The 121,896-nt window shown below is 45.9% G+C and overlaps 1 protein-coding gene and 1 long non-coding RNA gene across 2 annotated transcripts; both read right to left on the bottom strand.

Annotated features, from left to right (window-relative positions):
* Positions 1 to 618: 618 nt before the first annotated feature.
* LOC310753873 lies at positions 619 to 11,853 on the bottom strand. The gene is made up of 3 exons (XR_014543477.1): positions 11,745 to 11,853; positions 3,540 to 3,593; positions 619 to 633 (listed from the first exon to the last, which is right to left on the bottom strand). It is a non-coding gene; the product is annotated as an uncharacterized lncRNA (long non-coding RNA).
* Positions 11,854 to 15,283: 3,430 nt separating this feature from the next.
* On the bottom strand, positions 15,284 to 71,359 carry LOC310753713 (uncharacterized protein; the record flags this gene model as incomplete). Its single annotated transcript, XM_083595064.1, has 5 exons — positions 71,257 to 71,359; positions 66,469 to 66,596; positions 58,870 to 59,120; positions 17,584 to 17,719; positions 15,284 to 15,335 (listed from the first exon to the last, which is right to left on the bottom strand). Exons 1-5 carry the CDS (start codon positions 71,344 to 71,346, stop codon positions 15,284 to 15,286), a joined length of 657 nt encoding a protein of 218 aa, XP_083451190.1. The 5' UTR covers positions 71,347 to 71,359.
* Between the last annotated feature and the right edge of the window lie 50,537 nt (positions 71,360 to 121,896).

Below are 121,896 nucleotides of genomic sequence, written 5' to 3'. Positions count from 1 at the left end.
ACGCTTCAGGTTACAAACGCTTCAGGTTACAAACTCCGCTAACCTGGAAGAGTTACCTCGAGTTGAGAACTTTGCCCTAGGATGAGAACGGAAATCGTGTGCCGGTGGCACAGCAGCAGGAAGAGGCCCCATTAGTGAAAGCACGCCTCTAGTTGAGAACAGTTTCAGGTTAAGAACGGACCTCCAGAACGAATTAAGTTTGTAATTAGAGGTACCACTGTAGTAGTAGTATTATTGTTATTATCACATTATTGCTTTAGTTAAATAAATGGTTTAAATTATGATGAAGGAAATGATTCTTTTTCTCCTTCCTCACCATCATTTCATCATCATCTGTCTATGTCTTTCTAAGAGTAGAACCAAATCAGTCACTTTTGATATAACAGTAAAAACTACTCTGGAAATTTATTATTCCAAAAAAGAAACCATCCTCTGCTTGTCAAGATGAAGAGGATGCTAGCAAGGCTGAACCTTTATGTAAAGAAAGAGATTTTTAATTCAAGTTTTCCTGACTAGGGATTTAAACTGTGATAAACAGTCGCAGGGCTGCCCCTTACCGGGCTGAACTTGCTTTTCGAGGCCCAGCTCGTCTTCTTTGACACCTTCGTCCTCCACATTGGACTTGTCGTTGGTCTGTGTTAGAGGTAGCAGAAAGTCAGTTGCAAGATGAGTTGCTGGTTGTAAGACAGCCCTGTGCCCAGTTGGCATCTGAAGGACATCAAAAGCCATAGGAAACCTTCCTCTGGTTGTCAATATGAAAAGGATGCCAGCAAGGTTGAACCTTTCTGTAAAGAAAGTCTGACAGAGACCATATAACACCGGTCCTGAAAGACCTGCATTGGCTCCCGGGACGTTTCTGGGCACAATTCAAAGTGGCAGTGCAGACCTTGAAACCCCTAAATGGCTGAGTAGAAGAAACTTTCCTCTGGTTGTCACTATTAAGAGGATGCCAGCAAGGCTGAACCGTTCTGTAAAGAATTTAAATCAAGTCTTTCCAAGATCATATAACACCGGTCCTGAAAGACCTATGTTGGCTCCCAGTACGTTTTCGGGCAAAATTCAAAGTGCATTAAGAGGATGCCAGCGAGGGTGAACCTTTCTGTAAAATAAAGTCTGACTAAGACCATATAACACCGGTACTGAAAGACCTACATTAGCTCCCGGGACGTTTCCAGGCACAATTCAAACTGTCGGTGTGGACCTTAAATGCCTTCAACAGCCCAGCAGAGGAAACATTCCTCTGGTTGTCAATATTAAGAGGATTCCAGCAAGGTTGAACTTTTCTGTAAAATAAAAGATTTCAATTCAAGTCTTACTGAGACCACATAACACTGGTTTCAGAAGGACCTACGTTGGCTCTTAATATGTTTCGAGGCACAATTCAAAGTTTCTGTGCAGACCTTGAAAGCCCTCAACTGCCCAGTAGACCTGAAGGAGCGTCTCCACCCCGGACGCCGGGATCCCTCTCCTGAGGGCCTTCTGGCGGTTCCCTCCCTGCAAGAAGCGAGGTTACAGGGAACCAGGCAGGGGGCCTTCTTGGTGGTGGCGCCCACCCTGTGGAACACCCTCTCGTCAGATGTCAAGGAAATAAGCAACTATCCTATTTTTAAAAGACATCTGAAGGCAGCCCTATTTAGGGAAGTTTTGAATGTTTGATGTTTTAATGCATTTTAAATCTTTGTTGGAAGCTGCCCAGAGTGCAGCCAGATGGGCAGGGTAGAAATAATAAGTTATTATTATTATTATTATTATTATTATTATTAGCCGGCCAGAGTGGCTTTTAATATTTGATTAATTGTTGTATTTTAATCTTTTGTTTGAAGCCGCCCAGAGTGGCTGGGGAAACCCAGCCAGATGGGCGGGGTAGAAATAATAATAATAATTAATAATAATAATAATAATAATAATAATAATAATAATAATAATTAAAGCTGTCAGTTGTAGTCTCAAAAGACTGCAAGAGGGAGGTTGCCAGAATACATTTCCCTAATATGCAATCATTTTTATTCACCGCTTAGGCAACCCGTATTTGCCTCTAGGAAGAGTATTCTGCCTTAAAAGCTGCCGACAAGAGCAGCAGATGAAATTATTGGACTATGCCAAATTGGCCAAACTGATGGGGAAAATCCAGAACCAGCGGGATTGGACTTTTCTGAAAGAGTGGGACAATTTATGTTATATCTGAAAGACAATTGTAAAAAACTTACATCGCTAGTCAGGTCGCAGGAAGTTTTGTCCAGTTAAAATTACCATTCGTTACTTATCCTCGTTATTTTAGTCTATATATAAGACGATGATTTAATAGTAAGAAGAAAGGTAGGAGATTGCAATATGAAGAGAATATTTTTGAAAGCCATCAATCGGGGAGGGGGAAAGTCACAGGCTTATGGAGCCAAACGTTTCTTTTCTTTCCTTTTTCTTTTTAAATTTTATTGATGCCTTACTGACAATCTTATATAACAAATATGGTGTACATCTTCTTGAATAAACAAAAATATAAACCGTATAAACAAAAACCATCTACAAGTAATACAGTCATACCTCAGGATAAATACGCTTCAGGTTGAGCGCTTTTGGGTTGCGCTCCGCGGCGACCCAGAAGTAACAGAGCGCGTTACTTCCGGGTTTCGCCGCTCGCGCATGCGCAGACGCTCAAAATGACATCACACGCATGCGCGGAAGCAGCGAAAAGCTACACATGCAGACGCGCTGTCGCGTCTTACGTTCCGTTCAGGATGCGAATGGGGCTCTGGAACGGATCCCGTTCACATCCCGAGGTACCACTGTATTCTATATCTTTACAGACATTAAACTTAATTTATATTTTTAATATCTCTTTTATTTTCTCATCTATTTATTAACATAAATTAAAAGAGTGTAACTGGGTTTTCTATCATTTCCCGGTGTGTACTCTCATTCTGATAATGAATGTACCTGTCACTATTAGCTTGTTCTTTATATATTTTTCTAATGCATTCTTACAACAGTTTGTACCGTTTTCTTATTTCTCATGGGTTTCATTAGACAAGGTCCATCAAATGCTGCCATAGACATTATATCACTATTATGATTTCGTAAATATCTCTTCTATTTATCCCAAAGACCTAAGAGATATTTCCGAAAAACCTAAGAGAAATTTTCCTATATGCCATGGCTGCAGCTCGAACACTGGTAGCAATGAACTGGAAAGTTCTAACTATATCGGATTGACAAAGTAAGTTACAGGAATATGCAGAAATGGTGCAATTGACTAACAGCTTAAGATGCAATACAAGGCAAGTATTTGTCCAAAAATGGAGCCAAATATTTCATTTATTTTTGCGTACTGTGATGTTATGTATGAAAATATGTGTAAAAACCAGTAAAAATTCTAATAAAATAAAATAAAATCTGCCACAGCAGCTTCAAATCAGGGTGCGGCTGTGGAAGCTCAGAGAAAACCAATTTTTTTAAGACAAGCACCAACAACGTTCCCCTTGAACACTAACAACAGAAATCAGAGGCAACCAATGCCTTAGCTGACGTCAGAAGACATTTACCTTGGCATCGTTCTGCTCTGCCTTCCGGGTCCTCCTCATTATTTCTTCTATTCTCTGTCAAAGAACAGTCACGCCACTTAGATAACGACAAGACTCAATTAATTTAATAATAATAATAATAATAATAATAATAATAATAATAATAATATTTTTTTATTTTGACCCCGCCTATCTGGCCCTTTACACATGACTCTACAAATGGCTCTACACATGGACATCACCAGATGGGCAGCATCAAAATCAGATTGATTATATTCTCTGCAGCCAAAGATGGAGAAGCTCTATACAGTCAGCAAAAACAAGACCTGGAGCTGACTGTGGCTCAGATCATCAGCTTCTTATAGCAAAATTCAAGCTTAAACTGAAGAAAGTAGGAAAAACCACTGGGCCGGTAAGATACAATCTAAATCAAATCCCTTATGAATACACAGTGGAAGTGAGGAACAGGTTTAAGGATTTAGATTTGCTGGACAGAGTGCCTGAAGAACTATGGATGGAGGCTTGCAACATTATACAGGAGGCAGCAACGAAAACCATCCCAATGAAAAGGAAATGCAAGAAAGCAAAGTGGCTGTCCAACAGGGCCTTACAAATAGCGGGGGAGAGAAGGCAAGCAAAATGCGAGGGAGATAGTGAAAGATACAGAAAATTGAATGCAGATTTCCAAAAAATAGCAAGGAGAGACAAGAAGGCCTTCTTAAACGAGCAATGCAAAGAAATAGAGGAAAACAACAGAATAGGAAGAACCAAAGATCTGTTCAAGAAAATTGGAGAAATGAAAGGAACATTTCGTACAAAGATTACCATAATAAAGGACAAAAGTGGTAAGGACCTAACAGAAGCAGAAGACATCAAGAAGAGGTGGCAAGAATACTGTTATGTACTGAGTTGAATAGGATCCAAACTGCAACAGTCTGATTGGTCCTAGAACAATAGGATCCAAAATGCAGCAGTCTGATTGGTCCTAGAACAATGCAGCAGTCTGATTGGTCGGCAGGAACCACCCAATCATGCTCCAGAGAGAAGTGAATCCACAACCTGATTGGCTTACAGTAGAATTCCGGAATTAGCCAATCACATGCAGCCCATTGTGTAAATAATGTATATAAAGCAGATACTTTGAGGGGACTTTCATTCTTCCTCCTCACCACTATGAGCTGAATAAAGAGCATGAAATCCACTCTCGACTCTGAGTATATTTCAAATACACAGAGGAATTATACCAGAAAGATATGGATGTCTCGTACACCCCAGGTAGTGTGGTTGCTGACCTTGAGCCAGACATCCTGGAGAGTGAAGTCAAATGGGCCTTAGAAAACACTGCAAATAACAAGGCCAGTGGAAGTGATGGTATTCCAGCTGAACTATTTAAAATTTTAAAAGATGATGCTGTTAAGGTGCTACACTCAATATACCAGCAAATTTGGAAAACTCAGCAGTGGCCAGAGGATTGGAGAAGATCAGTTTACATCCCAATCCCAAAGAAGGGCAGTGCCAAAGAATACTCCAACTACCGCACAATTGCACTCATTTCACACGCTAGCAAGGTTATGCTTAAAATTCTATAAGGAAGGCTCAAGCAGTATGTGGACCAAGAACTCCCAGAAGTGCAAGCTGGATTTAGAAGAGGCAGAGGAACCAGAGACCAAATTGCAAACATGCGCTGGATTATGGAGAAAGCTAGAGAGTTCCAGAAAGACATCTACTTCTGCTTCATTGACTATGCAAAAGCCTTTGACTGTGTTGACCACAGCAAACTATGGCAAGTTCTTAAAGAAATGGGAGTGCCTGATCACCTCATCTGTCTCCTGAGAAATCTCTATGTGGGACAAGAAGCTACAGTTAGAACTGGACATGGAACAACTGATAGGTTCAAAATTGGGAAAGGAATACAACAAGGCTGTATATTGTCTCCCTGGTTATTTAACTTATATGCAGAATTCATCATGCGAAAGGCTGGGCTGGATGAATCCCTAGCCGGAATTAAGATTGCCGGAAGAAATATCAACAACCTCAGATATGCAGATAACACAACCTTGATGGCAGAAAGTGAGGAGGAATTAAAGAACCTTTTATTGAGGGTGAAAGGAGAGCGCAAAATATGGTCTGAAGCTCAACATCAAAAAAACCAAGATCATGGCCACTGGGCCCATCACCTCCTGGCAAATAGAAGGGGAAGAAATGGAGGCAGTGAGAGATTTTACTTTTTTGGGCTCCATGATCACTGCAGATGGTGACAGCAGCTACGAAATTAAAAGACGCCTGCTTCTTGGGAGAAAAGCAATGACAAACCTAGACAGCATCTTAAAAAGTAGAGACATCACCTTGCCAACAAAGGTCTGTATAGTAAAAGCTATGGTTTTCCCAGTAGTGATGTATGGAAGCGAGAGCTGGACCATAAAGAAGGCTGATCGCCGAAGAATTGATGCTTTTGAGTTATGGTGCTGAAGGAGACTCTTGAGAGTCCCATGGATTGCAAGAACAACAAACCTATCCATTCTGAAGGAAATCAGCCCTGAGTGCTCACTGGAAGGACAGATCCTGAAGTTGAGGCTCCAATACTTTGGCCACCTCATGAGAAGAGAAGACTCCCTGGAAAAGACCCTGATGTTGGGAAAGATGGAGGGCACAAGAAGAAGGGGACGACAGAGGACGAGATGGTTGGACGGTGTTCTCGAGGCTACCAGCATGAGTTTGACCAAACTGCGGGAGGCAGTGGAAGACAGAAGTGCCTGGCGTGCTCTGGTCCATGGGGTCACGAAGAGTCGGACACGACTAAACGACTAAACAACAACAACAAATCTGGCCCTTTCCTTTCCCCACTTGGAGATCCTCAAATGCCAGCAGGGAGTAGTGGTTAGACTCTGACTGCAGTGGTGGCCAAACTTGGGACTACAACTCCCATCATCCCTAGCTCACAGGACCAGTGGTCAGGAATGATGGGCATTGTAGTCCCAAAACATCTGGAGGGCCGAGTTTGCCTATGTCTGAGCTAGACTTTCTGTCACGGTCCGGTTCACGGGCGGTCAAAGTCCCAGCTGGGGATGTTGGGACCGGGGGCAAGATGGTGGGGTGAGAGCAGGAATGGAAGGCCAGGAGCCAGGAAGCCAAGAGTCCAAGGGTAAGGAAGCAAGGAGTCAAGTGCAGCAAGGCAGGGAACGTGCTGCTGTGGCAAAGAGCCGAAGGGAAATGCTAACCTTATATCCCTTCCCGGCTCTTGCCACCAGGTGCTGTGAGTTACCAATCGGCCTCACCTGTGCGGCCGCGCCTTGACTCTTCAGAACAAACTTAGGAAGGCCCCAGTCCTGCAGAGTCCTATTGGTCACAGGGCTTGGCTCCTGCACGCACTCTTGACACTTTCCCTTCTTACTAGTAACTTGCATTTTGGGAAAAGTGCAGACAGCCTTGCAATTCAATCCTGTCCATATTTCCTTGGGAAAACCAATCCCACAGAGGAGGCTTGCTCCTGAGTAGGCACATACAGGATTGCATTCATCATACAGTTGCTCCCAAAGTTAGCCTCTAGATTCATTATGAAAACTACCTTGGGGGGGGGGGGGGTTAAAGAGAAAATTTTGGGATAAATCAGGCATAGGCAAACTCGGCCCTCCAGATGTTTTGGGACTACAACGCCCATCATCCCTAGCTAACAGGACCAGTGGTCAGGGATGATGGGAATTGTAGTCTCAAAACATCGGGAGGGCCGAGTTGGGCCACCATTAGGTTAGACAGAGACCTGGCTCAAAATCCTCTCTCGGCTACAAAAGACACGTTGGTGGGTCATGGGCCTGTCATGGTATCTCCCTCCTAAAATCCCCCACAGAGGGGTTCAAATAAATAAAAGGGGATGGGGAGGAAGCCAGGAACACTTTGCTGAGCTCCACTGGAGAAGCAGCACAGGACTGATGTTTGGGGGCTACAATTCCCATCATCCCTGACCGCTGGTCCTGTTAGCTAGGGATGATGGGAGTCGTAGTCCCCAAACAGCTGGAGGGGGCCAAGTCGGGCCACCACCATGTGAGACAATTAAATGAAAGGGACCCCAAATGCCAAATATCACTGTTAGGCCATAGAGCATTGGTAAGCAAACTAAGGCCCGGGGGCGGGATCCAACCCAATTGCCTTTGAAATCTGGCCTGCGGACAGTCCAGGAATCGGCATGTTTTTACATGAGTAGAATGCGTCCTTTTATTGCAAATGCATCTCTGGGTTATTTGTGGGGCATAGGAATTCATTCATTGTTTTTTCTTCTTCATTCATTACCGAGGAGGCAGGTTTAGTCGTTGTTTGAAGACTATCCCTGCCTCCGGGTCTGGCCTTGACCGGATGGATACTGGAATCAACAGGGGAAACCTACATGACCTGAAGGTGTTGCTGTGTAATGCCAGGTCAATGATGAATAAAACCACTGACATCCACAACCTGATTGTGGATGGAGGATTTGACCTGGCATGTGTGACAGAGACCTGGTTGGAGGAAGCAGATGGGCCTGTCCTTGCCGCTGCTTGCCCACCAGGTTTCTCTTACGCACAGCAACCCAGGTCATGTGGGCGGGGAGGGGGGGTTGCAGTGATTTTTAGGAAGTCACTAGCTTGCACCAGGCGTCCTACTGGGAAGATCCAGTTTTCTGAGTGCATGTTCTGGAAGTTGGGCAATAGGGGCAGTACAGGATTCCTTTTGGTGTACCGACCTCCCCGCTGCACCAAGGATTCCCTGTCTGAGCTGCTTCAGGTCGTGGCGGATTTTCTCCTGGAGACACCTAGTTTGGTTGTCCTAGGGGATTTTAACATCCATGCCGACACGACCTTACAAGGGGCCGCTCGGGACTTCGTGGAAAGCATGGCCTCCATGGGGCTGTCCCTGAATAAGTTTGGCCCAACTCATAGTCATGGACATGCCTTAGACCTGGTGTTCACCTCTAGTGACGTGGGTGATCTGACACTAAGTAAAAGTGAAACAAAAGAAGTGCCATGGTCAGATCACTTCCTGGTGCAACTGGACTTCTCCGCGACCCTTCCCCTCTGCAGGGAGGTGGGACCAATTCAGATGGTCCGCCCCTGCCACTTAATGGATCCAAATGGTTTCCAGAGAGTGGTAGGGGATGCTTTATCCCATGTTGATGGCCTTTCAGCTGATTCCCTGGTGGCCCGCTGGAATGCAGAGTTAACCAGGGCTATCGACTGTCTGGCTCCGAAGCGCCCTCTCCGATTGCATGGAGCCCGCACAGCCCCGTGGTTTTCTTCGGAGCTGAGGGCGATGAAACAATCGCTGAGACGGCTAGAGCGTCGGTGGCAAAAAACTCACTCCGAATCTGACCGGACACAGGTTAGAGCTCAACTTCGAGCCTACCAAGTGGCGATAGCGGCGGCGAAGAAGACTTTCTTCACCGCCTCTATTGCATCTGCAGAAAATAGTAGCAGGAGACTCTTTCAGGTGGTTCGCAATCTAACGGAACCACCTTTACCACCGGGGCCTTGTAAAGACCCCAAGATCTCCTGTAACGATTTTGCAAAGTTTTTTGCAGATAAAATCACTCATATTCGGAAGGAGCTAGACACCACCGTGGGAGCAGGGCTGGGGCGGGAGAGTGCTAGAGCTCTGTCTGGTCAAGTTGCATGGAATCAATTTCAATCCGTTACCCCCGAGGATGTGGACAGGCTGCTTGGACGCGTGAAACCAACCACCTGTCTCCTTGATCCTTGCCCATCCTGGCTAATAAAAGCAAGCCGGGAAGGGCTGGGCGATGGGCTCTGCGGGGTGGTGAATGCTTCCCTCTGTGAGGGAACATTCCCAGATCCGCTGAAAGAGGCGGTCATTAAACCGCTTCTTAAAAAACCATCTTTAGACCCGGCCAGTATGGCCAACTATCGCCCAGTCTCAAATCTTCCATTCTTGGGCAAGGTGATTGAGCGCGTGGTTGCTGAACAACTCCAGGCACGCCTGGAGGATGCGGACCATTTGGATCCCTTCCAATCAGGATTCAGGCCTCATCATGGGACTGAAACTGCCTTGGTCGCGCTGGTTGATGATCTCCGGCGAGCTAGGGACAAAGGTGAGAGTTGTTTCCTAGTTCTGCTGGATCTCTCAGCGGCCTTTGATACAATCGACCATAACATCCTTCTGGACCGTCTAGAGGGGCTGGGAGCTGGGGGCACTGTTATGCAGTGGTTTCGCTCCTTCCTCCTGGGCCGTGTTCAGAAAGTGGTGGTGGGGGATGAGTGTTCAGACCCCTGGGCCCTCACTTGTGGGGTGCCTCAGGGTTCCGTCCTCTCCCCCATGCTTTTTAACATCTATATGAAGCCACTGGGAGAGATCATCAGGGGGTTTGGACTGGGTGTCCATCAATATGCAGATGATACCCAGCTCTACCTCTCTTTCAAATCAGAACCAGTGAAGGCGGTGAAGGTCCTGTGTGAGTGCCTGGAGGCAGTTGGAGGATCGATGGCGGCTAATGGATTGAGGTTGAATCCTGACAAGACAGAAGTACTGTTTTTGGGGGACAGGGGGCGGGCTGGTGTGGAGGACTCCCTGGTCCTGAATAGGGTAACTGTGCCCCTGAAGGACCAGGTGCGCAGCCTGGGAGTCATTTTGGACTCACAGCTGTCCATGGAGGCGCAGGTCAATTCTGTGTCCAGGGCAGCTGTCTACCAACTCCACCTGGTACGTAGGCTGAGACCCTACCTGCCCGCGGACTGTCTCGCCAGAGTGGTGCATGCTCTGGTTATCTCCCGCTTGGACTACTGCAATGCACTCTACTTGGGGCTACCTTTGAAGGTGACTCGGAAACTACAACTAATCCAGAATGCGGCAGCTAGACTGGTGACTGGGGGCGGCCGCCGAGACCACATAACACCGGTCTTGAAGGACCTACATTGGCTCCCAGTACGTTTCCGAGCACAATTCAAAGTGCTGGTGTTGACCTTTAAAGCCCTAAACGGCCTCGGCCCAGTATACCTGAAGGAGCGTCTCCACCCCCATCGTTCTGCCCGGATGCTGAGGTCCAGCGCCGAGGGCCTTCTGGCGGTTCCCTCATTGCGAGAAGCAAAGCTACAGGGAACCAGGCAGAGGGCCTTCTCGGTAGTGGCGCCTGCCCTGTGGAACACCCTCCCATCAGATGTCAAAGCGATAAATAACTACCTGACATTCAGAAGACATCTTAAGGCAGCCCTGTTCAGGGAAGTTTTTAATCTGTGATATTTTAGTGTATTTTTGGTTTCTATGGAAGCCGCCCAGAGTGGCTGGGGAAACCCAGCCAGATGGGCGGGGTACAAATAATAAATTATTATTATTATTATTATATAGTCTGGCCCCTGACAAGGTCTGAGGGACAGTGGACTGGCCCCCTGCTGAAAAAGTTTGCTGACCCCTGCTATAGAGCATACACAACACCCCACCCCAAACCCCTGCCAGCGTACATTTTTTTTACAGCAAACCCAAGTCCCGGTCTTCGACTTGTGTCCAGTACTATGGTCTGCGTCCACCCAAGGGTTTATCCAGCTGCTTTTTCATGAAACATTATATGTCTCTTTTGAAGGATATATTGTATATGACAGGGACGTCCAACTCCCAAGAGGCTGCGATCTACTCACAGGGTAAAAAAATGGACAGTGATCTACCCATTGTCATTGGATGGAACACAGTTGTTGAGCTTTTTTGGGGAAGCCAGAGTTTTGGGGCCTTTTTTAAGGAAGCAAATGAATGAAGGAAATGGAATATATGAATGAATGAAACTGAAGGAACATTGTGATATACACAGAACATAATCCAAAGTCTATTATATAAAACACAGTGGAGGGTCCTGAATCCCCAGTCTGATAGTGGGCCTTAATCTGATGGTCAACTTTTTGGCTAGGAACCAAAAGTTGCTGAGCTTTTTTTTGGAAAGGCAAAGTTGCTCAGCTTTTCTTAGGAAGCCAGAGTGGTTGAGCTTTCTTAAGGAAAGAGTAGTTATTGAGCTTTTTATTCTTTTTTTCAGCATTTTTTTTGGGGGGGAGGAGATCCCTGAGAGACCGGAGATCGACCAGGAACACCCTGCGATCTACCAGTTGGTCGCTATCTACCTGTTGAACGTGCCTGATATATGCACATTGCAATGCTCTTTTGTTGCGATGGCCGATGGCTGACGGAAATAAAGTTCCATTCATTCATTCATTCATTCATTCATTCATTCATTGAAACTGAGAGCAGAAAAGGCAGGCGTATCACCTTTTTTTTCTCCAGCCGCTCTTGCTTGTTCCGCTACACAATCCGCTCCCGTTCCTGACGCTGCTTCTCGTCTTCCTCCAGAGCTTTTGCCTTGGCCTCTTCTCGCTAAAATTGGGGGGGGGGGGAGAGGAATCACCACCGGAAAACCCTTCTGTTTCCAAAATCCCACCCAAATGGAAACCGCAAAACAGGAACAGCTCTCCAAACTGCAAGGCGTCCAGCGCATTGCAAAAGATTCTGTCAACGGGGTCCACAGAAAATTGGACACGTCGCTCAGGAAGGCAGGCGAACTAATGCCAGAGTACTGGAAGAAGCAAAGATCGTTAGTGTGGAAGTGATGATTTTTCAAAATCAACTTTGGACTGGTCATGTTGTGTGTCATCTTCCAAATCAACTGCTCTCTTCCGAACTTAAAAATGGAAAATGTCATGCCTGGCGGTCCACAAAAGAGGTTGAAAGATCTCAAGGAAAATCTTTTAAAAAATGTTGTATAAACACCGACAACTGGGAAACACTGGCCTGCGAGCGCTCCAGTTGGAGAACAGCCTTGACCAAAGGCATCCTGAGCTTTGGAGACACTTGAATTCGGGACGCAAGGGAGAAACGGGCAAAGAGAAGGAACCTTCGCTGGATTCAACTCCCACACGGAAACCCCACTGTGGAAGGACATGCGGATCCGGAATTGGCCTCCACTGTCACAGACGTACTCATTGATAAAACCATGTTGATGGAAGATCTTCCTCAGCTACGAGGGATCGCCAAAGAAGAAGACAATCCCGACTCTCGCCATTCCAAGCCACTGGCCACGCTGTCTGGGGCTGAAGGGAGCTGGAGCCCCACAAAATCTCGAGTCCCGCCACAGGCTCCCCATACCTACTATTAAGCTGCTAAGAGTCGGGGGGGGTAATCTTTTTGGGGCTGAGGCTCAGCCAGATGGGTGGGGTAGAAAAAGTAAATTGTTATTATTATTATTATTATTATTATTATTATTATTATTATTATTAATCCTGCATCGTGTAGCAGATGTGGCATTCTCCACCCCCACCCCCCATGACAGATATTGGAGGTCTTGGCAACTAGATATGACCCACGGGCTGCAGGGTCCCCTCCCCCCCCCCCAGTGTTAGAGCAGGCATAGGCAAACTTGGCCCTCCAGATGTTTTGGGACTACAATTCCCATCGTCCCTGACCACTGGTCCTGTTAGCTAGGGATTGTGAGAGTTGTAGTCCCAAAACAGCTGGAGGGCCAATGTTGAGGAAACCTAGACTGGGGACTGGGAGCAGCCACCGAAACCACATAACACCGGTCCTGAAAGACCTGCATTGGCTGCCGGAACACTTCCGGGCACAATTCAAAGTGTTGGTGCAAACCTTGAAAGCCCTCAAGGGCCCAGTAGAGGAAACTTTCCTCTGGTTGTCAATATTGAGGATGCCAGCAAGGTTGAACCTTTCTGTAAAATAAAGGATTTAAATCAAGTCTGGCTGAGACCATGTAACACTGGTCCTGAAAGACCTACATTGGCTCCCAGGACATTTTTGAGCACAATTTAAAGGGTTGGTGCGGACCTTGAAAGCCCTCAACGGCCTCGGCCCAGTAGACCTGAAAAAGCATCTCCACCCCTGATGCCAGGGTCCCTTCTGGTGCTTCCCTCCCTGCGAGAAGCCAAGTTACAGGAAACCAGGCAGAGGGCCTTCTCAGTAGTGGCGCCCGCCCTGTGGAACGCCCTCCTGTCAGATGTCAAGGAAATAAACAACTGACTTTTAGAAGACATCTGAAGGCAGCCCTGTTTAGGGAAGTTTTTAGTGTTTTATTGTGCTTTTAATTCTGTTGGGAGCCGCCCAGAGTAGCTGGGGAAACCCGGCCAGATGGAGGGGTAGACATAATAAATAATAATAATAATTATTATTATTATTAAAGCTGTCAGTTGAAGTTTCAAAAGACTGCAAGAGGGAGGTGGCCAGAATACTGTATTTTTCCGTGTATAAGACTGTATCTTTACCCAATTTTTAAAAGTTTAATATATTGCTTATACTTTATATTGCTTATACTTTAGCTGTTAAACATTTTCTGAAGTTGAAACTCTAATGCTGAAAGAAGATTCAGCACAACTAGATTAATCAGATTTTATGGAATCGTTGAGTAGCAGAGAGAAGCTATTGGGTGACCAAGAGAAGTTGGAACCGCTCAACACCTACTTTGCAGCCCTGCTTAGGGAAGTTTCTAATGGCTGATGTGTTAACCTGAGGATTGCTTGTAATAATAATAATAATAATATGGAGAGAGTCAGAACTTACAGGGTTAAGAAGTTCTGAGTGACGTCTCACATTCAGAGGCGTGTTTAGAATACTGAGGGGAGTGTTCTACTGTGTCTCTCAGAGAGAGAGAGAGAGAGAGAGAGTGTTTCGCTCCGATACGGAGAGGAGCCAGAAAATGAGTTCTGTGTCACCGGGAGCTGTAACCTGTTGAACTGTACGAGAATAAAGCTCTTTGTAAGATAAGGAAGACAGCCTGATTTATTACGCACACACGGCTTACCGCTTCTGCTTCGACGCTGTGTATTTCACTCTGCTAAAGGAAGCTGGAGGCTGCCCAGAGGGAGCAGGGCCACGCAGAGGAAGCGTGTGGACTCCGGGGGCAAGCAAAGCTTCTAATCAATCGCCCAATAATCTTTACCCAATTTTTAAAAGTTTAATATATTGCTTATACTTTATATTGCTTATACTTTAGCTGTTAAACATTTTCTGAAGTTGAAACTCTAATGCTGAAAGAAGATTCAGCACAACTAGATTAATCAGATTTTATGGAATCGTTGAGTAGCAGAGAGAAGCTATTGGGTGACCAAGAGAAGTTGGAACCGCTCAACACCTACCTTGCAGCCCTGCTTAGGGAAGTTTCTAATGGCTGATGTGTTAACCTAAGGATTGCTTGTAATAATAATAATAATAATAATAATAATAATAATAAATGTATTTTTAATCTCCTGTCAGTAGCTGCCCAGAGTGGCTGGGGAAACCCGGCCAGATGGGCGGGGTAGAAATAATAAATTATCATCATCATTATTATTATCAAGTAGGGGCAGGAATCACTAAAACGCACCCCCCCCCCCGAAGATGAAACGACATGAAGGTTTTCGTCCACCATTGGGGATTATTGCAATAAGAGGTCCCAACACACTTGACTGGTGTATAGATTTTAAAATGGAGCTTGGCATGCACTTAAGAAACCTAAAATGAAAATTAAGATCCATTGGAAAATATAGTCTGGCCCCCCACAAGGTCTGAGGGACAGTGGCCCCCCTGCTGAAAAAGTTTGCTGACTCCTACTATATGGTAATTTAGGGACCTAATAGGTCTCTAAAGCCATTTGCACATAACAAATAGGAGCCTACACAACACAAAACACTGTTGCTGTAGGTCAGTTTTATTTTATTTGTTTTTTATCTTCTATTTTGGAAATGTACATCCAGTGGTTTTTTCCCCTTTTAAATTTTTTTTGGGGCCCCCAGGAGAGTGGGGCCCTAAACTAGAGCTTGTTGAGCTTATACGTAATTCCGGCACTGGGTGTCCTTCTGACTTTCCAAGGCAGCCCACCTTAGTCACCAAAAGCACAGATGACCAGAGGCATTTACGTTTTTAGACATGCTATTCACAACTTAACAGCAATGGAATGGCAATATGAAAGCAGAATAGCTAATATTACGGATGGATTGAATGACTGCCCCTTATTGATTTACCGCATTTCCCCATGTATAAGACGCCCCCATGTATAAGATGACCCCTCTTTTTTGAGCCCAAAATAAAGAAAGAAATAATGGCAACATTCCATGTATAGGACAACCCCCCCATTTTAAGCTTGGGGAGGGGAATATAGTCTTATACAGGGAAAAATACAATACCTTTCATACCTAGACAAGATAAAACATTGTTTTTAGATGCTACAACCACAACAAGAATATTACTAGCCTAACGATGAAAGCAAGAAGAGATCCCAACGAAAGAAGAGAGGCAGATGAAATTAATGGACTAAGCTGAATTGGCGAAATTGACTGGGAAAATTCGGAACTGGCAGGACCAGAATTTCTTGAAAGACTGGAATAAATTTATGTTGTATTTAAAAGACAACTGTAAACAATTGACATCACTAGTAGGGTTACAAGAAGCTTTATAGGTTAAATTATCATTTATTACTTAATGCAATTCACAAATTGTTTTTTAAGATTATGATTTAACAGTAATATTAATAAGAACAAAATGCATACCAGAGATTGAGTTGGAAAACCATTGCGTGGACAGGCGGAGTCCCCAGATCCCAAGCGGTCCCCCCCGTCATGTGGAATAACGACTCAAGACAGCGTGCTATGGGATTAAATTGGCCACAACTTTATTAAATTTCAAATGTGGGTAGACCTTGGCTCAGGCATTGGGCGTTCTCGCTCCCCAGTCCCCAGCCGGGGACCTAGGGAGCATCAGGGTTATCCAGTGTGTGTGTGGGGGGGGGATGGGCCGGCTCTGGAGAACATATGTTCAAGCAGAGATAGCCGCCCCCGTTATGCCACCGCTGCAGGGGAGACCAATGACGACCTTTCAGCGTACGGTCAAAGACTCCCTTCAGAAACCCCTTTAACGGGGAACCCTGGTATCGCCGCCGCAAAGAGGAAGATGGACTAAAGGATTCCGCCCAAGGCCTGATACCGCCAAAGTTGTGACGTTTTGCTACGGGAAAGGCGAAACCTGCCAATGCAGGGAAATGTGAGGAGAACCTGAGCTTACAGGGTTAAACAGCTCAGAGTGTACGCCCTGCCTACAAATTGGGAGGAGGGGGGAGACACGTCATATCCGAGAGTCTCCAGCCTTTGTTCTTTCTCTCTACTTTCGCTTTTGAGGAGAGAGGATGTGTTTTCACGATGCTGTTCGCTGTGATAGACAATGGATAGTCTGCTGTAAATAAAAACTGCTTCTAGCTGCTAATATCCTGAGTGGATTTTATTTAAGCACACTGAAGAACGCATTGGAGCTTGCAGCTTTCTCTTGCCGCTCGTTAAACTCTGCGTTTGCTCAGAGCCTTTGGAATGTGGCCTTTGAAGTCCGGAGGCCCAGCAGAACTGCGCAGCCGAAGCGGGCTGGACGCCAAGGCTTATCTGAGCAATTAACATTCTTCAGGAAATTCCTTTCCGGCCCTTTAACAGCGACCTTGACGTAGCAGTGCCCGCATACCTGTGAAGAAAAGTTAACCTGCAAAACCTGTGAAGAAAAGTTAACCTGCAAAATAAGACATTAACTGAGGGTGGGTAGGGTGGGAGAAGCTCTGGAGCCAAGTGAGGATTCCCAGGTAAGATCCTCCCTCTATTGTGTGAGCAGGTAATCCCTCCCCTACCTGGCCTGGTCTCCTTGGCAACGCTTCCCCCAGGTGGGATTGGACAACTGACTGAGGTAGGCGGAGACCTCCAGGTATCCCACCTGAGGGAAGGCAAGCCAAGCCTATGCTGATGGAGCCACTCCAGACCTAGGGGCTGCGCGCGTCCACGCAAAGGGTGCCCCCCGTTTTAAGCGGGGAGCGGTCATTAGTCAAGGAGGGAAGTTCTAGGCTTATCAGCCAAAAGTTTCTATGTTTAATTTATAGGAAAGTTGTTATGATGGAAAATTTTGAAAAACCAATAAATTATAATTATAAATATATATATATTAGAGATTAATTTGGAAAACCATTAGTCGAGGAGGAGGGAAGTCTTAGGCTGAAATAGCCAAATGGTTTTATATTTTGTATAATAGATGGATGTTTCAATGGAAAATATTTGGAAAAACCAATAAAAATTATTATAAATATTTTAAAATACAGTACCTTTTCTCCTCTTCTCTTTGAGCTCTCTCCTGGTCTTCGTGCTCCCTCTGCTCCCTCGCAAGGTGGTGCTTTTCGGCCAAGGTCCTCGCTGCGTCTTCAGCTGTTGTGGTCGCCGGAGTGGTTTTGCTACTTGCATCTGGAAAAAGAAGGGGTTGGAATGAATGGAGCCAGTTGTCGGCGCAACCGCCTTATCCTCTGAAAAGCGTTCCCTGTATTAAGTCCTGTTTCCTGCCCAGGCAGTGAAAGCCAAAAGTTAGCTATTTTGTATAAGATGGGATGTTATGTTTGGAAAAAAAAGTGCAGAAACCAATAAAAACATTATATATGTGTTTGTTTGTGCCTCCCATGAGATCGGACCCTCAGTAGTGCCAGAAATTCAGGGTCAATACATTTGGAGGGAAACCAAAATGCTCGTTTACAAAGCTATTTTACTACCAACCTTACTGTATCCTTAAAAAAAGCTCAACAACTTTGTAAAATTGCAACTTCAATTGTAAAATTGTAACTTCAATCCTAAAAAAAACTCAGCAACTTTGGTTGGTCCTCACGCATGTTCACTTCATCAAATCTGGCCCTATTTGAAAAAAGTTTGGGCACCCCTGATCAAAGGTGTCTCTGGAAATTTTTACACATCACTCGGGAATGCAGGCGAACTAATGCCAGCGTACTGGAAGAAGCAAAGATTGCCAGTGTTGAATCAATGATTCTTCAACCTCAACTTTTGACCAGTCGTGTTGCGTATCATCTTCCAAAGCAACTCCTCTATTCCGAATTTAAGAATGGAAAGCGTCGTGCTGGTGGTCCACAAAAGAGGTTGAAAGATTTCAAGGCAAAGCTGAAAAAACGTAGTATAACACCGACAACTGGGAAACACTGGCCGGTGAGCGCTCCAATGGGAGAACAGCCTTGACCAAAGGTGTCCTGGGCTTTGGAGACACTCAAACTCAGGACGCAAGGGAGAAACAGGCGAAGAGGAAGGAAGACTCACCGGTATCGACTCCCGCCCGGAAACCAATGTCCCCACTGTGGAAGGACGTGTGGATCCAGAATTGGTCTGCACAGTCACTTGCAGACTCACTGTTAAAACTGTGTTTATGGAAGACAATCTGACTTGGCTACAAGGGATCGCCAAAGAGAGGGGGTGGGAGGAGGGGGAGAAAAATAAAAAGAAGGAGGAGAAAAAGAAGGAGGAGGAGATACTGAAGGTAGAGTAAGGTGATCCTCACCTTCAATTCAGTAAAGAACAAGAGGCCAATTAGCACAACCCCTCGAGTTGATGTAGGAGTTCCCATAGCTCTGTGGAACGGTACATGCAATGGAGGTAGAAGACCTCCAGTTCAAGCCTTATAAAGTTATAAAGACCAGGGTGGATTTGATTGAAATCCAATCAATTTAAATCCCAATTTAAATCACTAGTCAGTAAGACTTACCGTATTTTAAATCATTTTTTTAACAGAAAGGTTCAACCTTGCTGGCATCCTCTTCATACTGACAACCAGAGGAAGGTTTCCTTTTTGGAGGAATAAATTTTTACAGTTCTATCATAGAATCATAGAATCATAGAATCATAGAATCATAGAGTTGGAAGAGACCACAAGGGCCATCGAGTCCAACCCCCTGCCAAGCAGGAAACACCATCAGAGCACTCCTGGCATATGGTTGTCAAGCCTCTGCTTAAAGACCTCCAAAGAAGGAGACTCCACCACACTCCTTGGCAGCAAATTCCACTGTCGAACAGCTCTTACTGTCAAAATGACTGATTTGGTTCTACTCTTAGAAATACATTGACAGATAATGATGAAATGATGGTGAGGTTTAATAAGTTAACGGTTTCTGTTTGGACAACTTTTCTGCTGTACAGTCATACCTCAGGTTCAAGACGCTTCAGGTTGCGTTTTTTTGGGTTACGGACCCTCCAAAATCTGGAAGTACCAGAACGGGTTACTTCCAGGTTTCAGCGGTTGCGCATGCGCAAAAACGCTAAATTGCGCTTTGCGCATAAGCACCGAATCGCAACCCGCGCGTGCACAGATGCACCGCTGTGGGTTGCAAACACTGCGGGTTGCGATAAAGACAAGTTCCTGGGAGAGCACGAAGAAGACCTACAGAAAGAGACATTTCCAGGACAGGGGCATCCATCACTGGACACGAACACGGCACCACCGACGGACGAGGAACAAAAACAGGGAGCTGTAGGAGGAAGGAGTAAATAATCCCATCATGGCTCTGCAACTTCTAACCTGGAATTGTAATGGCTTGAACATTCCCAGGAAGAGAAAAAGTATATTTCATGCCTTAAAGAAAGACCAATTGGACTTGATTTGCCTACAAGAGACCCATGTGACAAGAGCACACAGAAAATTACTAATAAATAAAAGACTGGGACAGGAATTTATATCCTCAGACAGAGTAAAAAAGAGAGGAGTGGTGATCTATGCAAAAGAAAAATTGCAACCGAAACAAATCTTTAAAGATGATCAAGGAAGATATTTGGCAATTGAAATTCAATCCCAAGGAGAGAAGTATTTGATAGTGGGAATCTATGCACCAAACGAAGGGAAAGCTGAATTTTTTAAGAAGTTGCATGAAATCTTGATGGACCATATGGATTACAACTTAATTTTGATGGGAGATATGAATGGAGTAGTTTCAACAAATATGGACAAGGCACAAAGACAGGTAATAACAAAAGATGGAAGACTACCAAAGACTTTTTTTGAAATGACTGACAATATGGACTTGATTGATATTTGGAGAACAAAACACCCATTAGAAAGAGAGGGAACCTTCTTTTCTGAAGCCAAAATGACATGGACAAGGATTGACCAAATCTGGGTGTCTAGCAGTATGGCTCCGAACATAAAAAAAGTAGAAATCTGCCCAAAAACTTTCTCCGACCATAATGCTGTAAAGATGGTGATGAGGCAAACAATAACTGGTTCCTTCAGATGGAGAATGAATGACACCTTATTCAGAGATGAGGAGATCTGCAAGAAGGCCCAAAAAACCTTGAAAGACTACTTTGAAATCAACTTAAGGTCTGAAGTAGAAAAAAGAATAGTATGGGACGCAAGCAAAGCCGTGATGAGAGGGTTTTTGATTCAGCAAAATACTTTAAAGAAGAGAAAGCAAAATGAGAAGAAGGAGAGAATTTTGGAAAAGATAAAAGAAGGGGAAAAACAATTAAGATCAAAGCCAAAATCCCAAGAGATTTTAAGAGAAATCAAATTTCATCAAACACAATATATGGAACTGATGAATCAAGAATTAGAGTGGAAAATTAAACAAATGAGACAAAAGACCTTTGAATCTGCTGATAAATGTGGCAAGTTACTGGCTTGGCAAATAAAGAAGAGACAAAAACTCAACACGGTAACAAATATAGAAGTGGAAGGAAAAAATATAAGCAACCCAGCGGAAATTAGGAATTGTTTTCAGAACTACTTTAGACAACTTTACACACAAGGGCCGCAGAAAGAAATGGATATACAACAGTTCCTCGAGGAAAATGGGCTGAAAAAGGTTTCGCAAGAAAGTAAGACAATATTGAATCAGGAGATATCAGCACAAGAAATAGAAGATGCCATTCAAGGCATGACGCTGGGCAAATCCCCCGGACCGGATGGACTGACTTCCAAATATTACAAAGTTTTGAAGGAAAGGTTGATACAACCTTTGAAGGAAGTCTGCAATGAGATTATGGAGGGGAAAAGGGCACCCGATACGTGGAGAGAGGCCTACATTACACGTATACCAAAGACAGAGACTGAAAAGACCCAACTTAAAAACTACCGACCCATCTCGTTATTGAATGTGGATTACAAAATCTTTGCTAATATTTTAGCAAAGAGACTGAAAAGAGTTTTGATGGAGGAGATTCACGGGGACCAAGCGGGCTTTCTCCCAAAAAGGCATTTGTCGAACAATGTAAGGAATATAATTGACATTTTGGAAAAGCTGGAAGTGAACATAAACACTAAAGCTGTTTTGATATTTGTGGATGCCGAGAAAGCCTTTGACAACATTTCTTGGAGTTTTATGTTGAAGAACCTCCGGGGGATGGGGGTAGGCCAAGGGTTTGAGAATGGTATAGGTGCAATATACTCTGAACAGAAAGCCAAACTAATTGTAAATAATGTGGTTACAGAAGAGTTCAAGATTGAAAAAGGGACACGTTAGGGGTGCCCTATCTCCCCACTACTTTTTATATCGGTCCTGGAGGTTTTGCTTAATATGATTAGGAGGGACCAGTTGGTTAAAGGGATTCAGGTCCGAGCTAAACAATATAAACTGAGAGCATTTGCAGATGACTTAGTACTTACACTACAAGAGCCAGAAGCTAGCACGAAAAGAGTTTTGGAAATAATTCAAGAGTTTGGTCAAATGGCAGGATTTAAATTGAATAAGTCTAAGACAAAGGTTTTGGAGAAAAATTTGACACAGATAGAAAAGGAAAGGTTCCAGAATGAGACAGGGTTAACTGTGGTTAAAAAAGTGAAATATTTGGGTATAAATATGACAGCTAAAAATGTGAATTTGTTTAAAGATAATTATGAAAAAACTTGGAGAGAAGTGAAAAAAGATTTGGAGATTTGGTCCAACTTAAAGCTTTCCTTGTTAGGCCGTATTGCAGCTATAAAGATGAATGTATTGCCAAGAATGTTGTTTTTGTTCCAAGCATTGCAAATAATTGATAAAATGGATTGTTTCAAGAGGTGGCAAAAAGACATATCTAAATTTGTCTGGCAGGGCAAAAAGCCCAGAATTAAATTTAAGATATTAACGGATTCAAAGGAAAGAGGGGGGTTTGCCCTGCCAGACTTTAAACTTTACTATGAAGCGGCAGCTTTCTGCTGGCTGAAAGAATGGCTACTTCTTGAAAACACAGACATTTTGGATTTGGAAGGTTTTAATAACATTTTTGGGTGGCATGCATATTTGTGGTATGACAAGGTTAAAGCACATAAAAGTTTCAAAAATCATATTGTCAGAAAAGCACTATTAAATGTCTGGGTCAGATATAAAGACTTGCTGGAAAATAAAACTCCAAGGTGGCTGTCGCCAATGGAAGCTAAGGCAGTTAAAAAGTTAAATATGGAGTCTAACTGGCCAAGATACTGGGAAATTTTGGAAAAGGAAGGGGACAAATTGAGATTGCAGAGTTTTGAGAAATTAAAAGGGAAGGTGAGAGACTGGTTCCACTACCATCAAATAAATGAAGCGTTTAAACTGGACAGTAAAATTGGCTTCCAGGTGGAAAAATCAAAATTGGAGATAGAGCTGTTAGAACCCAGTACTAAGAATTTGTCCAAAATGTACAATTTGCTGCTGAAATGGAATACACAAGATGAAACGGTTAAATCGGTCATGATTAAATGGGCTCAGGACATTGGTCATAATATCTTGTTTGCTGATTGGGAAAAGTTGTGGACCACCGGGATAAAATTTACGGCATGTAATGCCTTAAGAGAAAACATTATGAAAATGATATATAGGTGGTACATAACCCCAGTCAAGCTTGCAAAGATTTACCACGTGCCTGACAACAAATGTTGGAAATGTAAAGAAACTGAAGGTACATTTTTTCATCTTTGGTGGACTTGCCCGAAGATTAAGGCATTCTGGGAAATGATCTATAATGAACTTAAAAAGGTATTTAAATATACTTTCCCCAAGAAACCAGAGGCCTTTCTCTTGGGTATTGTCGGCCAAGGGGTGTTAAAGACGGATATAACTTTCTTTATGTATGCTACAACAGCAGCTAGAATACTCATTGCGAAGTACTGGAAGACGCAAGAACTACCCACACTGGAAGAATGGCAGATGAAGGTGATAGACTATATGGGCCTGGCAGAAATGACGAGCAGAATCCGAAACCAGGGAAGAGAAGCAGCGCAAGAAGAATGGAAAAAATTCAAGGACTATTTAAAGAAATATTACAAAGTTAATGAAAGTTAGAATGATGTTGGACTGGAAAGTAAATGGTTACTATTAGCAATGGTTAAGACAAGGAGAATAAGGAAGAATAGTCTAAATTTAAATTAAAATAAGGGAAGATTTGCTGAACAATCGATAAGAATTTGGAATACAGAAAGGGGAGGCATGAGGAAGTCGGGGAAGATAGGATATGAAATTAGGATATGAAATGATACATGTGTTTTGTTTTGTTTTTGTTTTTGTATGTTTATGTTTGTTGTGTTGTGTCTATATGGAAAAATAAAAATATTTAAAAAAAAAAAAAAAAAAAAAACACTGCGGGTTGCGAATGTGCATCCTGCACGGATCACGTTCAGAACCCGAGCGTCCACTGTACTTGATTGGAAGGAGAAAAATAATCATTTCTGTTATGTGTGGGTCGAGAGCGAACAGGCAAGACCCCCACTGGTCTTTTCAAAGTCTTTATTATCGATGCAAAAACATTCACAGTGCAGAACATCTCAATTCCATGTTTTGCTCTGTCACTAGCAGAATCTGGGAGTGGGCGGTCCTTAAACTTTCCCCAACAGAATAGTCTCTTGACCCCCATCCTACGCCTCCCCTCTCTGCGCGTAAACCGACTGCTCAGAGAGGGCGTGGGCAGAGGGGGACCTGCCTCCCCCCCCCCCCCCGCTTATTTCAGGCTCAGTGCTCTGGCTCTCCCTTGCATACTCTGAGCCCTGCATCCCTTCCCCACTGGAGGTGTGGCTTCCCTCCTCCACAGAGGAAGTGCTGCTTCTCACGATCTTCGGAGGCTCCCTGTAACCCAACTGCCCTTCCACCTCTCGCCTCTGAGCTGATGGCAGTTCCCTGACAATTTCCTTTGTAACAATTTAAACCATTTATTTCACTAAAACAATAACATGGTAGCATATGGATCCATGTTTGTTAACTGATGTGGTTAAACTATTAGAAATACATTGAAAGATAATTATGAAATTATTGTGTGGTTTAATAAGTTAACTGCTTCTATTTGGACAACTTTTCTGCTGTACTAGATTGGAAGGATAAAAATAACCATTTCCTTCATAACAATTTAAACAATTAATTTCACTAAAACAATAACATGATAGCATATAACAAGTTTAATCAAGATGGCGCTGGGGTAAGACGCACCTGTTAGAGCTCCTCAATTAGATGTTGGGGGCTCCTACTCCTTTTAACTTTTTTAACTTTTTAACTTTTTGATCTTTTAACCCTCTTCTTATCAAAAGTTTGGCAACCTGGGGTTTTATATCAGACAACTTGTGAAGTTGGCACTGTAAATTAGATCTAACAAAGTCGAACAGCTTAACAGCCACCGCCCAGCCTATTTCAAGGACTCGTAACTCTAAATAATTTAATTAATCTTCTGAAGTTTTCCCGAACTGACTCTGACTCAGGCTTTGACTCGGCGTTTTAAATGAAGTAAGGGAGGTGGAGCTGTGTTGCAGAAGTGTTCCGTTTGGGCTTGCCTCTGCCCTCTTGGCTTGTGGGTCCAACTGTGCTGTGTGCCTGCTCTGTCCTCCCAGCTGTGGGTCCGGCTGTCTTGCATGCCAGCGGTGCTCCTGGACTGAGACAGACTGGTTGAGTGCTTGGCATGGAGCCTGGGTCAAGATATATTACTCTGCAGATGACTCAATTGAAAGGCATCTAGGGAAGCCAGAGAGGGGGGGTTCCACCCTCAAGAAGCCAGAGACTCTTAAGCCACAGGGCTGGCAGCTGGTTGTAGCAGAGGAGAGGTATCATCCTGTGGCCCTGAGAACACCAGCTGTGGGGGAAACCAGAGGACTCCTGATGCCAAGAGGAACACCTTCTCTGCCACTACAAATGCTAGCGCAACAGCAAGAGGAGGGCCCCCTGAGACCATCGGGCATGGCATTGACATCGAACAGGAATTTACTGAGCCTGCCCCGCCTTCCTCTGCCCATGCCCCGATGTCGCCTGGTTGTTCAGGTTGGCGGATTCAGAGATCATTCGAGCAGACTCGAGCTGACACATGATGCTACAAGAACTTTGTGTTGCTACAAGAACTTCGTCTGCTACAAGAACCATTTCCCCCCCCCTTTCCCCCTCCCCCCTTCCTTTGCCATTTGTTTTAGTCCTTTGTTTCATGATAATATTTGTCCATTGTTTCATGATAATATTTAAGTTTTTGCTTGCTTACTGTTAGATGCTTGATTGTTGTTCTCCTGTTATTTAGGTGTTTTTTCTTCCTTTATGTACGTTATATGGTAGTTCTGTTTAGCTGTGGAATGTTTTGGGGTTTATTTTTTAATTTAATTGGTTTGTCTAATATTATAATAGTACGCTGACAAAGAATATAATAGTTTCATATAATCAGAGAGGTAGCTGATGTTAGCTGGCTTGTTCTACTCGACTAATTAGAGTTATCGAGTTGTTGATACTATAAGCAGAACAACTAGACTGGGAAAGAATAACATAAATTGCCATCAATAGAGGCTAGTATGAGGCTTGGGATTGCTACCGTGGAGGGGCGAGGGAGGTATGGCGGTGGGGGCAGATGTCATAGGCGAAGGGGATCGAGATACGGATATGCTCATACCCCTTCCAATCTGCGCCCCATCCCGAGGGACGAGGGTAGGGTGAGCAAGGATTACTCACCTCCGTCACTGGTGCTGTGCAATGCCAGGTCTATAGGCAACAAAACCGCCACCCTGCAAGATTTCTTTACCTCGCAGGGGGTCGACCTGGCTTGTGTGACGGAGACCTGGGTGCGCGAAGGGGAAACAGTTACCTTACGAGAGATGGCGCCCCCGGGTTTCTCCGTCCTCCTTCAGTCGCGGACTGTGGGCCTGGGGGGGATAGAGGGGTGGCATTATTAATCTGGGAAGATTGTTCTTTCAGGGCTCTACCATCACAATCGATCCCCAGCATTGAATGTGTTGGCCTAGTGTGAGGAGAGCTTGGCTGTCTGGCTGATGTACCGGCCACCTAGCGCACCAGCAGCCACCCTGTCAGGCCTACTGGAGGCAGTGGCCGGCTGGGCCTTGGAGTTTCCTAACCTATTGGTATTGGGGGACTTCAACATCCATGCTGATGCCACTCCCTCCTCACAGGCTCTGGACCTGGTGTCTTCCATGGCGACACTAGGGCTCTCCCAGTTTGTTTCGGGCCCCACACATCAAGCAGGCCACACACTGGATTTGATCTTTGGTGTAGGTATAGATGTGATCATGTCTCCTTCTATGAAGGTGCCATGGTCTGATCACTACGCTCTGAAAGCCAGGATTGACTTTCCACCCCACCCTGCTTAGGTGGCGAGCCGATTTGGGCTCGCCTGCAGAGGCTGATGGACCCTTATAGATTCCGTCAAGCCTTGTGGGACCTTGCTCCCCCTGGCGACTCATTGACTGAGCTTGTTGAGGGCTGGAATACCCAGCTCCTGGCAGCCATTGATGAGAGCGCATCTAAGCGCCCTCTGCGACCCCGCAGAAACCGGGCTACCTGGTTTACTGAGGAGCTCCGGAAAATGAAGCGGAACCTCAGACGGCTAGAGCGAGTATGGCAGGGTGCCCGCAACAGAGCCTCAAGAACATCTCACAGGGTTTTTATGAAAACCTACGAGATGGCAGTGAAGGCCGCTAAGACGTCTTACTTCTCGGCCTCCATTGCATCCGCTAGCTCTTGCCCGGCGCAATTATTTAGTATAATTAGGTCTTTAACATCCCTGGAGGGACAGCCAAATTTAAATAATAATTTGACACACAGCTGTGAGGCATTTGCGAGCTTTTTTGTGGAGAAGGTCTTGTTGCTCCGCCATGACCTCCCTGCCAATTTGGATACAATAACGGAACTGGAGGCCCCTTGACTGTCCTCGGATCCAATATTGGACCACTTTGACCGGATATCCCCAGCCAATGTGGACAGACTCCTCCGAGCTGGAAAGCCCACCACCTGTCCTCTTGATGCGTGCCCGTCCTGGCTGATTAGAGCATGTCCAGACGAGGTGCAGACCCCCCTAGGGGATATTATCAATTTCTCCCTTGGCACCGGGACATTCCCAGGGGAATTGAAGGAGGCAGTGGTGCGTCCGCTCTTAAAGAAAACATCATTAGATCCCTTAGATCTATCCAATTACCGCCCGGTTTCGAATCTTCCGTTCCTGGGTAAGGTGATTGAGAGAGCGGTTGCTGAACAGCTTGGTGGGTTTCTGGATGAAACATCAGCTCTGGATCCATTCCAATCCGGCTTCTGCGCTGGTCATGGGACCTAGACGGGTCTGGTCGCCCTAACAGATGATCTCCGCAGGCAGCTGGATCGAGGCGGGTCTGGGCTGCTGATTCTTCTAGACCTGTCAGCAGCCTTCGACATGGTCGATCACGAACTCCTGGACCACCGCCTTGCCGACGTGGGGATCCAGGGCACAGTCCTTCAATGGCTGCGCTCGTTTCTCTCTGGTCGGGGACAGAGGGTGGTGCTTGGAGGGGAACTGTCATCGCGCCACTCCTTGGTGTGTGGAGTGCCTCAGGGTGCGATACTCTCCCTGATGCTTTTCAACATCTTTATGCGCCCCCTCGCCCAGCTTGTCCGGAGTTTTGGGTTGGGCTGCCATCAGTATGCTGATGACATCCAACTCTATCTGTTGATGGATGGCCATCCTGACTCGGCCCCAGACACACTGATCAGATGTTTGGAAGCTGTGGCTGGATGGTTACGTGGGAGCCGGTTGAAGTTAAATCCTTCAAAGACAGAGGTCCTTTGGCTGGGAAGGGACCCATCTCTTGCGGGGGCGCAATTAGTGCCAGCACCGTCCGTTAAGAGCTTGGGTGTAATCTTCAACACCTCCCTTTCCATGGAGGCGCAGATTGCAGCTATAACAAAGGCGGCATTTTTTCATCTCCTCCAAGCTAAGCAGTTGGCTCCTTACCTCTCTCACCCTGACCTAGCCACTGTGATCCAAGCAATGGTCGCCTCCAGACTGGATTATTGTAACTCGCTCTACGTGGGGCTGCCCTTGAGACTGACCCAGAAACTCCAGCGGGTGCAGAATGCCGCGGCGAGACTCCTTATGGGGTCCTCGCCGCGAGATCACATTCACCCGGTGCTATACCAGCTGCACTGGCTCCTGGTGGAGTACAGGATCAGGTTTAAGGTGCTGGTTTTAACCTTTAAAGCCCTATACGGCCTAGGACCCTCGTACCTACGGGACCGCCTCTCCTGGTATGTCCCGCAGAGGAACTTACGGTCTTCAAACAAAAACATCTTGGAGGTCCTAGGCCACAGAGAGGTTAGGCTGGCCTCAACCAGAGCCAGGGCTTTTTCGGCTGTGGCTCCGATCTGGTGGAACGCCCTGTCACAAGAGACAAGGGCCCTGCGGGACTTGACATCTTTCCGCAGGGCCTGCAAGACAGAGCTGTTCCACCAGGCCTTTGGCCAGGGCACAGCCTGACTCCCTCCTTTGGCAATCTCTAGCCCAATGGTTGCCATCAATTTGATTTGAATTAATTTTATAATGAAATGCTTTTAGAATGTTGTATTATTTTATTGTTGTTAGCCGCCCTGAGCCCGGCTTCGGCTGGGGAGGGCGGGATATAAATAAAAAATTATTTTTATTATTATTATTTATATGTATCCATGTTGGTTAACTGATGTGGTTAAACGATTTTCTTTAAAAGAAAAAACTTAAGACTGAGTTTTAGCATACATGAATAGCCTTTGGACTATAATGTCACTTAAACAGAAAATTATCAACATTTATTATCGGCTGTGGGGAGGACTGCAGGGCCTGCTCCCTTCCAGGGCCTTTTCCAACTGGCCCAGGGGGCGTGGCCCAGGCCCTTATTTGGAACAAACTTTTGGGGAAGTGTGGGAAGCGTTCTGCCATTGCTTCCCTGTTCCAAGTGGTTAATGTGTTTTAAAATGTCCTCAAGCAGTCGGTGGCAATTTAAATTTTTATTTCTTTTTTTCCTTTTTTCCTTTGTTGGGGTGGGTGGGTGGGTGGGATGGATATTTGGTTGGGGATTAATTTTATTATAATTGTTCTGTTTTTGTTTTTTGTTGTTTTATTGGTTCTGTATAGTTTGTGTTTTGTTTTTAAGGGGCGGGATTAGGGCTGCCTGGGAGTGGGGCCCCAGCCAACACGATGGCTGGGACAAGTTCCACGGGGGGGGGGGGGGAGCACTGGGACATCCGATCTCGGTGATCATGGGCAGGAGGCGGAGTTACGCTAAGACCAGACCATGTCATTACCGAGGAGGCAGGTTTAGTCATTGTTTGAAGACTATCCCTGCCTCTGGGTCTGGCCTTGACTGGATGGATACTGGAATCAACAGGGGAAACCCACATGACCTGAAGGTGTTGCTGTGTAATGCCAGGTCAATGATGAATAAAACCACTGCCATCCACAACCTGATTGTGGATGGAGGATTTGACCTGGCATGTGTGACAGAGACCTGGTTGGAGGAAGCAGGTGGGCCTGTCCTTGCCGCTGCTTGCCCACCAGGTTTCTCTTACACACAGCAACCCAGGTCATGTGGGCGGGGAGGGGGGGTTGCAGTGATTTTTAGGAAGTCATTAGCTTGCATCAGGTGTCCTACTGGGAAGACCCAGTTTTCTGAGTGCATGTTCTGGAAGTTGGGCAATAGGGGCAGTACAGGATTCCTTTTGGTGTACCGACCTCCCCACTGCACCCAGGATTCCCTGTCCGAGCTGCTTCAGGTCGTGGCGGATGTTCTCCTGGAGACACCTAGTTTGGTTGTCCTAGGGGATTTTAACATCCATGCCGACACGACCTTACAAGGGGCCGCTCGGGACTTCATGGAAAGCATGGCCTTTCAGCTGATTCCCTGGTAGCCCGCTGGAATGCGGAGTTAACCAGGGCTATCGACTGTCTGGCTCCGAAGCGCCCTCTCCGACTGCATGGATCCCGGACAGCCCCATGGTTTTCTTCAGAGCTGAGGGCGATGAAACAATCGCTGAGATGGCTAGAGCGTCGGTGGCAGAAAACTCACTCCGAATCTGACCGGACACAGGTTAGAGCTCAACGTCGAGCCTACCAAGTGGCGATAGTGACGGCGAAGAAGACCTTCTTCACCGCCTCTATTGCATCTGCAGAAAATAGTAGCAGGAGACTCTTTCAGGTGGTCCGCAATTTAACGGAACCACCTTTACCACCGGGGCCTTGTAAAGACCCCAAGATCTCCTGCAACGATTTTGCAAAGTTTTTTGCAGATAAAATCACTCATATTCGGAAGGAGCTAGACACCACCGTGGGAGCAGGGCTGGGGCAGGAGAGTGCTAGAGCCCTGTCTGGTCAAGTTGCATGGAATCAGTTTCAATCTGTTACCCCCGAGGATGTGGACAGGCTGCTTGGACGCATGAAACCAACCACCTGTCTCCTTTTTTTATATATATATAAATTTTTATTGATTTTCCAACACATATTAAAAAACAATACAAGACAATACATAAACAAACAAACATATAAACATGTATAATTTCTTAACCTCTTTTTCTTAAACCTTGTTTCAACGACTTCCCCTTACCTCCCTTTTCTGCATCCCTGTTTTAAATTTTCCCAGCAACCCCTAATTTCAATACTTGTAATACAATTTCTGATCTTTTTCCTCTTATCCAATTACTTATCACTTTACTTACTTATAATTCACTTTCTTTAATCCTTTTTCTCTTACCCAATTATTTAATCCTTTTTCTCTTACCCAATTATTTATCACTGCAATTCTGTTTTACATTACCCATGACATTTTAGCACTCATTAATTTTACAACAGTTCTTAAGATAAACTTTAAATTTCTTCCAATCTTCTTCCACCGTCTCTTTCCCTTGGTCACGGATTCTGCCAGTCATCTCAGCCAGTCCCATATAGTCTATCACCTTTGTCTGCCATTCTTCCAGCGTGGGTAGCTCTTGTGTCTTCCAATACTTTGCTAAAAGAACTCTTGCTGCTGTTGTCGCATACATAAAAAACGTCCTATCTTTCCTTGACACCAATTGGCCTACCATGCCCAGGAGAAAGGCCTCTGGTTTCTTCACGAAAGTGCATTTAAGCACCTTTTTCATTTCATTATAAATCATTTCCCAGAAGACCTTGATCCTGGGGTCATGTACCACCTATAGATCATTTTCATAATGTTCTCTCTTAAGGCATTACATGCCGTAAACTTTATACCGGTAGTCCACAACAGTTCCCAGTCAGCAAACATAATGTCATGACCAATGTCTTGTGCCCATTTAATCATAGCTGATTTAACCGTCTCATCCTGTGTATTCCATTTCAACAGCAAGTTATACATTCTTGACAGATTCTTAGTATTGGGTTCCAAAAGCTCTGTTTCTAATTTTGACCTCTCCACCTGGAAGCCAATTTTCCTGTCCTGTTTGAAGACTTCATTTATCTGGTAGTAATGAAGCCAGTCTCTTACTTTAGACTTCAATTTCTCATAACTCTGCAATTTCACTTTTCCCTCCTCATGCTCTATAATTTCCCAGTATTTTGGCCATTTGGATTCCATATTAAGTTTTTTCACTTCCTTAGCTTCCATTGGTGACAACCACCTAGGGGTTTTATTTTCCAGCAAGTCTTTATACCGAATCCAAACATTATATAGTGCTTTCCTAACAATATGGTTTTTGAAACCTTGATGGATTTTAACCTTGTCATACCATATATATGCATGCCAGCCAAATCTGTTATTGAACCCTTCCAAATCCAAAATGTCTGTGTTTTCAAGAAGCACCTGTCTCCTTGATCCTTGGCCATCCTGGCTAATAAAAGCAAGCCGGGAAGGACTGGGTGATGGGCTCTGCGGGGTGGTGAATGCTACCCTCTATGAGGGAACATTCCCAGATCCCCTGAAAGAGGCGGTCATTAAGCCGCTTCTTAAAAAACCATCTTTAGACCCGGCCAGTATGGCCAGCTATCGCCCAGTCTCAAATCTTCCATTCTTGGGCAAGGTGATTCAGCGTGTGGTTGCTGAACAACTCCAGGCACGCCTGGAGGATGCGGACCATTTGGATCCCTTCCAATCGGGATTCAGGCCTCATCATGGGACTGAAACTGCCTTGGTCGCGCTGGTTGATGATCTCCGGCAAGCTAGGGACAAAGGTGAGAGTTGTTTCCTAGTTCTGCTGGATCTCTCAGCGGCCTTTGATACAATCGACCATAACATCCTTCTGGACCGTCTAGAGGGGTTGGGAGCTGGGGGCACTGTTATACAGTGGTTTCGCTCCTTCCTCCTGGGCCGTGTTCAGAATGTGGTGGTGGGGGATGAGTGTTCAGACCCCTGGGCCCTCACTTGTGGGGTGCCTCAGGGTTCCGTCCTCTCCCCCATGCTTTTTAACATCTATATGAAGCCGCTGGGAGAGATATTCACGGGGTTTGGACTGGGTGTCCATCAATATGCAGATGATACCCAGCTCTACCTCTCTTTCAAATCAGAACCAGTGAAGGCGGTGAAGGTCCTGTGTGAGTGCCTGGAGGCGGTTGGAGGATGGATGGCGGCTAATGGATTGATGTTGAATCCTGACAATATGGAAGTACTGTTTTTGGGGGACAGGGGGCGGGCTGGTGTGGAGGACTCCCTGGTCCTGAATAGGGTAACTGTGCCCCTGAAGGACCAGGTGCGCAGCCTGGGAGTCATTTTGGACTCACAGCTGTCCATGGAGGCGCAGGTCAATTCTGTATCCAGGGCAGCTGCTGTTGACCTTTAAAGCCCTAAGCAGCCTCGGCCCAGTATACCTGAAGGAGCGTCTCCACCCCCATCGTTCTGCCCGGACGCTGAGGTCCATCGCCGAAGGCCTTCTGGCGATTCCCTCATTGCGAGAAGCAAAGCTACAGGGAACCAGGCAGAGGGCCTTCTCGGTAGTGGCGCCCGCCCTGTGGAACACCCTCCCATCAGATGTCAAAGCGATAAACAACTACCTGACATTCAGAAGACATCTTAAGGCAGCCCTGTTCAGGGAAGTTTTTAATGCGTGATGTTTTAGTGTATTTTTGGTTTCTATGGAAGCCGCCCAGAGTGGCTGGGGAAACCCGGCCAGATGGGCGGGGTACAAATAATAAATTATTATTATTATTATTATTATTATTATTATTATTATTATTATTATTATTATAACAAACTTAGTTGGTCTCTAAGGTGCTAACTGGACAATTTATATTTTTTTTATATATTTCGACTGCATCAGACCAACACGGCTACCTACCTGAATCTATGCTATTTTTGTGATAGACAACTGACAGGAGAAAACTGGGTCGACTTATTTGTAGAACATCATTCCTGTTTATAAAACCCAATAATAATAATTATTATTTAAAAGCTTTGGAAAGATTTTTCCTCCCAGGCTATGATGGGGGTAATTAGCCTCCTTAACCCCCCCCAGGATTGTGGGGGGGGGGGGACGGCCCTTGCCTGCTGTGCCCTATACCACCCCCGAATTTGTGGGGGTGGGGGCACTAGGCACAAAGCCCTCCTGTGGGATTCCGGCACTCCTGGACGCCGTCCCTGATTCGTGCCGCTAGTTGCAAGCATCTTCAAAAGAAACAATTTGAACGAGATAAATTGCACATGCTTCAAGGAAAAAGGGGAGTAAAGACTGCTGACAGAAGAGATCTCTGATAACAAGACAAGAATAAAATATGAGAAGATACGTCAAGATACGGTATGACTGAGGGGGGAGGGGGGGAAAAACCTGCCTTCCTTTTTCTTATGTGATTTAACAAGAATCCCCTCCCCTAATGAGTCAGAAACTAAGGACTTAAGCTGTGGATTTAAGGCTGTGTGGAGATAAACTTTCGAACCAAAGCAATGTTTCAAGACGAAGCTGGAAAGCTAAGAGTTTTGGAATGACGCAGTTAAAAATGCCGTCGCCATTTTGGGAGGCATTGTTGGAGCTCTTGGGTCTGGGAGGAGAAAGAGAGAAATAGAGTTGTTTACATATCGTGGATCAACTTCTCGGTGGGACTTAAGAGCGACAAATGCCAAATTTATGATGGAAAGAGCGATGTTATCTACGAAGGAGATATATCGAAACCATCTGGACTTAGTGGAGGAACGGGAAATCCACACAGGATTATTATTTTGCTTATCGGCTTAAGGAGACTAACAGAAGAGATCGTAAAGGAAAAATAGAAATTATATGAACAAGATATGATGTGGAAACACCAAGATAAGCCTGGATAGAATTATGAATTTTGTTTGGACTGATTGGGACTGATTTGGACATTAACGCAGTAATAAGAAGATGATCTGAATCCCCCTTTGGATCTTGAAGTATGGGTTCCCCCAACAAAATTTAAAAATTTGGCTTTGTAATTTGGAATTTATGTGATCTGATTTAATTTGATGTGATTGGCCAGTTAATAAAAATTATTTTTTTTATAAAAAAAAAGGAAAGATTTTTCCTCCCAAAGCATTTTAAATCAAAAAATTCTGATTTCAATCAAAAAAATCTGATTTAAATAAAAAAATCTGATTTTGATTTTTTTTAAAAAAAATCATTGATTTTTATCACATTGGGTAGTGAGCGGGTGCTTCCTGCTGAGACCTTGGCATACCGCCATCAGTCAAACCATGCTGGCCAACATGACCAGTGGTCTAACACAGTATAAGGCAAGCTCATATAGGGACCTAGGAAACTGCCTTCTACCAAGTCAGACCATTGGGCCTATCTAGCTCAGCAGTGTCTACACACTGACTGGCAGCGGCTCTTCAATCAGGGCTGCCTCCCAGCACCCCCTAGAGATGCGACTGGGAATTGAACCCAGGACCTTACAGGCACGTCCAACTCCCAAGAGACTGTGGTCTACTCCCAGTCTAAAAAAAGCTGGCCATGATCTACCCATTGTCGTTGGGTGGATCAAAGTGGTGGAGCTTTTTTGGGGAAGCCAAAGTTGTGGAGCTTTCTTTTAGGAAGCAAATGGATGAATGAAACAGAATGAGTGAATGAATAAAATGGAATGTATGAAAGAATGAGATGGAATGTATGAATGAACAAAACTGAATACGTGAATGAATGAAACGGAATACAGTCATACCTTGGGTTAAATACACTTCGAGTTGAGCACGTTCGAGTTGCGCTCCTCGGCAACCCAGAAGTAATGGAGCGCGTTACTTCTGGGTTTCGCTGCTTGCGCATGCGCAGACGCTCAAAATGACGTCACGTGCATGCACAGAAGCAGCAAAAAGCGACGCGCGCAGACGTGCCGTCACTAGTTACGTTTACCTCTAGATGCGAACGGGGCTCCGGAACGGATCCTGTTCGTATCTAGAGGTAGCACTGTACATGAATGAATGAAACGGAATACATGAATGAATGACACGGAATGAGCATTGCGATATGTACAGAACATAATCAAAAGTCGATTATATAAAACACATTGGAGGGTCTTGAATCCACAGTCCGACAGTGGAACTTAATTGGATAGCCTACTTTTTTTGCTAGGAAGCAAAAGTGGCTGAGCTTTTCTGGGAAAGGCAAAATTGTTCAGCTTTTCTTAGGAAACCAAAGTTGTTGAGCTCTTTTTGGAAAGGCTAAGTTGTTCAGCTTTTTGTGGAAGCCAGAGTGGTTGAGCTTTTTTTAGGAGGCAGTAATTGTTGAGCTTTTTTTTTTATTCTACCAGTAGATCGTGATCTACCTGTTGGAAGTGCCTGCTCTACCACTAAGCAACAGCCCTTCCTTGTTGGACAATGAAGAAAAATAAGCTAGCCTTGAGGTATCTGCTCCTGTCAGCATTTGAGTGATTGAGACAGCATGCCAAGCGTCTGTCTGGTTCCTGAAGCCAGGCAAGGGCTTTACAGTTCCTCTTTTACCTAATGTACCAGGATGGATAGGATTTAAATCAAATCAATTTAAATCACAATTTAAATCACTAGTCAGTAAGACTTGATTTAAATGATTTTTGCAGAAAGGTTCAACCTTGCTGGCATCATCTTCATATTGACAACCAGAGGAAGGTTTCATTTTTGGAATCATAAATTTCCAGAGTAGTTTTCACTGTTATATAAAAAATGACTGATTTGGCTCTACTCTTAGAAATACATTGACAGATAATGTCGAAATGATGGTGAGGTTTAATAAGTTAACTGTTTCTATTTGGACAACTTTTCTGCTGTACTTGAATGGAAGGAGATAAATAATCATTTCCTTCGTAACAATTTATTTAACTAAAACAATATCATGATAGCATATGTATCCATGTTGGTTAACTGATGTAGTTAAACATATTTTTTAAAAAAGACTGAGTTTTAGCACACATGAAAAACTGAAAACAAATCCTTATTTCCTGAAGAACAGGCTCTAGACTATAATGTTACTTAAATAGAAAACTATATTTAGAAAGATTTTTCCTCCAAAAGCATTTTATTTTAAAAATCTGATTTTTTTTAAAAAAATCTGATTTAAATAAAAAAAATCCGATTTAAATTTTTTAAACTCCGGGTTTGGTTTTTTTAAAAAAATAAAAATCACTGATTTTCACCCACCCTGTAATGTACCTATGTAAAAACAGACCATGATTTCAGCACCAGTGCCATTTTTCTAGAAAAAGAGGTGCCACGAATCCTTCCCTCATTCTCTTCTAAGAATGGCAATGGAAAGGTGCCAGAACCCATCTGGGATTGAGTTCTGGCAAGTTCCAGCTGGGAAAAAAAGCCCTGCATGGCACGGACATCAATGACAGGGTCAAGCCACAAAACAGAATGAAGACGAAGAACCTGTGGCCCTCCCACCCCATTGGTCATGCTCATGCTTTTGAATATGCGCCGCCGGGGTGCAAACACCCACCTGGCGCCCCCCAATTTCAACACGACTGATCTCAGAACCAACTCCTTCCCGCGTTCCCACCCAGGCAAAGCCAAGCGTGCCAGGTGGCCTCCACGGCCACGCGCCCTGGCTGCAGACCGCCAGGCAGGATGGAACCGTGGAAAAGCCACATGCACGCCAGGCTCCGCAGCCCGGAGCTATGTGGCGGGGCTCCTGGAATTTTTCCTCCCTCTCTGGCTGCCCGTTTGGAGTAGTGGGTCGAGGTGGGTAATGTTAGCGGAGGCACAGGGCCTTCTCCGGCGCGTCCGGTGCACATGGGACAGTGGTGCCAGCGCCCTGGTACCTGCTTGGCTGTGCTAGCAGGCGGGCGGGGTGTCACAAAAGTGGAGCAAGGCAAATCACCGCCGGGGGAGGGACCCTGTATGACCACCTTCTCCGCCAGATCCTGCCAACGCCAATTCGGAGCGACGCCAGAGTCCAGCCACACAGCTGCCAGGGCGCAGTCGGCGTCGGGAGCCCAGCGCCCCTCAGAATTGGCCGGATCTGACACCCCCGGGTAAAAACGGCCCTGCTCACGCTGGCTGGAGTCCAACCAAGTCAAAATACAATACACAGAGCGTAGCAGGGGGATGATACACAGAGCGTAGCAGGGGGATGATAATTGAAAAGTGACTCGTTGGCAGGATTTTAATCAGGCTTCCTCAACCTCGGCCCTCCAGGTGTTTTTGGCCTACAACTCCCATGATCCCTAGCTAGCAGGACCAGTGGTCAGGGATGATGGGAATTGTAGTCTCAAAACATCTGGAGGGCCGAGTTTGCCTGTGCCTGGCCTATGCCTAGATCAGGCATGGCCCAACTTGGCCCTCCAGCTGTTTTAGTACTACAATGCCCATCATTCCTAGCTAACAGGACCAGTGGTCCGGGATGATGGGAACTGTAGTCCCTAAACAGCTGGAGGGCTGAGTTGGGCCAGCACGGCTCTAGATCAGGCATGGCCAAACTTCCCCCTCCAGCTGCCTTGGGACTACAACTCCCATCATCCCTAGCTAGGACCAGTGGTCAGGGATGATGGGAATTGTAGTCTCAAAACATCTGGAGGGCCGAGGATGAGGAAGCCTGATTTAAATAAACATTTACAACTTTATTTACACCAAACAAGAAATATAACAATGTGATAACATAGTATTATATACAAACCGCAGAATGTTTCATTTGACGTAATAAACCAGAAATGGAAGCTGAGGGAAGTCAACGGGGGGGGGGGGATTGAAAAAAAAAATGAATGTTTAGTATTGATATTGGAAATTTGTTTTGAAAATGTCAAATCAATAAAAAAAATTAACAAAATAACTGTGAAAATTTTACTGGTTATTTCCTATCGCAAAGGGCTAGTCCAGTATGCCCCCAAGGTATCTCAATTATTCATGTACAATTACTTATGTACCTGTTATACACATTGACAATCTAGTGTAAAGGAGGGAGGTTTGCCCTTCGCAATAAATCCCTCGGCTTGACGGCAGTGGTATTTACAGTCTTTATTGTACAATTATTTACAAAGTACAGAGCATCTTTTCACGTGTCCGAGTCATCGGCAGCAGATCCTGGGAGTACGGGCTTTCGGCTCCACCTCCAGCAAAGCAATCTGGGTAATCTCATACGTCTGTGTCGTTCCCTACGCTTTAACCCCCTCCTGTCCTGAGCGGCTAAAAGTGGTGTGCCCTCTTCCTCTGTGCTAGAACTGGAGTGGTGCTGGGGCTCCCTAACATCAGGCAGCCCAGCCTCCACCTCCCCTTGCTCTCCCACACCTTCCAGTGCTTCCTCTTCTGCAGCCCCTCTCGCTCCTCCTCATCCAACTCAGGAGCCGTCGCAGCTGGCTCCGTGACATCTAGTATCAGCCGAGGAAGGGAGGAAGCCCTTCAGGGAGAGATCCAGAAACCTTGTTCTGCCCAAGTTAGCAGCCTGCACCAACCAGCTTATGCCAGCAGTCTACATCAGCTGTGTTGTTTTCAATACCTTGGGGACTTTTCTATTCTTACCTAAGGATTGTGTTATACAGGAACTTACGAGAAGAAGCAGTACGAAAAGACATGAAAAGAAAAAATGTATTAATATTGGAATTAGCCCCTAGGTTATATACACCGTGCATATGAACTGTGTAGGTTGCACATAGTGGACTAGACCTTTGCGATAGGAAATAACCAGTAAAATTTTCAGAGTGATTATCATTCAGCCTGTTGTGCTTTGTGTATTGTGGATGGAGTCCAACAACATACAGATGACCATGAAAAAACCACACACACCTTTCCCTGAAGCAGAGCAAGATCACCTATATAGGGAGTTTCCTGCCCGTAGCTGCATGGGGGGGGGGGGGGAGAAGCTCAACAACTTTGGGCCATCTCCCCTCATTTTCTTAAAACTGAGTCCCCAAAATAGAGGGGGGGTCTAATACAAGGGGGCGTCTTATAGACAGAAATGTATGGTGCTTGGAGGCTCCCAACTGAAGAGGCAAAGGTTTGTATGAGGAAAAAGCCCGTGAAAGTGTAAGTCGGAACTCTTCATAAACTGGCAGAAGGAAGAGGAAAGTCTCTCTTCATCTATAGCAGTCTACATGCATCTTTGCCTTTTAGGCAAGGGTCAGCAAACTTTTTCAGCACGGGGCCAGTCCACTGTCCCTCAGACCTTGTGGGGGGCTGAACGAATTCCTATGCCCCACAAATAACCCAGAGATGCATTTTCAATAAAAGGACACATTCTACTGTTACGGAAAAAATCTGGGTGCGAGGCTGCTCAGCCACCCAGCTCGTCGGACTAAGTCCGCGGGTCCCTGCGGAGGAAAATGAGCTCAGCCGGAGACAGGAGCAAGCTGCAGAAGATCCAAGTTTATTGCGCAACAGGTTCAAGGCGAGATCGAACCCCGAGAAAGGGGTGACATGAACTTTTAAAACTTCCCTCCATGTCCCAGAGTACAGTGCGAAATACATCACATTTGCGTCATGAATACATTACAGAGGGGTTGGATTACATGGATTACATCATGAATATTTAGGGAAAGGTAGGGTTACACAGATTAACATATGGAGGAGGGAGGGGGAATTATGCAGGGTCGAAGATATGCACGGATAATCGCTTCCTGAGTACTGGTGATAGGAGGACAATGGTCCAAGTATGCAAAGTCTGCCACCTGGCATTGCCCGGAGGAAAGGTTGGGCAGAGTGATTTGAGTGGATTAGGGTCTTCCCATGTACGTGACCCCTCGCTTGGGGGATTATGGAGGCGGAGGTAGAGGAAGTGTCGTGGAGTCCTAAAGGAACTGAGTCGATCGGCACCAGAACCAAGGAAATCGGCGTTACGGTTGATTTTATATGAATTTCTGAAATCTTAGTCCATTTCAGTCCGTTCTGATATTGGTAATTGGAATCGGAAACAAAATGGATACATTGTAGCAAGGTTTGACACTTTCAGGGTTTTACGAGTTTCGGTTCCATTGTTCTCCCAGCGGGGAGCCGTCAGTATCTTGTCAAGGGGCTAAATGAGGCGTGCAAGAGCTCGCCGAGCTAGCTCTGCAGGGCGAATGCATGGTTCTGATTGGTTAAAACGCGGCCATTATAGCGAATGGGAGATACATTTTGACACGGTCCACTCACAGTAATGATAGAGCGAGAGGGAGGCTTAAGAAATGAAGGGCTTATTTCGCCCGTACAGAGGAAAGGGAAAGGCACTTTTGGGTAGAGTGTGGTGCTTGTGCAACAGTGGAGGGCGCTGGCAAGATGGGTGCCTTCGAGGTCATCGCCTCGACCCTCTGGTGGCCAGTGGAAGGACAAGGGAAGATGCCCCCCCCTTTCCTTCCGTATCAGTCCCCCATTCGGAGATAGATTTGCATTAAAGTTCTGTAAGAACTTGCAAATCTTTTCTCCGCACCCTATATCTCAGTGATCTCGTATTCTCCTTCCCCCAAGTGCCTCATCTGCACGTACTCTGGGAAGGTAGGGGTGCCCTGTGAGCGGGAATAGGCTCGGAGAGAAAGAGGGGCAGGTTGGGCAGGGCAGCGAAGGAGGGAGCAGCAAGGAGTAACGCAGTGTATAGTACAACAGAGGATTGAGATACAAAGGGCTACAATAAGAGCGGTAAGAAGGATAGCCTTGAGCAACTGTCGGAGCCACCCCAGCTTGGGTAACCAACCCCACAAGTCCACATCAGACAGTCCCTCATGTTGTATCTCCTTCAGTCTCCCTGCTAACTCGTGGATATTATTTAGATGTCCGGTAATATTTAGAGATTGATCAGTCACATATGTGCAGCATTCTGTGCCAATTAGGGCACATGTCCCTCCCTGACTGGACAGCAGAAAGTCTGTCGCAATCCTGGTCTGTAAGCTCAGCTGTCTTACCTCAGACAGTTCCGTCATCAGGGAGTCTGTAACCTGGGTTGCTTCTTGCATGAATTTGAGGAGGATGTCGGTGAGTCGAAGGATGTCTACGTGGTTAGATCCAGCCCCATAGGCGGGGAACAGGGCTCGGCCGACGGTCTCTCCATTTGCAGCCACGTCGGAGAGGTCTGACAACTCCTTTTGTTCTCTCTTATTTCTTTGCCTTCCGGGGGGTAGATGTGGGACGATCCTGATGCCAGGGACGATGTATCCTATGAAACAGGATCCCGACATGTGTGGGCTGACCCAAGTGTATGCGCGGTGTCCACATACCCAGAATAAGCCACTAAGGTAGGATTCCATCCTCCCGGAGGCAAAAGTTTACAGTAGCATAGAGTCTGTAGGTTGTGGCTTCCAGTGGGGGGGTTGGTCGACCACCACGGCCCAGGCAGTAGTGAGGTCTGGAAAAGTCCGGGAGCCTGCTGTGTCGGTGATGGTGACTTGGCCAGTGGTTAAGATCTCTAGGTCAGAATTGCAGGAGCTGGATCCGATGAAGGTCCCCTCTCCGGTGAAGCTGCGGCAGAGGGGTCCCTTTGTGGGGCCGGTGAGGTATAGGTACTGATGTGTGAGATTTAATGCGGTTAGGTTCCAGGAAGTAACGTCCCCGGAACGAAATTGCTCCAAAGTCACTGGTACAGGGACAAGGGGGAGGCTCTGTTGAAGGTGGCTGGGTGCGTGGGCGCAGATCCAGCAATCTGAGTAGGGGGCTTCCTTTGCCACCTGGCTGAGGAGTTTGATGTAGGAATTTTGTTCCCAGGATGAGAGAAGATCTTCCCCCGGGAAGGCGGGATCGGTACCCAGCTGTCGGGGAGCAGTACCGAATGGATGGAGTGGGTCAGTGGTGTTGAGGAGGCGCCTATCCTTGGCAATGCCACCACATCTCAGAGGCCCAACATTGTCCCACGAGGGGGGGCGAGAGGGATGCACGGGGTGGTGCCAGCCTTCCAGATATTCGGCCCCCTTCCATTCACGGGTGACCCCAAGGTTCCACAGGCAGCAGAACCGTCTTAGGCAGATTCCTTGGAGTTGAGGCTTACGGGGTTCCGGGGTCATGAGAAGGCATTGGAACCCGAAGATCAGGTTCTCGGAGGGATGGTTGGAGTCCGTGTACATAGGCGAGGCCCCTCCCACCTTGATTTCAGTCCAATTTGGGTGCCGTGAGATTTCACCGTTGTTGTAGAGAAGATAGGTCCCATTTTGGCACTTGAGCCGATAAAAGGAATGGTCAAGTGTGAGGACAGCTGACCCAATGCGGTGTAAGTCCTGATCTCGGATGAAGAGTTCCCAGTATTCGTTATCAGTGAGTTGGGGTACAAGCGAGTGACGCAGTAGAGTCCGGGATTCTGGAAGGCAGAAATCAAAATCTCCCACTCGGTCGGGATTTGATTTCCCTCCGGTTTCGACCTTGTGGTAGTCCAGGAAATGATAGTTCGTTTGTAGCCCTGCACAATGGTCAGGGGAGGATGTCGTAATTCTCGCCCGTACAAGGAGGAGGAGGAGGGTGAGGATCAGGTCCATGGTTGACTGGTAGTTCTCAGTCGTGAGAGGTTGGACGGGAGGGAGATAGTCTGTAGAACTGTCAAAGTGAGCTGTCAAACCAACGGCAGCCTATGGAGCTGTCAAACGAACCGTCAAATGGAGCTGTCAAACGAGCTGTCAAACTAGCTGTCAAATAACGGCAGCCTATGGAGCTGTCAAACGAGCTGTCAAATGGAGCTGTCAAACGAGCTGTCAAACTAGCTGTCAAACAACGGCAGCCTATGGAGCTGTCAAACGAGCTGTCAAACGAGCTGTCAAACTAATGGCAGTCTAGGGAGTTGTCAAATGAGCTGTCAAACGAGCTGTCAAACCAGCTGTCAAACGAGCTGTCAAACCCGTTTAAAGCGTAATTTGATGGCATTGGTGTCTGGGATGATCTCAGAAGTCCAGTTGGGCGTTGCAGCGTCTGGTCCGGTCTGTTGAGCCCGATCTTGGCCCCGATCTGGTCCGGTCTGTTGAGCCCGATCTTGGCCCCGATCCGGTCCAGTCTGTTGAGCCCGATCTTGGCCCCGATCTGGTCCGGTCTGTTCCTCGTCGTCGTCGATGTAGGAGGCTGGGGCTGGAGGTGGGGTCTCGAAGGTATAATCTTCCCCGAAGCTCTCTAGCGTCTCCTGGGGTGGTGGCGATGTCTTGCACCTCGTGTGATGTAGCCAGGCGTTCTTTTCTCCCACTTTCACAGCGGTTGGTGAGGTCAGTAGCACTTGGTAGGGGCCTTCCCAGGCGGGCTGGAGAGGTTGTTTCTGGTAGACCTTGACGAGGATCCAGTCACCTGGGTGGAAAGAGTGGGCCTGGACGTCGGTGGGTAGGTTCTGTCCTTCGATGGCTGCGTATTGGTGGAGACGCTGGAGCTGTGTCTGGAGCTGAATAATATAATTAGTGAGTTCTGCTTCCCCCACCTCGAGCTCCGAGAGGGGAAATAGAGTGTTGTAGATGGGAGGGGGTCTCCCGAACAGGAGTTCAAATGGGGAAAGCTTCAAAGGTCCAGTTGGGGCACTGCGTATGTTATGGAGGACCAGTGGGAGCGCATTTACCCATTTCAGCCCAGTGAGTCTGCAGAGCTTTCCTAGTTGTGTCTTTATTTCCTGGTTCATGCGTTCTACTTGGCCGGAAGATTGTGGATGGTATGGGGTATGTAGATCCCATTTTATTTGGAGAGCTTTCGCCACAATTTGTACTACTTCAGCGGTGAAGTGGGTTCCCCTGTCACTGTCGAGGCGGCGGGGCCCCCCAAAACGGGGAATAATGTCCTGTAGGAGGGCCCTAGCGACTACTGTGGCAGTGGCTTTCCGACAGGGAAACCCTTCCACCCAAGAGGAGAGTTGATCTATTATGATTAGAGCGTGCTTGAAGCCCTGACATTGAGGCAAGTCGATGAAGTCCAACTGTAAATTTTCAAAGGGGACAAAAGCCCATGGTCTGGCACCCGGTGGTTTCCTGGGCTCACACTTGGGGTTAAAGTTATTACAGGTGATGCAGTTCTTTGAGGCTGCGGTAGCCGCGACTGCTGTTCCCGGCGCGTACCAGGACCTTTTAACATGCTCTATTAACCTCTGTTTTCCCCAGTGTGTTTGTTGGTGAAGGATCCTTACCAATTTTGGAGTCCAGACTTTTGGAAGGACGGCTCTGCCATCGGGGAGGATCCACATACCATTTTGTTCAGTAGCGCCTATAGATATCCACATAGATTTTTCCTCTTCTGAGGCGGATTGATAAATTTGAGTAGGGTTTATGTCTGTCGGGAATTGTAGGGCTTGGAATTCCGATTCATTGTGGGGGGGGCGAAGTGCAGCTGCTTGGGCTGCTTTATCAGCCCGTCTATTTCCCTTTGATACTGGGTCCCTCCCTTTGGTGTGTGCTTTACAATGGACAACGGCTATTGCGGTGGGTAAGTGAATGGCTGTTAGCAGTCTCTCCACCAGGGCGACATGTGAGATTTGGGAGCCGGCAGCAGTCAAGAAGCCTCTTTGGAGCCATATTTAGCCGGTCATGTGGACTAGTCCAAAACAATACTTGCTGTCTGTATAAATGGTGACCTTTTTCCCTTCGCTAATTTCACATGCGCGTATTAGTGCGATTAACTCCGCTGCTTGGGCGCTATATTGTGGGTTAATTGGATTGGATTCTAGGACCTCAAAGTCGGAGACGACGGCATATCCAGTCTTTCTTTCCCCTTCGATGACCTTTGAGCTGCCGTCAGTGTAGAGTATTAAGTCCGGGTTTTCTAAGGGGAGGTGGTCTAGGTCTTCACGGGGTTTCTCTGCTTGGCGGACTATTGTGGCGCAGTCATGGTGTGGAGTGCCATCATCGGGGAGGGGGAGCAACGTGGCGGGGTTGAGAGAATTGACTCGTTTGATGGTGACATTGGATGGGGTTAATAGAAGGGCTTCGTAGCGGTTTAGACGGGAGTTTGAAAAGTGATGACAGCCTCTTAGGGTTAGGAGGGTGGGGACAGAGTGTGGAACGTGGATGGTAATCTCATGTCCTAGCACTGTCTCCTGGGCCTTTTCGAGGAGGATTGCAGCGGCGGCAATAGCCCTGAGGCAACTTACTGCTCCCTTTGCGGTATTGTCTAGCTGTAAGCTGTAATAGGCAACTGGCCTCTCTTGATCTCGGAAGGTTTGAGTTAGAACGCCTGAGGCTACCCCCATTTGCTCATGGATGAACAAATTAAAGGGAATCCGATAGTCCGGTAAGCCGAGGGCGGGGGCAGATCGTAATTCTCGTTTTAATCGTTCAAAAGACTTATAGGCTTCCTCCTCCCAGACTAGTGTGTCTGGGTGGTCTTGGCGAGTCATAGCAGATAGGGGCTTTGTGATTTCACTATAGCCCGCAATCCAGGCTCGGCAAAACCCGGCCATTCCAAGGAAGCCGCGTAATTGCCGCTTTGTCTTGGGGAGGGGAATTTTAGTGACAGCTTCGATTCTATCAGTGGCTAAGCTTCGGGTACCCACTCCTAGGATATGCCCGAGGTATTTAACTTCTTGCTTGCAATATTGCAACTTCTTTGGGGACACTTTATGTCCCTTTCGTGCCAACTCGGAAAGGAGGTATTTTGTATCTAATTTGCATGCGTCCTCGCTAGTGGAGCATAATAAAAGGTCATCTACGTAAAGAAGGAGGGCGGAGCTAGCAGGTAGGCGTATGTCTTGCAAGTCTTGATGTAATATCACAGAAAAAATTGCGGGTGATTCCACATAGCCTTGGGGCAGCCTGGTCCAAGTCAGTTGGCCAGGTCCCCAGGTGAATGCAAAAAGAAACTGGCTGGTGGGGTCTAAAGGTATGCTAAAGAAGGCGGAGCAGAGGTCTGCAGCGGAGTACCACGTTGTCCCTGCCGGTATGGCGTTTAGGAGGGAGTTTGGGTTGCCCACCACCGGGTGGCGGGGTATTACGAATTGGTTTACCAGCCTCAGGTCTTGGACGAAGCGATACCGGACTGGGGAGCCTTCTGCTGAAGGTTTTTTTACGGGGAGCACTGGGGTATTGCAAGGTGACGCACAGTGGATCAGGATCCCCTTCTCAAGGAAGTCTTCTATCATAGGGGTTAATCCTTCAATAGCTTCCTTGGGTAAGGGATATTGTTTGGTGCAAGGGAAGGGCAGGTCGGTCCTATAAGTGATTTTAACTGGGGTGGCCGATAATAGGAGTCCTACGGAGGTTGATTCGGTACCCCACAATGAAAGGGGTAGTTCCTTTTCCAGTTCTGGAGGGAGTTCAGGAAATTTTTGGTCTAATTTTGCTTCTTGTATCATGCCCTGGAATGCAGGGATAGAGTCTTCAGGCATATACAAGTAAATGCCGTCCCTGGAACATTTTATGGTGGCATTGAGTTTACACAGCAGGTCCCTGCCAAGGAGGTTTACAGGGCTGCTAGTTAGGAGGAAGGTGTGCTCCGCTAGTAAGGGTCCGAGGGTGACTTTAGCTGGCTGTGAGAGTGGGCAAGTGCGGGGTATCCCATCCAGTCCCATGACTTTCCTGGTTTCTGCGCCTGGTTCTAGGTGGCTGTCTGTTAAGGTAGAATATGTGGCTCCTGTGTCCAGCAGACATTGATAGGGGTGGCCGTCTATCTCGATAGTGCAGACAGGGTCATCTGGTGATAATGTTAGGACGGGACAAATGGCTTGGGTTGGATCGGGATCCCCATCTAGTTGTCAATATATTTCTTGGTCATCGGGGGGTGGTTGGTTTGGCGGGTGTAAGGGAGGAGCGGTAGCGTTAGTCCAAGGGTGAGTAGGTGGATTTATGGTGGGCATTTGGGTTCGTGGACTTGGCTGGGGTCGTTGGCCTTGGGGCAGTGTGTTCTGGGGCACTTGTGGAGCGTAGGTCGAAGGCTGCTGGTTCCCATATCCCTGGGTTATGTTTGGGTGTGCCGGGAAAGAAGGGTAGTTGGTTGTATCCGGAAAATGTTTAGAGTATTGTCCTCCATGGGTTGTTGTGTTAAGGTAGGGACAAAATCTTTTTATGTGTCCCTCTTCTTGACAGTGGTAACAACCTCCGCCGGTGGGTCCCCACTGTCTATAGGGAATGGGTCCTCCTCCTCGGCCCCCTCTTCCTCGGCCGAAGCCTCTGCCTCGATGGGGTCCGGGTTCCATGCTTAATGCTAAGACTTGTTCTATCTCAGGCTTGGCCTCTTTTCTCTTTCTTTCATCTCGGGAATTGTAAATTGATTTAGCAATAGATAGGATTTCGCTGATACTTTTCCCGTCATATCCTATTTGGAGGTTTAAAGCTTTTCTGATGTCGGGGCTGGCTTGATCTTTAAAGAAGCCCTTTACAATAACTTCGTGCTGGGGGTTCTCCGGATCTATCCCCCCCCCCACGTCTTGATAGCTGAGATCAGCCTAGTATAATAATCTGATGGGTGTTCGTTCGGTCCTTGTAATACGGTTTGGACCTTCGTCCAGTTGACGGTACGCTGTCCAGCAGCCTTTATGCCGTCCAAAATTGCCTTTTTAAACAAATTTAAGCACCAAATTCCATTGGTGGTATTGTAGTCCCAGGTTGGCTCTATACGTAAGCATTGGGCTGAAAGGGCCTCTAAACCTTCGGGACGTCCACTCTGATAGTCCGGGAGTTCTATGGCTTCTCCAGCCTTTGCCAGAATGCCCGCCTTTTCGGCTTCGTTGAAGAGGGCATTCAAAAGAACGTGGACGTCTGGCCAAGTAGGTTTGTGGGTGGAAAAAATAGCGCTGACTTGGCGATGACATTTATCTGGATCGTCCCTTAGGGAGGGCATTTGGTTTGACCAGGTTACTAGGTCAGCCGTATAGAAGGGTTGGTGTGTGTAAACCATCCGGGGAGGTCCATCTGGCCGGAGAGGTGGAATTGGCAAGGCCCTTAAGGGCATCTGGACCTCTATAGGAGTCGCCTGACTAGAAGTTCCTGGGGTCTCTCTAGGGGTTTCGGCGGGGTTTTCTATGGGACTACGGTGCTCTAGGATAGAGTTCTTTTTTGCTTGATATCGTGTGATTCTCTGATTCCTATCCCTGCCCCCCCGCGTCTCTTCTTCCTCGTCACTATCAGAGTTGTCACCAGGGGCGGGTGGCGTTGGTTCTCTATAGTAGAAGGGAATCAGGGCTTGCTCTATAGATTCGTCCCCGGGATGTCCCTTGTAGGGGGGGGGGCAGAGGCTGCCTTCCAGGGTTTAATATGGGCAGCTGATAAGATGGTACGCCCTTCGAGGTTTGGAGTAGTCCTTTGACCGTTTCGAAGGCGGCCAAATACTCTAGTTGACGGGGTTTCTCCTCCATCAGATACTTTTTAAGGTGTTTCAATCGATCTTCATTAAAGGAGCCTCCTGTTGGCCAACGTAGTTCTGGCTTAGCGGAGGCGGTGCTGGCGGGCCAGATTTCTGTGCAGAGGTCCTCTAGTTTTTGCTTCGACAGCAATTTATGGCCAGGAACTGACTTCCAATAGGTGATGACAAATTCAAGAGGGGAGTCAGGGTCCCTCTGGGACTGGGATGGCTTTCTAGAAGCCTTCCTCCCAGAGTGAGCCCGCTCGTGTTTGGAAGCCTGGGTACCCATTTTACGATTTACACGTGTCTGGATAGAGAGAGGGGAAAGAGAAGGATCAGTGGGTTTTTTTTTTTTTTTTTAGTGGCACGTATAGGGGTTCTAAGTTTTGAAGGGGAAATAAAGGGGTTCGCAACTTCCTAACGATTTAGCGAGCTCTACCCACTCGGTTCCTTTTCCTATTCCTTTTCCGTATTTAACGAGCTTCACCCACTCGATTCCTTTTCCTATTCAATAACCTGGGGTCCCTTTCCACTCTGCCGGTCCTGCCCAATTCCTCATGGGCTATCCCTCCTGGCAACCTCCTACCTATCGTCACAATCTCAGGAAAAGGGGCCCTACTGAACGCCCGCGCCGTGCGGTGCCAGATCGGGTGATCCCTGGATAGAGTTTGAATTGAAAATCCCCCTTGCTTTCGGAAGCGGGCTCACGCACGATACACGTGTTACGTGGCTCCGACCGGTGCGGCTGGGATTGGTGATAGAAAGTAAGACCCCTTCCTGCCCCCTTGCCGGGCGCTAGGGAAGTTCGGAAGAAGAACTCCAACCCCTTGCTTTCAACTGAGATGTCCGTTGCGGAGAGTCGGCTGTCCTTTCAAGCCGGGTCTCTCCGTCTTACATTCGGACTCCCAATTGGTGCGGCTGGCTGGAGGGTTTAAGAGTTAAGAGATAGAGCTCAGAACCCCCCTTTCGGGTCGAGCAGCGGTCCACAGTCTCTCTCACTAACCGGACCAAGAGAAAGGTAAGAAGGAGCGATAGAGAGGAGGGCAGAGAATTCAGTTGCCAGGAGACTTCCACCCCTTTCCCACCAGTGCACTGGGTTTTCCTAGTCTATACTCACGCGTCTTCTACGATGGTCCCGGGATCGATGAAAAGCCGGCTGGATCTCTCTTTGCTCCCCGGCTGAACCCTCGGAGCGTTCGATTACCGCCCGGAAGATGGCCGGAGGTCCAAAAGGGTCTTCCCAGGCAAAATGGCCCGGAGCCGGCTGAAGAGTTCGGGGCCCCCGGTCAGCAACACGGGAGAACCGCCCGCCCCACGTTGGGTGCCAACTGTTACGGAAAAAATCTGGGTGCGAGGCTGCTCAGCCACCCAGCTCGTCAGACTAAGTCCGCGGGTCCCTGCGGAGGAAAATGAGCTCAGCCGGAGACAGGAGCAAGCTGCAGAAGATCCAAGTTTATTGCGCAACAGGTTCAAGGCGAGATCGAACCCCGAGAAAGGGGTGACATGAACTTTTAAAACTTCCCTCCATGTCCCAGAGTACAGTGCGAAATACATCACATTTGCGTCATGAATACATTACAGAGGGGTTGGATTACATGGATTACATCATGAATATTTAGGGAAAGGTAGGGTTACACAGATTAACATATGGAGGAGGGAGGGGGAATTATGCAGGGTCGAAGATATGCGCGGATAATCGCTTCCTGAGTACTGGTGATAGGAGGACAATGGTCCAAGTATGCAAAGTCTGCCACCTGGCATTGCCCGGAGGAAAGGTTGGGCAGAGTGATTTGAGTGGATTAGGGTCTTCCCATGTACGTGACCCCTCGCTTGGGGGATTATGGAGGCGGAGGTAGAGGAAGTGTCGTGGAGTCCTAAAGGAACTGAGTCGATTGGCACCAGAACCAAGGAAATCGGCGTTACGGTTGATTTTATATGAATTTCTGAAATCTTAGTCCATTTCAGTCCGTTCTGATATTGGTAATTGGAATCGGAAACAAAATGGATACATTGTAGCAAGGTTTGACACTTTCAGGGTTTTACGAGTTTCGGTTCCATTGTTCTCCCAGCGGGGAGCCGTCAGTATCTTGTCAAGGGGCTAAATGAGGCGTGCAAGAGCTCGCCGAGCTAGCTCTGCAGGGCGAATGCATGGTTCTGATTGGTTAAAACGCGGCCATTATAGCGAATGGGAGATACATTTTGACACGGTCCACTCACAGTAATGATAGAGCGAGAGGGAGGCTTAAGAAATGAAGGGCTTATTTCGCCCGTACAGAGGAAAGGGAAGGGCACTTTTGGGTAGAGTGCGGTGCTTGTGCAACAGTGGAGGGCGCTGGCAAGATGGGTGCCTTCGAGGTCATCGCCTCGACCCTCTGGTGGCCAGTGGAAGGACAAGGGAAGATGCCCCCCCCTTTCCTTCCGTATCACTACTCATGTCAAAACACGCTGATTCCCGGACCGTCCATGGGCCGGATTGAGAAGGCGATTGGGCCACATCCGGCCCCCGGACCTTAGCTTGCCTCCCCATGCTTTTAGGAGCTTGTCTCCATGACTTCAGAACAACTATAACTATAGGGAACATAGACTGTTACATTGGACCGACTGTGAAGGTCCATTTTCTGCAGGGAATGGAAGTGAGAGGACAACTCATTCCAGAACCCCACACCCCTGCAGCAAAATCTTTATTTTATTTCCTATCTATGTCCTCCCTGCCATCCCAACTCTTTCTGGTGTCTGAGAACCAATTTAGTTCCCAACCCCTAGTTTAACTTTCACCATTCTTTTTGAATTTAAGACGGCAAAGCAACTGAGAGACTTGTAGAACTCTTAGTTGCTCCTGGGCTCAAAAGTTTCTTGTTCTCAAGTCTGAATAATGCAGAACCCACGCAGATCAACCCACCGACCCTTATCCTATAGAACATGTAACACAATACAGAGTATTTTCCCGTCTATAAGACGCCCCCATGTATAAGATGCCCCCTATTTTGGGGTATTCCAAATTAAGAAAACACCCCTCAGCACTACCCGTATATAAGACGAGCCCTCAATTTTAAACCTATTTTTTTGGTAAAAAACCCTTCTCTTATACACGGAAAAATACGGTTGGACTATTATCATGGACAGGGCTACTGTTCTAAATTCTCAAGATATTGTTTGGAAGGACCGCCAGTGTTTTAATATGCATGGCACTTGCTGAGACATGGCTAAAATAAAAGAAGACTGCTCTGTGCATTTGAAGAGACACTTTTTACTGCCAAAGGTTGCACGTGTAAACCACTGGAGACAACTTCCAGCATTGCTTTTTGATTCAAAGTGGTATGGCAATAGAAGTATCAAATTGAGTAAAGTAGACATATTAATCTGGTGGTTCCAAGCATTCCCCCAAGTCACGCGATCGCAGCCTAGTACCTAGGGATTATGAATGCACAAGGCTGCCACGGTCTCTTCCCTGGCTGTTCACAGCTATGGGTGCATAAGGGGGAAGAGCTGTTCCCTGACAAGAAATGTGCTTTTGTGCCTCCCAGTCAAGGTCTGACATGGGTCCAACCACACAAGGCCTGATCTAGAAAGGTTGGGCGGTCTCGGTCTCTTCAGCCATAATATTCAGGGCCATTCTGAGGAGCGTGGCTAGGATGAGGCAGTGTGCTAAAGTAGTGCGAGAGATCGGTTAGGTGGGTGTTCAGCACCTGGAGCTCCTGGCTGATGTTGTCAACGCTGCACCACATGGTTTGGAAGGTGTCCGTTGCCATAGTCACCGGCTGGTTATTTGGCAACCTCCTACTGATAGTGGAACGGGAGGTATAAATGTAGCCCGGGTCGATCCTCTGAGGGGATGGGAAATTAAAGAACTAGAGAGGGCTGACAGCCGCCCCATCTCCCTGCCATGAAGTCTCCAGAGCAAAGTTGCGCAGGAAACCACCCTTAGCTCCCTGGTCTTCCCCGAGGTCCTGAGGCGGAGGGAGCATGCTTGGGGAACAGGCGCCATCCATTAAATTGGCATGGAAAGGGGTAGTAGAAGAGTCGCCCAAGGAGTGAGAGGGAGCACGGATCCGGGACATCGGATCGTATCTGAAAAGGATCTTCCTTGCAACAGAGGAGGCGGGCTGGAAATCCTGAGGGCAGAAAGGTGAGGCGGCAGGAGACTGTGGGAATGTTCAGGGATGCAGGAGAGGATATTTTGTCTGATTATATCCTTATCCAACTTGTGTTAACAAGTTCCCCAATTTCAGCAGAGTAAAACATTCCCCTTTATTTTAAGTTTGCAACGGCAGCGTTTGCTCAGGCTCGCGAAAGCCTCTATAATAACTATTCTGGTAATTTCCCCTTATTCCCTCATAAAATAGAAGAGACGACACAGTCTTTTACAAAAGTATAAAAAGAGTTTACTCACATTCTGTTCACAATCAGATCCCAGAAGGCAGACTTAAGCTTAATGAAGTAACATACACTTGGAATCTATCTTATAAGAAGACAGTCCCTTTGTCCTCTCTTGGCTGGGAGCCAAGAGTGCATCTTTCACTCAGTAGATGTTGCTTCTTCGATGCATGTGGTGAAAGAGAGAGAGATGGCTGCCCTGCCCTGTGCTTTTGTCAGTACCTGCACAGGTGAGGCCACACCCACCTCTAGTCACATGTAGAGGAAGTCTGTCCCAGCCCAGAGGGAAACAGGAAGTTTACCTGCTGGCTGGACAAACATCCCTCCCCATGTCTAAACATGTTCACTCTAGGAATGTTGTACTTGACTGCTCTTGTGTTTCACATCCCACAGAGACGAGGGGCCAAAGATGGAGGGTGGCAACTCAGGTAGGAAGGTGTAGGAGGCCGGAGGCTCTGCAAGGAAAACATGCGTGTCTGAAGCCAGGGGTGTATTTGCTCAAAACGTGATGAAGGGACAGGCTACCCAAGCCTGAACACAGAATTACCTAAAACAGGCCCCAGGCCCAATAAGCCCCCAAATTCTTTAGAAATTCTTTCCTCAAGAGTCTATTAGCTGAAGTGCATTAACTGGATAACAGGAACCAGGCTGTACAAACATAGCCGTCTCCCTTATCAATCCATGGAGGCTTAATGATGTATGGCCTTGTCAATTCCGGGTGAAAGGGGAATGGAAGATCCGGGCCTTATCTTATAGGCTGTAAACATCCTGACCACAAGCCTTGCCTGACAGGCCTGTCAATCAGCCTGCACCCCCGGAGATGGCGCCAGGGGCACCCCACAGTAACCTTCTCCTTGACCCAAGATTAGCACACAGGAACTGTTCCTGTTCCTGCTCAAGGATCTGTTCCTGCTCAAGGATGCTCAAGGATGTCAACTTACGAGTATGAGCTCATGAGGTTTGGATTCCTGGGGAGGGGGAGGGAGGTGTCTGGAGGGGATATATACTGAATAAAATTCCTGTTTCTTTTGTGCTTGCTGTGGCTGACCACACAGTGGCTTTTTTGCTATTCTGGAAAGCAGAGAATAAAAACCTCGTTCTCTTTACCAACCCCGGTGTCGTTTTGGCTCTTTCCTCCCTCCCCCTGGGAGCAACGCAGACCCTGATTGAAACAGAAAAGGCTACAGTGAAATATTGTCAAACGGAGCAAGCGGACATGTAACATTTAGCGTGCTCTATGTAATAGCGAGGAGGAGGGGAAGACGAACCATTGAGACTTGCACTAGACTAAGAGGGACATCCAACTCTCAGTAGACTGCGATCTACTCACAGTGTATGAAAACTGGCAGGGATCGATCGGTTGTCGTTGGGTGGGCCAAAGTTGTGGAGGTTTTTTTCCAGAAGCAAATGAATAAATGGAACGGAATATATGAATGAATGAAATATGAATGAATGAAACAGAATATATGAATTAATGAAACAGAATATATGAATAAATGAAATGGAATATATGAATGAATGGAACTGAAGGAGCATTGTGATATGCACAGAACATAATCAAAAGCTGATTATATAAAACACAGTAGAGGGTCCTGAATCCCCAGTCCGACAGTGGAACTTAATCGGATGGCCCACTTTTTTGCAAGGAAGCAAAAGTTGCTGAGCTTTCTTGGGAAAGGCAAAATTGTTGATCTTTTTAGGAAGGCAAGGTTGTTCAGCTTTTCTTAGGAAGCCAGAGGCCAGAGCGATTGGGCTTTTTTTTAGGAAGCAGTAGTGGAGCTGTAGCCTTATTGGAGTTCACCGATTGGGTCTGCGTTGCTCCGGGACAGGAGGAAAGAAGTCAAATGACACCGAGGTTGGTTCAAATAAAGAGTTTATTCTGCTCTCTGGATAGCAGAAGGCACTTGCGTGGTGAGTCCACAGCAAGTCCAAAGAAATCAGAGATTACATGCAGTATATATATCCTCCAGGCACCCTCTCCCTCCTTCCCCAGGAATCCAACCACGTCAGCCTATGTACATAGGTTGACATCACATATGTTCTTGCTCTAGTATTCTTAACCATAAAAGGGTATTCTTTCCTGTACTTCTGACCATAAAAGGATCTTCTTCTTCCTACTCTTATCTTGGAGGAAGAGGTCGTCATCTCCGAGAACACGCTCTGGCGTTCTTCCCAGACTTAGGTCTGTGCGTCTTTTGTGGTCAGGACATAAGATAAGGCACAGATGTGTCTTCTCTGTTCTACAGGTACAGTCAGGGTCATCCCTTGCCGTGACTGATAAAGGAGAAAGTTTGTTTATACAGCTGTGTCCTTGTTATGCATTTGCTCAACAGCTCAAGTTTTATGCATTTTAGAGTGCTCTCTTGGAGAAACAAGAAAAGGGGGGGGGGGTTGAGTCAGTTTTAAACTGACTGCACAGAAACCCATTCCTTCAGAGCTTTAAAAAACAACAACGGGGGGGGGGGGGAGGAGACCAGAGATCGGCCAGGAACACCCCGTGATCTACCTGTTGGATGTGCCTGATGTAACATTGAGCGTGCTCTACATAATAGCTAAGGGGCGGGGAGAGACGAACGATTAAGACTTGCGCAAGAGGGATTAGTCGTACGACAATCAGCCTAAAGCATTAACCTGGAGGGAAACCCACCAGGAGAATCATGCTTCCAAATCATGTGCATTTGACATCAAATGTAGCAGCCAAGCTACCTGTGGCTATTGGTAGAGAGAGATGCCTCCACCAAGTGCCTGGGTCAAACTCCTTTTTCTGCTAAGGTAGCCCCTAAGTCCTTCTCCAGGGAGACAAATGCCCAAGACATCTCCGAAATGTCTCTTTTTTGAGAGGTGACAGAGGGTGTGTCCATCCTGCTCAGAGGGGTAGAGGATATGCTCCTTATGCACAGGGTAAGGAGGGGAGACAATTGAGGCATTCATTCCGCATTGTTTTAAGTTTCCCTTGGGGGGACCAAAAGTGACTCTTTGTCCCCTAAGCAACTGTGCACACAATGAAACCAACTTTTCAGGGGAACTTACACCGCTCTCTTCCTCAGTCAGAGGTCACAACACCTGAGAAATCCATTTTTTCCCCTTGGTATTAGTAGAACCACAAGCTTCAGAAGTGCCAACTTAGCACAGTTCCAAAGGCATCAGACATGGGAAATAAAGACTTAACTAATATACCCTGTATATTTGCTAATTGATTTTGAAATTGAGCCTTGTGGGCTGGATTTAGAAGGCGATTGGGCTGGATCTGGCCCCGGGGCCTTAGTTTGCCTACCCATGATCTAAAGCCCTGAGACTGTTGGCTGCTGGCAAGAAGATATGCAGAGGCAAGTCTGTAAGAAGTCAAGCCATCTTTGTGTTTAATTACTCATTCTGATGAAACAAAAGCCAATTATACATCACCTGCTACGCTTCCTATAGAGACGGGGGTGGCGCTGTGGTCTAACCCCTGAGCCTCTTGGGCTTGCCGATCGGAAGGTTGGTGGTTCGAATCCCGGCGACGGGCTGAGCTCCCTTCGCTCTGCCCCAGCTCCTGCCAACCTAGCAGTTCGAAAGCGTGTCAGTGTGAGTAGATAAATAGGCACCGCTGAGGTGGGAAGGTACCGTATTTTTCGCCCCATAGGACGCACCGGCCCATAGGACGCATCAAGTTTTTTTGGGGGGGAAATAAAGGAAAAAAAATATTTCGCCCCCAGGCGCTTGTGGTGCCGGCAGCGGAGAGAAGCGCTCTTCTCCCCGCAGCCCGCCTTGAGATCAGGTCCGGGGACAGCGGGGAGACGCACTGTGCCTCCCAGCTGTCCCCAGAGCTTGCGGGGCAGGCAGCGGGGAGAAGCGCTCTAATCCCCGCCGCCCGCCTTCAGATCAGGTCCGGGAACAGCGGGGAGACGCGCTGCGCCTCCCCGCTGTCCCTGGAGCTTGCGGGGCAGGCAGCGGGGAGAAGCGCTCTTCTCCCCGCCGCCCGCCTTCAGACCAGGTCCGGGGACAGCGGGGAGACGCGCTGCGCCTCCCCACTGTCCCCGGAGCTTGCGGGGCAGGCGGCGGGGTCTCCCCGCAGTCAGCCTCCAAACCACTTCGGGAGACAGCGGGATGGCGGCTGTCAGGGAATCAGGAGCAGGAGCACTGGGGAGAGAGGATTGGGAGAGCGAAGGGGAAGAATCCGAGGGCAGCGTAGGGGAGTATGACAGTGGCCCGAGAGATTCCATGAGCTTCTCCAGCGAATCAGAAGATTCCCAGAAGGGGGCGCCGATGGTCAGGGCAAGGGGGGTCCCAGGGGGGACGCACCAGAAACAAGGAGCCAGAGGGGAACCCCAAAGCAGCAGTGGAGGATCGGGACCAGTTTCCCCACCAGAGCGTAGTGGGGGGGAAGAGTCACATGTGTCAGGGGCAGTGTCTCCTCCAGAGAGAGAGTCAGGGCTGACCACGCCTCCAACGGAGGGGAGGTCAGTTGCAGCTAGCCCCCCCGAAGGGGGAAGCAGTGACAGCAGCAGTGGAACGGTCAGGAGGAAAGCTGCTGGCTGGGCGCGCGCGCCAAGTTCAAATGTGCAGGCGCGCGGAACAGCAGGAGACCCGGATGGGGAACCAGCTCCTAAAGCCCGCCGGAGGGAGGGAGAAGGCTCAGGGGAATCAGCGGGAGAAGAGGCTAGAAAGGGCGGAACCCCGGCGGGCAGGCGGACCCAGAGGAGGAAGGAGCAGTGGAGAAGGTGGAGCAAGGCTAGAATCTTAAATTGGTGTCAAGGGGGAGGAGACTCAGATGGAGCATCAGTGGTCTGACACTTGAGACGTGGGGCTGCGTGCTGCAGCTCTGGAAGTGAAACTGAACTTCAATACAGACTTTTATACTTAACAACGAAGCAGCGTTGGTCCTTTGTGAGCTGGGACCTAGGGTAGCTCTGACAGCGGCGTTCCGCCTCCCTCTGTCCCCCGACCTTGTGGGGCTGGCGCTGGGGCTCTCCCCTCTCACTCTGCAGGCTTCAGTGAAAGCCTGCATTCGCCCTATAGGACGCACACACATTTCCCCTTCATTTTTGGAGGGGAAAAAGTGTGTCCTATAGAGCGAAAAATACGGTAAACGGCATTCCGTGCACTCTGGTTTCTGTCGTGCGCCAGAAACCTGCTGGGTTTAGTCCTGCTGGCCGCACGACCCGGAAAGCTGTCTGCGGACAGACACCGGCTCCCTCGGCCTGAAAGTGAGAGGAACGCCGCAACCCCATAGCTGCCTTGGACTGGACTTATGTGAAAACTATTAAGAAACTACGCTGATTTTGTTCACCAACTAGAATTGCTGAGAAAATTAATATCAACAGATGCAAAAATCAACGGTGTTATACACGTTTGACCACATTTAGTCATGGGGCATTCCTGAAAGCTCATCTGTAACAGCAGATAAATGTACCATTGTCCAAAGGCTCTGGCAACCATTCTTCCAGTGAGGAAAACCTTTGAGCGAGACCCGGGAAGGGAAGAAGGGTGGATCAACAGGCGAGCAGATCAACTTTTGCACAGGTTCTCTTACCTTCTTTGCTCTTGGGAGCAGCTGCAGCCAGTTTTCTCTCCAAGGAGGGGTGCAGAACGGCCGCCGAGCCAGGATCCTGACCCTCGGGATCCTCCACCCTCTCCTTTGGTAGACACGCTAGGTCACTTCGCTTTTTGGCAACGTTAATGATGTTCGGGGTGATGGATGGACGCTGGATTGGCGCTGGCTTGGAGACCAAAACAGGAGGTGGTGGCCACTGTCTTTTGGGTGAACTTGGATGAGACTTTTGTCTGATGAGAAAAAGGGATCAATCAGAGAACTGGACTGCACAGAAACATGTACAGCCACCGTATTTTCCTGTGTATAAGACGACCCCTATTTTTGGAGCCCAAAATGAAGAAATAAATAATGGCAACATTCCATGTACAAGACAACCCCCAATTTTAAACTTAAGAAATTTGGGGGGAAATATAGTCTTATACAGTGGAGATCGAGACTTCCGGTCAAGATGGCGGCAGGCTAGGCAGTCAGCCCCACAGCTCCACAAATTTTAACTGAGTTTTAATTGATTTTATCTCGTTTTAACTCGTTTTAGACCAAGTATTTTATTTTTCTTAATCACAACTGTTTCTTTTAACCTGGAGCTTGAGAGCAGAAGAACGTTGAGCTGTGAGCAGAGAAAGTGCCAGATGAGTCAGCGCCTTGCAGATAAGGAACAATAGACGACACCACTAATCTTGAAAGCCTGTGACTCCCACGGCAAAGGAGCTCAGCAATTGGTTTTAATTACTTGCCTAGAGCAGCAGCAACCTTGACGCTGCCCTGCCCGCCCGTCACTCGCTCGCTGGGTCTCTCCACAGTCTCACGACCACCCGAGGCTGAAAGAAAGTGGTGAGAGTGGAAAGCTGCGAGGCTGCGAGGCTTCCGGTTGCTGAAATTACACTCCGAGAGGTGAAGAAGAAGTTTTCGGCAGAGAGGGGTGAAGTAAGAGGAGACTGAAGTTTAAATCAATCAAACAAAAGCCTGGAAGTTCACAAAGCGGTGAGACCTTCTGTTCCAAGTAAAGCCTGCCTGCACTTTTCCCGGAGACCGAACAGGGGAGGGACGGGGGACTGGATAAAGATTCAAATTGAGAGCCCTTCCCTTGAACAATTGATCGTGAAGAGGGCTGAGCTGGGAATGATCCACTTGAGCCCTCAACAGGGGTAAATCTTTATCGGAACTTGACTCTTATTATAGCTCCTTAACGAACTGCGGAGAAATCCCTGGAGTTAAATACTCAGCTGTATAGCTAAATCACTGACTGCGGTAGGAAGTCCCCTTCTTCTCTCCTATATTATTTACATTATTTAGTTCATATCTACTGTAGCTATGGGCAAGAGGAAACGCCTCAGAGAAGCAGAGGAATTACTGCTTCTCCCTAGCCCTAAGCTACAAGCGAAAGAAAGAAGAGACCAGTCAAATTTTCAAGCAGCAGTTACTACATACAATAGATTTCTCCCACTAAGTGACTTGGATGTAGCTAATAACATTCCCAAGTCCCAAAATACCACCTTACACGCTTGTAATCTAATGAGCACTCCCATCAAGGGCGGGCCCGATGTGGATGGGAGAAAGATCCGGGATAAAGAAAACCAGCTGGGAAATGAGTCCTCCCATTTACAACTAGTCATTAGGACACTGGACTGTATATTTAAAAAGATAGACTTTCTGACGTGCTCAATTTCCAAGCTAACGGAAAAAGTGATGGATATGGATGCCAAAATTGCCCTCAAAAATAATTACCAGAGGGGACCTCCAGTGATAGCCCCACCAAACTCTGGGGCAAAGGGGTTGGGAAAATACAAACTAAACGATCTCATGTGTAAGCAAAATCTAACATTGCAACCTAAGAAGGTATGCCTAACGATAAGGTCTGAGATATGGGACTGGTCAAGCTTGGAAGGAGCTAAAATTGCCCTGAGTAAAATCCTGAGAATAAGCATAGTTCATATTGATCTTCATGCTTTACTTCCGCTAACTCAATCAAATGGCTCTTACAAAGTTATCTTAGCCTTCCGTTCGCTGAGACTACCCTTATTAATAATAAGACAAAAATGGAAATTTATAAAAATAAAAATCATACCCACAAGGGTTTTTGCGGACAGCATAGTAAAACCACTACTTGTGGAAAAAGAGAAAGAGATATTAGGTTCAGAAACAAGCTCTACAAAATCGTCAGACAAAGAGATGTTGCTATCCCCACACAGAACGGAGGAGATTGCCTGCAGTCCACAACCAGGAACGATCTTGGGTGGTTCCAGAATATCCAATGATGAAAGCGCCCTTATGAATTCATTTGACGAATTACAGTCACAAGAAAAAGAAAAAAATAATAAATAAATTTGACAAATTAAGGATGAAGATGTCTCAGGCCAAAAGCAAAATAGGAAACAAAGAAATTCAAACCAACAGGGCCATTGGAGGCTCAGTGGACCTTCTCAAATTTAGCCCACAGCCTCAAAATAGGTCCTTAAAATCCAAGGCAACGATACAGACAATCGTCTCGCCACCCCTATTAGCTAATCTGGAACCAGCTCCTCCTGCACCTGCCGGAATGGTTATACCTACTAAAGAACAGCAAAGTGTAAACAAAATTTCGACACATTCCTCAATGCCTGACCTGGAGTCATCATTATCGGATGGAGAATCTCTAGCTGATGATTTAGAAGTTCAATCCGTTACCGATACGGACTGGACAGAAGACCCCTTGGGCCATATAAATAAGATGATATACCCACGGAAGGAAAATCCAATAATAGTTAAAACTTGTACTGACTTAACCTCTGCTCCCTTAGGTGATAAGTTCTCTGATAAAATAAGGGATTTCAGAGAGGAGACTAGATCAAACCAGGACACTACCCCTATAGGATCGGGCGAGCAGAGCATAATTACAAATAGCTCAAGAAGCACACCTGTGCCAAAAGGAGAGAAGTCATCTACTATTAGGCAAAGGAAAATTACTGACTTCTTTAAATTTGACAACCCACCAAGATCAGCGTTCCCCCCTTCTCCATTGTGACTACCTAAACCTCAGTCAAATCCTCTCCCATTCTCCATTTTAAGCTGGAACATAGCAGGCTGGAAAGGGAAAAAATCTGACCCGGACCTTGTAAAACTAATAAACTCACACCAAGTAATTCTCTTGCAAGAAACATGGGATGAGGGGAGAGTAGATATTAATGGTTTTGATGTTACATCATTACCGGCATGCCCGTCTACTAAAGGAGGCCGGCCTAGTGGAGGACTAGTTATAGCAATTTCCTTGAAAATACAGGCAAAACTCACGCTTGTAAATGCTTCCACCCTTGCAATTACAGCCCTGATTACGGGGAAAAACTTTGAACTTGTTATAACAAATGTTTATCTTCCCCCTGGAGGCAACATTGCAGACTTATACAATAAATGGGGAATCTTGGAGGAACATCTTACTCTTTGTCACTCCAAATACCCCAATATACCCAATGTTATTGCAGGGGACTTCAATGCTCGCATTGCAACAAACTGGGAGTCCTTAATCAAAGCCAAATGGTGGATAACCCCAGAATTCATTGTTGACCTCCCCCTCCATAATCAAAGACTTTCCAAAGACAAAAGGGTAAATGAAGCAGGAACCCTTCTTTACCAATTGGTACTACGTCTAAACTTAGTGATTCTAAACGGGAACTGCCCGCCTGACGTACCGGGTGAGTTTACACACATAAGCTCCTCTGCAAACAGTGTCCTGGATTATATGTTAGTATCTCATGACATATTCCCCAAATTTTCCCACTTTAAAGTTGAAAATATTCAACTGAGCGATCACCTACCGTTGGTCGCCACAATGACTATAGACTGGACCCCAGATGGAGACAGACACCCATCACATTTGATTACGAACTCAGCATTGCAAATTAAAAGTATAAAATGGTCCAAACTACAGGCCCAAAAATACTCAGCATATTTCCAACAAGGACTAAAACAAGCATACTCAGGCTTAATTGAGGATCATTATGACTATGACCAAACTCTAAGACTATTCTCGAATCTGTCGGAAGATTTAACGTCTTTTTTCTCTGTCCCGATGCATAAAATAAATCGAACACAAAGGAAGATAGGTGCATTGTGGTTCAATAGTGCTTGTAAACAGGCTAGACAACTTCTTGGTAACATCTACAAAGAGTATAAAGCCTCCGGGGCAACGGTCCTGCCAAAAGAATATTTCCAAGCAAAATCGGCCTACAAGCAAATTCAAAAGGGAGCCAGACAGGAATGGCAAGTGAATCAATGGCGGGCAATCATAGAAGCCTCATCATCACGGAACTCCAGACAATTTTGGCTCCTGGTAAATAAAAGAACTAAAAGATACCCTTTAACTATTATTCCTGCCCCGGTTTGGGAATCTTACTTAAAAAACTACTTTGCCACAACCGACGGTATTGCTAACACAAAAGATGAATCTCAAGACCAGCTTCCCCTCTGGCCCCCCACCGATCCGGAAGACATCCATGACTTGATCGTTAAACTCAAAACAGGGAAAGCGCCTGGACCAGACCTGATCCCGGCAGAAGCTATAAAATACCACGCAGACTGGTGGGCCAAAGTCCTGGCAACCATCTTTGATGCCGTTAGCAACTCTGGAATGATCCCGGAAGTATGGAAGGACGCTGTTATCGTTCCAATCCACAAAAAGGGCTCACCAGATGACCCGGGGAATTACAGAAATATCAGTCTGCTCTCAGTAGTGGGGAAACTGTATGCCCGCTTCCTGTTGAACAGACTTATTCAATGGGCCGAAGAGAAAAAATTAATTGGGCCCGAACAAGCTGGATTCCGCCCAAAACAGTCAACAATTAATCATATTCTAATTTTACAGCATCTTGCCTGGAAATATTCCACCCCAAAGGGTGGCCAACTCTGTGTGGCATTCATTGACCTAAAGGCAGCATTCGATAGTATCTCCAGGAGCATCCTCTGGGAAAAACTCACCCGCTGGGGCATCGACAGAAGGCTTCTCTGGCTAATAATCAAACTCCATGAGAACTCAGCGGCTAGAGTGAGACTCACCCCGGAGGGTGATCTCACCAACTCAATCCCCATTAACAGAGGTGTCCGACAGGGTTGTATATTGGCTCCATTCCTGTTTAATTTGTTCATAAGCGACATGAGGACTCCCCTAATAGAGGCTCAAGAAAAGATTCACGCACCACGCCTAGCACTTTATCGCTGCCCTTTGTTACTATATGCGGATGACGCAGTCATCCTTTCTTTTTCTAGAGTAGGTCTTATGAGGACCTTAAAAATTTTTGGATCATATTGTAACGCAAATTCCCTTACAATTAATTATGAAAAATCTAAAGTCCTAGTTTTCTCAAAGAGCCGGAAACTCCACAATTGGAGAATTGACGGGAGAGTCATCGAACAAGTCTATAGATTCCAATACTTGGGAGTTTGGTTACAACATAACCTTAGATGGAAGGCCCATGTAGCCTATGTTACAAACAAAGCTAAAGCTATCTCCTTGGCAATCTTGCGATTTTTCTTCACCGATGGGGCCCTTCATATCCCATCGGCGCTGAAAGTCTTCAAGGCCAAGGTGATCCCGACAATTGCTTATGCCATTTCAATTTGGGGGACTTTTGTCAACTTATCTCACTTAGAGGTTATTCAAAATCAGTTTTTAAGAGGGATATTGAAACGGCCCAAATGTGTAAGTAATTCAGCGCTACGCATAGAACTTAATATTGTATCCCTGGAAAACGCTCTGTGGAAGCACATACTTTGTCACTGGTTATCTCTATGGCACAGTCTCCCAAACTTGTACTTGATACAGTGTATGTGGAGAGACGATTTCCAGAGCCCATGGGTAAAAAATTTACAACTGAAAATTACGGCAATGGGAATCTCCCCATCCAAATTACTAGAGCAGGATATAGTTCCAGCTAAAAGAACAGTAACCTGTAAACTAGAGGAGATGGACTTGCAGCAGAAAATGGTCTTGGGCAATGGTACCTGCTCACCTCTAAACCTTGGTTTATTACCCCTCTTAAGGCTCCCAAACTATTTGAATTCCTTGACTTCTTCGGCTCATAGATATGCCTTTGTAAAGGCAAGATTCAACACCTTCCCGTCGAACGTGCTGAGAAATAGATTCTCCAATGGACAGATATCGCTCTTATGTGATTGTAATTGTGGGGCACCGGAATCGTTGCATCACATAATTCTTGACTGTGCTTTTCACTCATCGGCCAGGAGCAAGTTTCTTGCTCAATATCTAAAGGGAATTGCCGATGATACGAATGAAGCCAAACTGAGATATCTATTAAATGATGATGACCCCCTAAGATCACTCATGGTTGCCAGATTCTTGATCAGCGTCCTATCCCTAAAGAAGAGAAACGGACTCCTGTGCGGCTCGGATAATCCCTTTAAACTATGATCTATATTTTAGGTTGTAATTAGGTGATATCACCATTGATGTCTTCTACTAATTTATGAGCAGAGGGCGATGTTTATGTTACAAACTTATTGTAATGTATGATGTTGGTCTTTTGTTTTTGTTTTGCTTTGGTTTTTGTTTGTTGTTTGTAAGTTTTGGTGGTTTTAAATTTGGAGGTTTAAGTACATTATGTTGGTATGGGAAACTGTCGTGTGATGGGCCAATGGCCGTAATAAAGATCAATACAATAGTCTTATACAGTGGTACCTCTGGATGCGAATGGGATCCGTTCCGGAGCCCCGTTCGCATCCTGAAGTGAACACAATCCATGTCTGCGCGTCGCAATTTGCCGCTTCCACGCATGACGTCATTTTGAGCGTCTGCGCATGCGCGAGCGGCGAAACCCGGAAGTAACATGCTCTGTTACTTCCAGGTTGCCGCGGAGCGCAACCCGAAAACGCTCAACCTGAAGCACATTTAACCGGAGGTATGACTGTACATGGAAAAATACAGTATATTCTGGGGCAGGCAACTCCTTAGCTCCTAAGTCTTGAGAAAATATGGGAAGTTCTGACTCCGGGGTTAAGGCTGCATTTAAATAGGTCCAGGTCTACTACCCCTTACAGCACTTTTTTACAACAGTGAAATACAAGGAAATTTGCTCAGAAATCTTTACTCATGGAAATTATAAGGATCAACAGAGCTTAGAAAATTATTGTATATTTCAATAGCCTTAAGAACTACTGGGCCGTGTCCAGAAAGTGGTGTGGGGGGACCCCTGGGCTCTCACTTGTGGGGTGCCTCTTCCCCCATGCTTTTTAACATCTATATGAAGCCGCTGGGAGAGATCATCAGGAGGGTTGGGCTGGGGGTTCATCAATACGCGGATGATACCCAACTCTACCTCTCTTTTAATTCAGAACCAGTGAAGGCGGTGACGGTCCTGTGTGATTCTGGATTAATTGCAGTTTCTGGGTCACCTTCAAAGGTAGCCGCACATAGATTGCGTTGCAGTAGTCCAAGCAGGAGATTATCAGAGCATGCTCTGGTGAGACAGTCTGCAGGCAGCTCAAACGCAATTGTCCCTTTCTGGACAAAGAGGAGTCCAACCAAGGGTGGCAGGGAGGACCAAGCTGGTTTTACTCTAGAGTAAGAGTTTTGAAGAGGAGCTGAATAGAAACCTGATTGCCGTTGGAGACGGAGTGCGTTTAACCACACTGGCAGGAGAGGGAGACCGCCTGGGACCGGGCAAAGATGGCGACGGAGCACGTCTCCCAGTAGATGAGGGCTGCTTTGTGGGCTCTGATTTCTGCAGGAAGAACAGACACATACTGGTAAGCTGCCGCTTTCTAAAAGGCATGCAGGACATAAGGAAATGAGAAAAGCAACAAGCAATTTGTATTGTAACATTACCCAATAATGATAATGATAATATACCTAGAAAGCTTATACTTAGTTGGTCTTAGTTGGTGCTACTGGAATTATTTTTTAAAAAATTGGGGGGAAAGATTCTTTTAAAGCAGGCTTCCTCAACCTCAGCCCTCCCAATATTTTGGGCCTACAACTCCCATGATCCCTAGCTAGCAGGACCAGTGGTCAGGGATGATGGGAATTATAGTCTCAAAACATCTGGAGGGCCAAGGTTGAGGAAGCCTGTTTTAAAGACAAAAATACTTAATTCTCTTAAGGGAGTTCTTTTTGGGTCATCTTTTAGTAAAATAAATATAAATAAAACTTTCATCTTTTTATTAATAATAACAGTAATTTATTATGTATACCCCACCCATCTAGCTGGGCTTCCCCAGCCACTCTGGGCCACTTCCAGCAGAATATTAAAATACAATGACAATTCGGACAATTCTGCAACTGAATAGAGGACGTGTGAAGCTGCTTTAGGTGTTCCGAGCTCTGGCCAAAGGGCCTACCTGATCTCCCAAACACAGGCTTCCTCAACCTCGACCCTACAGATGTTTTTGGCCTACAACTACCATGATCCCTAGCTAGCAGGAGCAGTGGTCGGAGATGGGAATTGTAGTCTCAAAACATCTGGAGGGCTGAGGTTGAGGAAGCCTGCCCAAACACATGGAACAGAAGGATTTCTAAGTTCAGTTCATAGATGATGATAGTATTGGACTTCAGATACGCTACCTGAAAGACACACTGCTCTTAGGAACCTCCCAAAGTGGCTGGGGAAACCCAGCCAGATGGGTGGGGTATAAATAATACATCATCATCATCATCATTATTAAAAAGTATTATTATTATTATTATTATTATTATTATTATTATTATTATTATCATCATCATCATTATTACAGTGGTAGCTCTACTTACGCGCACCTCTGGTTACGTATCCTTCGGGATACACACGTGGCAAACGTGGAAGTATTTTCCTGGGTTTTGCAGTGTGCGCCTGCGCAAAAGTGCTCTACCACACTGTGCACCTGTGCAGAACAGACACCTTCAGTTGCAAAAACTTTGGGATCTGACCAGAGCTCCGGAATGGATCCCTGTCTGCAACCAAAGGTACCACTGTATTATTACAGTGGTACCTCGGGTTAAGAACTTAATTCGTTCTGGAGGTCTGTTCTTAACCTGAAACTGTTCTTAACCTGAAGCACCACTTTAGCTAATGGGGCCTCCTGCTGCCGCTGCGCCGCCGCTGCACAATTTCTGTTCTCATCCTGAAGCAAAGTTCTTAACCCGAGGTAATATTTCTGGGTTAGCGGAGTCTGTAACCTGAAATGTATGTAACCTGAAGCGTATGTAACCCGAGGTACCACTGTATTATTATTATTATTTAAGGATCTCCCTCCAGCCCTGTAAGAACTTTCTTGTTAAGTATATTAGCTCTTCAGTTTGAACAGATATTACTAATTGAAAAAGACTGAGTAAACCAACAGAAAAATATAAGATTCAGGGAGGTAGCTGTGTTGGTCTGATGCAGTCGAATAAAATAAATAAAAAAATGGTCCAGTGGCACCTTAGAGACCAACTCAGTTTGTTCTGGGTATAAGCTTTTGTGTGCAGCCACACTTCTTCAGATACGTAAATTAAAAAATTAAAAAATGGTCCAGTAGCACCTTAGGGACCAGCAAAATTTGTTCTGGGTCGAAGCTTTCGTGTGCATGCATCTTTATTCAGATACCCGGAAACAGAAGTCCGTATAAGAACTAGTATGACAAGAGGCCTCCCAGCATTCTCACAGGCCCATATAACAACAGCATAAACAGTTGGGCCTGATGAGAGTTTACTGTTCCCAACCCTAATCCTGAGAAAGCCATCTAATTATCTTTTAATCTTAATTATCTTTGAATCTTGTTTTCAGGAGGTAATTTCATATTTGGTGTTAGCAGCCCTGAGCCCGGTTTCGGCCAGGGAGGGTGGGATACAAATAAAAGTTTATTATTGTTTATTATTATTATTACCAGACCCTGATATATAGTGGGAGGGTGGGGCGGGGTTTTTCTACGAAGGGTAGTAGAACTCAATGGGTTTGGTCAACCTGTGGGCGACTGTGAACAACTGCAATTTAGTCCTGCAGGAAAAAGCAAGGGAGAGCATGCAGGTGACCAAAAATAGCCGAAATAAATAAATAAAAATGTCCAGTAGCACCTTAGAGACCAACAAAGTTTGTTCTGGGTCTAAGCTTTCATGTGCAGGTGCTCTTCTTCAGGTACACGGAAACAGAAGTCACCAGACCCTTATATATAGTGGGAGGGTGGGGTGGAGTATTTCTCAGCAGGGTAGTAGGAGATGTGTGATTTTATGGTTCTCAAAAGGAAACCTTCCTCTGCTTGTCCATATTGAGAGGATGCCAGCAAGGCTGAACCTTTCGGTAAAAAAGGATTACAGACCTGTACCTCCATGATTGACATCTTCTGAATCCTTGTATTGAATAATAATAACACTTGGCTGTTGTGTGCAGGCAGACTTCTTCAGATACACTGAAACAGAAGTCCCCAGACCCTGATATACAGTGGGAGGAGAAGTCACCAGACCTTTATATATAGTGGGAGGGTGGGGTGGGGTTTTTCTCCGAAGGGTAGTAGGACTCAATGGGTATGGTCAACCTGTTGGTGACTGTTAATGACTGCAATTAGTCTGACAGTAAAAAGCAAGGGATAGTATGCAAATGACCAAAAAGAGCTTTAGCATATGTCAGTGATGGCCAAACTCGGCCCTCCAGATGTTTGGGGACTACAATTCCCATCATCCCTGACCACTGGTCCTGTCAGCTAGGAATGATGGGAGTTGTAGTCCCAAAACAGCTGCAGGGCCAAGTTTGGCCATCACTGGCATATGCAATGAGACCAGAATCCAATATTTCTATTCAGACCAGGTCTCTCCATCGTTTTCAGTTGAGTAACAAATTGCAATTCAGCCACTTCTCTTTCAAGTCTCTGAAAATCTTTCGTAAGAAGACAGCTGCTTTCAGTGTATCTGAAGAAGTCTGCCTGCACACGACAGCCAAGTGTTATTATTATTGAATACAAGTATTAAGAAGATGTAATCCTCTCAATATGGACAAGCAGAGGAAGGTTTCCATTTTGGAAGCATAAAATCACCCATCTCCTACTACCCTTCCGAGAGAAAACCCCACCCCACCCCTCCCTCCCACTATATATAAGGGTCTAGGGACTTCTGTTTCTGTCTATCTGAAGAAGTCTGCCTGCACACGGAAGCTTAGACCCAGAACAAACTGAGTTGGTCTCTAAGGCGCTGCTGGACAATTTATTACAAAAATAGAAATCAAGGTTCAGAAACAGGCCTGTATCTGGAACATCATCCTTAAAACTGCTGTGAGAGAAGTGCTGTTATCGTCCTATTGTAGCACCGTGCTTGTGGTTAGCGCTTAGCTGGAATGAAATATTCAACGCAGCAATAGAGAAATTAAAATAATAATTTATTTGTCAGACAAATAAATGAGAGACACAGTGGTATATGGTTACCAAAGCTCTGCCCACTCCAGCCCTGATGGTCAGCACTTATATTTCCTCAGCCCAGCCCCCTTGCTCCTCCTTTGGCTGCCTCTATCCAATCAGCCTGGTTGAAATTCCTATTGGCTCTTTGCTAGAACCAATCATAAAAGATACACCCATTTCCTATTACCTTTTATGGGAGACAAAGAGCTATATTTCCTTCTATCTATAAATGGCAAACAAGTAGCCATATATCTTACATTTGCCTCAACAAGGCACCTTAATTACCAGATCACCTTTTGCCCTTCTTGCCCTGTTGCCCTCCAAAACATATGGTTAAAACAGATGCTCATTCTGTCTTAAACAGATCTTGGGTTCACATTCTCACACACCATCAATGAAATAAGAATCTAACATAAGAATCTAACATTTCTTACTTTCTAAATCCTTTGCATAATTACATTTAAGCCAACAAATCTTATACATAACATATATAGATTATTAGAAGCAAAGGCCTTTTCAAAGTAAAACTTCTTCAGTTTACACCCTCCTTTCCTGGCCAGCTGCTTTTCCCATTAGCTCTTGCCCTTTAACCTTATGAAAATATGGCTCAAGTCTAATGGGAGGCACATGGTATTATATTTTGTTAAACAATGAATCCTACTATTTACCAACTCTTAATTCGTGCTTTTGCAGCTTGATTGTATTCTGTAGGGTCAGTAACCTAGTAACCTTTGCTCCCAGCCTGTAATTCCCTTTTTACAACTTTGAGAATTTTGGCTCCTGCTATAAATAAATCAGGGGGGGGGGCTTTGTCCAGGAGGAAAAACATCTGCCAAAGTCTTTTAGCCAGCTGGTCTTCTGCCTGGCATAAAAACACACAAGCATCTGCAAATATATATATATATATTAAGCTCATTTTAAAATACAAGTCTTGGTCAGATGCCTCACTATCAAAACTATCAAGAGATCCATCAGCTTTGAGGAAGCCATTGGTATTTTTATTAAACCAACAACCTGCCTGGAACCCAAATGCAGCCGACCCACCTGTGCCATTTCTGGCGAGATGTTTCCTGGCAGAGAGGCGGCCGCCTTCAGTCGGTCCGTGCTGCAGCGGCACATGGGAACTTTGGGCATGTGGGCCGGGGAACTGACAGCGCTGCTGGGAGCTGAACAGGGATAGAGGGGAGATTCTGTAAAGTTGGGAGACTTCCGGTTAGCGCCAGCGCTTAATGGCGGATTTCTCCCGGAGCTCCGGGAGAGATCTGCTTCGTAGGTTCGGGTCCTGACAGCTACGGCGGAGCGGGGACCCTCAAAAATCACAGGCGCGTAGCCTGTGAACTGGAGAGTCGGCGGGCACCTTTGCGCCCCCCCGACGCTGTGAAATAGCCTTTTTAAAGGCTGCGGATCAGCGGAGGGGTTTTGGAGCGGTGCTGAGAGTCGCTTTCACCCAGCCTGCGAAGCGAAGCCGCGTCGCCATTAGCGGAGAGCGCTGACTTCTTCCGGTAAATTTGGACTAAAAAGAACAACTATCCGTGAGTAGGATTGACTTCTAAACCTAAATTGGACACTAAATTTTAAGAAATTGGGTACCGAGACGGACAAGCACCAAAAAGGAAGTCTGCTTTCCGTTCTGCAGCAAGATCAAAGCGAAAGGCATTCAAGCTGTAACCGCTGGAAAGGAGAGTGCGGGAACTAAGAAATTCAACACCAAGCAAAGAACTCCCTCCCTGAAGGCAGGAGGGGGGGGGAAGAAGACTTGAAAGTATTTTCCTGCTGATTTAAAAGAAATTGAGTTATTTACCGCTGCTCTTCTACCTGGGGATCGGACTGCCGGAGAAAAAGCACCGGCTAAGGACTGTCGCTACAAGAAGGTAAAAAAGTATCTTTGACTGACTTTGGCTACTATCAACTTGAAATATGTATTTTGTTGCAAAGTAAAGATACTTGCAGGACATTATTGATTTGAAACCTCCAGAAAGAGAAAAGAATAATTGAAACGGACTAGAAAGACCTTTGTTTAATTTTCTGGAGAATGTGGGACTAATTAGAAAGTAAAAAACTGATTTTACGCCCTCTAGAGGATTTATAAATTGTTTCAGCAACAAGTGGAGTTTAAAATCTGAGAACTTTGTCTGACAGCATAAGAGTGTGGGAATGACCTTGACTAAAAGACTTTGTTATGGCAGATGGTAAAGAGAAAGAGGATTCACAAGAAGCAACCTTGAGATCTGGCAGACAATACAAAGTGGATTTTTCCAAACAAAGAAGGGCTTCTGTAACAGGGGCCTCTGGAATTACAGCTGTCTCAAAGGCAAAAGTGAAGACAATGTCTTCAGAAGAATCATTTGCTAAGGTTTTGGAGAAGATAAACGATTCATTGGAGGAACTAAAAAAGCAAGGTGTAGAAACTAAAGTTCAAATTGCTGAAACAAATAAGAAAATTGAAGAAATCTCTGGGAAAATTGATTTAAATACAAAAAGCATAACCGACCTTGGGAACAAAGTGAACTCAAATGCAGAAGCAATTGGGAAACTATTGGAAGATTCATCTACAACACGAAAGATAGCTGAGGAAGCTAAAGAAATTGCAACTGCTGCTGAGGAAAAATTTCCACCAGTGTACAAGAAACTAGATGAGTATGAGCTGGCACTCTCTATGCAGGATATGCAACGTAAGGAGAGGAACCTAAGGATTAGACTTGTGCCGGAAAAGGAAGGAGATAACCTGGTGGACTATTTGACAAAAGAATTTTCTGACTTTTGGAAGCAGGAGCTGGACAAAGAAGAATTTAAGATAGAAAGCGCATTTAGATTGGGAGCAAAGCAGAGGAAGAACAGACCCAGAGACTGTTTAATAACTCTAAGATCAAAGGAGGAGCGAGACAAAATATTGAACCTGCATTTCCAAACAACCCTTCGAATTGAAGATTTTCATATTGAGATTTTTAAAGACATTCTCAAAAGTATTTTGGACGCAAGAGGACTCTACAAAGACTTGGTGACACTGCTGAAAAGGAACTACATACCATTCAGGTGGGAATTTCCACAAGGCTTGTCTTTTAAATACAAGGGGAAGAAAAGAAGAATAAAGACAGTGAGTGATAAAGACAAGTTCTTGGGAGAACACGAAGAAGACCTACAGAAAGAGACATTTCCAGGACAAGGGCATCCGTCATTGGATACGGACACGGAACCACCGACAGACGAGGAACAAAAACAGGGAGCTGTAGGAGGAAGGGTTAAATAATCCCATCATGGCTTTGCAACTTCTAACCTGGAATTGTAACGGTTTGAACATTCCCAGAAAGAGGAAAAATATATTCCACGCTTTAAAGAAAGACCAATTGGACTTGATTTGTTTACAAGAGACTCATGTGACAAGAGCACATAGAAAATTATTAATAAATAAAAGATTGGGACAAGAATTTATATCTTCGGACAGAGTAAAAAAGAGAGGAGTGGTGATCTATGCAAAAGAAAAGTTGCAACCGAAACAAATCTTTAAAGATGACCAAGGAAGATATTTGGCAATTGAAATTCAATCTCAAGGAGAAAAGTACCTGATAGTGGGAATTTATGCACCAAATGAAGGGAAAGCTGAATTTTTTAAGAAGTTGCATGAAATTCTGATGGACCATATGGACTACAACTTAATTTTGATGGGAGATATGAATGGAGTAGTTTCAACAAATATGGACAAAGCACAAAGACAGGTAATAACAAAAGATGGAAGACTACCAAAGACTTTTTTTGAAATGACTGACAATATGGACTTGATTGACATTTGGAGAACAAAACACCCATTAGAAAGAGAGGGAACCTTCTTTTCTGAAGCCAAAATGACATGGACAAGGATTGACCAAATCTGGGTGACTAGCAGTATGGCGCCGAATATAAAGAAAGTGGAAATCTGCCCAAAAACCTTCTCCGACCATAATGCAGTAAAGATGGTGATGAAGCAAACAACAACTGGCTCTTTCAGATGGAGAATGAATGACAACTTATTCAGAGATGAGGAGATTTGCAAGAAGGCCCAAAAAACTTTGAAAGACTATTTCGAAATTAACTTGAGGACTAAAGTAGAAAAAAGAATAGTATGGGACGCAAGTAAAGCCGTGATGAGGGGGTTTTTGCTACAACAAAATACATTAAAGAAGAGAAAGCAAAATGAGAGGAAGGAAAAAATCTTGGAAAAGATAAAAGAAGGGGAAAAGAAATTAAGATCGAAGCCGAAATCGCAAGAGATTTTAAGAGAGATTAAATTCCATCAAACACAATATATGGAGCTGATGAATCAAGAATTAGAGTGGAAAATCAAGCAAATGAGACAAAAGACCTTTGAATCTGCTGATAAATGTGGCAAGCTGTTGGCCTGGCAAATAAAGAAGAGACAAAAACTCAACACGGTAACAAATATAGAAGTGGAAGGAAAGAACATAAGTAACCCAGTGGAAATTAGGAATTGCTTTCAGAACTACTTTAGACAACTTTATACACAAGGGCCGCAGAAAGAAATGGACATACAACAATTCCTCGAGAAAAATGGGCTGAAAAAGGTTTCACAGGAAAGTAAGTTAATTTTGAACCAGGAGATATCAGCACAAGAAACAGAAGATGCCATTCAAGGCATGGCATTGGGCAAGTCCCCCGGGCCGGACGGACTGACTTCCAAATACTATAAAGTTTTGAAGGAAGGACTGATACAACCTTTGAAGGAAGTCTGTAACGAGATTATGGAGGGGAGAAGGGCACCCGATACGTGGAGAGAGGCCTACATTACACTTATACCAAAGACAGAGACTGAAAAGACTCAACTTAAAAACTACCGACCCATCTCGTTACTAAATGTGGATTATAAAATTTTTGCTGATATTTTAGCAAAAAGATTGAAAAGAGTTTTGATGGAGGAGATTCATGGGGACCAAGCGGGCTTTCTCCCGAAAAGGCATTTGTCGGACAATGTAAGGAATATAATTGACATTTTGGAAAAGTTGGAAGTGAATATAAACACTAAGGCTGTTTTGATATTTGTGGATGCCGAGAAAGCCTTTGACAACATTTCTTGGAATTTTATGTTGAAGAACCTCCGGGGGATGGGGGTAGGCCAAGGGTTTGAGAATGGTATAGGCGCAATATATTCTGAACAGAAAGCAAAATTAATTGTAAATAACGTGGTAACAGAAGAGTTCAAGATTGAAAAAGGGACACGTCAGGGGTGCCCTATCTCCCCACTACTTTTTATATCGGTCCTGGAGGTTTTGCTTAATATGATTAGGAGGGACCAGTTGGTTAAAGGGATTCAGGTCGGAGCTAAACAATACAAACTGAGAGCATTTGCAGATGACTTAGTACTTACATTGCAAGAGCCAGAAGCTAGCACGAAAAGAGTTTTGGAAATAATCCAAGAGTTTGGTCAATTGGCAGGATTCAAATTGAATAAGTTAAAGACAAAGGTATTAGAGAAAAATTTAACACAGACTGAAAAAGAAAGGTTTCAGAATGAGACAGGGTTGACCGTGGTTAAAAAAGTGAAATATTTGGGTATAAACATGACAGCTAAGAATGTGAACCTATTTAAAGACAATTATGAAAAAACTTGGACAGAAGTGAAAAAAGATTTGGAGATTTGGTCAAACTTAAAGCTTTCCTTGTTAGGTCGAATCGCAGTTATAAAAATGAATGTATTGCCAAGAATGTTGTTTTTGTTTCAAGCATTGCAAATAATGGAAAAAATGGATTGTTTCAAGAAGTGGCAAAAAGATATATCTAAATTTGTCTGGCAGGGCAAGAGGCCCAGAATTAAATTTAAGATATTAACGGACTCAAAGGAAAGAGGGGGGTTTGCCCTGCCAGACTTTAAACTCTACTATGAAGCGGCAGCTTTCTGCTGGCTGAAAGAATGGCTACTTCTTGAAAACACAGACATTTTGGATTTGGAAGGTTTTAATAACATTTTTGGGTGGCATGCATATTTGTGGTATGACAAGGTTAAAGCACATAAAAGTTTTAAAAACCATATTGTCAGAAAAGCACTATTAAATGTTTGGATTAGATATAAAGATCTGCTGGAAAATAAAACTCCAAGGTGGTTGTCGCCAATGGAAGCTAAGGCAGTTAAAAAGTTAAACATGGAGTCGAAGTGGCCAAGATACTGGGAAATTTTGGAAAAGGAAGGGGACAAATTGAGATTGCAGAGTTTTGAGAAATTAAAAGGGAAGGTGAGAGATTGGCTGCATTATCATCAAATAAATGAAGCGTTTAAATTGGACAGTAAAATTGGCTTCCAGGTGGAAAAATCAAAATTGGAGACAGAATTGTTAGAACCCAGTACTAAGAATTTGTCAAAAATGTACAACTTGCTGCTGAAATGGAATACACAAGACGAAACGGTTAAATCAGCTATGATTAAATGGGCTCAGGACATTGGTCATAATATTTTGTTTGCTGATTGGGAAAAGTTGTGGACCACCGGGATGAAATTTACGGCATGTAATGCTCTAAGAGAAAACATTATGAAAATGATATATAGGTGGTACACAACCCCAGTCAAGCTTGCAAAGATTTACCACTTGCCTGATAATAAATGTTGGAAATGTAAAGAAAAGGAGGGTACATTCTTTCACCTTTGGTGGACGTGCCCGAAGATTAAGGCATTCTGGGAAATGATCTATAATGAACTTAAAAAGGTATTTAAATATACTTTCCCTAAGAAACCAGAGGCCTTTCTCTTGGGCATTGTCGGACAGGGGGTGTTAAAGATGGATATAACCTTCTTTTTGTACGCTACAACAGCAGCTAGAATACTTATTGCGAAGTACTGGAAGACACAAGAACTACCCACACTGGAAGAATGGCAGATGAAGGTGATAGACTACATGGGCCTGGCAGAAATGACGAGCAGAATCCGAAACCAGGGAAGAGAAGCAGCGCAAGAAGAATGGAAAAAGTTTAAGGACTATTTAAAGAAATATTATAAAATTAACGAAAGTTAGAATGATGTTGGACTGGAAAGTAAACGGTTACTATTAGCAAGGGTTAAGACAAGGAGAATAAGGAAGATTAGATTAAATTTAAATTAAAATAAGGGAAGATTTGCTGAGTAATTGATAAGAATTTGGAATACAGAAAAGGGAGGCATGAGGAAGTCGGGGAAGAAAGGTATAAGAAATTAAGATATGAAATGGTACATGTTTTTTTTGTTTTGTTTTCGTTTTTGTCTGTTTATGTATTTGTTATATGTCTGTTATTGTTATAAAAACCTTGAATAAAAAATTATTAAAAAAAAAAAAGAGATTCTGTAAAGTTGGGAATTTGGCAGGGCAAACAGATCACTGAGGGAGAAAGCAGGTGGGGAAAGAAGACAGAGAGAGAAGGAAAGGAGAGACTCTAAACCAGGGGTCAGCAATTTTTTTCAGCAGGGGGCTGGTCCCCTGTCCCTCAGACCTTGTGGGGGGCCAGACTAGATTTTGAAGGAGGCAGGGGAAGAACAAATTCCTATTTGGAACCAAAATTGATCTTTAAAGACTCACAACGAAGAGTAGTAGTGATAGAAATAAATGTACAAGGAGAAAGGATTATAGCCATTGGCATATATGCTCCAAATGAGAAGAAGAGTGAGTTTTACCAAACCTTAGAAGGGAAACTATTGGAGTATGTGGGAGAAAAGATTATATTATTAGGGGACCAGAATGGGGTGGTAGCCCCAGATCTGGACAGAACTAAAAAGACCCCAAAAAGGAAACAAATGAAATTACCAACAACTTTCTTTCAGTTAACAGAAATGTTGAGTATAGATGATGTATGGAGAACTCAAAATCCATTTAAGAAGGAATTCACATACTTCTCATACCCTAAAAACACATCTGGAAGGAACCGGAGGAATCCCAGCCTGCACAGGTGTCCCCGCTTCCAGGGCCGGCTGAGCCGGGGCAGGGCCTTGAATCTGAAGTGCCTGCACCTGTACCGGATCCTCAGGAGCAGACACCAGATGAATCCACTCTGGCTCCGGAGGTGATTGAGGACCCATTGCCTGCAGGTGCGCCTCTCCCAGCCCTGTCAGGGGAAGGTGAGCCTCCCCCTGGGTCCAGTAACCCTCCAGCCTCTCCTGAGCAGCAGAGGCTGAGGGCAGAGAGGCGAAGGGAACTGGGTTCTCTCAGGAGGAATGCTCACCTTAAGGCCAGGAGAGGCAGGTCACCTGTGGGCGGGGACCGCCCCTGGCCTCAGAGAAGATAAAGGCCAGTCAGCCTGGTCCCAGGTTGCGGGAGCAACGTCATTGGAAACGACTCTCGGTAAACTCCCCCCCCCCCCCCGGGACCAGCACAGTTTGGGGTGCGTTCGGGAAGAGCCGGAAGCCATGGCCGATCAGACAGCTGCGTTGGTGGCATTGGCCCAGGAGAACCAGGCCTTGACTCACACTGTTCAGCAGCTAAGCAATGTGGTTATGGTGCTTCAGCAGCAGTTGGACGCCTTAACAGCTCCTGGGGCCAATGCCCCAGTTCCTGGCAAGTACCCAGTGGCCCTGCCAGAGAAATTTGATGGGTCTCTGGCCAGCTTTCCCATGTTCCTCGCCCAGGCCAAGCTGTATATTCAGGGGCGAGCCCGGAATTTTCCTGACGATCGCACCAAGATGCACTTCTTGATCAGTTTGTTAAAGGACCAGGCGGCCAAGTGGGCCTTGCCACTGCTCCGGCAAGACTCTCCTTTGCTAACAGACCATGTGGGGTTCTGTAACCACTTGGAGACTGCGTTTGGCAACCCTCTGAAGGGGAGCCAAGCCAATCGGGTGATTTGTCGGTTGAGACAGGGCAAGTCCACAGCCGCCGCCTACGCCACAGAATTTTGGCTGTTGGCACAGGACTTGTCTTGGAATGACTCTGCACTTCGGGACCAGTATCTCGAGGGACTGTCGGACGAGATACTGGACCAGCTGGCCACGATGGATCGCCCCACCACGCTGGACGCCCTCATTCAGCGGAGCCTGCAGATAGACGATCGGTTGGAGGACCGTCGCCAGGCCCGGGACCACCCGCACTCCCGGCTCCTGGCTCCAGTCCTTCCCAGCAGATCCACGGCCACAGCCGAGTTGCCGGATGAGCCAGCACAGCTCGGGGCAGTGCGAACTCGCCTCTCCCCCTCGGAGAAGACGCGGCGTCAGGAGGGGAACCTGTGTCTCTACTGCGGTGGGAGTGGACATTACGCCCGATCCTGTCCCGAGAAGATGCAGGCCGCAGGGAAACTGCCAACCCCAGTAGTCGAAGGCCCTGGATACCCGGGGTCCCAAACCATGCAAGAGGGGCCCTCACCGGTGGAATTGCGACACCTCATGGTTCCGGTGCCCCCCTGGCGGGCCCTGGATTCTCACCCATGCTATGGTGGATTCAGGGGCAACCCGCTCGTATATGGACTCTGCCTTTGCCGCCCATCATCAGGTGCCACTCCAGGATAAGTCGGAACCGGTACAGGTGGAGGCAATTGACGGACGGCTCCTGTGCTCGGGCGCCGTTACTCAGGAGACACAGCCCTTGGTTCTGTGTCACCAGCATCACCGGGAGATGCGAACTTTGGACATTGCTACCATGCCCCGGTTTCCCCTGGTGCTCGGGATGGACTGGCTGGAGGCTCACAATGTTCAGATTGACTGGGTCAATCGGACTGTGCACTTCCCAGACCCGTGTCACCATGCTCGGTCCGAGATGCTAGCAGCCGCCCCCTCTCCTGTTTACCGGGACTACCAAGACGTGTTCGAGAGCCAGTGTGGTGTAGTGGTTAAGAGCGGTAGTCTCGTAATCTGGGGAACCGGGTTCGCGTCTCCGCTCCTCCACATGCAGCTGCTGGGTGACCTTGGGCCAGTCACACTTCTTTGAAGTCTCTCAGCCCCACTCACCTCACAGAGTGTTTGTTGTGGGGGAGGAAGGGAAAGGAGATTGTTAGCCGCTTTGAGACTCCTGAAGGGGAGTGAAAGGCGGGATATCAAATCCAAACTCTTCTTCTTCTTCTTCTTCGAGGAACGGGGGGCAGATCAGCTGCCACCCCATCGGTCTTTCGACTGCGGCATAGACCTCCAGCCCGGGGCACCCCTGCCTGTGAGTCGCCTATACTCTCTTACGGAGCCGGAGCGCAAAGCTTTGCAGGACTTCCTTCGCAAGATCCTGGAGCGTGGGTTCATTCGGCCTTCCACCTCGCCCACCGCTGCTCCAGTGCTCTTCGTTAAGAAGAAGTGTGGGGAGCTTCGTCTTTGCCATGACTACTGGGCCCTGAACAAGATTACTATCCCAGATTGGTACCCCTTGCCCCTCATCTCGGAGTTGCTGGAGCGGGTGCAAGGGGCGCAGGTGTTCACCAAGCTAGACCTCCAGGGGGCCTACAATTTAATTCGGATCCAAGCCAGGGATGAGTGGAAGACAGCTTTTGGGACCCGGTATGGGCAGTTCGAATACCTGATAATGCCCTTCAGATTGTGCAACGCGCCTGCTGTGTTCCAACGGTACATCAACCACGTGTTCCAGGACTTGCTAGACAAGTACGTGGTGGTGTACTTAGATGACATTCTGATTTTCTCCCATGACCCGGCTCGCCACGAGGGTCATGTCCGGACTGTGCTGCAGAGCTTGCGGGAGCACCGCCTGTATGCAAAGCTCAGCAAATGCGAGTTCCATCAGCGGTCAGCGGACTTCCTTGGTCACCAACTCTCTCCAGATGGGGTGCAGATGGATCCTGGGAAGGTGGCAGCGGTTCAGGAATGGGCGGCACCTCGGAACCGCAAGGACCTACAGCGATTCCTGGGTTTCGCCAACTATTACCGGACCTTTATTGCAGATTATGCTCATCGCACCACCCCGTTGACCCGGCTGCTGCGCCCCAAGACGCCATTTTCCTGGGACAAGGAGGCAGAGGAGGCGTTTCAGGGGTTGAAAGCCAGAGGGTGCCGATCTTGCAACATCCTGATCCCTCTCGACCTTTTGTGGTAGAGACCGACGCCTCCAGCACGGCTCTCGGTGCCGTCTTGTCCCAGCAGCACGGACCTAATGCTCCACTGTTACCCTGCGCCTTCTATTCCCGCCAGCTCCTTCCGGCGGAGTGTAACTATACCGTGTGGGAGCGGGAAATACTGGCCATCAAGGTGGGCTTTGAGGTCTGGCGCCACCATCTTGAGGGGGCACGACACCCGGTGGAGGTGAGAACCGACCACCGGAACCTGGAGTACCTCCAGACCACCCGCAAACTGAACCAAAGGCAGATCCGGTGGGCGTTGTTCTTCTCCCGGTTCCAGTTCCGGACCCGCTACATCCCTAGCTCCCAAAACCAGAAGGCGGATGCCCTGTCCCGGAAACCCGAAGACATCGCAGACACGGTACAGCAAGCAGTACCAACCACGATCCTGTTACGAAAAAGGAGCAATGCTGCTGAGTGCTCCAGATGGCTGGAAAGCCAAACAGGATGTTGATGTTTTGGGACTGTACCGTGGGAACAAGGGACAGTCTATTCTGTGCACTGAGCACCGGATGTTAGCTCAGAGTGTTACATGACCCTGTACTGGAAGTACATGGGAGGAGTTATTCTCTCTCTGCTGTTGATGAAAAGAGAGTGCAGACATGTTTTCTCTGTACTGCTGGAAAGACAGAAATAAAGGCATGTAAATACATTTCTGTCTGTCTCTCTCCCCTCCCTAGGAATGAGGGGGGGGGAAGAGGGAATGGTGTGTTCTTCTCACGTTTGAGGAGAATCGCCGGGATCTCGCCTTGTCTTGCCGGGAGTCGCTGATGGGGGAGATCAACAAGGAATCCAAGCCGGGCACCTGGAGAGTGGCCAATTCCTCTGACTAGTAGGCTTCAGATTCCGACAAATGGTAGCAGAAGCCGCTGGTTATCTGATCCATGGGAATCAGCATGAGAGGTGAGAGGTTGATGGATCATGTGCCATCCTCTGCACCAAGGAAAGAAGATAACGTCTGCATTGCAGCCAGAAGCTGAACAGACGGTTGGACACCGAGGAGGAAGTGTTCTGCTTCATGATGATAAACAGCTTAAATCGGACTTACAAAACGGTTGCCAGTCAGCTTGGTTCCCTTCCGGCGCAAGATTTGACCGCGGAGAGGGTGTCTGCCGTTGTTTTGAATGAACACGACAGGCTTGCTGCACTGGAGGTGAAGGACAGGGGGAGGGAAGAACGGAGTTCTAATTCCCCCACTGATGTTGCTACTGGAGAGAATGCTGTAGCTTTGAACGTTGTCCGATGTTACAATTGTGGACAGGCTGGGCATCTTCAGCGGAACTGCAAGAAGCCACGCCAGGCAAAAGGAGCTAAGGGCCGCTCAGCAAAGCCTGAGGCAGCAGGCAAAGGTCATACCAAGTCTTCGGTGGAACCTGCAAAGGCCCTGATGGCGAAAGGAACCACGCCAGGTGTTGGAAACTCGTTTATAATCGATACGGGCTGTACTGTCCATATGTCCCCACACAAAGGACTCTTTTCAACGTTTAAGAAGCAAAGCTTCGCTGTGAAACAAGCCAACGGTCAGGAGCTGGAAGCGACCGGGATTGGAACTGTGTACCTTAAGAGTCTGAACCTGACTATACACAATGTTTACTTGGTTCCTGAATTGGAGTTCAATCTGCTGAGTGTTTCGCAGATTGCAAAGAAAGGACTGAAACTGTCCTATGATGCTGAGAGCTGCAAGATCTTCAAAGATGGAGAGTTGTATCTTTCTGCCAGAGAGAAAGATGGACTGTATTTGTTGACTTTTGAGCAAAGTGATTACATGGAATGTAATTCTGAGTCTAACTTGGTTTCTCTTGCAGGTGTGACCAAAACGAGCGCCAAGAAGGTGGCCAGGGTCGACAGAGCGTTTCAGCGGGTGTATGCTGATGTGATTGGTCCTCTAGAACCATCTAGAGGCAATGCAAGATTTTATCTTGTGTGTGTGGATCATTTCTCTAACTTTGTCTGGATTTATGTGTTACAGAGGCCACAGGAAGCCTTGGAAAGGTTTCAGGAGTTTTGTGACAAGGTTAAAAATATGCATGGTGCTAACATTGATTGTCTTTTCACAGATGAGAAGCAAATTTTTCTTTTACAGGATTTCCAGAGGTTCCTGCAGAAGAAAGGGATAAGACACAAGGTTGCTGTTTCAGAGGAAGCGTGGAACAGGGGTGTCTGTGTACGGGTGAACAAAGAATTGCAAAAGGGGATGAATGCGCAATTGCTTAGTTCACATCTGCCACATGAGTTCTGGGCGGAGTCGCTCATGTCGTTTTGTTACGCGTGGGTGAGAAAGGTTTCAAAAGGGTTGGGAAGTTCTCCTTTTGAGAAACTGTTCCAGAGAAAACCTTCTGTTGCCCATTTCAAGGTTTTTGGGTCTCATGTGAGGACAGAAGCTCCAGGTGGAGTAAAGAATGCCAGAGGCATTTTTGTGGGATATGAAAAGGGTCTCTACAGAGTAATTTTGTCTGAATCTGGTCAGGTGGTTCTCACAAAATTTCTAGAGAGTGCTCCTGAACAGGAGAGAGTGATAGTACACACATTTCCCACAGAGGACAATTCAGATGATGATGATGATTTTACAGATTACAGTGGTACTGAGAGCGACAGTGATAGCTCAGAGAGCTCAGTTGTCACAGTCATTGAGAGGAAATCTCACACAATGGATAGACCTTCACTGGTGAAGGATGAACCACTGTTTACTATTGGAACTGGTTCTCCTAAGAGTCCTGAGACTGAACCAGTGAGCAGAGAGGATCAGAGAGGGTAAGTCCACCACAGAGTCCAGTGAAACCGTGTGCCAAGGACGTGGCGGGACTGGCAACGGCTGAAGTAGGCCAGGGGGTTGTCTGGTAGGGCCCTTGGCCCACCGGCAGACGTCACAACCAGTGACGTAGCGAGCCACGTCAGCCTTCAGGCGGGGCCACCAAAACTCGCGGCTTACCAGATGGGTGGTACAAGACAGCCCAAAGTGTCCCGCTGCTGGGGCATCATGGGTCATCCGGAGAACCTCAGCCCGCAGTGGCCCTGGCAGGATGTACAGGCGACCGTGGTGCAGCAGAAGGCCCTGGTGCAAGACCAGCCCCGGATACTGAGGGCATGACTGTTTGGCCAGTTCCCGGAGTCGTTCCTGGGCCCAAGCGTTGACCCGCTGCTGTTCCCGCACCCGAGCCTGCAGTGGATCAGCCTCCTGAGTGGCCAGGAATGCAGCCGGTGGTAGGATCTGTCGGAATCTGAAGCCTACTAGTCAGAGGAATTGGCCACTCTCCAGGTGCCCGGCTTGGATTCCTTGTTGATCTCCCCCATCAGCGACTCCCGGCAAGACAAGGCGAGATCCCGGCGATCCTCCACAAACGTGAGAAGGACACACCATTCCCTCTCCCCCCCCCCTCATTCCTAGGGAGGGGAGAGAGACAGACAGAAATGTATTTACATGCCTTTATTTCTGTCTTTCCAGCAGTACAGAGAAAACATGTCTGCACTCTCTTTTCATCAACAGCAGAGAGAGAATAACTCCTCCCATGTACTTCCAGTACAGGGTCATGTAACACTCTGAGCTAACATCCGGTGCTCAGTGCACAGAATAGACTGTCCCTTGTTCCCACGGTACAGTCCCAAAACATCAACATCCTGTTTGGCTTTCCAGCCATCTGGAGCACTCAGCAGCATTGCTCCTTTTTCGTAACAACCTCCCCCAAAAGAATCAATGCGTGTTGCGGCAAGCAAAGCGTGATCCAGAGAAGAAAAGTGCAACTGAACCTAAAAGAGGAACATACTTAAAATTACTGGAGGACTCAACTACTCTCACCTTATGGTTTCGGACCTGACTTTTGGGGGTATAAATTTCTGGACCCCTCCTCCCAATCGTAACCAAATATTGGATTAAGCCAGTAAGTGGCTGAAGAATACAGATTTTGGAAAGAGACTCATCTGCGGTGACTTACTTTCTAACATTGATATTTTTTTGGGTGAAATTTTGAAATTGGATTAAGTTGACCAAGTGGCTGTAACATAATTAGAAGGGAAGAAAAGGAGCCCTTATATAAGATAAAGTTAGATATTTGTTAAATTTATTTTGTTTAAAGTTCTGTCTGTTAGGATTTGTCTCTCCTTCCCTTTTTTGTTGTTGTTGTTTTTTTTAGTGTTTTTATTATTTTTTTTATTTTTTTATTTTGGCTAGTATAATCTAATTTGAAATAATACTGAAATAGTTTTACTGAAATACTATTGAAACAACTTAGAAATTAGAATAATTTGCATTAAGGTTTTTGAGATCTTAGATCTTAGAATTGAAGCTGGAAATTATTGAAACCAACTTGGCAGCATTAACGTACTGGTTGGAAACCAAAGGGACTGAGAATAATTTGAAACACACTCAGTTCCCATATACCTCTTTGAGAAACCTGAGAATTCTAAAGCGTTTGTGAACTTAGCGTCAGAAACCTAGCAGGATAGAGCTTAGATTGTGCGCCCCCTAGGGGAGAGGAAAGATATTACAAGAGTCTTAACTTAACACCAGAAAAGGACAAAATGTCGGGGAAAAATGGGAAAAAGATAGGAGGGACACCATCAGAAAGGAAAATATCCCGACAAGAAGAGATCAAAGACTTAGATATTTTGTGGCTAAAAATAAAAGAAGAGTTCAGACAGAATGAAATACTTATGGGGAAAAAATTAGAAGAAATGCATGAGTTATTAGATAAAAAAATAGAAGGTGCAATAGGAGAATTGTCAAATAAAATAAAGGATCTGACAGGTCGGTCAAAATCTTTGGAAGAAGCAAATAAAAAAATGCAGAAAGAAATGAAAGAACATAGAAAGGAGACAGATAGGTTAAAAGATGAGATAGGAGAACTGAATAAAAATCAAGACCAAGTTCTGGACAACTTAGCGATGATTGAAATGAAACAAAAGCAGTTAAATCTGAAATTTAGGGGAATAGGAGAAGAAACAAATGAAAATATCAAAGAAAAGATGATTAAGGAACTAGCCAATTGGCTGGAGCTGAAAGAAGAAGAGGTTGCATATACGATAGAAAACGCCTTCAGAATTAAATCAAAGACTAAACAAATAAAATCAAAAAAAGTCGCAGGAGATTGCATAGTTATTTTTAGCTCGATAGAGATGAAAAATGTGATATTGAAAACAAGCTATCAAAAAAGATTAATTATTGATGGCAGACCGATCATCATCTTTAAAGAGATACCAACTAGACTCCTGCGCAAAAGAGAAGGTTATAAACAGCTGGCAAGTGTCCTAAAAAAGAATAACATACAATATAGATGGGAGTTCCCGGAAGGGATCTCCTTTTTTTACAAAGATAAAAGGTTTAGAATTGTTGAGACTCAAGAAGTGAAGAAATTCCTACGCAGATATGAAAAAGATTTAGGAAGAGTAGAGGAGAGATATGAAGGGAAAAATGGTGGTCTAGAGCAGAGGAGAAAAAAATACGAACCGTGGAAAGACAAAGAGGACAAAGCTAGAGAAGAAGAAGTAGAGGAAGAAGAGGAGGAGGAGATTGCAGAGGAGGAGGAAGAAGAGGAGGGAGAGGTGAACAGGGAGAATAAAACCACTCGAATTTAAACTATTAGCTGTTGGTAAACGGAAAAATAGTCAATACGATGAATCTGAAAGTTTTGTCATGGAACGTCAATGGTTTGAACGAAAAAACTAAAAGGAATAAAATAGTAAATGTGTTGAAAAGAAAGAACTTAGATCTAATTTGTTTACAGGAGACACACGTAATTAAAAAGCACAAACATATTTTGGCGCATAAAAAGTTGGGGGTGGAATTCACAAATTGTACAACTGAAAAGAAAAGAGGGGTAGTGATTTACGTGAAAGAAAAATGGGAACCCAAAATGATCTGTAAAGACGAAGAAGGAAGGGTTTTAGGTGTACAAATCAATTTCCAGGGGGAGAAAATCAATGTGATAAATATATACGCCCCAAATTTGAATAAATCGGAATTCTTTAAAAAACTGGAACAAATCTTATTAGAGGTAGAATGTAATAAGACAATTCTACTAGGAGACTTTAATGGAGTACCGACACCAGAATTGGACAGACAATCAGAAAGGGGGAAAAATAATCAAGGGAAACTGCCAGGATCCTTTAATAAGTTGGAAGAAAGTTTAGATTTAATAGACATTTGGAGATATAAACATGTATTAGAGAAACAATTCACCTTCTTCTCAGAGCCACACAAGAGCTGGGGCAGAATTGACCAAATCTGGGTCTCAAGGGAATTTACTTTAAGAACTATAAAGTGTGAAATTCAACCTAGAACTCTTTCAGATCACAATTCGGTAGTTTTGGAAATAAAAGGTAAACCACAAGGCGGATTTAGATGGAGATTGAACGAACATCTATTGGAAAATGATGAAGTGGTCGGGAAAGCCAAAACCACTCTAAAAAATTATTTCGATTTGAACCTCAATACGGAAATAAGTCTGGATATAGTTTGGGACGCCAGTAAGGCTGTTTTAAGAGGGTTTTTTATTCAACAAAATAGTTATAGGAGGAAAGTAAGAGAACAGAAGAAAGAGGAAATTCTAATTCAGATAAGAGAGTGTGAGAGAAAATTAACAACAAACCCGAAAGATGAACAAAATATCCAAATAAGAAAGGTGTTACAATCTCAATACTCAATGTTAATAAGTCAAGAGACTGAATGGAAAATTAAACTAATGAAACAAAAATACTTTGAGTCAGCTAACAAAACGGGTAAATTATTAGCTTGGCAATTACGAAAAAGACAAAGACAAAATGTGATAAACAAAATAAAAATAGAGGAACAACTGATAGAAGACCCAAAAGAAATAAAGGAGAATTTCCTCAAATTTTATGAGAAGTTGTACAAAAAAGAGAAAGAAGACATAACCCAAATAGAAAAATACCTAGAAGAATATAACGGGAGAACCATAACAGAGGAAGAAAGAACCCAACTTAACAATCCTATAAAAGCAGAAGAGATCCAAAATGCGATAAAGAAAATGAAAATAGGGAAAGCCCCAGGACCAGATGGATTGTCAGCTAAATATTACAAAGTATTCGAAAACCAATTAACACCAGTGCTATGTAACATCATGAACGGTATACTGAGAGGAGGAAGAATACCAGAGACATGGAGGGAGGCTCATATTACGATGATCCCGAAACCAGATTCGGACAAATTGAACATTAAAAATTATAGACCCATATCACTTTTAAATAACGATTATAAAATTTTCGCGGAAGTGATGGCAAGTAGACTTAAAAAATGCCTAGTAAATATAATACATAAGGATCAAGCAGGATTCCTTCCAAATAGGTTCCTCAAAGACAATGTAAGGCATACCATAAACATTATAGAATATTTGGAGTGTAAGAACGAAATACCTGCGGCATTAATTTTTATAGACGCAGAAAAGGCATTTGATAATGTCTCCTGGAAGTTCCTATTGAAGAGCATGGAAAGAGCAGGGTTAGAGGGCGAGTTTATGAACGGAATAAAGGCAATATACTCAAATCAAGATGCAAAATTGATCATAAATAACAACTTAACAAATTCCTTTAAAATTGAAAAAGGGACAAGACAGGGGTGCCCTCTATCCCCTCTCTTATTCATCATGGCACTGGAGATAATTCTAAATAAAATGAGAGCAGCATCTGAGATCCGAGGGATCAAAATAGGAATAAAGGAATTCAAATTAAAAGCATACGCGGATGACCTAATGTTATCTATGGAAAATCCGCAAAAAAGCGTTGGCAGGGCCTTGGAAATGCTAGAAGATTTCGGTAAACTATCAGGGTTCAAATTAAATAAATTAAAGACAAAAATGCTGATTAAAAATTTGGGAAAAAAAGAAAGTGAAAAATTGGAGGAACAGCATGGAATTAAGGTGGTAAAAAAAATAAAATATTTGGGTATCTGGTTAACCACAAAAAATATAAATTTAATTCAAGATAATTACCTTACAACATGGAAGGAGATTAAGAAAGAAATAGATATGTGGAATAGAGTGAAACTTTCGTGGAGGGGAAGAATGGCGGCGATAAAAATGAATCTACTCCCGAGAATGCTTTTTTTGTTTCAGAACATCCCAGTGATTAGAGGATCTAAAATATTCACAGATTGGCAAAGAACCCTGTCGAAATTCATATGGCAGGGCAAAAGGCCAAGAATTAGATTCAAAATCCTTACAGATCGAAAAGAAAGAGGGGGCTTCTCAGTACCTAACCTGAAGTTATATTTTGAGGCTGCCAGCCTTTGCTGGATTAAAGACTGGATTAACCTAGAAAATACCGACCTGTTGGACCTAGAGGGGTTCGACAACAGGTTCGGCTGGCATGCCTATTTATGGCAGAATAAAGAGAAGATACATAAAGGATTCTCAAATCATATTTTCAGAGGACCCCTACTCGAAGTGTGGGAAAGAAATAAAAAACTCCTGGAATGGAAGACGCCCTGGTGGTTATCACCAATGGATATTCTAATAATTAAAAAGGCAAATATGGAGGGAGAAAGGCTGACTTATGAGGATTTACTGATAGGATCAGAAAATGGTTGGAGGATGAGACCTTACGAGGAGTTGAAAGACAAATTAACGGGCTGGTTACAATTCCATCAAATAAATGCAGTATGGAGAGATGATAAAAAAGTAGGAATGAATGAAAAGAAATCTAAGTTTCAGATAGAGATTATTGAAGGTAAATCCAAATTACTATCCAAAATGTATAACATATTATTAGAGTGGGACACCAAAGATGAGGAAATAAAGGGGGTAATGACGAGATGGGCAATGGATCTGGGGTATAATATAGAGTATGACAAATGGCAGAAATTATGGACTAGTGGAATGAAATTTACAGCTTGTGTAACACTCAGGGAAAATTTAGAAAAGATGATGTACAGGTGGTACATCACCCCAGCAAAGCTGGGGAAAATGTACAAAACTGGGAATAAGAATTGCTGGAAGTGCAAGGTTAAAGAAGGTAATTTTTTCCACATGTGGTGGACTTGCGAAAAAATGAAGAAATATTGGGAATATATTTATAATGAGTTAAAAAAAATATTTAAATATACATTCCCTAAAAGACCGGAAGCATTCCTACTAGGGATAGTTGGGGATGAAGTTAAAAACGAAGACAAGACATTATTTCAGTATGCCACAGCAGCCGCCAGACTATTAATTGCCCAAAATTGGAAAAATCAAGATACCCCATCAATTAGAGAGTGGCAAACAAAATTATTTGAATTTGTTGAACTTGCAGAAATGACTCAAAAAATCAGAAACCAAAAAAATACAAAGTTTATTAATGATTGGAAAAAATTTATGATATACATTGAAGGGAATTATAGAAGCCTAAAAACTATAACAGATTTGATATAAACCTTACGACGTGTAAACCATTAACAATTATTAGCTGCGGGGGAAATAAATTATGTATATTAAGAAGCCTGAAAGCGGGAGGGATGGAGGTCAATAGAGCGCAGAAGAATGATTTAAGTTCTTGAAACACAAAGAGATAATTGTGAGGATAAAGAATTGTAACGGAAATAGATAATACTTATGTTATGTTTTGATATGTGTTTTGTATTTCTCTTTCGTTTTGTAATTGTGAAGTTATTTTTTTTTCTTTTTGGTTACTTATACGAAACTCAATAAAAAGAAGTTAAAAAAAAAATAAAAAAATAAACGAGTTTCCAACATCTGGCGTGGTTCCTTTCGCCATCAGGGCCTTTGCAGGTTTCACCAAAGACTTGGTATGACCTTTGCCTGCTGCCTCAGGCTTTGCTGAGCGGCCCTTAGCTCCTTTCAGCTGGCGTGGCTTCTTGCAGTTCCGCTGAAGATGCCCAGCCTGTCCACAATTGTAACATCGGACAACGTTCAAAGCTACAGCAGTCTCTCCAGTAGCAACAACAGTGGGGGAATTAGAACTCCGTTCCTCCCTCCCCCTGTCCTTCACCTCCAGTGCAGCAAGCCTGTCGTGTTCATTCAAAACAACGGCAGACACCCTCTCCGCGGTCAAATCTTGCGCCGGAAGGGAACCAAGCTGACTGGCAACGGTTTTGTAAGTCCGATTTAGGCTGTTTATCATCATGAAGCAGAACACTTCCTCCTGTAGACGGAAATTGCGTTCCACCATCTGTTGGCGCAGATATTTCTTTTCCGTCAGGTGCGCTTGAACATCTCCATCAGGCGCAAGCCTCAGATTGGTCAGCTTCTCAAAATACAGCAACGCTGAAGATCCAGCATCCCTCTGATGTGTTCTACGCAGCGTCTCCCAAATCTCACGCGCGTATTCCAAATCCTGAATATGCACAAGTTGATCATCCGAGACACACAGAATTATAGCCGTCCTGGCCTTCACATTCTGTGATTCCCAACCTCGGGTTGGTGCTTGAGGGATGGGGTTCTCAATCACCCCAAAAATCCTCTGATTCTGCAGCAGGGCCTTCATCTTTACAGACCAAGATGAATAATTGTCATTAGTCAGGGGAGGCGGGTAAGGCAAGGCTCCCCCCTTCTTGGCATCCATTTTGAATCCAAGTCTCAGCTCTCACTCTCGAGCCTGTAAAATCCAAAAGTCTCTTTCGGGTTGTTTACTGCCTCTCTCTCAGGCAGGCAATCTGCAAGCTGTCTCACAGTCCTTGCAAAGAAGCGAATTCAAAACAACTTTCGCTTTCCCAGGCTCTGACTGAGCCAGCCCCACGTGTCAGTAACTTTCCAAGCCGACTGACGGTCGTTGCCTAGCAACTGTGCATACCTTTCTTTCAGGCAGGATTTCTTATCTAGCCACAAGTATGCCTGGTATGCAAGCCTTTGCTCTCAGAGCTGGTTTTCCAAACGCAGCTCCTGTGAACCAGAGAATCAAATCAATCTGCGTTCACACTTTTAGCCCGATATTCAGCATACCTTGTTGGGGCTCCGATGCTTGGAAAACACCCCCTCTTGGTGTCCAGCCGTCTGTTCAGCTTCTGGCTGCAATGCAGACGTTATCTTCTTTCCTTGGTGCAGAGGATGGCACACGATCCATCAACCTCTCACCTCTCATGCTGATTCCTCTGGATCAGATAACCACCGGCGTCTGCTACCATTTGTCGGAATCAAGCCTTAATCAGTCAGAGGAATTGGCCACTCTCCAGGTGCCCGGCTTGGATTCCTTGTTGATCTCCCCCATCAGCGACTCCCGGCAAGACAAGGCGAGATCCCGGCGATCCTCCACAAACGTGAGAAGGACACACCATCCCTCCTCCCCTGCCATCCCCAGGGAGGGGAGAGAGACAGACAGAAATGTATTTACATGCCTTTATTTCTGTCTTTCCAGCAGTACAGAGAAAACATGTCTGCACTCTCTTTTCATCAACAGCAGAGAGAGAATAACTCCTCCCATGTACTTCCAGTACAGGGTCATGTGACACTCTGAGCTAACATCCGGTGCTCAGTGCACATAATAGACTGTTCCTTGTTCCCACGGTACAGTCCCATAACATCAACATCCTGTTTGGCTTTCCAGCCATCTGGAGCACTCAGCTGCAGCATTGCTCCTTTTTCGTAACAGGGGGAGGGGGGATGGTGTGATGGCCTGAGAATCTGATTCAGAGGTTGAACCAGAGGAATCCCAGCCTGCACAGGAGTCCCCGCCTCCAGGGCCAGCCGAGCTGGGGCAGGGCCTTGAATCTGAAGGGCCTGCACCTTTGCCGGATCCTCAGGAGCAGACACCAGATGAATCCACTGAACCTCTGCCACAACCGGTCAGTGCTTTGGCTAGAGGTTCAAAGTCCACCCCTTATTGCCATTAAATAGGGACTGGCAGGCTTCTCGGGGCTAGAGCACATACCTCTCATCAATCTTCTTGACACGCAGAGAAGATAAGCTGCATTCCGTTCTTCTGCCGTTTGTCATCTGGGCCGATAACCAAAAATGTCGGAACTCCGCTCAGCCAAGCCGATAAGGCCTCATCTTCCTCCGAGCTGAGCTATGAAATCGCCTCCGATGTGTTTAATGACCTGAGCTTTTGATAAGGCCTCAAGCACATTCTATCCAGCAAGGTTCCCAGCACAGGGAAGAGACGAGAGGTTTGGGCTACATTGTAAAGAGTTTTATTTCTAAACTACGCAGAACAGAAAAGACATCTTCTCTATATGAAAGCAGAGAGCAACTGAAACAAAGGAACAAAGGAAACAGGAAACCACTAACGTCACATCCTGTCTTCCTTCCCGTAAGACTGCAAGGTCTCTGGAATGTAAACAGAGTCCTGTGACTCCACGCAGCTGCTCAGTGATAAGAACAGAAACTAACATATTCACCCAAACAACACATGTTTTCCTTTGTTTTGACTTACTTCACTTCGTTTTGCGTTTTTTGAGCGAATATGCATGAACACCCAAAAACACGAAACGAAGTGAAATAAGTCCAAACAAAGCTTTTTCGTCCTCTTTCTATGCATATTCATCCAAACAACATTGGTTTTCCTTTGTTTGACTAAGTTCACTTCATTTTGTGTTTTTGAGCGAATATGCATGCACACCCAATAAAAATGAAACGAAGTGAAATAAGCAAAAACAAAGCTTATTTGTCATCTTTCTATGCATGTTGACACAAAAAACATGTGTTTGCTTTGTTTTGACTTACTTCACTTCATTTTGCGTTTTTGAGCGAATATGCATTAATACCCAAAAACACAAAACAAAGTTAAATAAGCCAAAACAAAGCTTAATCGTCTTTCTATGCATGTTGACACAAAACACACGTGTTTGCTTTGTTTCAGGTGACTTCACTTCGCTTTGCGTTTTTTGGGCCAATATACATGCCCATCCAAAAACACAAAACGAAGTGAAATAAGCCCATACAAAGCCACTCCAACACTGCTTTCACCTTTGCCGGATTCATATGCACCCCCGCAGGAGATACGCGATACCCGAAAAATTCCACCTCTGTCACGTGGAACTGGCAGTTCTCCAACTTGGCGTAGAGTCTATGCGCCCTCAGCCGTTGCAACACCTCCCTTACGTGTCACACATGCTCTTCAGGACTTTCTGAGTATATCAAAAGATCATCAAGGTAAGATACCACGTTCCTGTCTCGCAAGTCTGCCAAAACATGATTGATGAAGGCCTGGAAGGTGGCTGTGCCCGACTGCAACCCAAACGGCATCACTAAGTACTCAAAGGTCCCATATCTTTTTTTTTTTATAAATATTTATTCAATTTTTCAATTTTATACAAACAAAAAAGAAAAAGAAAAAGAAAAATATTAAAAACAAATCAGTTTCAATATCAATTTTCAATAACATGTTTCTTTGACTTCCTCATACCTCCCCTTCTTGTTTTCTAGTTCAAAATGATTATCCAGCAAATCCTAATCTCTTAACATTCCTTTTAACTAACACCTTATTTTCCAATCAACTTTTTAAAAAAATTTTATAACTTAAACAATATTTATCCCTTTTCTTTTTATCATAACAGCTAGAGACCACATAAATTCAATCCAGCATCTTTCAAAGTTCATTAATTTTGCAATGTTTCTGTAAATAGTCCTTAAATTTCTTCCAGTCTTCTTCTGCCGACTCTTCTCCCTGGTCGCGGATTCTGCCGGTCATTTCTGCCAGTCCCATACAGTCAATCAACTTCATCTGCCATTCTTCCAGAGTGGGTAGATCTTGCGTCTTCCAGTTCTTTGCTATAAGTATTCTTGCTGCTGTTGTTGCATACATAAAGAAAGTTCTATCTTTCTTTGGCACCAACTGGCCGACTATGCCCAGGAGAAAGGCCTCTGGTTTCTTCAGGAAGGTATATTTAAATACCTTTTTCATTTCATTATAGATCATCTCCCAGAAAGCCTTAATCTTTGGACACGTCCACCAAAGGTGAAAGAATGTACCTTCAACCTCCTTACATTTCCAACATTTATTATCAGGCAAATGATATATTTTTGCAAGCTTGACTGGTGTCATGTACCACCTGTATATCATTTTCATAATATTCTCTCTTAGGGCATTACATGCCGTAAATTTCATACCGGTGGTCCATAACTGTTCCCAGTCAGCAAACATAATGTTATGTCCAACATCTTGTGCCCATTTAATCATAGCTGACTTAACCGTTTCATCCTGTGTATTCCATTTCAGCAGCAAGTTATACATTTTTGACATGATCTTAGTTTTAGGTTCTAGCACTTCTGTTTCTAGTTTAGATTTTTCCACCTGGAAGCCAATTTTTTTGTCCAAATTGTAAGCCTCCATTATCTGAAAATAATGAAGCCAGTCTCGCACTTTGTTTTTTAGTTTCTCAAAGCTCTGCAATTTCAATCTGTCTCCTTCTTGTTCCAAAATTTCCCAATATTTCGGCCATTTGGCCTCCATATTGAGCTTTTTCTGGGCTTTCGCTTCCATTGGTGACAACCACCTTGGGGTCTTATTTTCCAATAAATCCTTGTATCTGATCCAAACATTAAACAAAGATCTCCTAACAATGTGATTTTTAAATGCTTTATGTGCTTTAACCTTGTCATACCACAAATATGCATGCCATCCAAAAACGTTGTTAAAACCTTCTAAGTCCAAAATGTCTGTGTTTTCAAGAAGCAGCCAGTCTTTCAACCAGCAGAATGCTGCTGATTCATAATAAAGTTTGAAGTCTGGCAGGGCAAAACCACCCCTTTCTTTTGCATCAGTTAAAATCTTATATTTTATCCTGGGCTTCTTGCCCTGCCAGACAAATTTAGAAATGTCTTTCTGCCACTTCTTAAAACAATCCATCTTGTCCACAATTTGCAAAGTTTGAAACAAAAATAACATTTTAGGCAATACATTCATCTTTATAGCTGCAATTTGACCCATCAAGGAAAGCTTCAAATTTGACCATGTTTCGAGATCTTTTTTCACTTCTAACCAACATTTCTCATAGTTATTTTTAAATAAATTCCCATTTTTAGCTGTCATATTAATCCCCAGATATTTCACTTTCTTCACCACAGTCAAACCTGTTTCATTCTGAAACTTCTCTTTTTCAAACAATGTTAAATTTTTCTCTAAAACCTTAGTTTTGGACTTGTTCAGTTTAAATCCTGCCATCTGACCAAATTCTTGAATTAATTCTAAAACTCTTTTGGTACTAGATTCTGGCTCCTGTAACGTCAAAACTAGGTCATCTGCAAATGCTCTCAATTTATACTGTTTGCCTCTGACCTGTATGCCTTTAACCAACCGGTCCCTTCTAATCATATTCAGCAAAACCTCCAGGACCGATATAATAATAATAATAATAATAATAATAATAATAATAATAATAATATCTTTATTGTCATTGCCCCCTCTCAGGGACAACGAAATTACTTGACTGCTCCATAAAAACACTAATTAAAACAATACAGTATAGTACAGCAAGGAAGATTAGATGACTTTCAAAGTCCAGGCTTCCCATTCAGAGCCGAGATCGCTCTGGAAAAGAAGCTGTTCTTAAGACGGCTCGTTCTTGTCTTCATCGTCCTGTATCTCCGTCCTGACGGCAGGAGCTCGAAGAGACAGTGACCAGGATGCGATGGATCTTTTACTATGTCCAGTGCCTTCCTATGGCACCTTGTGGCATAAATCTGCTCTAAGGTGGAAAGTGGGCAGCCAACAATGCTCTCTGCTGCCTTAACAACTCTGCCCAAAAAGTAAAGGGGAAATTGGGCACCCTTGTCGTGTCCCTTTTTCTATCTTAAATTGTTCCGTAACCACATTATTTACAATTAATTTAGCCTTTTGTTCAGAATATATTGCACTTATACCATTTTCAAAGCCTTGGCCTACCCCCATACCCTGTAAGTTCTTTTTCATAAAGCTCCAAGAAATGTTGTCAAAGGCTTTCTCCGCGTCCACAAATATCAAAACAGCTTTAGTATTTATGTTCACATCTAACTTTTCCAAGATGTCAATTACATTCCTCAAGTTGTCAGATATATGTCTTCCCGGTAGAAAGCCCGCTTGGTCCTTATGTATCTCTTCAATCAATACTCTTTTCAGTCTCTTGGCCAAAATATCAGCAAAGATTTTGTAATCCACATTTAATAAGGATATGGGACGGTAGTTTTTAAGTTGAGTCTTTTCAGTCTCTGTTTTCGGTATAAGTGTAATGTAGGCCTCTTTCCACGATTCTGGTGCCCTTTTCCCTTCCAAAATCTCATTGCAGACTTCCTTCAGAGGTTGGATTAACCAGTCCTTCAAAGATCTATAGTATCTGGAAGTCAACCCATCCGGTCCCGGAGATTTGCCCAATTGCATATTTAAAATGGCACCTTCTATCTCCTGGTCTGTTATTTTACAGTTCAACAGTATTTTACTTTCCTGTGAAATTTTTTGTAATCCATTTGTTTTCAAAAATCCATCAATGTCCCTTTCATTCTGTGGCCCTTGTGCATATAGTTGCTTGAAGTACTTCTGGAAACAGTTTCTAATCTCATTTGGATTGTTTATGTCTTTTCCTTCTACTTCCAGGTTTGTAATTGTGTTTAATTTTTGTCTTTTTTTCAGTTGCCAAGCCAGTAATTTCCCACATTTGTCCGCCGATTCAAATGTCTTCTGTCTCATTTGTTTAAATTTCCATTCTATTTCCTGATTCATCAATTCCATATATTGTGTTTGATAGATCTTTATTTCTCTCAGAATCTCTTGTGACTTCGGCTTGGCTCTCAATTTTTTCTCACCTTCTTTAATTTTCTCCAAAATTTTATCTTTTTTCTCATTTTGCCTTCTCTTTTTTAATGCATTCTGTTGTATCAGAAACCCTCTCATCACAGCTTTACTTGCATCCCAGATTACTCTTTTTTCCACATTTGTTGGCAAATTTAATTCAAAATAGTCTCTTAAAGTCTTTTGGGCCTTGTTGTATACTTCTTCATCTCTAAATAAGGTGTCATTCATCCTCCATCTGAAGGTGCCGGTTGTTGTTTGCTTCATCTCCATCTTTACAGCATTATGGTCAGAGCAGGTTTTAGGGCAGATCTCCACTTTTTTTATCTTTGGTGCCATTCCTCTAGTAATCCAAATTTGGTCAATTCTGGTCCATGTCATCTTAGCTTCAGAGAAAAATGTTCCCTCTCTCTCCAGAGGGTTCTTAGTTCTCCAAATATCAATCAAGTCCATGTTGTCAGTCATTTCAAAGAAGGTTTTTGGTAGTCTACCATCTTTGGTGACTACCTGTTTTTGCGCCTTATCCATATTAGTAGATACAACTCCATTCATGTCCCCCATCAGGATTATATTGTAGTCCATAAAGTCCATAAGAGTCTCATGCAACTTCTTGAAAAATTCCGACTTCCCCTCATTTGGTGCGTACACGCCTACTATCAAAAATTTCTCTCCTTGAAACTGGATTTCAATTGCCAAATACCTTCCTTGTTCATCTTTGAGGATAAATTTCGGTGAAAATTTCTCCTTTGCATATATCACCACTCCTCTCTTTTTGACTTTGTCAGACGAAATAAACTCTTGCCCTAATCTTTTATTGACAAGTATTTTCCTGTGTAGCCTCATTACATGTGTTTCCTGTAAACAAATCAATTCCAATTATTCTTTTTTTAATATATGGAAAACACCTTTTCTCTTTCTAGGGGAATTCAGTCCATTACAATTCCAACTTAGTAGTTGCAGAGACATCAAAGGTCCCATATCTTGTGTTATGAGTACCGGTGTGGTTGCTCGAGAGCAAACAGGCAAGACTTCCCGTTGGTCTTTTCAAGGCTTTATTATCTGTCCAAAACGTTCACAACGCAGATCGACTCTTTTCCATGTCTGCTCAGTCGCTAGCAGAATATGGGAGTGGGCGGTCCGTAAACTTTGACCAGCAGAGTAGTCTCTTGACCCCCATCCTACGCCTCCCTCTCTGCGCGTAAACCGACTGCGCAGAGAGGGCTTGGGCAAAGGGGGACCTGCCTCCCCCCGTTTTGTTCATGCTCGGTGCTGTGTCTCTCCCTTGCATCCTCCGAGCCCTGCATCCCTTCCCCACTGGAGACGTGACTTCCCTCCTCCGTGGAGGAAGTGCTGCTTCTCACGATCTTTGGAGGCTCCCTGTAACCCAACTACCCTTCCACCTCTCGCCTCTGAGCTGATGGCAGTTCCCTGACATCCACCCCCTCCTCAAGACCCCCCTCCCAGTTGGTGGGGTCTCTAACAGTCTCCCCCTCCTGGTCGTTGGGCAGGAGAGGGAGGAAAACCCTGGAAAGAATAGTCGTCATCCTCCGTGGATTCAAAAACTGCTTCCCATCCTACCGTGTTCCTCCCAGCTGACGGGAAGTCCCAAACGGATTCCTCCCCCTCAGACAATCCCCCGACTTCGTCCCCGGGTCCCTCCTACCCTGAGGATGGAAAGCTGATGAAGTCCCCCTCATCATCCGTGGGTCCAAACACTTCGTTCAAGAACCTCCCTTGGGGTTTTGGCTTGGGTGGGAACAGAGCATGGAACTCCTCCACCAGATATTCCTCTGTGATGGATTCTGCGGGAACCCACATGTTTTCAGAGCTGGGTTCCCCCTCTCAGGCCACCAAGTACTCTACCTGGTGCCTTCTCCACCTGTAATCGAGTATTTCCATTGCTTCATTACAGCGTTCACTCTCCTCTGCATGTGGATGGGTGGACAACACTTCCTCCCTTCCCGGGAAGCCGTGCCCCACCCTGTAATGCGAAAGCAGGGACCTATGAAACACTGGATGTATCCTCATGCTGTTCAGCAATTTCAGCCTGAATGTCACTGGGTTGACCTGCTGAATTACCTCAAAGGGCCCCAGCTGTCTAGGCTGCAGTTTTTTGCACCCCCCTCTTAAGGACAACCCCTGGGATGACAACCACACCCTGCCCCCCACCTGTATGACCTCCTCTGGCCTGCGGTGCCTGTCTGCCTGCTTTTTATATACCTCTTTCGCCCTTTCCAGATTCAGCTGGAGTTGCTGGTGCAAAGCCTCCATCTCTTCTGTGAATTGCTCTGCAGCTGGAACACTCCATTCCTCCTCTCCCTGTCCTGGGAAGGCCCTGGGGTGACAGCCGTAGTTGGCCATAAAGTGGCTCATCCCCATGGACACATGTTCAGCATTATTATATGCAAAATCAGCTAGTGCCAATTTCTCCACCCAATCATTCTGCCTCTCACTGACGTAGCAGCGTAGGTACTGCTGCAATAAGCCGTTAGCTCTTTCGGCCTGCCCGTTGGTTTCTGGGTGTCTAGCCGCTGAGCTCACCTCTACCTGCAACAAGTTCATGAGCTTACGCCAGTACTGCGAGGTGAACTGTCTTCCGCGATCCAAAACAACCCTCAATGGATTCCCATGCAGCCTAAAAACGTGATCCACGAACAGCTTGGCAGTTTCCTCGGCTGTCACCGCATGGGAACATGCCACGAAGTGACACATTTTGGTCAGTAGATCGACCACCACCGCTGTCTTACCTCTTGACCTGGGCAGATCTGTCATAAAATCTATGGACACCACCTCCCAGGCCTCTCTGGTGTCGGTAAGGGTTCCAGTAACCCCGCCGGTGCTGCTCTTTCCCCTTTGGCCCTCTGACACCTGTCACACCCTCGGACATATTCCCGTACATCCTCCCTTACATTGGGCCACCAGAACTGTCTGGTGACTAGTAACATGGTCTTATGTTGCTCAAAATGCCCAGCTGTGGGGTTGTCATGGAGCTGTCTGAGGATTTTGACCCTCAAAGGATCTCCCGGTACATACAGTGCCCCTTTGTAGAACAAGAGCCCTCCTTTCTCCTCAAAACCCCCATTTTCTCCCTTACCCTCTCTCAGTTCCCTAATTTTAACTTGAGCAAACTCATCATCTCTTGTGAGCCCAATCAGTTCCTCCTCCCCTGTCAGTGCTCCCCCACATGGCCATCTGTCCTCTTGGAACATTTGCCTGGCCACAGGTGGTCCATCCCCTTCCATGTACTCTGGCTTCCTGGAAAGTGCGTCCACTCTCATGTTTTGCTCCCCAGGGACGTATTGTATCTTAAAGTTATACTGAGAAAACGTCTCCGCCCATCTGACCTGTCTCTGGTTGAGCACGCTCGCTGTGTGCCAGTATTCCAGGGTCTTGTGGTCCGTTCGTACCTGGATCTGGTGCTGCGCCCCGATCAAAAAGTGTCTCCACTGCTTAAAAGCCGCATATACGGCTAGCAATTCTTTGTCATAAATAGTGTAATTTTGCTCTGATTTGCTCAGTTTCCTGGAGAAAAAGGCACAAGGCCTCCAATCCTCCCCCGGCCCTTGTTGCAACAGCACTGCTCCGATGGCTTAGTCGGAAGCGTCCGTCTCCACCCTCAAGGGCTTCCCAGGATCCACGTGCAGGAGCTGCTCCTCCGATGCAAAAGCCTTTTTTAAACTTTCAAAGGCCTGCTGTACTTCCCTGGTCCACGCAAACTTCTTCTTGCCCCTGAGACAATCAGTTATGGGCGCTGTCAAGTGTGCAAAGTTCTTGACAAACTTCCTGTAGAAGTTGCTGAAACCCAAGAACCGCTGCACATCCTTCTTTGTCTTGGTGCTCTTCCAGTCTAGCACTGCCTTAAACTTCTCTGGGTCCATGGCCAGCCCCTTGTCCGACAGCCGGTACCCCAGAAACTCGACCTCCCGAGCATGGAATTGGCATTTCTCCAGCTTGACCCACAACTGATGCACCATCAATCTCCCCAGCACCTGCCTGACATCTTTCATGTGCTGTGCTTCATTTTCCGAGAAGATAAAAACATCATCCAAAAAGGCCACGCAATTCTTGTACAGCAGGGGGCCCAACACGTGGTGCATAAAGGCTTGAAAAGCAGGCAGAGCCCGATTGTAATCCAAACGGCATGACGAGATATTCAAATGCCCCAAGGGGGGTGAACATGGTCGTCTTCCATTCGTCTCCCTCCCGCACCCTAATATCAGATTGTACGCCCCCCCTGAGGTCCAACTTGGTAAAAATTTTCCCTTGCCTCACTTGCGCCAAAACATCGTCAATTCTGGGCATGGGGAAGGCCATGGGTTCTGTTACACTGTTTAGGAGCCTGAAATCAACTACAAGACGGTGTTGGTCTGCCCCTCTCTTGTCCACAAAGAATACTGGACTGCCACCTACCGCCTTTGATTCCCTTATGAAACCCCTCTTTAAATCCTTGTCAATAAACTGCCTCAACTCTTGTATCTCTTGGTCGGACATCGAATACAGTTTACCCACTGGCAGCCTGGCCACTGGGACCAGGTTGATTTGGCAATCTTAGGGCCTGGGGGGAGGCGCAGCTTGTCAGCGTCTCTCTCACTGAACACCTCCTTCAAATCCTCATATTGTTGTGGAACGTTGTCCCTCTCCTCCAGAGTCACCCCAGCAACCCTGGCCATAGTCACTCGTGGTTCTTTCCCCCCCAAACAGTGTTCCAAGCAGTGAGCCGACCCAAAGGTGAGGGATCGTTGATGCCACGACACCACTGGGTCATGGAGTGCCAACCAACTCATTCCCAGTATAATGGGGGGTCCCGCCAGTGTGGCCACATGAAAGGCAATTGTTTCTGCATGCCTGGAAACCCTCATCCTCATCGGGGGTGTCTGGTGTCTCACTCCCCCCCCCAGTAGCTCTTTCCCATCAATGGTGGTCATTTGCAAGGGGAAAGCTAGTGGCAACAGGTGTAGCTGGTGTGCTAAAGCGAAGTCTCTGCTGAAAAAGTTACAAGAAGCACCAGAATCCAACAAGGCTTGGTGCCCCTGTTAGTCTGCAGCCAGGCTCTTTTGTTTCCCTGTACCTGTGCCTTCTCTCCCTCCTCCCCTTTGCCTGCTGCCCCCACCATGCCTTGCCAGGCTTTTCTTTGGGGACAGGCCTTCGCGAAATGCCCAGGACGCTGACAGATGAAACATTTTTTGGCTGCCTTCCAGTCCCTCCCCTCTTTCTTCCTGAGGTCATCAGTGTTTGAAAACTCCCAGGGGCGGGCTCCATCGATTTTCATCGGCTTTGCTGGCACCAGTCTGTGGGAAGCCCCTGTTGGTATCTCAGGAATGCGGCTGCCATGGAAACGCTCCCCTCTGTCTTCCCGCCTTTCCTGCGCGTGCACCTGTCGAACCCCAATGGCTAACGCCGCTTGAGTTAACTCATCCATGAAACGCAGGCGAGGACCCCTGGATAATTCATCTTTTACCTCTGGATTCAAGCCTGCCTCAAACAAAGCTTGCAGGGGTTCAGAGTCCAGGTCCCAGCTTAACTTGTGCACTAGCATCGCAAAGCGTGACTAGTAACTCCAGACGGTCAAAGTTCCCTGCCAGAAACTCAGCAACTCCTTTCGCGTCACACTCCCCTCCACCTCGCTGGAGAACATAGCGTCCATTGCCTGATAAAACTTGGTCAGGTCCTTTAGGGCATCGTTTCCCGCTGCTATGAGTGGCCTCACCCATTCCCTTGCACATCCCTCAAGGTGTCCAATTACGAAAGCAACTTTTTCACGGTCGTTAGCAAACTCCCCTTCTTGCAATTCCAACGCATATTGTATCTCCATTCTAAAAGTGTTGTAGTCCTGAGGCTTTCCCCCAAATTTATTCACCAGCCCTGGGACCCTCCTCCCAATTGGAGTGGCTCTGACCTGGCCTTCTTGTGCCTGACACTCCTCCAACCGGGCTGACAGCGTCGCGACGTGAGCCTCCAGGTCTCGGTTCCTTTCCGTTAAGGCTCATGTTGCCTTTTCCTGCTCCGTCTCAGCGGCTGCCCCTGTCTTGCTCATCGTGCTGCCTTCTCGTGGCTACCCTCGAAGAACTTCAGAGACTCCCAGATTGCTGTTATGAGTGCCGGTGTGGTTGCTCGAGAGCAAACATGCAAGACTCCCCGTTGATCTTTTCAAGGCTTTATTATCTGTCCAAAACGTTCACAACGCAGATCGATTCTTTTCCATGTCTGCTTAGTCGCTAGCAGAATATGGGAGTGGGCGGTCCTTAAACTTTCCCCAGCAGAGTAGTCTCTTGACCCCCATGCTGCACCTCCCTCTCTGCGCGTAAACCGACTGCGCAGAGAGGGCTTGGGCAAAGGGGGACCTGCCTCCCCCCCCCGCTTTGTTCATGCTCGGTGCTGTGGCTCTCCCTTGCATCCTCCGAGCCCTGCATCCCTTCCCCACTGGAGGCGTGGCTTCCCTCCTCCGCGGAGGAAGTGCTGCTCCTCACAATCTTTGGAGGCTCCCTGTAACCCAACTACCCTTCCACCTCTCGCCTCTGAGTTGATGGCAGTTCCCTGACATCTTGTATTAAAGGCCGTCTTCCACTCGTCGCCTTCCCTCACACGTATCATGTTGTAGGCCCCCCCTCAGGTCCAACTCAGTGAAAATTTTTGCTGATCTCAACCTCTCCAGCAGATTCCCAATACGTGGCAAGGGGTATCGGCTGGGAATCATGAGCTTGTTGATCTTCCTATAGTCCACAATGAGCCTTTTTTCCGGGGTGTCCCTCTTGCTTACGAAGAAAACTGGGGTTCCCCCTGGTGCCTTTGTTGGTCGGATAAAACCCCTTGCCAAATTCTTCTGCAAGAATTCTCTCAGCTCGGCTTGTTCCGTCTCTGACATGGAATAGAGGTGACTGGTGGGTATCTGGCCCCTGGCACCAAGTCTATTTTGCAGTCATAAGGGCGGTGTGGGGGCAACTGGTCCGCCTCCTCCTCGCAGAACACGTCTCTGAAGGCCTTATACTGCGGGGGTATGGAACTCTCTTCTCCAGTGAGTTTCCCTCCTACCTCCGCCCCCTTCGCTCCCAACTCTCTAGGTACTTCAAGCCTCAAGCAGTTTGGTGGCAAAAGGCTGACGAGAATGTTAAGGAGCATTGACCCCAAGCCACAACAGGATCGTGTTTTCTGAGCCACGTCATTCCTAGGACTATGGGGTGTGTCGCTAACTTAGTGATGTGGAACCTCATTGTCTCCTTGTGCCCCACCACCTCCACCCCTAACGATTGTGTGGCTTGAACCACCTCCCCCCCTATTAAGGGTCTGCCATCTATTGTCTATACCTCTATTGGGGAGTCTAGTTGCTGTGTCCCAAGGTTGTGTTGCTTCGCAAAATCTGCATCTACAAAGTCTAGTGAAGCTCCCAAATCCACCAGTGCTTGCCCTTGCACCCTGCGACCATCTGGGAGTTGTAGCGTCATGGGCAGAGCTATCCCATGAATGGCTGGTTCCATTTGAGGCCCCTCTACTGACTTGTCTCCCAGGCCCTGGCCTCTCTTAAGGGCTGGGATTGGCCGTTTCCTGACTGTTCTGCTTGGGGTTTGGGTTTTTCCTCCACCCTGGCCCCTGTCTTCCTATCAGGACACTGTTTAGCCAAATGCCCCTGCCTGGCGCACACGAAGCAAGTGCGTGTCTCCCGACGCCGCTGACTCCCTTCCTTCCATGCCCTCCTGGTTCTCTCCCCTTCCACCGATCCAATCTGCATCGGTTCAACAGCTTCTCCTTGACTAGGTGTGCTGCCAACCCCCTGTTCTGGAAGCTTGGGAGTGTAGGCCCTTACCCCCAAGGGCCCCCCTGTCCCCCTCTTCTCTAGCTTCCTCTGCTGTTGGCATAGCCCTAGCTGTAAGGACGCTTGAACTATCTCTTCCAATGACTGCATGGGTTGCATCTTCGCCATCTCATCCAGGATCGAAGGACTCAGCCCTGCACAATACATGGCTGCAAGGGGCCCTGTGTTCCGTCCCCAGCCCACCTTGTGCACTAGTGAATTGAAGGTAGTCCAGTAAGAGGCCACAGAGTCACCCCCTTGTCACAAATTCAGTAGCTGCTGCTCTGCAGTGGCGTGTTCCAGTGGGCTCTTGAACATGGCATCCATCAGTCTCCAGAACTCCTGCAGGTTCCCTAGAGCACTGTGTTGGGTCTCCATAAGGGTGATAGCCCAGTCCTTAGCTGTTCCCCCCAGCCAACTGATCAGACATGCAACACGCTGCTTATCTGAGCTGAATTCAGCTGATCTCAAGTCCAAAATGTATCTGGCTTCAGTTCTAAAGGCTGCATAACATTCTGTATCTCCATTGTATTTAGCCAGGTCCAGTCCAGGCCCCCTGCTGGCTCTGAGGTTCCTTTCCTGTTCTGAAGTTAACCTCTGTTCCTGCAACGCTCCTGCCAAAATATCTAGTTGGCTTTTGAGCTGCCACGTGTAGCTTCTTAATTCTATTATGGGGTCTGTGGGGTCTGTGGGCTCTGCTGCTCCTCCCGTTGTTCCCCCAGCCGCATTTCCCACATCCGGTACTTGCCCATCCATCACAGTCTTTGATGTCCTCCAGCGTGAGAGATTAAGATGAGACTCGGCAATCTGTAATGGCTTGGCTCTCCCACAGAAGCAAGACACCGGTAGTAATTATCTCTTTTAAAAAAATAATTATTGATTTTCACAAAATTATCAAAAAAACAAAACAAACATGTTACGAAAAAGGAGCAATGCTGGTGCGTGCTCCAGATGGCTGGAAAGCCAAACAGGATGTTGATGTTTTGGGACTGTACCGTGGGAACAAAGGAACAGTCTATTCACACCACTGAGCACCGGATGTTAGCTCAGAGTGTCACCTGACTTGTACTGGAAGTACATGGGAGGAGTTATTCTCTCTCTGCTGTTGATGTTAAGAGAGTGCAGACACGTTTTCTCTGTACTGCTGGAAAGACAGAAATAAAGGCATGTAAATACATTTCTGTCTGTCTCTCTCCCCTCCCTGGGGATGGCAGGGGAGGGATGGTGTGTTCTTCTCACGTTTGAGGAGGATCGCCGATAGAGATCTCGCCTTGTCTTGCCGGGAGTCGAGAACGGGGGAGATCAACAAGGAATCAAGCCGGGCACCTGGAGAGTGGCCAATTCCTCTGACTAAGGCTTGAATTCCGACAACATAGATCATAACCTTATTAAAATTACACTTATTAACTTTGTTAAGTGACTTCCTCACTTCCCCTTGGTTGAATTTCATTGCACATCCTTTTAACGGTTTTCCAAATCAAACTTCTTATGAAATTTAACTTAAGCATTAACATCCTTATATCTTTTAATTTTAAAATTAAGCATATTAATTCATCACTTAACTTGTATAAAATCCTAAGCCAATTAAATATCTACAAGCTATTTCCAATTAATTTAATTTTACATGTTTAACTAAATAATCGTTAAATTTTGTCCATTCTTCCTGATACTCCTCCTTCTGGTCGTGGACTCTTCCGGTTAGGTCGGCTAGCTCTGAAAAATCCATCATCTTCATCTGTCATTCTTCCACCGTTGGTAATTCTCGCGTTTTCCACTTTTTCGCTAGTAAAATTCGAGCAGCCGTTTAATTTAATTTAACATCTTTCTTGGGCATTTCCAAACCTGTTATTCCAGGAAGAAAGGCCTCTGGTTTCTTTATAAATGTATATTTTAACATTTTTTCCAATTCATTATAAATCTTTTCCCAGAAGTCTTTCACCTTGGGGCAAGTCCATCACATGTGATAGAAAGTACCTTCCTTTTCTTTACATTTCCAACATAAATTTTCAGAGTTATGATATATCTTTGCTAATTTAACAGGAGTCAAATACCATCCATACATCATTTTCATTATATTTTCCTTTAGCAGTGTACATGCAGTGAACCTGACCCCTTTTTTCCACAATCTTTCCCAATCCTCAAACATTATGTTGTGTCCTACATCCCTTGCCCAATCTATCATTACTGATTTAACTTGTTCATCTTTTGTATGCCACTCCAGCAATAATTTGTACATTTTAGACAAGTTTTTACCTTTAGTATCCAACAACTCCGTCTCCATCTTAGATTTTTCAGAAGCAAAACCGTTTTTCTTGTCCAATTTGTATAATTCATTAATCTGGTGATAGTGTAACCAATTTAATTTATCATTAACTTGATCAAATGGTTTTAGTTTAGATCCTTCATTATCTTCCAGTAACAAATCAGAATATCTCAACCATTTGATATCCATATTTAATTTTTTCTGGGCCTTTGCTTCCATTGGTGAAAGCCATCTGGGCGTCTTTCTTTCTAAAAGGTCTTTATATCCATACATTATACAATGATTTTCTAATTACATGATTTTTGAAAGCTTTATGAGCCTTTACCTTGTCATACCATAAATATGCATGCCAACCAAACACATTGTTGAACCCCTCCAAATCTAGTACGTCTGTATCTTCTAATTGCATCCACTCTTTAATCCAGCAGAGCGCTGCTGCTTCAAAATAAATTTTTAAATCTGGCAGGGAGAATCCCCCTCTTTCTTTAGTATCTGTAAGCAGTTTGTATTTAATTCTGGGTCCCCCCCCCCCGCCGCCGCCAGATAAATCTAGATAGAGCTTTCTGCCAATCTTTAAAACATTTTGCATTATCTATGATTGGGAGGGCTTGAAACAAAAAAAGCATCTTTGGCAGCACATTCATCTTTACCACTGAAATCCGGCCCATTAATGACAATTTTAAACTTGACCATATCTCTAAATCTCTCTTAATTTCATTCCATAATTTCTCATAATTATCTTTATACAAGTTCAGATTTTTCCCAGACAGGTTCACCCCCAAGTAGTTAAATTTTTTTCACAAAATCTAGGCCCGTCTTTTCTTGTACTAATTTTCTTTCATCATTTTCCAGATTTTTCTCTAATACTTTGGTTTTGCTCTTATTTAGTCTAAATCCTGCTACCTGTCCAAACTCTTGTATCAGCTCCAGTGCTTTTACTGCACTGGAGTCTGGGTCTTGTAGTGTCAATACTAAGTCATCCGCAAAGGCTTTTAATTTATATTGTTTAGATCCTACTGTAATACCTTTAACTTGTTCATCCTTTCTAATCATACTTAGCACGACCTCTAGGACTGAAATAAACAGCAGAGGGGAAAGTGGGCACCCTTGCTTGGTTCCCTTTACTATTCTAATTTCCTCCGAAACCACATTGTTTACAATAATTTTAGCTTTTTGTTCCTGATAGATCACTTTAATACCATTTTAAAAATCTTGGCCAACCCCTATACTCTCGAAATTATGTAACATAAAACTCCAAGATACATTGTCAAAGGCCTTCTCCGCATCAATGAACATTAACATAGCTTTACAGATCTTTCTTACTTCCAACTTTTCCAAAATATCCACCACATTTCTAATATTATCTTTCATATGTCTTCCAGACAGAAATCCTGCCTGGTCCTTGTGGATATACTTAGATAGAACCTTCTTTAGCCTGTTAGCCAATATATTTGCAAAAATTTTGGAATCCACATTGAGTAAGGAAATTGGTCTGTAATTTTTAACATTGGATCTATCTTGGCCCTGTTTGGGAATCGAAGTAATATAAGCTTCTTCCAGGTTTCGGGAGCTTTGCCCCCTCGCAAAATCAAATTACATACTTCTACCAGGGGTTTAATAAGCCAATCTTTTAGAGTCTTATAATATTTCGCTGATAGACCATCAGGTCCTGGTGCCTTGACAAGTTGCATTGAATTTATTGCCTATTCCACTTCCTGTCTTGTTATTAATCCTTTTAGTAGGATCTTTTTATCTTCCGGAATCTGCTGCAAACCATTAATCTTGATAAATTGCTCAATTTTACCCAAATCCTCTTTGTCCTTTTTATACAGTTGTTTGTAACTGAAATATATTCAGAGTCGAGAGTGGATTTCATGCTCTTTATTCAGCTCATAGTGGTGAGGAGGAAATGAAAGTCCCCTCAAAGTATCTGCTTTATATACATTATTTACACAATGGGCTGCACGTGATTGGCTAATTCCAGAATTCTCCTGTAGGCCAATCAGGTTGTGGATTCACTTCCATCTGGAGCTGGATTGGGTGGCTCCTGCAGACCAATCATACTGCTGCATTGTTCTAGGACCAATCAGACTGCTGCATTTTGGATCCTATTGTTCTAGGACCAGTCAGACTGCTGCATTTTGGATCCTATTGTTCTAGGACCAATCTGTTGGGATACTGCCAGGGAGACAGAAGCCATCATGCCCCCACGCTGTCTCCGGACGTCCATCGACCTCCCGTAGAAACGCAGTATCAATCAATTAGCGACATGAGCTCCAGAAATAGCTTGCCACATTCCAGAGCTGATGCACGCTCTATCAGCAGATAATGCACAGCGAAAGATGCACGCAGGAGAGCATATTTACAAGTTTATTCAGCGTTGGTCAGAACAAAGAAAAAACATGACTCCTTGCTTCAGTGTCTCAGACACAGAGAGAAAACGAAAGCATAGACACAACAGAAACATCCTGTGAACAGGAAATACGCAGGCTGTGACACAAACATCCTGCTCCCTTTTAAGGTGGAACGGAAATATCCTAACATCCTCCCCCTTTCCGTGTAACCTGTAGTACCCGTGGTTCAACCCAATTGCAACCTCTGTACATAAATCTTAAGTTGTTCTCTGTTAACAACCTTAGACAGCAGATCAGCAGGAATTTCATTTCCTGGCATGTAGGACCCCTGAATGAGTCCTTTCTGAATACACTCTCTTGCACGATGTAGCTTAATCTGCAAGTACTTGGTTCTTTGCTTGCAACTCTCTGAGTTCAGCAAAGCCAGACAGGATCTATTGTCTTGATACACTTGTATAGGACATTTCACAGAAACTCTGATGTCCTGAAACAGTTGCATCAACCATTCACAATCCATGAGTGAAAATGACAGAGCATTGAGTTCTGCTTCACAGGAACTTACGCTTACTGTCGTCTGCTTCTTGCACAGCCAGTCAAACAGACAGTGGTTGTACATGTAGCATACTCCAGAAGTGCTTGTGCCATCCGTGGTGTTACTTCCAAAACTAGCATCTGCAAAGATTTCAAGACCTCCAGTCTTCTGACTGGAGAACCTCAGCCTGTAGTGCAAAGTCCCTTTCAAATAGCGGGCTATGCGCTTCAGAGCTTTCCAATCCTGAACAGTAGGATTGTTAGCATGTCTGCTAAGCAGGTTAGTGCTTACAGCTATGTCAGGTCTTGAGCATCTAGCAATAAAATTCAGCTTGCCTAGAATGCATCTGTACAGCGTAGTGTCAGAAAACGCTTCAGCAGTACTATCTACCTGGTAACCTGTCACCATCGGTGTGTCTGCTGGGTTTGCATCAGCCAAATTCAACCTGGTTAATACATGAGCAATTTTCTGTGTTTGGTGTACCAGAAAATTACCTGCTTGGTCCCTCTCCACCTGCAGAGAAAGATAGTTGGATACCTCACCAAGATCCTTCATGTCAAAGTGCTCCTTCAGCTGAGCTAGGGTGCTTTGGTACAAAGCCTGATTCTTCCAAAACATCAGAAGATCATCAACAAAACATAAACAATACAGTTTGTTTTGCCCCTCCTCCTTGACAAACACACACAGATCAGCCTTGCCCTGGTGAAAACCTAGAGAAAGCAATGTCTCAGTGAGTTTTGTGTTCCAACACATAGCACTCTGCTTGAGACCATATAAGGATTTCTGCAGTTTACAGACCATTTCCTTCTGTATCTGCATTCCATCAGGTGGAAGCATAAACAGCTCCTCCCCCAAAACCCCGTACAAAAAAGCTGTATTAATGTCATGATGGGAAACGTGCAGTTTCTCCTCTGCAGCAATCTTGAGCATCAGCCGAATGCTCTCATACTTGACGGTGGGTGAGTAGGTCTCGTGGTAATCCTGTCCTGGTACCTGTGAAAAACTTCTGGCAACCAATCTGGCTTTGTGTCTGACTACCTTGCCATTCTGGTCTGTCTTGGCCTTGAAGACCCATTTGCTGCCAACCAGTCTCATTCCTGGGACTACCGGTACCAGCTCCCAAGTTTGGTTCCTATTCAAGGAATCAACTTCAGCCTTCATGGCATTAAGCCATGGCTCAGCATCTTTAGAGGTTAACTCCTGAACCTCTTTGAAGCTTGAAGGTTCCCACACCTTCTCTCAGCTACTAAGAACAGCAGTTGCTGTTTTAGCAAACTCATCAGCAAATCTCTTTGGAGGTTTGCCTTTGGTCGCCCTTTCAGATCTGCATACTAGACGCAAGTCTTCTGGACTCATCTCCTCCTTCTTAGGAGAAAAGTGACCAATGGTGAACAGTGGTTCTTCCGGTTCATTGTCAGACGCATCAGATGGTCTGACTGAGGCCTTTGCGCTCTTGTAGTCTGCTGTGTCATCACTGTCGCTGACACCAGCAGCAGCGCCGCCCACTGAACTGGAATCCGAACTCTGATCATCATCATCATCATCCTCAGCTTCCTCTTCTACCCCAGCACCAACTGCTTTTTTCACATCATCTTCATCCTCCTCTGGGTAACTCTGGAAAATTCCCACATTTCCCCCCCACTTAGGATTGTACTCAACACTCTTTGTGAACTTAATGGACTTTGAGTCAGTCATCCATACCCTGTATGCTCCTTTTTCGTACTCCATGAACAAACCATGTGCCCCACGCTTCCCAAGCTTGTTGCTCTGTGGGGTGTGTACCCACATGTCAGAACAAAAAATTCTCATGTGCTTGACGTAAGGTTTCTTACCAAACATCTTCTCATAGGGAGTACAACCAATAGGTGATGACAGTCTGCGATTATAGGTGTAAACAAACGTTGACAGAGCCTCCCCCCAATACTTCTCAGGGAGATTGGCATCATGCAACAAGGTTTTTAGGCCTTGAAGCAAAGTTTGGTTTGCTCGCTCAGCAAGTCCATTCATCCATGGCGATCTAGGCGTTGACAAGTCATGCTGGATTCCCTTCTCAGTCAGGAAAGCTTCAAACTGCTGAGAAGTGAATTCCCCGCCTCGATCAGTAAAGAGACAGCCGATACGTTTACTGTGAACATTCTCCAACCAAGCACAGAATGCCTTGAACCTAGGAAACGCTTGCGATTTCTGCTCGAGCATAAACACATGAATGTACCTGGAAAAAGAATCAATTAGAACCATGAAGTACCTTGCTCCACCCAAAGCGGGCGCAAGTGGACCAACCAGGTCTGCGTGGACTAGCTGGTAGGGTTTGGACGCCTGCCTGCTAGACTCCTTGACTTTTGGAGTAACCTTCACCTTGTTCTCTGCACAAGATACACATTTCATGTGAAACTTACAGGGTTTGATGTTCAAACCCTGAACCAATTCAGGCATCTTGGCCAGTGCCTGCCAAGACATGTGACAAAATCTTCGATGTGCCTCGTGAATGCACCCTGCATGAAGAACTTTGTTAGTTTGTGCAACACAACAAGAATCAACATTAGACACAACAGCACCATTGTCATCATAAGTTACACAGAACAAACCATCTATAAACTTTGCATGCAAAATGTCCTCTTTGCCTTTCTTGATGACACAGACGCTCCTCTTGAAGGAAATCTCAAAGCCACGCCCAGTCAGCTGTGGGACACTGAGCAAATTGTCTGCAGCACCTGGAACATAAAGTACATCTTTGATGGTTGTGTGCAGACTTGGCAGTCTCACAGTCCCTTCTCCTGCGATTCGCAACGTCTTTCCATCTGCCTGGTGGATCTCTCTGTCTTGAGGTGTGAAGGAGATAAACAGATGCTTATCTTTTGCCAAATGGCGGGTGCATCCAGAATCTACAATAAATCTGGCCTTGGCCTTTGGAGCAGCTTTTCCAGCAAGCAAAACCTTGTTTTCCACTGGCGTGGGCTTTTGCTGCTTGCCCCCCTGCTCCTGGCCATCAACCTTGCCTTTGGCTTTTGGAGAAGCAGTGCCAGCAAACAAAGCCTTGTTTTTCACTGGCGTGGGCTTTTCACCCTCCTTCTGCTTCGGGCCATCTGCAGGCATCTGTCTCTGTTTACCTCTGGCCTTCCGGTATCTGTGAGGATGACCTTGGCTCCCATGAGAAACAGAGCTCTCAGCTGCCGACTCCTTGGCTCCCCCTGGAGGCTGGAATGCTGCCTGGGATGACATCACAGTCAGCTCCCCCTGCAGCTTGCAACCGGTGCCCTCGGCATCCCTGCATTCACTCGCATTCTGGGAAACAGCCAGGACCTCCGATGCAGTCAAACTCTGGGCTGGGATGACAGGCAGATGAGCTGCTTTCAAAGCATTCCACATCTGATGTGCTGTCGCATTGCCAGCTAGCGTAGCAATTTCCTCCAGAGAGACGGACAAGACTATTACGTCTATGGCCCTTGAATCTTGGGCCCTCCATCTATCTGTCAGAGGAACTGGAGGGGCTTCAGGCACAGTATGCCACATTCCAAACTGACGCAGCAAACTCTCACAGCAACTTGCCCAAGTCTCATAATTGTGCCGATTTAACTTTGGGCACTCAGTGCCATCATCTGAGGCTTGTAAAAACTCCATTCCAGGGTTTTACTTGAGCCGTGAGCCTTTTTCACTTCAGAGGCTCCTTATCTCGGCAGCTCATAAATCTTGAAGCCTGCTTGGCTCGACTCCCAGGCCAATTAGCTGGCCGGAGTTCAAAGGGACTTTGCCACGGCAACGAAAAGCCTTGACTTTTCCACACATACCTTCACAGTCTCTTTCGCAGTCTTACTCTCCTGTAAGTGCCATGAATCTGGGCCCGAAACCTGTTGTTGGGATACTGCCAGGGAGACAGAAGCCATCATGCCCCCACGCTGTCTCCGGACGTCCATCGACCTCCCGTAGAAATGCAGTATCAATCAATTAGCGACATGAGCTCCAGAAATAGCTTGCCACATTCCAGAGCTGATGCACGCTCTATCAGCAGATAATGCACAGCGAAAGATGCATGCAGGAGAGCATATTTACAAGTTTATTCAGCATTGGTCAGAACAAAGAAAAAACATGACTGCTTGCTTCAGTGTCTCAGACACAGAGAGAAAACGAAAGCATAGACACAACAGAAACATCCTGTAAACAGGAAATACGCAGGCTGTGACACAAACATCCTGCTCCCTTTTAAGGTGGAACGGAAATATCCTAACACAATCAGACTGCTGCCTTTTGGATCCTATTCAACTCAGTACATAACACCCCTCCCCTCTAAGTTCCAGTCCTGCCCGGGAGGTCGCATTCATATGAAGAAGATTTATTGCTCAGATAAGCCTGGCGTCCGGCCCGCTTTCGCTGCGCAGTCTCTTGCCAAGCCTCTGCATTCCAAACTCCACATTCCGATGCTCTGAGCAAAAGCAGAGATCAGATGCTTTGCACGCGTGGGTTTAGACTCTCGGATATGACACAGAATCTCCCCCCTCCCAATAGTAGGCAGGGCGTACACTCTGAGCTGTTTAGCCCTGTAAGCTCAGGTTCTCCTCACATCATAGTCCTCAAGGTACGCTGGCAGCCTACGTGTGCAATGTGGCCTGGGGTGTTCCCTGGTCCGGGGTTCGGGTTCTGGCTCGTGTTTCAAGGATGCTGGCTGTGATGGGGCCGTTTGGTCTGGTGCAACCGGCTCGCTCAGTCGTGGCTGTGGTTCCGGTGTCCTTTCGGCCTCGCGGGTCCTCTCTGTATTTACTGATTCTGCCTCTCCTGCTGGCCCCTCCTGTTCTACGGGCCTTACTGCCCCACTGTTTCCTTGGAACTCCTCTGACCTGTACTCCTCCTGGTTTTCTCCTGGGAATCGTCGTCGTATCTGGTCGCAGTGGCAGTGCCAGCATTTCCCCCCATCCGTTAGCACCTCGTACAACACGGGGCAAGTGACCCTGGTGACTGTGGCGGGTACCCATGCTGGGCCTCCCCCAAAATTCTTTGCGTACACTGGGTCCTGGAACACGAAGGTCCGGGGGTTCCTGCCTTCCCCCACCACTACCTCATCCTGAGCTCTATCAGGGTGAAGGCGGTCCAATCTGACTGCAAGGCGCTCTGCTTGGGCATTGGGCGCTCACCATGCGCTCTGCTTGGCCATTGGTTGGCAGGGTGGAATGGCGCCGAGCGGATGTGGCAGATGGCGTTCTGCGCTGTGAAGGTTTGGAATTCTCCTGACGTAAATGCGGTTCCGTTGTCTGAGTCGAGAGTGTCAGGGAGCCCATGGGTTGCAAACAGCCTGCGTAGTACCCGGATGGCTGCGGACGTGGAAGTGGACGGTACCAGTGCGGCTTCCAGCCATTTGATGTAGGAGTCCACCACTATGAAGAATGTTTTCCCCTGAAAGGGGCCAGCGAAGTCCACATGCAGGCGTGACCATGGTGCTCGGGCAGACTCCCAGGACTGGATTGGGGCCCTTGGGGGATCTGGGCGGGATTCTTGGCAGGCCTGGCAGTGTTTGACCCAGGCCTCTATCTCTCTGTCGATCCCCGGCCACCACACATAACTCCTGGGCAAGGGCCTTCATTCTCACTACCCCTGGGTGTGTCTCATGTAGGGCTGTGAGGACCCTTTTGCGGAGGGGGTGGGGAACAACGACCCTGCTTCCCCATAACAGGCACCCCTTGTGGGCCGACAGTTCATGTTTGCGGGTTGTGTAGCCCACGAATTCTGGCCCAGGGCTGCTGCTGGGCCATCCCCTCCAGACCCAGTCCAGGACCCGGGAGATGACCCTATCTTTCTTGGAATGGTGTGCAACTTCTTGTGCCTGAATGGGGCGGTCGGGAAGCAGCTCCAGGCTCATAACCTCTTGCGCGGGTACTGGGTCGGGGCCTGTTTCCGATAGTGGTAGCCTGCTGAGGGCGTCCGCGTGGCCCATCGCCTTCCCAGGGCGGTGAATCAGTGCATACTGGTAGCTGGCAAGGAAAATTGACCACCTGAATACGCGAGGAGACAGCACTTGGGGGGGTCTGCTTTTCGGGGGAAAACAAGCCAAGCAACGGCTTGTGGTCAGTCATCACAGTAAAGGGCTGCCAGTACAAGAAATCATGGAATTTTTTTACTCCCTTCATGATTGCCAGACCCTCCTTGTTGATTTGCGAGTAGTTCCGCTCAGTTGCGTTGAGTGTCTGGGAAAACTATGCCACCGGCACCTCTCTTCCATCCGGCAGTTGGTGTCCCAGGACAGCGCTGATGCCATAGGGCGAGGCGTCGCATGCTAGCACCACCGGCAGCCTCTCGTCAAAGTGTGCCAAGACCGAGTTTGAGACGAGGAAGTCCTTGACTGCCTGGAATGCTGCCTCCTGGCGCTGGCCCCACACCCAAGGGGGCCACTTGTCCAGGAGTCTGTGTAGGGGCTCCGCTACCGCACCCTTATGGGGAAGGAAGTAATGGTAAAAGTTCAATAGTCCCAAGAAGGTCTGAAGTTCAGTCTTGCTCTTGGGTGCTGGGGCATTACAAATGGCCCGTACCTTGTCCCCAGTCAGGTAGACCCCCCTTCTGCGTCCACCATAAATCCCAGAAAGTCCACCTGAGGCACTCCTAGTAGACACTTTTCCTGCTTCACCTTGAGACCCGCCGTCTGGAAACGGTGCAGAACGGTGCGGAGGTGGTCCTCAAACTCCTCTGGTGTGGGCCCAGCAATCAACACATCATCGAAGAAGGGGGTGACTCCAGGAATCCCTTTAAGGAGAGAGTCCATTAGATTCTGGAATATGCCTGGTGCCAGGCTGACACCGAATTGCAGCCGCTTTACCCTGAACGCTCCTCTGTGTGTCACTATCATCTGTGCCTCTGCTGTGGCCTCATCTAGTGGCAGCTGTTGATATGCTTGGGCCAAGTCCAGCTTGCCAAAATTTTTTGACCCAGCCAGGGTGGCAAGGACATGGCTGACCACAGGCACTGGGTATGTGTGGGCCGTGAGGGCCTTGTTTATGGCACATTTGTAGTCTGTGCAGATACGGACCGAACCATTAGGCTTGATGGGTCTGATGATCGGGGTTTCCCAGGGGGCATTAGGCACCGGCTCCAGCACTCCTTGCTCCACGAGCCGGTCCAATTCCTCATCTATACGGGGTTTCAGGGCAAATGGGACCCGGCGGGCCTTGAGCCTGACAGGTCGTACTACGGGGTCAAGCTGTAGAGCAATGGGGGCCCCCGTATATTGTCCCAATTTCCCATCGAAAACCCCTGGAAATTCCTTGCATATGGCGTCCAAGTCCACTTGTAAGCTAGTGCGGTTCACCCCGGTGACAGCTAGCCCCAGTGGTCCAAACCATGCCAATCTCAGTAAGCTAACGCAGGGGCCCTTGACCACAAGCAAGTCCAGTTGCCGCGTTCACCCTCAATATTGCACCCTGAAGGTCCCCACCCCCATTGTGGGGACCTTACCTTTCTGGAAGTCCCGGAGGATGAATGGGACAGGCCTGAGTTTGGGACCCCCACTAGGACACAGTTTCCTTAAGGTCCTTGCTGAGATTATGGATAGAGTTGAACCCGTGTCAAGCTCAATGCGGCACGGGGCCCCCTCTATCTGTACTTCTACATAAATTTTTTCTACGTTGGGATGGGGCAACTGGTATACCTGGAAGTCCGTGAGCTCCGTCGAGTTGCCTTGGTGCGTTGGGCCCCGGGACCTGGGGCTCTTGGATCGGTCATTGGATGCCTGGCGTTGGGTTGGCCGAGCCCGACATACCCAGGCGATGTGTCCCGATTTTCTGCACTGCCTGCACTCTGCATTGCAGAAACGGCAGGTCCTCCTCACGTGACTCTCCCCGCAGCTTGCGCAGTTCCCTACTTCTCGTCGAGGTAGCTGTGGCCTGTGTGAAATATACTCAGAGTCGAGAGGGGATTTCATGCTCTTTATTCAGCTCATAGTGGTGAGGAGGAATGAATGAAAGTCCCCTCAAAGTATCTGCTTTATATACATTATTTACACAATGGGCTGCATGTTATTGGCTAATTCCAGAATTCTCCTGTAGGCCAATCTGGTTGTGGATTCACTTCCATCTGGAGCTGGATTGCGTGGCTCCTGCAGACCAATCATACTGCTGCATTGTTCTAGGACCAATCAGACTGCTGCATTTTGGATCCTATTGTTCTAGGACCAATCAGACTGATGCATTTTGGATCCTATTCAACTCAGTACACAACAGTAATACTTGTAAAAACATTTTCTTATGTCTGCAGGGTTCTCTACATATTTTCCTTCGGTTACAATGTTTGTGATCGTATTTTGCTTTTGTCTCTTCTTTAGTTGCCAGGCTAATAGTTTCCCACATTTATCTGCAGATTCAAAATTTCTTTGTCTCATCCTTTTTAACTTCCATTCTATTTCTTGGTTACTAACTGTGAATATTGGACCTGTAAGGCTTTAATTTCTTTTTGAATCTGCTAGTTCTTTGGGTTTCCTATGAGCTTCTTCTCTTTGTTTTTTAGTTGTTCCATGATTTTATCTTTTCTGTCATTTTGTGCCTTTCTACTAATTGAATTTTGTTGTATCAGAAACCCTCTCATTACAGCTTTGCTGGCCTCCCAAATAACCCTTGTTTCCGTTCCTTGGTTCATATTAAGTTCAAAATAATCCTTTAGGGGTTTTGGGGCTTTATTCACAATTACAGTACTTCTTAACAAATCATCATTCTCCATCTGAAGGAACCCTGTACAAACATTTTCAAGTCCATAGAAACTGCATTGTGGTCAGAGCAAGTTTTAGGGCAAATTTCTATTTTAGTTACTTTAGGAACTAAGTCTCTGGATATCCATTAATAGTCTATTCTCAAAAATACTTGGTTTGCATCTGAAAAAAAGTGAAATCTTTTCCCATTGGATTTCTAATTCTCCATATAACTGACAAGTCACATTTATCTGTTAAATCAAAAAAAGTTTTAGGTAAACTGCCAGAGTTTGATATCTTTGATCTATGAGTCCTGTCCATCAAGGTAGATGCAACTCCATTCAAATCCCCATTCAATATTAATTTCTAATCCATATAATCCACAAGGCTTGTTTCCAAATTCTTTAAAAATTCCATTTTGCCATCATTAGGTGCATAGATTCCTAATAACAAATACTTCTTGCCTTGTGCTGTAATCTCAACCGCTATGTGTCTTCCTTCCTCATCTTTAAAAGCCAATTTTGGATTCCATTTTCCCTTAATGTAGAAAACCACTCCTCTTTTTTTAACTTTGTCAGAAGAGATAAGTTCTTGTCCCAATCTTTTATTTATTAATATTTTTCTATGTAGTCTTGTAATGTGAGTTTCCTGTAAGCAAATTATATCCAAATTCTGTTTTTCCAAAATGTGAAAAAAACTCTCCTTTTCTGGGGTGAGTTCAATCCATTTATATTCCATGAATAAATTCTCAACGCCATATTGTCCACTTAGGGGGAAGCTGCTTCCACCCCCGGAGGCTGTGAGCTTTGTAATCCAAGTTCTACCGAGTGCTTTTGCAAGAATCTGTCCTTTTCTCCCACAGTCTTTATTTTTTGCTTTCTTCCTTCAAATTTGAAGGATAGGCCCTCTAGAAATTCCCACCTGAAAAAGATGTTCTTTCTCCTCAAAATGTCTGTCAGGTCCTTATATTGCGATCTCAGGTTCAAAAATTGCCGTGGGATCTCTTTAAAGAGCACCACCGCTCTGTCCTGAATTTTGAGGCCTTTTTTATAGTGGTGTCCCAAAATAATGTCCCTTTGTTCCTTGGTCTTAAAAACCACAATACAGTCATTAGTTATTTTAGTCTCCTTTTTGGGGCCAAATCTAAACGCTTTCTCTACCCAAGCTTCCAGTTCCTCTTTTTTCAGATCCCAGCATTACACAAAGTATCCTATCAAAGATTCTCTGAGTTTTTCTTCTTCCATATAAAGGGCCCCCTTCAATCTCAAATTTTATTCTTTCTCCTTCAACTGAAGGAAGGCGATCGCATTAGCATTTTCGTACTGTAACCGTTCCAAGTCTGGCACTCTAACAGTCTCCAGCTGTGCCAACCTTGTATCATGCGTGGTTACCTCGTCTTTCACTACTTTCAAGTCGGTACTTAACAGGTCAATTCCCTCCCCCCAATTTATTTATGCTAGCAGTGTTGTGATCTAAACTCCTCAAATTGTGGAGTTTTGGAGCCACGTCTGAGCCTTTCTGAACTCATAGCTCAGGAATGTCAAGGTCACTCTCACAGTCTGGCTCAATAAACGAGAAAAACAAGTTTCTTCCACCAATCCCACTGCAGCCAGCCCAGAAGCAGCTTCCTTGATCTTTTAAACTAATTGGTTGTAAAAGACAAAAATGGCAAAGAGAAAATTCCAACTCGCCCCTTACTCTGAAGAGGGAGGACACTTTTTGACCAATTTTAAATGTAACAGACAGCACAGGAAAGTTTGTAGCAAAGTCAGTAGAAGTGGATATTGAATGTTTCCTCTAACATTGTGCCATCACAATGGAGACTAGTCTTCCCTCCCGGGTGGTCCGCTACCGAGTGGGGAGGTCTGAGTCAGTTTTACAAGCTTCTAAAAGTAATATCAGCTAAATCCACAACCCCTCTTCCCCATAGAAGGGGGGGCGGGCAAAATTGCTTGCAGGATTATTAAAAAAAAATTGTCCTTTTAAGCTTCGGTCTTTGCGTACCGACTTTCACTTTGTTCAACAAAGGGGACCGACCTCCGTTTTTAAGTCTCCCTTTTCTTGCCAATCATTTCCGAAATTAATTTAAGAGTACTTACAGTCCCAAATTGTAACTTCTTTTTATGAAGGAATTGGCCGCTCACGATTGCCAGTCTCGGAGCTTCACAACTTTGAAGGAAGCAGTTGTTTCCGCTGTGCCGCGTCTCCAACCCCGCTCGCTCTCGGGGCTCTTATGAGCTTACTGGGGGAGTCGCTGGAAGGCACCCGCCAGAACACCAGGTCCTCAGAACTCCCGATCTGATTTTTTTTTGCAGGGAACCGTGACGCTCACGCAGTCTCCCCAACTTCAAAGCGCTGGGGCTCTTTCAGCCGAAAGAGCTCCCGACTTCCATAACCGGGCGACCAACCGGAAGTCCCGGTAGTAATTATCTCAGGTTTATTGCTCAAACAAATAAATCA

Source organism: Podarcis filfolensis, assembly GCF_964270895.1.
Source record: "Podarcis filfolensis genome assembly, chromosome: W".
Lineage (NCBI taxonomy): Eukaryota > Metazoa > Chordata > Lepidosauria > Squamata > Lacertidae > Podarcis > Podarcis filfolensis.
Note: the sequence above shows the minus strand (reverse complement) of the source record. Positions and strands in the feature narration are given on the sequence as shown.